Source organism: Lissotriton helveticus, chromosome 4_1, assembly GCF_964261635.1.
Source record: "Lissotriton helveticus chromosome 4_1, aLisHel1.1, whole genome shotgun sequence".
Taxonomy (NCBI): Eukaryota; Metazoa; Chordata; class Amphibia; order Caudata; family Salamandridae; genus Lissotriton; species Lissotriton helveticus.
In genome coordinates, this window is record NC_136063.1 from 48,473,039 (window position 1) to 48,617,217 (window position 144,179).

The following is a 144,179-nucleotide window of genomic DNA, read 5'->3' on the forward strand; positions in this document are numbered from 1 at the left end:
AACGCTTTCAAAATGCCTCGGCATGACTGATCTTCGACGTACCATGCCACGGCCACATCACCCCACCTGAGAAACCTGCACTGGCTCCCCGTCAACAAGAGGATATCCTTCAAGCTACTCACCCATGCACACAAGGTGCTCTACAAGACCAGCCCAGCCTACCTCAACAGACTAAACCTGTTAAACCAGCCCTATTGGTCTATAAAGCAAAGGCTATTGGTTCTCCGTAGACTCTGGACTACTCCCGAGCTCTCACATTATGCAGCGGGTTTTGTGGATGTCATTAGTCAGTAGTCCAGAGTCTACGCCAATACAAAATTGGGCGTAATCTGGCCAGATCCTTGATTTGTTTCCTTCCGAGATCATATCGGAGAGGTAACAACGGAGTGCTTTTAGGTGTACCAGTAAGAGTCCGTAGGAATTTGTTTTCTGAGGCTTGCAAAGACGTAAGATTTTCAAAGCCCCACATTTCTGCGCCATAGAGTGCAGACCCAATAGCCTTTGCTTTATAGACCAATAGGGCTGGTTTAACAGGTTTAGTTAAGGACTTCCTGTGTTCAGAGTTAATAGCGCCCGCTAATTGTTTATGCCGCAATATAGCAATATTTAAGTGCTGACTCCACCTGTTGTTATCAGCAATTTGGATACCCAGATATGTAAATGAGTTGACTAACTCTAAAGGCCGGCCGCTCATCATAATTTTGGACTTGAAGCTGTGATGCGGCTTGAAAATCATAAGTTTAGTTTTAGTGGTATTCACCTCAAGTCCGTGTTCCCCACAAAAATTCTCAAAAATCAACAGAGCACGCTGTAGGCCACTAGGGGTTTTTGATAAAATTAGCGCGTCATCCGCAAACATTAGTATGGGGATTTTTAGGCCTGAAAGGGAAGGAGCATCAACTGTCGCAGGTACCAATCGAGAAACGACACCATTTATAAACAATGTAAACAAGGTAGGAGCCATTGAGCACCCTTGTCTGACTCCTCGTTCAAAACGGAAATCAGCTGTGACCATCCCGTGGCCGCCCCACTGGATTTTTGCAAAGTTAGACTCATGGAGGCGCAATATCATAGTTAGTAATTCATCTGGGACCCCCAGACTATGCAAGACTTGCCACAGTTTGGCCCGCGGGACCAGGTCGAATGCAGCCCGCAGATCGACAAATGCCGCATACAGGTTGAACCCCCCCAGAACCACGGTCTTCCACTGTAGCAATTGGAAGCGAAACACTTGGTCAATCGTGCTAGTTGCCCTTCTAAAACCTGCTTGGAACGGAGATAGGATGTTAAAATCCTCAGCCCAATCCAGGAGCCTATTGACCACCACACGACCCACGATTTTTTGCACAGTGTCAATAAGGCTGATAGGCCTATAGTTACAGGGCTGAGCACGGTCCCCCTTTTCATACACAGGGATAATCACTGCACCCCTCTATGAATCAGGGACATCAGCTCCCTGAGCGATAGAATTGATAAGCAAATAAATATATTTGCACCAGCGTTCCTTATCATTTAGAAAAATGTCAGCGGGCACTCCATCTAATCCAGGAGCTCGCCCACATTTGACTGCGCTAATAGCAGGCATAATCTCTTTATGAGTAAAAAGGCAGTCTTCAGTAAACTTCATGGTGAGACTGTCATCGTCTGTGACCAGGGTGTTGAGAGTATATTGCGAGCTAAAGAATTTTACCCATGCCTCCTGTGAGACATTGTTGCTTGGAGACTCTTCAGCTCTCTCAGAACCCCATTTTACAATGTTCCAGAATACTCTGGAATCCTTCCTGTCGCTGGCCTTTTTCTATTTGCACCAGTGTTGCTCGTCCCACTCCCTCTTGGCTTTTGCAATACATACTTTGTATTCTTTTCTGGCGAGACAAACAGATACACAGTCTCTCCTCTTGATTGCATGGCCAAGGGCGAGTCTTGCCTTCCTACAATCAGAGTTATACCATCTTGCGTCTTTACATGCAGTAGCCCCCTTTCGCTTATCAGGTTTTAAAAAGTGCACCTTAATCTTGGCAAAGAGGGTATCGTGAATTTTAACCACGTCCCCCAGGCCGGAAGGAGAGGCACTAGTCAATTCCATGGCCAAAATGGCTTGGTCAGTTTCACTATTGATAGTATCTATAGCCTGCTGATTATTAACTACAGAGTCCCATCTTAGCCTGCGCATATTATTCTCAGGGATAATGAGCGGTGGAACTAGATCATTCGTACAAGTGGAGTTTGTCTCAGCAGACCACCATCTATGAGTCACACATAAGGGGTTGTGGTCACTCTCTGGTCTTACGGTGACCTCCATGTCACAGAGGGTTGGCCACAAAGGCAAACTGCAGATCACATAGTCAATTCTACTTTTATGCCTCCCGTTATCGAAAGTTACCGAGCCATTTTTATCCCTCTCTGTTCTCCCATTCATGGCTCTCAAGCCTTTTTCCAGACACATTGCATTAATGGCTATTATGTCCTCAGTCCATCGAGAAACTGGTTTCAGTTGTAACTCAGGGATACCCCAGAGAGAGTCCTCTTCAGCTCCAGTAGAAGCGTCTCCCACAACCAAAGGCTCAAACATCCTGTTAAGATCACCTGCTATAACAATGTTGTTTTCGTGGGAGTGATCATCAAGAAAATTGACAAAGGCTAGTAATGTTTCAGATCGACCACCTTTGACACTCCTAACGTATATGTTATAGATATCAAGTGACCCAAGAGTGTCAGCGGTTATCCTAATCAGCTGTATATCATTATGACTAATAGCTATGTTTTTAACTGAGAGGTTTAACGACTGTCGAATCCAGATGGTAAGCCCCCCCATAGGTCTGCCTTTCGGACCCTTTACAGCTGGCACAGAAAAATTCAAATAACCTAGTATAAAGACAGGTTCATATGCCCAGGTCTCCTGGAATATACAAATATCAAATTGAGTGACAAAACCAAGCCAGTCCCAACAATCAAGCTTGGAGGTCAATCCAGCTAAGTTCCAGGAGATTAGGTTAGCAACCCCAGACACACGTCCCTCTAATGCACCAGGTGGAAATTTCATTGCACAAGTCTCACCTTCTGCTAAGACAGCCGAGTTGTTCATCGATCCATTGTTAAGACAAATGACATTCTGGGCAGCCAAGCTAACTAGAATTTGATCCCCACTAACTAGGGGTGCTACGCTTTTCCCCTGGAGAGTCAGTCGCAGTCATTTAAGTTAGAAAAGGCTGAAAATCTATTTTCCAAATTTAAACCCCATTCTGTCGGCTTTACTTCCCTCCGCCCTTTCGTTGGAACAACATTCCACTTTGTCTTTAACATTATTTTATTAGAAACCCTCCCACTACGATGGTAAAAGAAATCTAAAGTGAGTGGAATGATTTCAGTAGATCTTCGTTGTGGGGGTAGAAGGTTGGGCAGAATATTGGCCAGAACCTCTGGATCAGAAAAATGTAAAACAACACAGTCACCCTGGAACTTCTTAACACTGTTTCCTATCCACTTCACCCTCCTGGCTTTTACTAGTTCTTCCGCCAATTGATGCTTACCCCTAGGAGTTATTATCATATTATTTGTTAACCAATATAGGGCTTTAGACAATAGGGATGAGGTAGATTCTTCCTGCCCAGGCGACAAGAGAGGAACGTTAGCTAAGACATGGAATACCCTCCCACTGAGCCTAGGAAAGACCCAAAACCTGCTGACCTTCAGGAGGTTACTCAAGACCTGGCTGTTCGATCAGTAGCGCCCCCGCGCCTTGAGACCCTCGCCGGTATGCAGTGCGCTTTACAAATGATTGATTGATTGATTGATTCAGTATGCAAAGAAGGAATGAGATGGGAAACACATCTGGTGAAGTATGAGTATGAGAAAAAGGGATGGGAAGCACATCTGTTTAAGTATGACTGTGAGTATGAGGAAGAAGAGGGATGAGAAGTAGATCTGGTAAAGTTTGGGCATGAGAAATATGGGATGGGAACCATATCTGATAAAGACAGTATGAGGAGAAGAGATGAGAAACACATCTGGTAATATTAATATGAGGAGAAAACATGAAAATTGTATCCGGTGAAATACAAGTATGAGGAGGAGGGTTGCGAAGCACAACTGATGAATTATGATGATAAGGGATTAGAAGCACATTTGCTGAAGATTGCGTATAAGGAGAAGGGATGAAAAGCTTCCCTGGTAAAGTATGAAGATGAGGTGAACAGAAGAGAAGCACATCTGGTAAAGTGGGAATATAAGGAGAAAGAATGAGAAGCACACCTGGTGAAGTTTGAAAAGGATGAGAAGAACATCTGATGAAGTATGAGTAGTAATAGAAGGCATGAGAAGCTCCACTGGTGACGTATGTGTATGAGGACAAGGGATAATATGTTTTGGGGAAATATGAGGAGAAGGGATGAGAATCACATCTGGTGAAGTATGAATATGAGGAAATGGGGAGCACATCTGGTTAAGTATGACTATGAATATGTAGAGGAGGCATTAGAAGTACATCTGGTAAAGTTTCAGCATGATGGAAAAGGATGGGATCACATCTGGTAAAGACTAAGTATGAGGGGAAGTGATGAGAAACACATCTGGTAAAATATTGGTATGAAGAAAAGGGATGAAAAGCACATCTTTGGAGTATGAGTATGAGGAGAAGGGATGCAAAGCACATTGGGTGAAGTACATGCATGAGGAGGAGGGTTGAGAAGCACATCTGATGAAGTAAGAGGAGAAGGGAATAAAAGGACATCTGCTGAAGGTTGGGTATAAGGAGAAGGGATAAAAAGCTCCTCTGGTGAATTATGAATATGAGGTGTACAGATGAGAAGCACATCTGGTGATGTACGAGTATGAGGAGAAAGAATGAGAAGCACATCTGGTGAAGTCTGAGGAGAAGGGATAAGAAGCACATCTTGTGAAGTATGGGTATGAAGAGAAGGATTAGATGCACTACTAGTAAAGTATGAATATGAGGAAAAGTGATAAGAAACACTTCTTGTTAGGTAAGATGAGAAGGGAAGAGAGGATCATCTGATGATGTATGAATAGGAAGAGAAGGCATGAGAAGCACCACCGGTGAAGTATGAGTATGAGGACAAGGGGTGAGAAGCATTTCTGGTAAAGTATGAAGAGAAGGGATGAAAATAACATCCGGTAAAGTATGGCTATGAGGAGCTGGGATGAGAAGCACAAGTAATGAAGTATGATAAGGGATAAGGGATGAAGAGCACATCGGATGTAGTATGAGTATGAGGAGAAGGGATAGTTTGGGAAGCATATCCGATGAAGTATGGGTATGAGGAAGAGGGATGAGAAGTATATCTGGTGATGTATCAGTATGAGGACAAAGGCTGAGAAGCAACTCTTGTGAAGTATGAGTATGAGGAAGAGGGCTGTGATGGGAAGCACATCTGGTAAAGTATGAATATGAGGAGAAGAGATGAGAAGCACATCTGGTAAAGAATGCTTATGTGCAGAATTAATAAACACCTCTGGTGAAGTATAAGTATGATAGAAAGGGATGAGAAGTACATCTGGTGAAGTATAAGTATAAAGAGAAGGGATGAGAAGCACATCTGGAAAAGTATGAGTCTGAGGACAAAGGATGAGAAGCATTTCTGGTGATGTAAGAAAAGGAATGAGTAGAACATCCGATGATTAATGAGTATGAGGAGAAATAATGAGAAGCACCTTTGATGAACTATGAGTAAGAGGAGAAGGGATGAGAAGCACATCTGGTAAAATATGAGTATGAAAAGAAGGGAAGAGAAGCACATCTGGTGATGTTTGAGTATGAAAAGAAAAGATAAAAAGCATATCTGGTGAAGTATCAGTATGCGGAAAAGGGATAAGTACCCCATCTTGTGAAGTATAAGTGTATTGAAAAGGGATGAGAAGCACATCTGGTGAAGTATGATTACAAAGAGAAGAAATGAGAAGCACCAATTGAGAAGTATGAGCATGAGAACAAGGGATGAGAAGCTTTTCTGGTGAAGTATGAGGAGAAGGGATGAGAAGAACATCTGGTCAAGTATGAGGAAAAGGGATGAGAAGAACACCTGGTGAAGTATGAGTAGGAGGAGAAGGCATGAGAATAACATCTGGTGGAATATGAGTATGAGGAGACAGGATGAGAAGTACATTTATTGATGTAGGATAAGAAGAAATTAGAAGAACATCTGGTATGAGCATGAGGAGAAGTGATGAGAAGTATGTCTGGAGAAATATGAGTATGAAGAAAAGGGATAAGAAACATCTAGTGAAGTATGAGTATATACGATAAGAATGAGAACATGGGACAGCAAGCATACCTGGTGAAGTGTGAGTATGAGGAGAAGAGATGGGTTGGGAAGCACATATGGTAGAGTATACGTATGAGGAGGAGGGACGAGAAGTATATCTGGTGATGTATGAGTACGAGGACAAGGGATAAGAACAATCGTTGGTGAAGTATGAGGAGAAGGGATAAGGGATAAGGAGAACATCTGAAAAAGTATGAGTGTGAAGCAAAGGGATGATATGTACATCCGGGAAGTATGAGTGTGAGGAAAGGGGATGGGGTAGAAAGCACATCAGGTGAAGAATGACTATGAGGAAAAGGGGTGAGAAGCACATCTGGTGAACAATGAGTATGAGAAGAATTAATGAGAAGAACATTTGGTGAAATATGAGTATCAAAAGAAGGGATAAGAAGAAGGGATACTGTTGCACTCTCTAGAGTGGTAATAGTAATTTTTACCCCTACCCTATCCAACAGTTTCCCTACTGTTGCACTCTCTGGAGTGGGAATAGTAATTTTTACCCCTAGCTATCCAACACTTTTCCTACTGTTGCACTCTCAGTAGTGGGAATAGTAATTATTACCCCTACGCTATCCAACACTTTCCCTACTGTTGAACTCTCTGGAGTGGGAATAGTATTTTTTACCCCTACGCTATCCAACACTTTCCCTACTGTTGCACTCTCTGGAGTGGGAATAGTCATTTTTATCCCTACGCTATCCAACACTTTCCCTACTGTTGCACTCTCTGGAGTGGAAATAGTAATTTTTACTCCTACACTGTCCAACACTTTCCCTACTGTTGCACTCTCTGGAGTGGGAACAGTAATTTTTACCCCTACGCTATCCAACACTTTCCCTACTGTTGCACTCTCTGGAGTCGGAATAGTAATATTTACCCCTACGCTATCCAACCCTTTCCCTACAGTTGCACTCTCTGGAGTGGGAATAGTCATTTTTATCCCTACGCTATCCAACACTTTCCCTACTGTTGCACTCTCTGGAGTGGAAATAGTAATTTTTACTCCTACACTGTCCAACACTTTCCTGACTGTTGCGATCTCTAGAGTTGGAATAGTAATTTTTACCCCTACGCTATCCAACACTTTCCCTACTGTTGCACTCTTTGGAAGAATTTCTCTCTTTTACTCATACTCGTAGACCATCATCTTTATCTACGGCTATTCTCAAATATACTTGAAAACTTGTAGGTGTTTCTCCATGCCCTTCGCCCATCGATCAGGATTCATTCCTTAACTCTCCTTTATGGCAAACCACATCTTTTTTAATTGGCAGGAAAACTTTTTATTGGAAATCTTGGACAAACGTTGGTTTGATTTGGACAGAAATGTCTTTTTCTGAAGCCAGTCAACTTTTTCATTTATCCTCTTTCTTTCAGTCCAAATATAATTTAAACTCACAAGCTCATTGAACTGCATATACTCAAATTTCAAATGCACCCAATAACTCCCAAGGCCAATCATTTACTGCCCTTTCTTCTTGTATCTCCTAAAGCATCCAATATTTATATTTATGATCCTTACAGCTCATTAGAACAAAGACCGAGACTGAATTGTCTTGGGAGGAGTTGATTGGCCTTCTTCTCTCTGGAATACATTTTTTATCTATAAAAGGCTTTTACTACACTCGGTTGTATTACATAAAAGGCACGTTACAGAACCAATTTCCAATTTCCAATTTAAAACATTTATAGAGCGCATCGTCCACCGTACGGTTTCTTGGCGCTAGCAAAAGGTCCGATTACTGAGGATTACATGGGTGAGCGAGTTTATACAGAAAAAGCCTGTTTAAACAGGAACGTTTTGAGGTCTCTTCGAAAAGAGACATAGTGGGTGGCAGAACGTAGGTGATCGGGTAGAGAGTTCCAAAAAGTGGGAGCCAACGTAGAAAAATTGGCTCCACCCCACTTTTTGCGCTTAAAACGTGGGATTTGGAGGAGAGACTTGGAGGAAGAACGAAGCTCTCTGGCGGGAACATATTCGATTATCAGCGAGGAGATGAAGGCCGGGGCAGTACCTTGCCGGGCCTGGAAGGTCATGCAGGCGGTCTTGAAAAGGGAGCGCTCCCTGACAGATACTTGTTGGTCCTGTTCGTCTCCATAAGCTGATTTAAAACACCTGCTTTTTATTTGCCCTCACTTACATACATTTTGGACATCTGTTTGGGATCAAATCAATACCATCTTCAACTCCAATTTCCCTTTCTCTATCAAACATCTATTTCTGGATAACGTATCTCCTATCTGGGAAAATCATACTACCAACACCAAGATTGTATACATATTGTTAGCAATTGCCTTTCAACAGACCACTAAAAATTGGAAGAACTTTACAAACTTATCTTTCCAAGCCTAGTGGTACGCAGTGTGGTACGCAGTGTGTTATCATCACAGACTAGGCACAGCATGTTTTCATCCCATTCATCTAGCCATGAAGTGCTCTATTGTATGGTCTCCTGTTACATTGTTCATTGATTGCAGTGCCAAAACGCTCTTTTTCTTTAACTCCTGCTCAACAAGAAGTCACCCGACCTCCATAAGACTCTACATATTAAATGTAAATATTTTATATTATGTTGTTATAGTTAGACTATTGCTACATTACTATTTCGTTGTTACATGTAATGTTTTGTTTTATAGATGCATTGATATTTCTAAGGGCTTTTCATTCCAACCTTGATATGTTTACATGATACTTGTAACTTTTTTTTGTCTCCTTCTTCTGTTATTATACCCCCTCATACTATATTCTATTATATCACCTGTTTTCGTAATAAATTCACTTTTGAATTAAAAAAAGAGTATGATGAGAAAGAACAAGAAGCACATCTGTTGAAGTATGAGTAGGAAGAGAGGAGATGAGAAGCAAATCTTGTAATGTCTGAATTGAAGGAATGAGAAGCATATCTGTAAAGTATGAGTATGAGGAGAAGGCATGTGATTGGAAGCAAATCAAGTAAGGTATGTGTATGAGGTAGAGGGAGAGAAGCATATCTGGTGAAGTATGAGTATTTCGAGAAGAGATGAAAAGCACCATTTCTGAAGTATGAGTATGAGAAGAAGGGATGGAATGGGAAGGACATCAGGTAAAGTATGAGTATGAGATGTAGGGTGAGAAAAGCATCCAGTGAAACATGATTATGAAGGACGAGAAGCACACCTGCCAATGTACTGAAGAAATAAAAACATTTTAAGGGGTTCACTGGTATACCTGGTCTTTAAACCATCAAAGAAGAGATTGGCACAAAAGCTGCAATATCAAAAACATATTTAATCACCTCACTTGAGGGAGACTGCGTCACACAGTACTTTCAGGACACTGTATGAGGTAGTCTAAGGAGTACAGAGAACAGGGACATTATATATGCATTTGTTACATAGTCAGCATAAACCCAAGTAGAGGTCCTGGCACATACAATCATGGTTATTGACTAATATGGGTATACAAAATTTGCTTGCTCAACAACATGTGAGGGGAGACTAAACTGAACACATCAGTAAGAATAGTCTACACTAGGAGCAGGTGCATTCTACTAGTTAGGCCTTGCTGAGCATGTGCAAGGCTCTGGAAGAGGGAGAAAGCACATGGCGAGCACATGGCTAACTAAAATGGCTGCCAAGAACAAAATGGCTTTTAGCTCATGCTAACAGCAATTACTGCAATCTTTAACAGATGGTCCTTTTAGAATGAGCTAAAGGCATTCCTATGATCCAGTAGGAACACAGAAAATATTTTGCACATTTATTCCCATATATTTATCAATATCCTAATCCATTGCTAGGTGGGCATTTACATTGTAAAGATTTCATTAAGCGGGTATATATAAGGTATAAGCAGGAGTACAAAGGGAACAGAGCATTCGGTCATACAGATAGCAGGAGAGAGTAATGACTATTATCACAAACAGAACTATCAATATTTTTCCAACCCTAAGCAGAAAGCAAATCCCAAAACCATCCAGTCCAATTATATGTAAAAACATTTTCAATTGACTTTTCCAGTGTTACTTTTTTGAGGGCTAGAGTATCAATCATCATAGTCAAGGAAAAGGCAAAGTAACATGTGTCAACTGCTCAGACGAACGTTTCTCTTGCAGAATAAACATTATTCCCAATACAACAATTGAAGCAGTCAGACATATTTTTACAAAAATAATCCTGGCTGTAGGGGACCAGGAGGACCACACAGGGCTAGGAGAATTGGGACGAAGAGCTGCAAAGGGCTGCTCCTCCCCAAAAATGGGACAACTGAAAGGGTACATTACTAACAAAAAGAAGTCCTTGGGAAATTGAAGCCGCTGTACAACCATCCAGAGGGGAGTCTCCTCCCTGTGTCCGTTTGAGCCTCACAGGCAAGCACTTGTTGTTCGTGCAGTAGAGCTGCAGAACTCGCAACTCTAGGAAATAATGACGGTTCAGTTTGAGAAGAACAACAATCCTGTCCAGTGTCTCAGGCAGTGCACCAGTTTTCTTTACGTTAATCTAACAGGCACCAAGGGCACAGCACCTGTACCCTGAACTTATGTCCTTCTCTAACTACTGTATAGCTCCATTGGTAAACTGCTCTTTTGTTGGGACCACAGCTTGTACCCAGTGTGCCCAGGTATCCCTTGATCAACAAACAAAGGCGCAGACTTGCGTTCACTTTGGGACCAGGACTCAGAGGCCTAAAGCAACCCTTCAAAGGGGTCACCTCAAGCAAAAGCCTCCCTGCTGTCCTTGTTGGTCTGTGACTCTCTCAACTGGGCATCAAAAAACTTGATCCACGTCTTCTCCTTTCCGATTAGTGACCCAGTCTTTCGCCCAAGACATTGCCAGGGGTACACACCTCACATCTCAGTGCTTTCGCCTTAACTAGGGTCCTAGTTGCCAGCAACGCCTGTGCTGATTACCTTCACCTTAGCTTCAAGTTGGACTGGTGCTGATTCCCCAGGCTGGATCTGATGTCCGGGAGCCTCTGGCAATGGTTTTAAGACAGCAAATATCTATTGGTGGACAGAACAAAAGGTCTTTAGGCAAGTCAGAGAGAGCATCTGACAGCAAAGAGTCACAGCGGTAGAAGCGAAGCAGGAGCGAGCAAGCAGAACGCCAGCCACCAGCCGCCGGTCGCCATATTCATACTGCCAAAAAGTTCACCCGCTCCTGCGGCCCCCTGGCCCTTGGGCCCTGGTGCGGGGCGGCAAGGCAAGGCGAAAGGTCGGACCTGCAGAGAAGCCGACACGTCAGGTCTGCAAAGAAGCCGCAAATCGAAAAGCGAAAACCGAAAGCCTACTGGTGCATTAAAAGGCTCCGCTCCGCTTTCTCCCGAGATACTCCCGAGATACTGCTGCACCGTACGTCGGTCTGCCCCGGATCCCTGCCCCCGCTCCCCCCTCCTGCCTTGCTCCTCCCAGCCCCCGGAAGGTCGTGTGGAGCTGCGAGGTCCGCGAGGTCCGACTCTCCATCAAGGCAGTGTGTGGTGGCGGCTGCGGACAGAGTGCAGAGTACAGAGGATCAGGTCGGAGAGAGCCCACATTGGATCGGCGTCCGAGCCGCAGCCCAGGTTTGGCATTATCGACTGACAGCTCCTTGGTAGGCGGGTGCCGCATTGGAGACCCCCGGACTGCAGGCAGGTCTAGGGCATTGGGGGGCTGCTGGTTGCAGGCGCTGGCAGCAGAGAGATGCAGTAGTGGCAGTGGGAGAACTGAGGCTATAAGGGCAGAGGCTGGAGGCAGGAGTCTAGGATCCAAGCAAAACCCCTACCACTCGCACTGCCAGGTCAGTCTACACTGCTGCCCATTGTATGCGGATACCACTTGCCAGGAGGGAGGCATAGCGCTTCACAGTGAGATCAAATGGGGTAATTAACTCGCACCAACTGTGATAAATTACTTAAAGCAACGTCGCAACCTCCCATTGATTACTTACTACTAACTATTAGCTGCTGTATCTTGTACGGTTCTTCTGCACCACCCCTGCCTCATCAAAATTTCTACGTCATCGTAGAGGCACTGTGTTCCACCAGGTTCTAGCATAGCCGCTCCTAGTGCGCCTCGTACTGCAGTGGCACCTCACCATCCTCCCTGATGGCAGCTGCTCCTGCTCAGTGGGGGCAGACGGGCCTGGGAGGGAGTGGAGTGGAGCGGAGAGGGAGGCAAAGGCCGGTGCGGTGCAGGCGGCACAGGGGGTATAGACAACAGGCTGCAAGGATACTAGGAAATCATCCACACAGCCCCTAAAGGATGAGATCAGGCTTGATAAGGAGGACACCAAAGCAAAATAAACGGACATCAAAGGCAAAGAAATCCCTACCAGTTGATCAGTGCAAAGCAAATCAGGAAAAAACACCACCAAACAAAACAAATATAAAAAAAGGTATAACAAAAGTGCTACCCACCCAACTTATCTCTCCAATTGCATCAATGTTCAGAAAAAAACAGGGTGAGAGGGAGAAACTAGAGGCAAACAAAGCTTTCTTCTTTCTGAAAAATCCAGGAGCCACTCTCCTCACGACCCAACAACCTCTTCCGGGCCTACCTATGCCTTTAACTCCCGAGAAGGTCTCCTGCAACAAAGGCCTAACATCAATATTCACGCAACAAACTCCCCAGTTACCTTGGGCGAATCCATCAAGCCCGCCTCGCCAAAATAGGTACCAGGATGAATTTATAGCAAAGGCCCACACGCAGGATGTACTGGGAGAGGGTCTTGTCCAGGAAACCTCCCCGCCGCAAAAACGCAGTACAGGAGATATTTTTGTCCTGGATCTGAGTAAAACACAGGCAACTGGAACTACAATAGAGGTCACCATGGATAGTAAAAGGACGAAGGAAGTATCGGCATGCACAGGAAAATCAGCATTCAATACAGAATTCAAAACACCAACAGCAGGACTAACCTTTTTTTTAAAATTCTCGGAAACCAATACACAAAACCCCCCTACAGTACCGCAAATGCAGAAATTACTCAATAAAGAGCCTCAGATACTCAAAGTCCAGATACACAGGGAACAAAAATTAACTCAAATGGAATTGACTAGTCAGAACACTTCAGAAACGTTCTGGCTGAAGCTATTAAATTTTACATCAAGCCCAACATCAAACAATGAATTAATGCAAGACACAAGAAAAAATAAAGGGGGGAAAAACATGGGGGAAATAAAATCATCAAGCCCCACAGTAAGCCTCACATCAAGCCCAACAATAAACAAGGAAATGCGGCAAAATACAAGCATAACCAATAATAAAAGGGAAGAAATCTCAGATAAAAAACCAGGTAAAACAAATGAGGACGGGCAATCGACTCAACTGCAAAGCAAAGAAAAATCAGTGGAATACCCCAGAGATGGAAGAACTGTTACTTCAAAACTGGGTAACTCCTCACTTCTCCAAGAACGTGCCGATTTGTCACTCAATCCGAACTACGAACAGAGTGCTAGTGTAAGCAACTCAGGGCTGTTACTCTCTACAATAGAAACACTTCAATCAACAGTAAAGGCTTTAAACTGGCAATCCGACAAAATGGATATCCAAGTCGACTTAATGAACACTATAGCCCACTATATTGCGGGGATCGACGATAAACTGGACAAACTAAATAATTTGATAATAACTGCTCAATCAAAGTACACACTGGAACAGAGTCCCTGCACCTGCGGTCCTATTATAGACAAACTAAACCTCCTTCCCAACCTAATAGAACAAATACTGGCTGTAAGAAAATCAGACCAACATCTCTTGAATGGAAACTCAACCAGGAAAATTACTGATCACAACCACGCTAACAGTCCAGAAACAGTAAATTTGACCAAAAAAATTACTGACCATAATACCGTAAAGATCCCAGAAACAGATACATCTAAAGGAAAGAACAGGGCAGAAATAAGTCAAGCAGCAAACATAACAACGCCAAATAAAAAAACCTGCTTATCAAGACGACAAAAAAAACAGGAAAGAAAAGCAAGGAATAAACAACCACCACGACACGCGGAAGAAGGTATCAAAATATTCCCCATATTCACCTCAGCTATAAACAAGGAAGAAACATCAAATACGACATTACAATCTGATGACTCATTTGATCAAATGTACAACTCACCAGGACAACAGCTCCGAACAAAAAAAGAAAGGGAGGCCCCTCGCGCAGAGATGATAAGTAACACTGGCATATGCACAAATATTAACGGCCATAGGCGAAACAAACAGCAGAGATGCACAGCCGAAGTTGGTCTTGGGCAACGGAACACAGAAAATTGATACACCGGAAAAAGGAAGCCGCACAGAAACCGGCAGCACATCAAAACCAACCGTTCCCCCAGGCCTACTAAAAACCTCGGAGATCACCGAAAAATACCAAGAGGCGGTCGAGAATAGTAAACTAACACCAGCCAGACAAAGATGGGATGTCACCCAAGAAAAACGTCAAGAAGGAACAAAAAACTGTCCACAAGGCAGAGAAGAAACAATACTAAGACAAAGCAGGTCTCAAGGTACGTCACGAGATTCTACAATAGAGGATATACCTACTAACAACCAGGGGGAACCATTAATAATAAATGAAAGAACCGTAAACTGGAAAAGCAGGGTCTGGGGTGGAAAAAGTCTACCCCCCACTGCGGGTATAAAAATACTACTAAGGCAAGGAGTCCGTCATATAAAATTGAACTGCAACGAAGACACCATACCAGGGAGGGGAACAGAGTCTGATTACATCAGAGCCCCCCAGATTAACATAGCCACGAACAGAGACTCAACAAAAGAGAGTAACCAGACCATGATGACTACGATATCCCAGCCCGTACAGGCAATCGAAACGCAAGGAACACAAACATCCGCCGGGACCAGGCATCATAGTAAAATCAGGCCAAATAACACACTAGAACTAGGGAAAGGCCCTGAGAACTGGTCTAGTAATGATAATTTACATCTCAAACAACTCTTTTTTACCCCGGAATACGAAACTCAGGGGCAACATGACATCCTCAACAGGGGAAATTTGTTTAAACTTTACGCCAACATTGAAGGGCTTCAACACCTAACTAACACGGATCTACTCTCAGTCAAATTCTGCAAGCAAGGTACAAATAATTCATTGGAACAAACATTAACAACATGGCGAACAGCAGAAACCGCCCAGTTAATACTATCCTTTAGAGAGAGGTTCGAATCATGGGGCATAAGACTTTCCAGGCTGGTAAAACCACGCTATCCAGGCCCTTTTGAAGCTCGTCCGGTGACAAAAGAAAAAAAAGAAAAGCGGACAGAAAAAACGGATCAGGCAATTTCAGTACTATGGAATGCTAGAGGGAACAGCCCATCACCGACAATTCATCCCCTAACCACAACAGGTAATCAAATAAACACCAAGGATGACGCAACCTATTGGCGCTGGCTAACAGACACATTAAATAAACAGAAAAATAATTGACCTCCGAAAAAACCTCAAAAGGATAGTACCCAAGAAATTTTCCACCTATTGTCCTGGAACATAGCCGGATCCAGGAAATGGATGGAAGACCCCCCTCCCCACAACTGGACAACATGCGACATCATTGCACTCCAAGAAACATGGGCATTAGAGGAGCTACCTCTTGTTGGGTACACTCACTATAACATACCAGCAAGGAAAAATTTCAACTATGGTCGACCAAAAGGGGGTTTATCAGTTTATATTGCGTCGGATATCAAGATTAACTCAGAACAAATAGCCCCATATGGACCAAACATGCAACTAATAAAACTATCAATTCCAGGCAGACCAACTCCGGTACTACTTGTTAACTTCTACACACCCCCAAAAGTAAAAGAGAAACAAGTTGCATTGGATCAGCTAGTATCCATAATCATGGATACTCGAAAGAATAACCCATCCTGGGAAATCATCGTAACAGGTGATTTTAATTTAAATCTAATCTATACGCCTGAGGATGATGAGATTATAGCAACTGACAATGAATTTTGTAATGTCAAACCACAAACTCAGCTGCAAACAGAGCGATTCGATCCAATTGGGCACAAACTGATAACAAGCCTGGAATTCCTCGGGCTGCGGTTCTCTAATGGGAGAATCAAAGGTGACAATCCACCGCAGTATACCCACCTAGGAACCTTGACGGCCTCAAGGCTTGATTACACAGCAGTCTCTCTTCCTCTATTGCCATTCGTCGAGCAATTTTCAATAGAATATACTTCAAAAAGCGACCATTCATACCAGCACATTTACTTCAATTTAAAACTGACTAAACACCGCAGTTGTAACATAGTGGGAGATTACATGTTGACCGCTAACATGAAACGACTTAACTGGACAACATCTAACATCGATGAGCTGCAGGCAAATGTGCAGAGACTAAAAATAGAAAGTGAGGCTACAACAGGTACCCAAATACAAAAATGGGAGAGCTTTACGGGAAAATTAGTAGCAACAACGTCCGTTCCAAATAAATTACATCCTCACACTAACAAAAATTCTCTGCCTAAGAACTTGGCAAAACTCAACATAGAGATAAGGAGAAATGCCAGAGTACTAAAAAAGACAACTACGTCGTCCAAAGACTGGATTCAAAGACAAAACCTCAAGAAAGAATACAAAAAGAAAATGTGGGAATACGAAAGATTTCTGAAAGACAACTTCTGGGCAAAATTACTCTGCTCCGCCAAAAACACCAACTCAAACGCATTTTGGAGGATTATTAACAGCTTAAATCACCCTTCAAATCCAACATCATCCAATGTCCAAGAAGCAGACTGGGTTGTGTTACTAACAGAGAGGTTCGCAGAGATAACATTAGATCAGCCCAACCCAGGAGCAATCCAACAAACTACCAACGGAGAGTCCCAAAAAATAAAGGGAAGCATTACTCCCAGGCCTCCCCGTGATGCGGTTAACCTATGGGAGAAGAAGGACGCAACAAATAATGTCAAACAAACATGGTATAGCGAGGAGGACATAAGAAGAATCATAAGGAAGTCACGCGGCAACGGAGCACCAGTGCCAAATGGGATCACTCCAATAGTCTACAAAACCGATCCGGATTTTTGGTTCAGAAAATTAAAAATATTATTTGAAGAAATAATAAGCGAAAACCAAATACCATCTAGCTGGCAGGGCTCCATAATTTCATCAATCTTTAAAGGAGGAGACAGAACATCCCCAGCTAATTACAGACTGATCGCCCTCCTAGATGTGGAGGCGAAGTACTTTGCATCCCTCTCCTGGAAGATCTAACAAATTGGTCTGACGACAAGAAGAGAATACCGCTGAACCAAACAGGCTTCAGGAAAGGAACTGGGACACTAACTAATATTATGTCGCTCTCAGTAGTAGCCGACAAATATCTCCGAAGAAAACAGCCCCTTCACCTTTGTTTTATTGACTTAAAGGAAGCATTCGATAGTGTGGATCGGAACATCTTATGGAGGAAATTGCACAGTTGGAAGATCCCGGATAAAATCTTGAGGGGGATCTTACTTCTTTATTCCAACACCTGGATGGAAGTTAAATTGGGGAACGGAACACGGCTCTCAAGAAAAATCAACACCAGCAAAGGTCTCAAGCAGGGCTGTGTTCTAGCCCCTCATCTTTTTAACCTTTTTATGGCGGACCTAACATCAAGTCTAAATAAGATCCCATCCCATCCACCTAAACTTGGCTCCATTCCGCTAACTCATTTATCCTACGCGGACGACGTGGTACTGTTGAACCTAACGAAGACTGGCATCCAAAGGTTACTAGTAGGGTTGGCAGAATTCATAACAAACAACAACCTGGAGATAAACACAACAAAAACAAAAACAATGCTTATCACCAGGCGGCGGACAGCCGGCACATGCATCTATCTGGAGGGAACAAAGCTAGAGGGTGTGTCCAACTTCAAGTATTTGGGCTTCTACTTTGATAATCGACACAGCCTTCAGCAGCAAATGTCGTACATCACCCAGAGATCAAATTCACTCTCATTTGCTTTTAGATCTTTGGCCAAAAAGCTTACGGGGCCATCATATAAACCTCTGCTGGCAACAATAAAAGCAAAAGTTCTTCCAACCCTGTCATACGGCAGTGTAGGACTGCATGGGAAAGACGCGGACCTGCTTAACAAAATGCAGACAGCCATCTTCAAATCCACCTTTCAAATACAACAGGGAGCCTCGCCAGCTCAGACGAGGTTAGAATTTGGAACAGTAAATGAAACAGTGGGAAGAAAGTACGCAAGTATTAAGTACTGGTACACACTGAAACAGAACACGTCAGCCTCGGAATTGCACCAAGCACTATGGGAAGAAATAAGATCTGACGCTAAGTCCCCATACAATCAGTATCTTGAAAAGTCCATAACTCAGACTGGAACAAGAAAACGTTGGGAACTTAACCTGCCTTACCCAGCGTTCAAACAGGCTATAAACAAGTCAACAAAATTTCATTCCCTCGTACTTGATAAAGCCACGTTTAGCATCAGAAAACACACATGGATGGTTATATCAAATTACAAAACACTTGTGGCAGCCCCATACCTAACAATCACATTTCCAGCTCACAGAAAACAGAAACTAATGGGCCTCCGTTTTGGGAAATTTCCATCGATTATGGACCACCCAACCTGGGTGCACGATGGACCAAAAATCTGCAGACTATGCGGGAGGAGCAACGAGGACTTCATTCACCTTGTCTGTATCTGCCTGAATCTAGCTCAAGCTCGAAGCTCTCTTTTAAAAAAGTCTATGAACGAGCGGGGTATAAGAACGTGCAGATCTGCAATTATGGCAACCTTGAACCCAGTAGACACGCGATTGAACTGCCTACTACTAAAGTTCCTTGCAGCCCACTCTCAAGCGCTAAAATACACTGCGGCACCCTGTCAACAAAGGGATAATACAACTGTGGTAGCTCGGGGAGAGAGCCTTCTGGAACATTAAAAGAGGAAAAAATCAAGAACTTTAGAACTAAGCTATACAGACTGCACCTTAATTATACTTCACTTGATCTTAAATAACAAACTCGGTATTAGACGGAGAATGTTATAGAATATACTAACAGAGATTGCACTTATATATTTAGAAATTTTAAACACAGTTGATTTTTTAAAATGTATTGTTGTGGTTTTAATTAACTAAAACAATAATAACTTTTTCATTCAAAGTCATACAAAATAATCTATCAACAGAGAGGATATTCTGAGAATACTTCCGGTCTTGGGGTGCCCCATATATTAGTAAGGCAGCCAAGAACCACTTTGATTCATCGGAGAGAAAAAAAACCTGGACCTATTACACTATTTGAAGCAGCTAAGGAAGTCTGTGTTCATTTACTAAATAAATTCTGAGGAAAAGAGAAAAACAATACAGACATACTCTAGATCCTTACCTTTGTGTATTCCTATATTCTAATTCTTAGAATAAGTATTCTGTTGTGCATCTTGTCTTCACAAGCTTGTGTTTCATAAGTCATAACATTTTACTACTTGTACAGGACTGCAGACACTTCTAAAATGTTTTTCTTTCATAAAGACACCTACATATTACGCTTAGGACCATGCTCTCATGTTGTAGGCTCAGCAGAAAAATCAAAAACTGCTACTTTAACCGGGATTCTTATTAGATAAATAACTAAAAAAACTTCAACATAGTGGGTACATACATTTCTCCAGCAGAATATTTTGCGACTTCTATAAAACAATATTTTCCTTCAAAAATGTTTGCTGAGGATCAAATGGGCGTCTTTCCTACAATGCCCTTGCAAAACTATACGTAGCATGAGAATAACATAAACAATAATGGTTTTATTGCCTGACAATTTTAGAATACAAACTACCCACATCTAGTTCCCCTTAAAGGTCAAATAAGGGAACAACAATCTAGACTACTCATCCTTTCATAATTTCATCAGTCAGGGTTGGCAGTAAGCATATTTATTTATTCATTTTATTAATGCTAACAATTTTAAAACAGTGTTACTGAATGGCCAATTAAATGTCTCATGGTCATTTCTTAGACAGCTTAGACAGGCTCGAAAGAGAGTAAGAAAAGAGATGGAAACCTTGAATTTGCTTACCCTTAATTTGCAGAGAAGCTAACCCACTTCCCCCATTTCAACAGTAAAGAACATGAAACAGGGTTACCTTCTGTCGACATTATCTACCCCTATTTTTGGGAATTGGGCACAAACAAACTTGTAGGTGGTAAATAGCATTTTGAGCTAGCTAGAAAACATTAATAACCAACCCCCAATGCCTTTAGCAATTGTACTAATGCAACATGAGGGCACATGAATGCAAATTGAATTCCATTGCCTCCTTATTGTATCCCTTACACAGTAATTTTTAAGCTAAAACAATTATTTGAATATACATGGCAGAGCTATGCTCTAATCAGGACCCACATACACCTCTATCTTTCCTTCTGTTCATATGACTGCACAAAAACTTGCTTTTGCCAAAAATAGTAGGCAAAGCTTCTCTTTCTCTCCCTGTGTTGTCATTTCGTCGGTCAGAATTTTTCAGACGTCAAAGTGTCAGAGCAAACCTTGCTCTTAGCCCTGCTAGACTGCTAAATGCAGAACTCGACCTCTAACCCTTAACAGCTGTCATATTTTGCACAAGGCTTTTCCATGCGGTTTTTCCAATTCAAAGTAATTTGAAGACTCACAACTGAAAGGCAGTCCTGATCCATACCTGTTTGCCAATAATTTAAAGGTAGGATAATAACTTCTGCGGGTTTCTTTATACTTATTTTCATTTATGAACAGTGTGTGGTGTGCTATCTAGCAGTATAGAGGTCAGCTGTTTGTTCTGTACTAGCATGTGTGCACTACTGAAACCTGAGATCAGTTTGAATGGCAGAACGGCTTTTAAAAAAATAATGTTGCCCAATTTCGACTTTGGTGGTAGGGGCACTTACAATTGGATAACCTGCTATTTTCTTTAGCATATTAGGGACCCCCAGAGTGCCCTCTGGGTATCCCATGAATGGAAGATCAGAAATGTATAAGGTACACCCTTATAAAATGAGTTTTTTGTTGCCTATGTAAAGTGACATTTCACATTTTATTCCCCATTTTGTGGTTAAAATACGGCTACAATTTCAACTTTGATGCTAGGAGTCATATATTATTCACAGTAGGATTATTAGATAATATAAGGTTCAAAAACGATTTTAATAAACACTTTCCTCATATAGTGCATTTTTTTATTTTGTATTAATGATCACTAACCCTTTTAATGGTTCCACATATGTAAAGCAAGCCTCATTCCTTTCCTATAACCTTTAAATGCATTTATTTATAACACTAAGCACAAAAGCCTTACTGAAACATGAAAAGTCTGCGTCACTTTTTAAGACAGTAATCATTTAATATCAGAACCACGGATGTGCTTATTAAAAAGGAGATAAGTAAGAAAATCCCTTCATTTAATCTTTTTCTCTGTTATCCAAAAAAATGAAACTGTCTCATCTAACTTTTGAAATCAGCAGTCTTTAATGCAAGCCTTTATACCATGTTTGCACTCACTTAACATCTAGTTGACCCAGCATTTTCCATCTATGGCCTGTGGTCAGGAATAGCCATGTCTTATTGACTCAACTGTTGCTCTGACCAGCAGGCTACAACATCTCAATCCTTTCAAGCCAGCACAAATCTATCGTTCTATAATGTGGTGTTTATTTCAGCAACGACCAATTCACTCAGATGATGTGAATGCCGTTTTAACAATAATATAAAAGGATAAATGCTGTAACATTTAGAATTTTAGTCCTAGTTATTGTAAAACACAATTTTTTTGTGAATTCTAACTGTATCTTTAGCATTGTGGCAATTTGTACACATGTATAGTTTCTTACTTTGTCAATTTTAATGGTAGCGTGCAGCTATTTAGCATATGTTACATAATTTAATTTCTGGATTCCTTATTTAATATGTAATTCATGCAATGACATTTGCATAACAGAATGATGACAAAAAATAACAAATTGAGATGATTCCAGACATTTTCAGACGAGGGTCATACACTCAGAACACACAATACAGAGCGGTTAAGGCTAGCCATTCTTACATAAAGAGTGCAATCGCTACTTACTAACACAAGTACCACCAATGTCAAACCACAAACCACATAGACATTCATACACACAATCAAACCATAAATCAACACTTAGGACAAAACCAAGAGACAGCCCACAGACTGTACTAAACCCAAACCTTTTGTAAATACTAATTGTAAGTCATATTTAAAAAAAAAAGCTCTCAAAAGCAGTCCAAAAGACTGCACAAAAGCAGCCCAAAGACTGTTCCATGTTCAAGAAGCCAGAAATACACCAAATGTGCCAGTTTTGGCTGGCAAAACACTCAAAAAGTGCTCTCTAGATCACCACTAATGAATGTTACTAAGTGCACAGACTAGGATCCTTTTTATGTACATATTTAGTTCCATGCGGAACTTAGTCACCAAGAAAGAAATATCTCCTTTAATATACCTAAAACTATTTAGGTATCCCCTCTAGGAGAACTGGTTGAGTTCATTTGAGATTCACATTGGTACCTCCAAGAAAGCGTCACATTCTTTGATGTGCGCTTGAAACAGGCATGCCAAGAATATTGCAGCATATACAATATTATTAGCCAAGTGGCACTTAACTCAATGTGTGTCTTTCAAGTTTAAAAAATCTAGAGAAAAATCTCATCAATACCTGCCTACATAAATTGCAATTTACATATATCCAAACAAGTCCAAGATTTTGGTCAAACAAACAAGCAAATATCAACAGCCTTACCATGCACAAATCTCCAGCCTCTCACTGCCAAGTTCTGAGTGACCTAACAGTCATTTTAGAATACTCACGCCAAAGAAGTTCTCAGTCGAGAGCGGCAAACACTTGAAGGATCAAATCAGGAAGACCAGAAAAATACTGGGCTGCAGAGACAAAGAATCTCTGTGTGCAGGGTACCTCCACAGTAGAGTTCTGTCCTGTCCTCCTCAGTAGATTCCTGTCTCCCGTCAAGACCACTCCTTTGGATAGCCGCTTCTCCGATTAGGTCCACATTTGGGCGCCATTTGAAGAAATAAAAACCTTTTAAGGGTTTTACTGATACACTTGGTCCTTTAAACCAACAAAGAAGAGTTTGGCACAAAAGCTGCAATATAAAAAAAAGTGTTTAATCACCTCACATGAGGGAGACTGCGTCACAGTGTACCCTCAGGCCACTGTATAAGACAGTCAAAGGAGTACAGAGAACAGGGACCTTATATGTGTATTTGTTACATAGTCAGCTTAACCCAAGGGGAGCCCCTGGCACATACAAGCATAGTTGTTGACTAATATGGGTATACAAAATTTGCTTGCTCAACAAAGTGGGAGGGGAGACAAAACTGAACACATCAGTAAGAATAGCCGACAGTTCTACACTAAGAGCAGGTGTATTCTACCAGCTAAGCTTTTCTGAGCATGTGCAAAGCTCTGGAAGAGGGAGAAAGTGCATGGCAAGCACATGGCTAACTAAAATGGCTGCCAAGAACAAAATGGCTTTTAGCTCATGCTAACAGCGATTTCTGCATTCTTTAACATTGCGCATGGAAAGAGAAGGGATATGAAGCAAATCTGGTAAAAATTTGAATTGAAGGGATGAAAAGCACATCTAGTGAAGGATGAGTATGAGTAGAAGGGATGAGAAGCATGTCCGGTAAAGCATAAGTATATGGAGAAGGGATTGGAATCAGGTCTGGTGAAGTATGAGTATGATGAGAAATAATGACAAGCACATCTGTTGAAGTATAAGTGTTAAGAGAAGAGATAAGAAGCAAATCTTACAAAGTCTGAATTGAATGGATGAGAAGCACATCTGGTGAAGTATAAGTATGAGGAGAAAGGATAGGAAGCACATCTGGTAAAGTATGAATATGAGAAGGGATAAGAAGCATATCTGGTGAAGTGTGAGAGTGAGGAAAATGGAAGAGAAGCATGTCTGGTGAAGTATGTGTATGAGAAGAAGGGATGGTATGGTTAGGACATCAGGTAAAGTATGAGTATAAGGTAAAGGTTGAAAAGTACATCTGGTAAAGCATGAGTATGAGAAGAAGGGACGAGACACACATCTGGTGAAGTATCGGGATGAGAAGAAGGGATGAGAAGAACATCTGATAAAGTATGACTATGAGGAGAAGGGATAGGAAAACATCTGGTAAAGTATGAGTATGAGAAGGGATATAAAGCACATCTGTTTAAGTATGAGAATGAGGAACATGGAAGAGGAACATGGAAGAGAAGCACGTCTGGTGAAGTATGAGTATGATGAAAAAGAACGAGATGCACATCTACCAAAGTAGGAGTAGAATGAGAAGAGATGACAAGCAAATCTAGTAAAGTCTGAATTGAAGGGTTGAGAAACATATCTAGTGAAGTATATGTATGAGGAGATGGAATTAGAAGCAGATCTGGTGAAAAATTAGTAAAAATAGAAGGGAAGAAAAGTATATCTGCTAAAGTAACAAGACGAGGAGAAGGAATGAGAAATACATCTGGTAAAGTAGGATTATGAGGAGAAGGTATAGGAGGCACATCCGGTAAAGTATGAAAAGGGATAAGAAGCACATCTGGTAAAGTTTGAGAATGAGGTAAAGGGATGGGAAGCACATCAGGTAAATTCTTAGTATGAGGCTAAGGGTGAGATGCACATCTGGTGAAGTATGAGTATGAGGATAAGGAATGAGAAGCACATTTGTAGAAATATGAGTATGAAGAGAAAGGTTGAGAAGCATATCAGGTGATGTATTAGTATGAGAAGAAGGGATGAAAACCACATCAGGTAAAGTATGAGTATGAGGAGAAAGGATGAGAAGCACTTCTGGTAAAGTAGAAGTATGAGGAGAAGGGATAGGAAGGGCATCTGGTAAAGTCTTAGATGTTGAAGGGATAAGAAGCACATCTGGTAAAGTATGAGAGTCAGGAAAATGTAAGAGAAGCACATCTAGTGAAATATGAATATGATGAGAAAGAACGAGAAGCACACCTGCCGATGTATGAGTAGGAAGAAAAGGGATGAGAAGCACATCTTATGAATTGTGAATTGAAGGTATGGGAAGCACATCTGGTAAAGTATGAGTATGAGTAGAAGGAATTTGATTGGAAGCCCATCGGGTAAGGCATGAGTATGTGATGAAGAGAGAGAAGCATATCTGGTGAAGCATAACTATTTTGAGAAGGAAAAAAGCACAACTGCTGAAGTATGAGAAGAATTGATGAAATGGAAAGCACATCAGGTGAAGTATTAGTATGTGATGTAGGATAAGAAAAACATCTGGTGAAACATGATTATGATGGGAAAGGACCAGAAGCACATTTGCGACGTATGCATGGGAAGAGAAGGGATGTGAAGCAAATCTGGTAAAGTTTGAATTGAAGGGATGAGAAGCACATCTGGTGTAGTATGAGTATGAGGAGAAGGGATGATAAGAGCATTCGGTAAAGCATATGTATGAAGAGAAGGGATTGGAATTGGCTGGTGAAGTATGAGTATGATGAGAAATAACAAGAAGCACATCTGCTGAAGTATGAGTGTGAAGAGAAGAGATGAGAAGCAAATCTTGCAAAGTCTGTATTGAAGGGATGAGAAGAACCTCTGGTGAAGTATAAGTATGAGGAGAAGGGATAGGAAGCACATCTGGTAAAGTATGAGTATTAGAAGTGATAAGAAGCATATCTGGTGAAGTGTGAGAATGAGGAAAATGGAATAGAAGCATGTCTGGTGAAATAAGAGTATGAGAAGAAGGGATGGTATTCTTAGGACATCAGGTAAAGTATGAGTATAAGGTAAAGGGTGAGAAGTACATCTGGTAAAGCATGAGTATGATTTGAAGGGACGAGAAGCACATCTGGTGAAGTATCAGTATAAGGAGAAGGGATGAGAAGCACATCTGAAAAAGTTGGAGTATGAGGAGAAGGGATAGAAAAATCATCTGGTAAAGTATGAGTATGAGTATGAGTATGAGAAGGGATAAGAAGCAGATCTGGTGAAAAATGAGAATGAGAAAAATGGAAGAGAAGCACGTCTGGTGAACTATGAGTAGGATGAAAAAGAACGAGATGCACATCTACCGAAGTATGAGTAGGAAGAGAAGGGATGACAAGCAAATCTAGTAAACACTGAATTGAAGGGTTGAGAAACACATCTGGTGAAGTATATGTATGAGGAGATAGAATGAGAAGCACATCTGGTGAAAAGTCTGACGAGAAGGGAGGAAAAGCATATCTGGTAAAGTAACAATATGAGGAGAAGGAGTGAGAAATATATCTCTTAAAGTATGAGTATGATGAGATGGTCTAGGAAGCACATCTGGTAAAGTATGAGAAGGGATACGAAGCACATCTGGTAAAGTATGAGTATGAGGGTAAGGAATGAGAAGCACATCTGTAGAAATATGAGTATGAAGAGAAAGGATGAGAAGCATATCAGGTGATATATTAGTATGAGACGTAGGGATGAAAACCATATCAGGTGAAGTATGAGTATGAGTAGAAGGGATTAGAAGCACGTCTGATAAAGTATAAGTATGAGGAGAAGGGATAGCAAGAGCATCTGGTAAAGTCAAAGAATGAGAAGGGATAAAGAAGCACATCTGGTAAAGTATGAGAGTGAGAAAAAAGGAAGAGAAGCACATCTAGTCAAGTATGAATATGATGAGAAAGAATGAGAAACACATTGCCTAAGTATGAGTAGGAAGAGAAGGGATGAGAAGCAAATCTTATAAATTGTGAATTGAAGGTATAAGAAGCACATCTGGTAAAGTAGGATTATGAGGAGAAGGAATGCGATGGGAAGCACATCAGGCAAGGTATGCGTATGAAGTGAAAGGATAGGAAAATCATCTGGTAAAATATGAGTATGAGAAGAGATAACAAGCATGTCTGGTTAAGTATGAGTATGATGAAAAAGAACAGGATGCACATCTACCGAAGTATGAGAAGGATGAGAAGGGATGACAAGCAAATCTAGTAAACACTGAATTGAAGGGTTGAAAAACACATCTGGTGAAGTATATGTATGCGAAGATGGAATGGGCAGCACATCTGGTGAAAAATGAGTAAGAAGAGAAGGGAGGAAAAGCATATCTGGTAAAGTAACAATATGAGGAGAAGGGATGAGAAATACATCTGGGAAAATGTGAGTATGAGGAGAAGGTATAGGAAGCACATCTTGTAAAGTGTGAGAATGAGGCAAAGGGATGGGAAAAAAATCAGGTCAATTCTTAGTATGAGGCTAAGGGTGAGAATTACATCTGGTGAAGTATGAGCATGAGGATAAGGAATGAGAAGCACATCTGCAGAAATATGAGTATGAAGAGAAAGGATGAGAAGCAAATCAGGTGATGCATTAGTATGAGAAGAAGGGATGAAAACCATATCAGGTGAAGTATGAGTATGAGGAGAAGGGATGAAAAGCACTTCTGGTAAATTATAATTATGAGGAGAAGGGATAGGAAGGGCGTCTGGGAATGAGAAGGGATAAGAAGCACATCTGGTAAAGTATCAGAGTGAGGAAAATGGAAGAGAAGCATATCTAGTGAAGTATGAATATGATGAGAAAGAACGAGAAGCACATCTGCTGAAGTAAGAGTAGGAAGAGAAGGGATGAGAAGCAAATCTTATAAATTGTGAATTGAAGGTATGAGAAGCACATCTGGTAAAGTATGAGTATGAGGTGAAGGAATGTGATTGGAAGCTCATACGGTAAGGTATGAATATGAGTTGAAGGGTGAGAAGTATATCTGGTGAAGCATGAGTATGATTGGAAGGGATGAGAAGCACATCTGGTAAAGTATCAGTATGAGGAAAAGGCATGAGAAGCACATATGATAAAGTATGACTATGTGGAGAAGGGATAGGACAAACATCTGGTCAAGTATGAGTATGAGAAGGGATAAAAAGCACATCTGGTGAAGTATGAGAATTAGGAAAATGGAAGAGAATCACATCTGGTGAAGAATGAGTATGAGAAGAATGGATGGGGAGCATATCAGGTGAAGTACGAGTATGAGGTAAAGGATGAGAAACACATCTGGTGAAGCATGAATATGATGTGAAGGGATAAGAAGCACATACAGTGAAGTATTTGTATGAGGAAAAGGAATGAGAAGCACATCTGGTGAGATATGAGTATGAAGAGAAGGGATGAGAAGCATATCTGGTGAAGTATCAGTATGAGGAGAAGGGATGAGAAACACATCTGATAAAGTATGAGTATGAGGAGAAGGAAAAGGAAGAACATTTGGGAAAGTATAAGAATGAGGAAAATGGAAGAGAAGAACATCTAGTGTAGTATGAGTATGGTGAGAAAGGACGAGATGCACATCTACCGAGTAGGGATAGGAAGAGAAGGGATGACAAGCAAATCTAGTAAAGTCTGAATTGAAGGGTTAAGAAACACATCTTATGAAGTATATGTATGAGGAGATGGAGTGAGAATCACATCTGGTAAAAATGAGTAGTAAAATAAGGGATGAAAAGCATATCTGGTAAAGGAACAGTATGAGGAGAAGGGGTGAGAAGTACATCTGGTAAAGTATGAATTTGAGGAAAGGGATAAGAAGAACATCTGGTAAAGTATGAGTATGAGACGGGATATGAGGCACATCTGGTGACACGAGAATGAGGAAAAGGGATGGGAAGCACATCAGGTAAAATCTTAGTATGAGGCTTAGGGTGAGAAGCACATCTGGTGAAGTATGAGGAGATGGAATGAGTAGCACATCTGGGGAAATATGAGTATGAAGAGGAGGGATGAGAAGCATATCAGGTGATGTATTAGTATGATAAGAATGGATGAAAAACATATTTAGTATGAGTATGAGGAGATGGGATGAGAAGCGCATTTAGTGAAGACTGAGGAGAAGTGAAGGAACATGGAAGAGAAGCACATCTGGTGAAGTATGAGTATGAGATAAAGGTATTGGATATGAAGCACATCTGGTGAAGCATTGGTATCAACAGAAGGGATAAGAAACACATCTGCTGAAGTATGAGTAGGAAGAGAAGGGAGCAAAGCTAGTAAAGTCTGAATTGAAGGGATTAGAAGCACCTCTGATGAAGAATGAGTATGAGAAGAAGGGATGAGAAGCATGTGTAGTGATTATGAGAATGAACAGTAGAACTTGAATCACCTTTGGTGAAGAATGAGTCTGAGGAGAATGGATGAGAAGTTCACCTGTTGTTGTAATAGTAGAATGGATAAGACGCATGTTAGAAATGGGGGTCTCTAGTTGGCAATGGCTGGCGCCCATGACCAAGTAGGGCCCTTGCTTCTAAGTCAGAGTAAGGGGGCTACACCCTTTGATGACCCCTGCTCAACCCTCTGGTAACCTAGCACGAGCAGACAGGCTTATCTCATAGGCAGTGTGTGAAACATTTATGACCATACACAGTTTCACAGTGAAAACACTACAAAGGGACACCACAAACTAATTATAAAAATAAGCGTTTTTATATAGGCTTAGAACAAGACCCAAAAGAAAAGAAATCCACAATACAAGTAAATGGGAATATTCTCAAAATGCTGCAAAGCCACTCAAAATGTGCAAAACAAGTTCTGTTGAGGGTAGGGGTCTACACGACCCGATATGCACAATGTACCTGAGTTTAAGGCGCAATGAAGCACAACCTGCCGAAGAAGCTGAAATGATGAAATGCTGGCCCTCAGCTGCCACAGCTCTCAGCTGCAGTGGCCCACACCGCTGTGGAATGGCGATGACTCTGAGGCGTGATGAAAAGGGTGGGCACTCAGCGGCACAGCACCGCGCTTTGTAATGTCGCTCCCAGCTGCCGCGGCTCACAGAGTGCGATTATGATGACTCGCGGACCGGGTAAAAGACGGGCACTCAGCGGCAACAGCTCTCAGATGTAGTGGCCCCCACGGGTGATGATGATGATTCCTCGATGCGCAGTGGATGCGGGCACTCAGCGGCACAACGCAGAGCTTCAGGATGTCGCTCTCAGTGGCGGCAGCCCACAAGCAAGTGATAGCGATGAGTTATTGATGCGAAGGGAATGCGGGCACTTAGTGGCACAACGTGAAGCTTTGGGATGACGCTCTCAGTGGCAGCGGCCCACAAATGAGGGATAGCGATGGTTTCTTGATGCTGGACAGGCGGGCGCTCGGCGGCAACAGCTCTCAGCTGCAGCGGCCCGCAAATGCGATCCCGACGATTCTCAGCTGCGTTCTCTGGCAGTAACACAGAAGCCCTGGGATACTTAACAGGAGCCTCACCTGCAGATAGAATTCCTCCCAGAGGAATTCGGAAGGCTGATGGGTGAAGTATTGTGGTCCTTAGAATTTGGCAGGAGACAAGCTCAATTCAAGCCCTTGGGTAATTGCTTCAGCAAGATTGTTTAAAGCTTAAAGTTCTTTCCTCTCTCTTCAAATCCAATTGTAACCACTGCAGGCAAACCCCAGATTCGGGCTGGACTGTTCCCATGAGGCACAGGGTCAGGCTGATTTGCATATGGCCATGTCTGAACTGGGGTGGCGGAGTGAGCTAAAGAATGATGATCGATTAAACTCAGATCAGTTGACTGGGGGTGAGTGCTTGCAATGTTCAACACTCCGTCCATCATCCCCTTTGGTTTTGCTTTCAACCACAGAAAACAGCACACTGGTCCAGGGGCAGTACCAAACTCCTTCAGCTTCCCTGGTAACACGGACAGAGGTTTGTCTTGACATCCACAAGTAATACCAATTGTAGGGGTTTCAGCATAGATATTTATACCCCAAAAGTCTTTGTTCTCAAACGTCACAAGTCACTGAACCCACCCAGAACCAGTTATGTGCAGTCCTGGAGCACTCTGTTAACAAGGCTGCAGCCATCCTTTCAGAAGGAGGGGGTCTGCCATCAGATACACAGTAGGAGGTGGAGTCAGCATTCACCTTGCCCCTACTCAGGTCGAGGAGCTACCCCTCCCCATACTTTAACTGCAGATCCCTCTATTCAACCGAGGTCTGACTCAGCCTGCCCTGTCCCTCCAAAACCAGACAGCCAATACACATAACAGCAGAACACACTGGAAGGCTTAGGCAAGAAAATAAAAGTGGTATTTTTAAACACAGAATATAAAAATAATCTTCACTAAAAGATGTACTTTAATATTTGGAGCTCAGGCATACTAAATTTGACTTTCCTATAATTTTCCTTAGGTCAGTTAGGATTATGAGATGTAATAATCAAACTGCCCATTCTGGCCGATTGGTACAGATAGCCTTGCAATAGTGAAAAACGAAATTGGGTGTAATTCACTATCGGGACATGCTACACGTACCACGGCATGTTCTATCTTTCAAATAGAATGCACCCTGCCATAGGGGCGACTTACACAATGCCAAGGGAAGGTTTAGGGACTGGGAAGTGGGTTCACTTTGCAGTCAAGATGGCAGTTCTGGACTGCGCACAGACTCTGCAATGGCAGGTCTGAGACACATTTTACAAGCTGCTTCTGTGGGTGGCGCAAACAGTGCTGTAGGCCCACCAGCAGCATTTGTTCTACCAGCCTTGGATACTCACAGTGCACTATACTGAGAACTTACAGGTAAATCCAATGAGACGATTATGGGAATACCAATTCATACAGTCAAGTAACAATAAGGAGCATTTTATTTATTTATTTTAATATTGCATTTATTACGTGCAACAGCTACCCACAAAGGGTTTCCCGGCGCGAGATTTGTAAGGATGTATGAATAAGGTGGATGGAGACAAGAGCCTAGATGTTAAATAGCCAGGTTTTTAGGATTTTTGCGGAATTTATAATAGTTATCTTCGTTGCGTACTGAGAAAGGCCAGGAGTTCCATAACACGGGCCCTTGGTAGCAAAAAGATTTGCCTCCCATACGGGATAACTTAATTTTGGGGATAACAAACTTTCTTTGTGTAGAGGAACGGAGGGATCGAGGTGGAAGATATGGGCAGGCAAGTGACAGAAGGTATTTCGGGGCTTTAGCAGAAATAATTTTGTGCATAAATCAGAGTGCTTTAAATTTGATTCGGTTTTCAACCTTCAACCAATGACGGTCCCGAAGATATTGGGTAGTAGGGGTGTATCTAGGAATATTGCATATTAGCCCAGCTGCTGAATTTTTAATTACCTGTAGTTTACGGGTGGTTGCTTTATTTGAGCATTTGCGCTGTGGCACCGAATGGCAGTGGCACAGCGCCCAGAGCATCTAACACCAGCAAAAACTGAGGAGACAAAAGCATAAAATGAAAGGGAGACCCATGCCAATGGTGCCAGGTCTAACACATGTCCCCTCCAGCTGAAATTTGGGGAGAGCTGCCTACCCTCCTGGAAGTTCTCATCACTAAGGTGGAAACATCTGTACAGAACATCAGCATTGGCATGTTCTGTACCAGGATCATGTTCCACCGTAAAGTCCATACCCTGTAAGAAAATGAACCACCTCAACAACTTTGGATTCTCAGGGCCCGATTCACAGAACTAACTTTAGACAAAATCCTAAATTTACTACCATTTTGGTATTCACAGAAGGCACTTACTCATTTTGATATTCACAGAAGGCATTTAGGAGTCCTAAAGTTAGGACTCCTAACTTCTGTGAATACCGAATTGAGTAAGTGCCTTCTGTGAATACCAAAATGGTAGTAACTTTAGGATTTTGTCTTAAGTTAGTTCTGTGAATCGGGCCTTTTCCCCTCATCTGCATCAACCATCTGAGGGGCCTGCGGTCTGTCTGAACACGGAAGTGAGTCCCACACAGGTATGGTCTCAGCTTCTTCAGTGCCCAGACCACAGCAAATGCGTCACGCTCAATTGCACTCCACCTTTGTTCCAGTGGAAGTAACCTCCTACCAATGAAAGCTGCAGGTTGGTCTGGACCTTCTTCATTGATCTGTGACAGAATAGCCCCGACACCTTGCTCTGAAGAGTCTGTCTGGAAAACAAATTATTTTGAGAAGTTGGGCGCCTGAAGTAAAGGGGATGTGCACATGGCAGTCTTCAGGGTGTCAAAAGCTTTCTGACAGGTGTCAGTCCAGTTCACAATCTTTTGCTGCTTCTTGGAAGTCAGCTCAGTCAAGGGTGGAACAATGTTGCCATATCCCTTGACAAACATCCTGTAATAACCAGTAAGTCCTAAAAAGGCTCTCACCTGTGTCTGGGTCTTTGGGGGTTCCCAAGCCAGGATGGTTTCAATCTTGGGCTGTAGGGCCGCCACCTGGCCGCTCCCAACCTGATGTCCCAAGAACACCACAGAACCCTGCCCAATCTGGCACTTAGTTGCCTTGATTGTGAGGCCTGCCTCTGCAGCACCATCAACACATCCCATAAGTAGTGCAAGTGGTCCTCCCAAGAGGAACTAAACACTGCAATGTCATCCCTGTAGGCGGCACTGAAATCTTAAATGTTTTTAACTCATAACTAGGCAAAAGGTCAAAGGCAAACCCGTTATATGGAGAAAGGTATGACGAACATAAGTGAAAGGTCACCCACTTCTCATCCAAAGGGCGATAAGGTCAACTGATGCTAAGAATAATTTTGTTAAAAGCATAAAAGTATGTATAAAATAAATTGCTAAAAACATTTAAAAAATAGCATCTTTAAAAGTGTTGTAATGCTGATAGAGTTAAAAAAAAGAATTCGTAAATTCAATATATGATCAGGCTCACTGAGCACATCAAAAACCATGGTGCTCAGTGCAGAGCAGAAACTAAACAAACTATGTTTTCATTCCAATTTGGATGTTTTGGAAAAAAGGATGAATTGTTCTCATCACACGGAGAACGCATTCCCAGAGAACGGTCCAGCCAACAGCTCATCTATCAAGTCAATTTAGCAGATATGTTTCTCTTCCGATTCCCACAATAGCTGCTGAGGAAGTACTTGACACCTGCATGCTTGTTGCAGAATCATTGTCTGATCCACCAGGAGCTGAAGCATCTATTGGAGGTTCTAGGAATGACGTCATCAACATGGGAATACAATGGGGACAATAATACATGTGGGCCTTTAAGGGGTCCTGGACCACGTCTATGTCTGGCGGCGCAATCGATGGAAGTGTCAGACATAGGTCCAATATGCATTTAAATCCACAGAAGAGACAGTGGAACACAGGTAAGATGCAATTAAATCAGGCTGGTCTGAATGATAGGAACTAATGCTCACTTAGCCCCTGAAGCCATGGTGTGCCCATATGAAGCACCACGCGTACAGAACAACGTTGCACCAACAGGGCATTTTCCATCTCTCAATGAACTGGGATTTCCGTTGCAAAACAGGTAGATCAAAATATGATGCCGACTACAGGTAGTATGAACAGCGGAAGCCCTCAAAAATGCTTCCCAATACTGAGTGTATCAATGATGGAATGATTCCGAAGATGGTCTGCAGGATGCTAACTAGTACGGAGCCCATATGTTTAAATAGGCTCATGGTCCCCCTTGTATCAGATATCTCAAAGATACAATGAATTATTTCCCCAAAATGGAGCGGGAAGTTCATATGTGTCTCAGATGAAGTCCTTGCAAACTGGAGATAAAAAGTCTCTCAGGCTCAAGTTCAGGCCACATCTGTCTGAAAAAACCTGGCTCTCAGTCTGCTCAGATAGTGAAATCATATAAAGGGAACATTTAGCGAAGGCCATTGTTGTGCCTCCCTTACAGTGTGAGCTGGTGGAAACAAAACTTGCATACAAGTAACCCTGGAAATAACTGTGACCAGATGTGCGATGCCTGGTGTGAAAGACTGGCTTTGTAAGTGGTGCCCACTTCTATAAGTTTCAAAAAGGGGGTGGTGATGGACAGAGTAGCTGAGTTAATCAGAACACTCCTACCCAGTCAACAGATCCATCACCGTTTTTTAGCTCACTGCACATCCCAGTTCAGAACCTGGCTATATGCAAATTAGTCTGCCCCTGGCCCAGTGCATCATGGGAACAGGGCAGACCAAACTACCAAGCCAATTCTTCACTGGAACGGAAGCAAGCTTCCGGGGACCGGTTTCTTGCATTTCAGCAGTCTTCGACCCGGCTTGCTTGAATCCTGATGGTGCAGTGAGCAAGGGACTCATGTCTGAGCATACCCTTCCACACTTGTGGTGGCCAAAATATTTCAAAAAGGGGGTGGTGATGGACAGAGTATCTGAGTTAATCAGAACACTCCTACCCAGTCAACAGATCAGGGCTTGATCCATCACCGTTTTTTAGCTCACTGCACCATCCCAGTTCAGAACCTGGCTATATGCAAATTAGTCTGTCCCTGGCCCTGTGCATCATGGGAACAGGGCAGACCAAACTACCAAGCCAATTCTTCACTGGAAAGGAAACAAGCTTCAGGGGACCGGTTTCTGGCATTACAGCCGTGTTCGACCCGGCTTGCTTGAATCCTGATGGTGCAGTGAAACCGGTCCCCGGAAGCTTGTTTCCTTTCCAGTAAAGAATTGGCTTGGTAGTTTGGTCTGCCCTGTTCCCATGATGCACTGGGCCACGGTCAGACTAATTTGCATGTAGTCAGGTTCTGAACTGGGATGGTGCAGTGAGCTAAAAAACGGTGATGGATCAAGCCCTGATATTTTGACTGGGTAGGAGTGTTCTGCTTAATTCAGATACTCTGTCCATCACCACCCCCCTTTTTGAATCGTTTTGGCCACTACAAGTGTGGAAGGGTATGCTCAGATGTGAGTCCCTTGCTCACTGCACCATCAAGATTCAAGCAAGCCGGGCCGAAGACGGCTGTAATGCCAGAAACCGGTCCCCGGAAGCTTGTTTCCTTTTCCAGTAAAGAATTGGCTTGGTAGTTTGGTCTGCCCTGTTCCCATGATGCACTGGGCCAGGGTCAGACTAATTTGCATGTAGCCAGGTTCTGAACTGGGATGGTGCAGTGAGCTAAAAAACGGTGATGGATCAAGCCCTGATCTTTTGACTGGGTAGGAGTGTTCTGCTTAATTCAGATACTCTGTCCATCACCACCCCCCTTTTTGAATCGTTTTGGTCACCACAAGTGTGGAAGGGTATGCTCAGATGTGAGTCCCTTGCTCACTGCACCATCAGGATTCAAGCAAGCCGGGCCGAAGACGGCTGTAATGCCAGAAACCGGTCCCCGGAAGCTTGTTTCCTTTCCAGTAAAGAATTGGCTTGGTAGTTTGGTCTGCCCTGTTCCCATGATGCACTGGGCCAGGGTCAGACTAATTTGCATGTAGCCAGGTTCTGAACTGGGATGGTGCAGTGAGCTAAAAAACGGTGATGGATCAAGCCCTGATCTTTTGACTGAGTAGTAGTGTTCTGCTTAATTCAGATACTCTGTCCATCACCACCCCCCTTTTTGCATCGTTTTGGCCACCACAAGTGTGGAAGGGTATGCTCAGATGTGAGTCCCTTGCTCACTGCACCATCAGGATTCAAGCAAGCCGGGCCAAAGACGGCTGTAATGCCAGAAACCGGTCCCCGGAAGCTTGTTTCCTTTCCAGTAAAGGATTGGCTTGGTAGTTTGGTCTGCCCTGTTCCCATGATGCACTGGGCCAGGGTCAGACTAATTTGCATGTAGCCAGGTTCTGAACTGGGATGGTGCAGTGAGCTAAAAAGCGGTGATGGATTAAGCGCTGATCTTTTGACTGGGTAGGAGTGTTCTGCTTAATTCAGATACTCTGTCTATCACCACCCCCCGTTTGAATCGTTTTGGCCACCACAAGTGTGGAAGGGTATGCTCAGATGTGAGTCCCTTGCTCACTGCACCATCAGGATTCAAGGAAGCCGGGCCGAAGACGGCTGTAATGCCAGAAACCGGTCCCCGGAAGCTTGTTTCCTTTCCAGTAAAGAATTGGCTTGGTAGTTTGGTCTGCCCTGTTCCCATGATGCACTGGGCCAGGGTCAGACTAATTTGCATGTAGTCAGGTTCTGAACTGGGATGGTGCAGTGAGCTAAAAAACGGTGATGGATCAAGCCCTGATCTTTTGACTGGGTAGGAGTGTTCTGCTTAATTCAGATACTCTGTCCATCACCACCACCCTTTTTGAATCGTTTTGGCCACCACAAGTGTGGAAGGGTATGCTCAGATGTGAGTCCCTTGCTCACTGCACCATCAGGATTCAAGCAAGCCGGGCCGAAGACGGCTGTAATGCCAGAAACCGGTCCCCGGAAGCTTGTTTTCTTTCCAGTAAAGAATTGGCTTGGTAGTTTGGTCTGCCCTGTTCCCATGATGCACTGGGCCAGGGTCAGACTAATTTGCATGTAGTCAGGTTCTGAACTGGGATGGTGCAGTGAGCTAAAAATTGGTGATGGATCAAGCCCTGATCTTTTGACTGGGTAGGAGTGTTCTGCTTAATTCAGATACTCTGTCCATCACCAACCCCCTTTTTGAATCGTTTTGGCCACCACAAGTGTGGAAGGGTATGCTCAGATGTGAGTCCCTTGCTCACTGCACCATCAGGATTCAAGCAAGCCGGGCCGAAGACGGCTGTAATGCCAGAAACAGGTCCCCAGAAGCTTGTTTCCTTTCCAGTAAAGAATTGGCTTGGTAGTTTGGTCTGCCCTGTTCCCATGATGTACTGGGCCAGGGTCAGACTAATTTGCATGTAGCCAGGTTCTGAACTGGGATGGTGCAGTGAGCTAAAAAACGGTGATGGATTAAACCCTGATCTTTTGACTGGGTAGGAGTGTTCTGCTTAATTCAGATACTCTGTCCATCACCACCCCCCTTTTTGAATCGTTTTGTCCACCAAAAGTGTGGAAGGGTATGCTCAGATGTGAGTCCCTTGCTCACTGCACCATCAGGATTCAAGCAAGCCAAGCCGAAGACGACTGTAATGCCAGAAACCGGTCCCCGGAAGCTTGTTTCCTTTCCAGTAAAGAATTGGCTTAGTAGTTTGGTCTGCCCTGTTCCCATGATGCACTGGGCCAGGGTGAGACTAATTTGCCTGTAGCCAGGTTCTGAACTGGGATGGTGCAGTGAGCTAAAAAACGGTGATGGATCAAGCCCTGATCTTTTGACTGGGTAGGAGTGTTCTGCTTAATTCAGATACTCTGTCCATCACCACCACCCTTTTTGAATCGTTTTGGTCACCACAAGTGTGGAAGGGTATGCTCAGATGTGAGTCCCTTGCTCACTGCACCATCAGGATTCAAGCAAGCCGGGCCGAAGACGGCTGTAATGCCAGAAACCGGTCCCCGGAAGCTTGTTTCCTTTCCAGTAAAGAATTGGCTTAGTAGTTTGGTCTGCCCTGTTCCCATGATGCACTGGGCCAGGGTCAGACTAATTTGCATGTAGCCAGGTTCTAAACTGGGATGGTGCAGTGAGCTAAAAACCGGTGATGGATCAACCCATGATCTTTTGACTGGGTAGGAGTGTTCTGCTTAATTCAGATACTCTGTCCATCACCACCCCCCTTTTTGAATCGTTTTGGCCACCACAAGTGTGGAAGGGTATGCTCAGATGTGAGTCCCTTGCTCACTGCACCATCAGGATTCAAGCAAGCCGGGCCGAAGAAGGCTGTAATGCCAGAAACCGGTCCCCGGAAGCTTGTTTCCTTTCCAGTAAAGAATTGGCTTGGTAGTTTGGTCTGCCCTGTTCCCATGATGCACTGGGCCAGGGTCAGACTAATTTGCATGTAGCCAGGTTCTGAACTGGGATGGTGCAGTGAGCTAAAAAACTGTGATGGATCAAGCCCTGATCTTTTGACTGGGTAGGAGTGTTCTGCTTAATTCAGATACTCTGTCCATCACCACCCCCCTTTTTGAATCACTTCTATAAGTTTGGCACCTTCAACCAATCCAGACAGATCTTATGGTGATTTTAGTGATTTAGACAAATACAGAAAGCTCTCAAAGTGGTAGCTGTGCAGAGCAGCCTTCGGGCTTAGTGTAGGTGGAGTGTGAAGCGGTGCAGTTTGCCAGTTTCTAATTCTTTAGAGTAGGCTAAGTGAAAATGAAAAACACAGTGTACTTTTAAAAATAGATATATATTACAAACACTAACACTTTTTCTATCTCTTACTCAAACATACATTCACAATGCACACTATAGTTCACCAGTGTTTTAGCAAAATAGCACCAATTCACAGTGGTCCCCTGGGGTAGACCAAACCATATATCTAAATGTTGGAATGTGAACCACGACCTAGGTCGAGACTGAACCCAGAGGATATAGGAGAGTTGGGGACCCACAGAACCACCCCAGTTCAGTAACTCAGAATCCCACAGTAGCCATGTGTAAAAGGATACATGCCCGCGTATACAGTTCAATGGGTACGTCCCGTTTGAATTCTTAAGAGGACAACCCTTCCCAGTGGACTCTGAGGACAGCCCGAGTGGAACATCAAGTTAAAGAGTCACCCCACCCATGGTTACCCCAGAACCAGAATACCTACATGAGGAACACACTGGAGGACTTCAGGAAGATGTCACAGCTGGAGGAAAGTGAGGTTCCGTGAATTCTGAACCTGGGCCATAAAGGTTGTGGTTCTGTTACGATTTTGGTAACAGCGAACCATAAACAGTGAGCTCAGCAAGTATGAGTGTTTTTGTCATGTTACACCGATGGATTCACTGTGTATTTGAAGATTTCGTTCTGAACCCTTGGGTTCCATTTTGTGCATGGCAGCCCTTTTGTGGTTGCCCTCACATAGGCCGATGACTTTAGTTGACTCCTGTTTGACCTGAAGTGAAATGACCCTGCCGCCTGAAGCTGACCTTGCCAAACCAGTTTTTGCCCTTTAGCTGATCAAGATAGAGATCAAAGAGCCGGACATTGCTGAGTTTATGGTACATGTACACACCCTTCTATCTTGTTTCTCATCTGTTTCTGTTTCTTCTCTTTATGACCTGTTCACGATATGGGTTGTGGTCTTTTATTATGGGTTTGTTCAGCTTGTGTAAGAAGGAATGTTAAATTTTGTGCATGCTTGCAAAAGCTAGGACTGCCCCTTACTTTTGTGCTGAGTCATGTAACCCTTAAAACATATAAAAGGCCTCTGTCCTCTGTATTCCTCAGACTACCTCATTCAGTTGCTACGGCTTCTGTGTGACGTGGCCTCCCTTCTTACATTTAATAAAGATGTCTTTTCATATTTTCAGCTTCTGTGCCAAGTTCTTTGTTATATTAGTAAGTATTCCCTGAGTTTAAAGATTACAGTTCTTCAAATGGCGCAGCCAACGCGGGGCTCATCAGAGAAGTGTCTTTCTGTGGGAGTGATCTTGTCAGGAAACTGAAATCTACTGAGGAGGACAGAACAGGATCCTACTAAGAAGGTACTCTGTGCACAGGGATTCTGGAGATTCTTTGATTCTGCAGCCCAGTATATTTCTGATCTTCCTGATTTTGATCCTCCACATGATGTCACTCCTGACTTAGAACCTTTTTGGCGTGAGTATTCTAAAAAGACCGTTAGGTCATGTAGAACTTGACAGTTAGAATTTGGATAACATTAGTGATTAGTAAAAGTAAGAGTTAAGTATAAGTGGGTCGCTCCCAGTCCTTTGTTCTTTGGTTCTTTGGTTTTGATTGGTTCTTAGTTTTGCTTGGTCCTTAGTTTTATTTGAAGATTGCAATTTTCAAAAATTATTATTATTATTATTATTATTATTAAAAATTTTATATAGTGCGCAGCTACCCTTGGGCATCCCAGCGCTTTTCCAGACACCATCAGATAGTAAAAACGGCCAATTTAGAATCCTCAAGCGGGAAACAAAAAGGTTTTAAGGCCTTTGCGAAAACGCAATAAGCAGGTCTCAGCGCGTAATTTTAAGGGGAGCTTTGCTGTGTTAAATGGGAATCTTCTCCCACAAGTGCGGGACATTTTGACTCTAGGGACTAAAAGGAGATGCTTTTGATCCGATCGCAAAGTCCTGCTTGCTTTGTATGGGATCACTAAGTTCTTCAAAATGGGAGGACCTTTCCCTAAAAGAATTTTGTGGGCTATGCAAAGCGCCTTAAATGTCACTCTTTCCCGCACAGGGAGCCAGTGTAGCGCCTTTAAGGCGGGTTTCGCTGATTGCGTCCTCGCTGCATTTTGAACCTGCTGGAGTGTCTTGAAGGTGGAATCAGGTGCACCCAGAAAGATGACATTGCTGTAATCCAGTCTGGATGTTATCAAGCCTTGAATCAACAACTTCCTCGATGTGGGCGGTAGAAGTGGAAAAATTTTCCGGGCAGAACGTAACAGGGCGGAACACACTCCAGCAGTTTTCTTAGCTTGGATCCGAAATGACAAGTCCTGATCTAACCAGACTCCCAAGCTCCTAATCACCTCTTTGGGGTTCGGGAGGTCTCCCATACAGCTCGGCCAGCTGGTCAAAGGGAGACAGGGAGATTTGCTCCCTAGCAGCATTATTTCCGTCTTCGAACCGTTCAACTTGAGGGCTGAATCTTCCATCCAGGAGTGAACGTCCGACAGACAGGAACACAGAGTGTCTGGGTTTTCACCCAGTTGGGATAGCGAGACCACCAACTGCGTGTCGTCTGCATAACTAACGATCTTAATGTCATACGGGAACACTATGTCCTCCAGGGGGGCCATATAAACATTAAATAGGGTAGGGCTAAGGGAGGAGCCCTGTGGCACTCCACACTGGAGGGGGATCGATTTAGATCGTTCGCCACCGTCCCAGACCTGATATGTTCATCCGGTAAGAAATGATCTCAACCACTGCAGGGCCACCCCAGACACTCCTACCTCCGCCAGCCGCCAAATCAACACCTGATGGTTCACGGTGTCAAACGCCGCACTGAGGTCCAGGAGGATCACTGCCACCGACCCTCCTGAGTCCAGAATACGTCTGGCTTCATCAACGACCGTCAAGAGAGCAGTGTCGGTACCCTGACCTGGACGAAAGCCGGTTTGCGAGGCACGGAGCAGTCCGTTAGCCTCAAAAAAGGCTGACAATTGCTGATTGACCAGCCGTTCCGCAATTTTAGCGAGACCCGGCAGCAGAGAGATGGGCCTAAAGTTAGATAGGTCCGAGGGGTCCAGGTTGGGCTTTTTTACAAGAGCCTTAACAACAGCAGTTTTCCAAGTAGGTAGGACTAGGCCCTGGGCAAAGGAGGCGTTCATTAGATCTGTCACCGGGACCACAATGGAAGCTGCTGCTTATTTAAGGAACTTCATAGGTGCCGGATCTATAGGAGAGCCACTTTTCAGAGATGCTAAGGCTTTAGATACCTCGCTCACTGATTCTAAACCAAAGGAGTCGAGATGGATAGCTGTCTCTGTGGCCTGTGTTCCTAAGATCAGCTTACCATTATCCTGAGACAGCATGGATTGGGGCAGAGTGTTTAAAATCTTCGCAATTTTTGTATGGAAGAACTCAGCGAGCTCCGTACATTTCTGTTTGTCATAAGTGACAACCGGCTCAGGGACTTTGAGCAGTTCTTTAACCACTTTAAAACTCTCTCTCGAAGAGCTAGAGGCACATTTTATACGCTCTTCAAAAAATAGGGCTTTTGCCTGTCGAAGAGCGGACTTATAGCCCCTCATTGCGACATGATATTCTTCTCTCCTAGTTGATTCCCAATTCTTCCGCCATAGCCTCTCTAGCTTTTTACAAGCCTTCCTAAGGGTACGAAGCTCGGCCGAATTCCACGGAGCTGAGCCCACTCTTTTTTCCCTCTTCTGCACTCTCTTTCTCGGAATGAGAGCGTCAAGAGAAGCGGACAGCCAGTGGTTGATATTGGCATCCATCTTGACTGGGTCCGACTCATAAGGAAGGGGCATGTTTTCCAACTTAGAGGTCCAGTCGTTGACCGATAGTCTGGACCAGGCTCTGTCAACCAAAAAAGCCTGCTTAGCACTTATAGGCCGTGAATCGACTTGCCAAAGTGCCAATACCAAGAAATGGTCAGACCACGGGAGGGGGAGAGTGGACCCCGCCTTCAAGCGGGGAATGTTGGAAAACATCGGGTCCAGTAAGTGTCCCTTTTCGGGCTTAGCCCCCGCATTAATTAAGACCAGCTCACACACTTTCAGGTCGTCCTGAAGATCTTGGGCTTCTGGGTCAGTGGGGTCATTAAAATGGAAGTTAAGATCTCCCAGAACCAAGAAATTAGCCGTAGATGAGGCCAAGATCGTCACTGATTCCACCAGGGAGCTAGCAAAGCTGCCCAGAGCGCCCGGGGGCCGATAGATCAGTAGACCTGATATCGAGACTGAGGGGGATATCCGCAGCGAGAAGGAGCAGCTCTCACAGTCCAAAATTAAACCATTCTCAGCCCTGCATACAAACAAGTCTCTGTATACAATAGCGAGGCCACCCCCTCGCCCCACGGGTCTGTGAAGATGAAAGATCAGATAGCCCGGTGGAAGAGCTTGGACAATATCAGCATCGGAACTGGGAGTTATCCACGTTTCCGTCAAAAACAAGATATCTAATTCAGAGTCTTGTAGAAGAAGGTTGATTTCTGCTGAGTGACGTGGAAGAGATCTACAATTCAATAGACCTACCGCCAAGGTGTTATTACCTCTGTCAGAGCGAATATTCTCACTTGACCCCACCACTGTAGAGGGAGGAGGGAGTGGAATGGTAGGGTCGATACCGGTGATAGTCATATGGCGCAGAGCCATAAGTTCATCAGCTCGTAAGTCCGCCGTATAGCAGGACATTTTAGCAAAGTGTTAGGCCCTAAGCCCGTCTGGGCCCGGACGGGCACAGACGGGCTGGACTCTGGCGTGACTCCGGCGCTGATACGGCGCGTCCGCTGCGCGTCACCGCTGCGCGTCTCCATGGTGACTTTAAATAGGGGCCGCGCCTCCTGTGCGTAAGACTAGAGCGCTCGCGGAAGTGGCGCCTGCACAACGTCCCTAGACTACCCCCAAGATGGCGGCGCTCGAAATAACCAGCCTAAAGACCCGCGAAAAGCGCGGTGAGGGAGACAATTTAAGATGCAGGTAAGTGCTACTCTAGGAGAACAATTTAAAAGCGAGGGATAACACTAATTAAAAAATTAAATTTTGTCAAAAACGGAATGCTCAATTTAAAACGCGCGACTGAATCCACGCACTGTGCTTACTAAACAGGGTAGCTCCTTACACTAGAACATGCATAAAGATAGCGCTGTCCGCTTTAGGTCACGCAAAACAATGTCAAGGAACGGGCTGCCTGCTGCACTCGTCTTAAATAGGGGCCGCGCCTCCTGAGTGTAAGACTAGAGCGCTCGCGGAAGTGGCGCCTGCACAACGTCCCTAGGCTACCCCCAAGATAGTGGCGCTCGAAATAACCAGCCTAAAGACCCGCGAAAAGCGCAGTGAGGGAGACAATTTAAGATGCAGGTAAGTGCTACTCCAGGAGAACAATTTAAAAGCGAGGGATAACACTAATTAAAAAATTAAATTTTGTCAAAAACGGAATGCTCAATTTAAAACGCGCGACTGAATCCACGCACTCTGCTTACTAAATAGGGTAGCTCCTTACACTAGAACATGCATAAAGATAGCGATGTCCGCTTTAGGTCGCACAAAACAATGTCAAGGAGGGTCTTGTATATTTCCCAGTGTATCGATAGAGATAGCCCCTTGAAGTTTGAAGTTAGATTAGTGAGCTATAAGATGCCTGATCTTAGCAAATTTGGAGCTTTGTGTTGACCAACTTTGTATACGTTTGGATTAGCCGGCTTCCCCTAAAGGGAATATCTAAATAGGTTTAGATTTAAAAACATATTTCTTCCTTGGTGATTTTGTATCCCCAGGGAATTAAATTTGACATAATACAAAACAGGGATCCTTTGTTCTGCGCAGTTTTATGAATGAAGATATGCAGAACGATTTTGTTTGGTGTTCTGCTAGCCAAAGCTAGTGAATTGAGTGTATTTTCGCTTCTTGGACATACATCAGTCTGTTGGGCTGTTTTTGCAGTCTTTTGAAACACAATTGAGAAGCGTGTCTTGTAAATATGACTTACAACTAGTATTTACAAATGGTTTGGTTTAAGTACAGTCTGTGGGCTGTCCTTGGTTTCTGTCCTGAGTATTGATTTGTGGGTTACATGTGTGTTCAAATGTCTATGTGGATTTCCCATTAGTGCAATTTCTGTAAGTACATAGCGATAGCGCTATTCACAAGATGCATGGCTAAAGCGCGTAGTATTGTGTGTCCTCAATGTTTCACCCCTTTCTGTTTATGTCTGAAATGAGCTCAATGTCTGTTCGTGGCTTTTCTTGATGTTTTCAGTCTATTAAACAACATTTTGTAAGCATATTCTTGGGTGCGTTGCTAAATAAAATTGTCCTTTTTAGAAAGAAAAAAAATGGCGCAAACATTTTGTCATGTTTCAAATTATTTACAACAAGGGGTGGTGAGGGACAGAGTCTCTGAATTAAGCAGAATACTCTCACCCAGTCAAGAGATCAGGGCTAGATCCAACACCGTTTTTTAGCTCATTGCACCATCCCAGTTTCAGAACCTGGCTGTATGCAAATTAGTCTGTCCCTGGCCCAGTACATCATGGGAACAGGGCAGACCAGACTACAAAAGCCAATTCTTACACTGGGAAGGAAACAAGCTTCCGGGGACCGGTTTCTGGCATTACAGCCGTCTTCGGCCCGGCTTGCTTGAATCCTGATGGTGCAGTGAGCAAGGGACTCATGTCTGAGTATACCCTTCCACGCTTAGGGTGGACAAAAATATTTACAACAAGGGGTGGTGAGGGACAGAGTCTCTGAATTAAGCAGAATACTCTCACCCAGTCAAGAGATCAGGGCTAGATCCAACACCGTTTTTTAGCTCATTGCACCATCCCAGTTTCAGAACCTGGCTGTATGCAAATTAGTCTGTCCCTGGCCCAGTGCATCATGGGAACAGGGCAGACCAGACTACAAAAGCCAATTCTTACACTGGGAAGGAAACAAGCTTCCGGGGACCGGTTTCTGGCATTACAGCCGTCTTCGGCCCGGCTTGCTTGAATCCTGATGGTGCAATGAGCAAGGGACTCATGTCTGAGTATACCCTTCCTCGCTTAGGGTGGACAAAAATATTTACAACAAGGGGTGGTGAGGGACAGAGTCTCTGAATTAAGCAGAATACTCTCACCCAGTCAAGAGATCAGGGCTAGATCCAACACCGTTTTTTAGCTCATTGCACCATCCCAGTTTCAGAACCTGGCTGTATGCAAATTAGTCTGTCCCTTGCCCAGTGCATCATGGGAACAGGGCAGACCAGACTACAAAAGCCAATTCTTACACTGGGAAGGAAACAAGCTTCCGGGGACCGGTTTCTGGCATTACAGCCGTCTTCGGCCCGGCTTGCTTGAATCCTGATGGTGCAATGAGCAAGGGACTCATGTCTGAGTATACCCTTCCACGCTTAGGGTGGACAAAAATATTTACAACAAGGGGTGGTGAGGGGCAGAGTCTATGAATTAAGCAGAATACTCTCACCCAGTCAAGAGATCAGGGCTAGATCCAACACCGTTTTTTAGCTCATTGCACCATCCCAGTTTCAAAACCTGGCTGTATGCAAATTAGTCTGTCCCTGGCCCAGTGCATCATGGGAACAGGGCAGACCAGACTACAAAAGCCAATTCTTACACTGGGAAGGAAACAAGCTTCCGGGGACCGGTTTCTGGCATTTCAGCCGTCTTCGGCCCGGCTTGCTTGAATCCTGATGGTGCAATGAGCAAGGGACTCACATCTGAGTATACCCTTCCACGCTTAGGGTGGACAAAAATAATTACAACAAGGGGTGGTGATGGACAGAGTCTCTGAATTAAGCAGAATACTCTCACCCAGTCAAGAGATCAGGGCTAGATCCAACACCGTTTTTTAGCTCATTGCACCATCCCAGTTTCAGAACCTGGCTGTAAGCAAATTAGTCTGTCCCTGGCCCAGTGCATCATGGGAACAGGGCAGACCAGACTACAAAAGCCAATTCTTACACTGGGAAGGAAACAAGCTTCCGGGGACCGGTTTCTGGCATTTCAGCCGTCTTCGGCCCGGCTTGCTTGAATCCTGATGGTGCAATGAGCAAGGGACTCACATCTGAGTATACCCTTCCACGCTTAGGGTGGACAAAAATAATTACAACAAGGGGTGGTGATGGACAGAGTCTCTGAATTAAGCAGAATACTCTCACCCAGTCAGGAGATCAGGGCTAGATCCAACACCGTTTTTTAGCTCATTGCACCATCCCAGTTTCAGAACCTGGCTGTATGCAAATTAGTCTGTCCCTGGCCCAGTGCATCATGGGAACAGGGCAGACCAGACTACAAAAGCCAATTCTTACACTGGGAAGGAAACAAGCTTCCGGGGACCGGTTTCTGGCATTTCAGCCGTCTTCGGCCCGGCTTGCTTGAATCCTGATGGTGCAATGAGCAAGGGACTCATGTCTGAGTATACCCTTCCACGCTTAGGGTGGACAAAAATAATTACAACAAGGGGTGGTGATGGACAGAGTCTCTGAATTAAGCAGAATACTCTCACCCAGTCAAGAGATCAGGGCTAGATCCAACACCGTTTTTTAGCTCATTGCACCATCCCAGTTTCAGAACCTGGCTGTATGCAAATTAGTCTGTCCCTGGCCCAGTGCATCATGGGAACAGGGCAGACCAGACTACAAAAGCCAATTCTTACACTGGGAAGGAAACAAGCTTCCGGGGACCGGTTTCTGGCATTTCAGCCGTCTTCGGCCCAGCTTGCTTGAATCCTGATGGTGCAATGAGCAAGGGACTCACATCTGAGTATACCCTTCCACGCTTAGGGTGGACAAAAATAATTACAACAAGGGGTGGTGATGGACAGAGTCTCTGAATTAAGCAGAATACTCTCACCCAGTCAGGAGATCAGGGCTAGATCCAACACCGTTTTTTAGCTCATTGCACCATCCCAGTTTCAGAACCTGGCTGTATGCAAATTAGTCTGTCCCTGGCCCAGTGCATCATGGGAACAGGGCAGACCAGACTACAAAAGCCAATTCTTACACTGGGAAGGAAACAAGCTTCCGGGGACCGGTTTCTGGCATTTCAGCCGTCTTCGGCCCGGCTTGCTTGAATCCTGATGGTGCAATGAGCAAGGGACTCACATCTGAGTATACCCTTCCACGCTTAGGGTGGACAAAAATAATTACAACAAGGGGTGGTGATGGACAGAGTCCCTCACCACCCCTTGTTGTAAATATTTTTGTCCACCCTAAGCGTGGAAGGGTATACTCAGACATGAGTCCCTTGCTCATTGCACCATCAGGATTCAAGCAAGCCGGGCCGAAGACGGCTGTAATGCCAGAAACCGGTCCCCGGAAGCTTGTTTCCTTCCCAGTGTAAGAATTGGCTTTTGTAGTCTGGTCTGCCCTGTTCCCATGATGCACTGGGCCAGGGACAGACTAATTTGCATACAGCCAGGTTCTGAAACTGGGATGGTGCAATGAGCTAAAAAACGGTGTTGGATCTAGCCCTGATCTCTTGACTGGGTGAGAGTATTCTGCTTAATTCAGAGACTCTGTCCCTCACCACCCCTTGTTGTAAATATTTTTGTCCACCCTAAGCGTGGAAGGGTATACTCAGACATGAGTCCCTTGCTCATTGCACCATCAGGATTCAAGCAAACCGGGCCGAAGACGGCTGTAATGCCAGAAACCGGTCCCCGGAAGCTTGTTTCCTTCCCAGTGTAAGAATTGGCTTTTGTAGTCTGGTCTGCCCTGTTCCCATGATGCACTGGGCCAGGGACAGACTAATTTGCATACAGCCAGGTTCTGAAACTGGGATGGTGCAATGAGCTAAAAAACGGTGTTGGATCTAGCCCTGATCTCTTGACTGGGTGAGAGTATTCTGCTTAATTCAGAGACTCTGTCCCTCACCACCCCTTGTTGTAAATATTTTTGTCCACCCTAAGCGTGGAAGGGTATACTCAGACGTGAGTCCCTTGCTCATTGCACCATCAGGATTCAAGCAAGCCGGGCCGAAGACGGCTGTAATGCCAGAAACCGGTCCCCGGAAGCTTGTTTCCTTCCCAGTGTAAGAATTGGCTTTTGTAGTCTGGTCTGCCCTGTTCCCATGATGCACTGGGCCAGGGACAGACTAATTTGCATACAGCCAGGTTCTGAAACTGGGATGGTGCAATGAGCTAAAAAACGTGTTGGATCTAGCCCTGATCTCTTGACTGGGTGAGAGTATTCTGCTTAATTCAGAGACTCTGTCCCTCACCACCCCTTGTTGTAAATATTTTTGTTCACCCTAAGCGTGGAAGGGTATACTCAGACATGAGTCCCTTGCTCATTGCACCATCAGGATTCAAGCAAGCCGGGCCGAAGACGGCTGTAATGCCAGAAACCGGTCCCCGGAAGCTTGTTTCCTTCCCAGTGTAAGAATTGGCTTTTGTAGTCTGGTCTGCCCTGTTCCCATGATGCACTGGGCCAGGGACAGACTAATTTGCATACAGCCCGGTTCTGAAACTGGGATGGTGCAATGAGCTAAAAAACGGTGTTGGATCTAGCCCTGATCTCTTGACTGGGTGAGAGTATTCTGCTTAATTCAGAGACTCTGTCCCTCACCACCCCTTGTTGTAAATATTTTTGTCCACCCTAAGCGTGGAAGGGTATACTCAGACGTGAGTCCCTTGCTCATTGCACCATCAGGATTCAAGCAAGCCGGGCCGAAGACGGCTGTAATGCCAGAAACCGGTCCCCGGAAGCTTGTTTCCTTCCCAGTGTAAGAATTGGCTTTTGTAGTCTGGTCTGCCCTGTTCCCATGATGCACTGGGCCAGGGACAGACTAATTTGAATACAGCCAGGTTTTGAAACTGGGATGGTGCAATGAGCTAAAAAACGGTGTTGGATCTAGCCCTGATCTCTTGACTGGGTGAGAGTATTCTGCTTAATTCAGAGACTCTGTCCATCACCACCCCTTGTTGTAATTATTTATGTCCACCCTAAGCGTGGAAGGGTATACTCAGATGTGAGTCCCTTGCTCATTGCACCATCAGGATTCAAGCAAGCCGGGCCGAAGACGGCTGAAATGCCAGAAACCGGTCCCCGGAAGCTTGTTTCATTCCCAGTGTAAGAATTGGCTTTTGTAGTCTGGTCTGCCCTGTTCCCATGATGCACTGGGCCAGGGACAGACTAATTTGCATACAGCCAGGTTCTGAAACTGGGATGGTGCAATGAGCTAAAAAACGGTGTTGGATCTAGCCCTGATCTCATGACTGGGTGAGAGTATTCTGCTTAATTCAGAGACTCTGTCCATCACCACCCCTTGTTGTAATTATGTTTCAAATTAGGCGTCTGTGCTTGGGCTTATAAATGAATGCGTCTTAAATGATAGGCAAGGAATACAGCTTGCTCTTATATGTGGAATTATCAAAAAATAATTGGGTTTATAATTTTTTTTTATTAATTATGAAAAATAATTATTAAAAATAAGTGCTACAAAATTCGTTTTTTACTATTCATGAAGCTTAATGTTCATACTATGACATCCTAGCATTAAAATGTAATTTAAGTTGTGCCATACTGCATGATGAGAACATTAGCATATAGAATTTCACTTAGCGCAGGCGTAAAAAACTAATTTTTCTAAACATTTAAATGGGATATGTCTGATTAAAAATCTCTGTAATTTGTAAAAAACATTCTTAGGATGATTAATATGTAACATAATTATAGGATATTTATTTTTAAGTGCCCCAAACATCAAAGTCGAATTTGGGTATTTTTGCCATTTAAAATAGCTTTAAAGTGCTTTAGGCTTCAGTAAATGCATACATTTAGGTATAATACAAATTTGCAGGTTCTCCCCATTTGGGTTTACTTTTAAATGGCCCAGTGAGATCCAATTAAGGTTGCTGAAATGAGTACCATTGCAACAAGCATTTGTTCTAAAAACTGGTATGTGTGTTATTAGGTTCTGTGAATCATTCACAGTAAATGTAGTAGGCCTTCTTTCTTTGTCAGCCTCACTATGAGCAGAGGCTGTGGGCTAGGAGAACAGGCTGCTCAAGTTGCGCTAAGATGCTATCTTTGGTTTCCCTGTAAACAATGGAAGGAGGCTGTCATGTTGACATTTGTGACCTTTTAAATTAGGGCTTGTCTCTGTGAAATGCAGAATGACCTTGCTAAACAGGCCTCTAAAAGGAAGGGTCTCTGGTTTCTCCACAAAATTAAAGAACTTAATTCCAAAGGGAAAAATATGAAAAAGGTTTCTTTAAAAGTCCCAACACATGCTAAATGCTCTGCAGAAATGATACATTTGTATTTCTGCTCTAAAAGATGATGTCCGCTAGTCGCTTTTCTTTTTGACAGAAAATGAGGCATTGCATTAAGTTTTAGACAGAAAATAAGAGGAAGCTGTGGGGCAAGGCTAACAAGGAGTGTCAGTGAAAGAATTGTACTTTTGGAAAGTTAAAAGGGCTTCATGTTGCAAGGTGACCGACAAGATGGTAACAGTTAAGTAATGGAAATGTATTTTTGTGTCTGTTAATGTGTATTATGTTTCGTCTTCTGATTAAAAGTTATAATTGATATTTGTTTGCTATGAAAAATGTCTCTCTTTTGTGTGTCATATTTTCAGCTTCTGTGCCAAGTTCTTTGTTATATTAGTAAGTATTCCCTGAGCTTAAAGATTACAGCTCTTCAAAAGTTGACAGAGTCTGTTGGAACCAGGGAGTTGGTCAGTATTGGAGAGTACCTAAAAGCAGAGAGGACAGAGTCTGTTGAGATACTTTGGGCACAATCACTCTCATTCGATGGCTCTGGTCCAGTTACTGTGATGTTGAAGATGACCAAGTCAGTCAGTACTGACCAACCACATTGGGGCACATCAGTATCAATGAGGACAGACTCATTGACAGAACCTTTCAATGTGTTTGACTCGATTGGCACGATTCGGTCGGGACAACTTATGTGGTTGCCGTGCACTGAAGCGATGCAGGGATGCGGTGCACAGATGTTCGGTTGTTGAAGCTCTGGCAAGGTTTGCTGGCCTCAAACTTGATGTTAGGACAGATCAGGCCACGAGGGAGCGAAGAACCACCACCTGTGTTGCTGAACTTGTGGAGTCCAGAGGAGCCCAGGTTCAGCAGATCAGTTGGCTACGTTGCCGTGTCTGCAAATGCAGGAGAGTGACACCATTCCTCCAATGGATATTGCTTTAGCTGTCTTTGATGTCCACAGGCCTTGGCAGAACCAGTAAAGAGCACGGGCATGGACATTGCAGCGGACTTGCAGGCGAAGAGGCCAGGAGCAGCATGGATCTTCCCAGGTGCAGTCTTGAAGTCGAGAGTGAAGTCTGGAGTACCCAGAAGGTCGAAGTAGAACTGTTTTATTTCTGGGGCGGGGGGCCTCTAATTACCAGCCGTTCATTTTCAAAGTCAATGGCTTGCTCAGCTATCAAAGTTTTGTACTTGGCAACAACCACTTCTGAAAAAGGAATTACTGCCTTACTGTTCAGAAATTCTTTGTACTGTGGATCCAAAATTGTGGCCATAATTTAATGTGGATGTGTTACAATGTTATTTAGAATCCATGTATTGTCAGTTAAGCGAACGGCTAAGGAGTTCGCCAAATAATATGAGGCTTCTTTTTTATCTACACCAGCATACGTTTCAGACACCTCCTTCAGCTGTTGCTCTAGCATGTGCAACAATGGGATAGCTTGGCCCATAGTACAACCCTCTATGCTGACTTCACGCGTGAAGACTTCAAAGGAAGTAGCATTTATGTTAGGCACTTAACGAGGTCCCATTTGCCCATCTCAACAGTCATGCCTTTTACAGTAGGATCCCCTAATCTGTTCATGACATAAGCATTGAATAGTATGTACTGCTAAAACAGATAATCAAGCATGTAATAAGTTGAGTTCCAATGTGTTGGCACCTCCTGGATGAGTGCTTCGACTGGCATTTCATGCTCACGTTGAATGACCCTCAGCTGCTTCCGGGCTTTAAAATAATGGCTGAAATGTGTGCATATTCTTCTGCAGGTGGCCAGTAAGTTGCAGACTTTGTATTCATTTTTCAGAAAGTCCTGAACAACAATGTTAATGCAGTGTGCCAAACATGGGATCCCGAAATAGACACCATCGTTCATGGCCCTAACTACATTCCTGCCATTATACGAACAAAACCAATGTTAAGCCCTCTTGGGTGTAGCCACTCAAAGACCTTGCTGTTAAACTCCTCTAAAATGTTTGCAGCAGTATGAGATTTCTCCATGGCAAACATGGCTGCAGATGCATGTTTGCGAGTGGCATGAAAAACCTCAGCAGCGTCAACAGCAGCAGATATCTGTTCTCTAACCCACACAAAAAGATCCAGTGTGCAGTGATTCATATGTATTCAGTGGCTTGGCAACTGGTCCACATGTCTGCTGTCAGGTGGCTACTCTGAACAGCACTCTGCTTCAAGGCTTTTTCAAACAATTCCAGCACGTCATGATGTAGTGCTGGAACAGCAACTCTGGCAAAATAGTAGCGGCTGGGAACTTGCCATTTTGGCCAGATGGCTGTCACAAATTCCAGAAAACCCACCCCTTCAACAAAAGAAAAGGGGAGAAGGTCCAGTGCTAACATATTAGCCAGCTTCGTATTGTACAAATGTGCTATTTGGTGGTGGCTTTCGTACTGCCACTCCCCCTAAACATGCTGATAATGATAGGCTGCATGGTATTCCTTAGGCTCAAAAACACACTGTTTTGCTTTGAGGTACTCCTTGCTTTCCCAGGCTGACTCTTTTGCCACTGAGATGTTGCTGAAGATGTGGGTGACGGTAACACTGCACTGCTGGGGACAGGGCTACTTTATGTACCACTACTAGAGAGAATGTCTCCCCGTCCGTCCTCTTCCACCGCGATCACATCTTCTACTTGTTTATCCCCACCAACACCAATGGTTGCAGTTTCATGCTGTGAAGGTGGTCCTCTCAGTCGATCAAGTGGTGTTTTTTTCAGATGGGTTATTTGGCTCCGGTACCATAGTTTGTACCAAGCTTACCCCAGCTAATATAGGTTTTACAAATAGAGCATATAGCAATGTTCTCCTCCTTTTTGCTTAACCGTACAGAGGTCCCAAACTGGGGAGCTTATTTTTTGCCTCCTGCTGGAGGTGCCACTTCCAATGCCATATGAACTCGAGGGTGTTTGTTGAATTTGACTCTTTGCTGTACCATTACCTACTTCTACTGAGATGGTGGTTGTACTGAATGTAGGTCGCTGCCGGGCCTTTGCTAATGCAAATGTGGAAGCTGTAGGTCATGTTGGTGTTACCTTTGTTGGAGGTATGCGTGCTACATCCCTCGCAGCGATTTGGGATAGGGTAATAATGTTGGTCTCTATCTCCTTGGGGCCAGGAGTGATGTTTGTGATGACTGGCTTCTCATCATCATCCTGATGTTGTACATCACCTCCATAAGTGTAAGGCTTTCTGGAACCTTCCTTTTCCCTAGACTAGTCTTGGAATGTGTCTCCCTCTCATACTCAGTTTGTGGCTTCCAAGTGGCATCTAGATCATCAGAAGGGGGGCTGTTAGACCTGGCACCTTGGCGTGTGTCTCCCTTCCACTTTTTGCTGCTGTGCCTAATTTTTTTTCCTGGTGTTAGCTGCTCAGAGTACTGTGCGACTGCCAATTAGTGCCACGGTGCAAGTGTTCCCTGTGTAAAATGTATACATTAATTGAATTCCATGATTGGCTTATTTGGTTTACTGTCAGACCCCAGTAAAGTGCACCAGGAGTGCAAGGGCTTGTAAATCCAAATGCTGCTAGTGGGCCTGCAGCACTGGTTGTGCCACCCACAGGAGCAGCCTTGTAAAATGTGTCTAAGGTCTGCCATTGCAGAACCTGCGTGCAATCTGGTACTGTCATGCTGACTGGGCAAGTGCACCCACTTGCCAGTTCCTAAACCTTCCCTCAAACTTCATATTAGTCACCCTTATGGTAGGCCAAAGGGCAGGGTGCATTGTAAGTATAAGGTAGGACAAGCTGATGTGTGTGGCATGTCCTAATAGTGAATCACAGCCATTTTTGTTTTTCACTATTGTAAGGCTACCTGTTCTCATAGGCCAGAATGGGCTGCTGGAATTATTACACTCTACAATCCTAGCAGGCTCTGGGAACTTTGTAGAAATTCGAGTTTGATATGCCTGAACTCGGAATAATAAAATACATCTTCTAGCAAAGTTTATTTTAGTGTTCTGAGTTTGTAAATACCAATTTTAGAAAGTTGGTATTTGCTTGCCTAACCATTTCAGCCCGCCTCTGCTCTGATGTGTATCTGCTGTCTGGTTTCTGTGTGTGACAGGGCTGGGGGATTCCAGGAGACAGGCTGGAGCTGCCAGGTGGAGAATAGAGAGATTACACCAGGATGGGTGTGAGGAGTAGCCTTTGACTCTGAATAGGGTTGTGCTCTGCCACCACAAAGCTGGCTCCACCCCCGGGGAGCGTCTGAGGTCTCTGCCCTGCACCTTGTAAAGAGAGAAGGGAAGACTGTCAACAGAGTACTCCTGGACAATACTTGTCACCACAATGCTGGCTCTACCTCCTGCGGAGCATCTGATGTCCCTGCCCTGCACACTGAAAGACATGCCAGAGTCTCCAAAACAAAGTGCTCAGGAACTGGACTGGATTAGGCAAAGGCCCCCCTTGCCTGCAAGAACAAAGGATTTGCAGTATAAGTATAGGAACCCTGCTCCTAAGAAATCAGATCCTGTTTACGCCAAGAAGAACCTCTGCTCGAAGAGAAGGACCTGGAAAAGCTGCATGGATAAGTACTGTCTCTGACCTGGGAGACTGGCCTGTGGTGGGTGCCTTGCTGCAAGAAGGAGAGGAAAAGACTGAAGTGACTTTTTATTCAACTTGTGCTTTTGAAACAATCTCCAAGGGTTTGAGTGTGAGCTTGCCCCCTGAACTGAGCCCCAGGACCATTGGGCTCTTCTACTGCCTTCAACACGAGCTGCTGGACTGCCTGTGTACGTGCCCTGCTGAAGCCATCGCTGAGTGTGCCTCGCCAACCCTACCGTTGTGAAGCCCGTGCTGTGTCCTGGACCATGTGTCTCCGCTTATCCCTAAGCCGAGTTCGCATTATATCGCCTCTGGGCCGCCCCACACCCGGCTTCACTTCCCCCCTATCTGAGCCGCACCGCCACCGCCTTCGGCCGCCACGGACTAAAACAGCACTTCATCCAGCGAGGTACGGTTCGTACGTTCTAAGCGTACTCAAACGCACCGTGCTATCATCCTCTGAGGCCACGGCGCACTGACAGAGCCACCCGGTACGTCGCGTAGCTGAGTGCTGCACAGCTCGCCTCAGGGAAACAGCCTCGCAACAAAGGTACGGCTCGAACGCCGCCCTACGCAACGGACTCTGCAATGACCCCGGACAGTCTGCAGTACCCCCTGAGGTCCCGCTCCTATGCTTCACATCGCGATGCCTGCCACGAGCCGGACCTGCACTAGAGAGCCGCCAACCAAACGTCCCGAGTACGTCTTTGCCTCCCCCCGCATTGCAGTGTCGAACACTACGATCTTAAGGTGCACGTCTCGGACCAGAGTGTCCGCCCTGTTGTTAGACTCTTTTTGCTCACTTTTCACCACCGGAGAGTCGCACCAAGAGGTACAAACCTGCACAGAACTAAAACTAAGCATATTTACAACAACTCTTTATTACTGAACAGTATTGTGGTCATTGAAACGTTATTGTGGTCTTGTATTAGGTCTGCTTAATTATATATATAAAGTATCTATTTTTTTTATACAAAAACTAGACTGGTGTCCATTTGTGGTGTATTCTTGAGTTACTGTATATGGTCATAAATGCTTAACCAATAACGCCCTGAGAATTAGCCATGTCAGTTTGCGCCACGCAACCTAGAGGCTGAGCAGGGGTTATTTTAAAGAGTAAGTCCCTTGCCCTGACTAGAGGAGAGGGTCCCTGCTTGTCACAAGTACTTACCTGTGCCAACCAGAGACCCCCAAATCTAACGGGCTTGGCGAAGAATTTCATGAACTAACCCTCCATTTCCGTGCTGGAGATTTGGAAGACCGTGGATCTTCTGAATGAGTGGCTTCCTCTTCTTCATCCGCTGCATGAGGCCCAATTTCCTGAACTGCCCCTACTTTGGGAAGAACAACAACTACTATTGCAGGCGGTGGTTGTAGCTGTTGTTGACCACTTATCTGCTGGGTTTCCTCCTGCGTTGATTGGGTACTACTTTGAGATAGCGATCATTTTATCTCAGCATCACTGGTTTCCACCATTAGGCTGGCTACCTCTTCCACACTCATGTGCTTGGGCATGGGTAGTGGTTTGGGCCCTTTGATGTGAAGGTGCTGCCCCCAGATTACCCTCCGGACAACGCTGCTGCAGGTGTAATTTTAGTTTTTCCCAAAGGGGCGGAACACCAGACTTTAGTCTCACTTCTTTCTTCTGTTCCTTCTTCTCAGCAACTTTCTTGGTCATGGAAGATTTGGTACCTGCTTTCTTTGGGATCATCTTCTTCAGATGTCAGCAACACTCATTTGCACAAGTTACAGAGATGTCTGGTCAGGTCAAACGTCACGTCATGGACAGCAGCAGGACATCTGTCTGGCAGCACAATGGGCAATGATGACACACCTCCTCCTCAGTCTTTTGTGCATCTAAAAGCAAAAAAGCAAGAAGAACAGCAGTCAAACGATACTAGAATAAAACGAATATAATACATAACTTAGTGTGTGGTGGTCACAATTATAACATTTTGTAACTCAGTGAACAACAACAGTATAGCCACTAATGAGACATTGACAACAAGGCTGGGGATTCCTGGTGTACTGTGTATACTCAGGAAGAATAAGAATAGCAAAGAACAAAAACAAAAATGTAGTGGAGCCTGTTTGGCCTAAATTTGTGCATCACGTGGGATGGATGCAGCATCAGGGAGCTGCAGTTGGCATTGGGGATGGATTTGGAAGCAGTAAGAAAAGAGGAACAATGGAAATACACGCAGACCTATGTGGCAACAACAGCATACTACTAACTACCACCACCACAAAATTGCCCCCAACCACATGGTCACTCACAGGTAAAAGGCACGGCAAACAAGGAACTAAAGCATGCCTACATGGCCAGACAAAGGATGCCTGTTAACAACACAGCTTTAATGCAAAAACAAGAATTCACATGGCTAAAAACTAGTAGGAAAGTTGCACACAACAACCACAACAACAACACATACACATGCAAAAAAGTAATTCATTTAACAAACTCAAAAACTGAAATACACCCCAAAAACCCCCACATTTTGCAATTCAATTCAATGCCATCCATGCCCTAAATGAAATTCAACAGACACCAAAGAAACAGTTGTTTCATGCACCCAGGAGTACCTCTGGGCCTACTGGCTGAAAAGTCCTAACAAACACCCAAAAAATGAACGCCCCAACAAAACCACATTTTACAATTCAATCCAATGCCATCCATGCACTAAATGATGTTTAAATTCAACAGACAACACAAAGGTCAGTTGTTTCATGCACCCATGAGGATTGATGAGTACCTCTGGGCCTACTGGCAGACTAGGCCACAAGCTTGGAGGCCTATGGCAAAAGCACAGTGGATGGTCTAACACAATGGCCACCACCACATGGCCAGGCAACCCACAAAAACAAGAAAAGTAAGACAAGACTGACAATGCAGGCCTATGGCAAAAGCACAATGCCTGTCTTCACAAAATGGCCGCCACCCACATGGTCAGGACACCCACAATAACAAAAAAAGTAAAGACAAAGGACAGGACCAGGAAGTTGGAACTTCCCTCCTCTTTAAATAATTGTAAAATAAGAAAAAGGATTCCTCGCTCAAAAAACTACAGCCAAATGACAACCTGAGGAGTTTTTTGAGCAAAATAAACAAAATCATTATTTTCGAGAATGTTTCATGCTGCTCGAGAGATATTCTTTGCCAGATTGCAAATTCTGCATGTTCAGCATCGCGATCCTAACAAAAAGTCATTAACATGTGCGCGAATATGCATATTGAGCCCGCGAAGAAGAAAAAAAGAGTTGCCAAAACTACACGAGCTGAACACCCAGGGTTACCTACTGGCTAAAAAGGCTTATTTATTTAACACACACCAAAGAACTGAAATTCCACCATAAAAAACACATTTTGCAATTGAATCCAATGCCATCCATGCCATAAATGATGTTAAAATTCAACAGACAACACAGAAACAGTTCTTATGCACCCATGATGACTACCTCTGGGCCTACTGGCAGACTAGGCGACAAGCTTGGAAGCCTATGGTAAAAGCAAGCACACAGCCTTACTCCACAAAGCGGCCACCAACCACATGGCCAGGCCACCCACAATAACAAGAAAGTGAAGACAGACAATAAATACAGGCCTATGGCAAATGCAGTGCACACAGCCTGGATGGCTCCACAAAATGTCCGCTAGCCACCCACAACAAAATGAAATGGAAGACAGACAATGTAAGTTTATGGCAAAAGCACACTGCCTTGCTCCACAAAATGTCATCCACCCACATGGCCAGGTCAACCACAATATCAAGAAAGTGAAGAAAGACAATGAATGCAGGCCTATGGCAAAAGCACACTGTCTGTTGGATGGTTCCACAAAATGGCTGCTAGCCACCCACAACAAAAAGAAATGGAAGACAGACAATGCAAGCCTAGGGCAAAATCACACTGCCTGCCTTCCCAAAATGGCTGCCACCCACATGGCCAGGCCACAACAACAACAAGCATTACCCAAGGGGAACAAAGAAAAGACATGCATGCCTACATGGAAAAATCAACACACTTCTAAACTACCACCACAAAATGGCCCAAAGCCACATGGTCACTCACAGTCACAACAGGCCATAGAAAACAATGAACTCAAGCAGGCCTATATATGACCATACAAAGGAGGCCTGCTAAAACACCCAGCTTTAATATAAAATTGCAAAAATTAAAATCAACAGGGCTACGAACGGTTGGAATGTTAGTTACACAGCAAGCACACACACACACATTCAACAAAGGTATTTATTTATTAACAGACACACACAAACATTTAAATACACCCCAATAACCACATTTAGCAATTCAATCCAATGCCATCCATGCCCTACATGATGTTTGCATTTAACAGACACCACAGAAACATGCACCCATGGGTACATATGGGCCTACTCGCTGAAATTTCAAAGAAAAACAACTTGGCCCCTACTGAAACTACAGGCCACCCACAAAAAAAAAAATGTAAATGAAGAAAATCCCCCAAAAATGTAGGCACACTACAAACTAGCCCATATCAAACAAACATGTACACCAATTCTCCAACTTACTTAAATCTCAAATCCAAAAGTCCTCAAATCCAATCCAATGATAGGATGCAGCAGACAGACACAAAAAGTGATCCTTCTAGCTCCAAATCCAAATGAAAGGGAACAGCACAAGGACAAGGCACTGGGAGGAGCCTGATGGACAGCACCAGGAAGTTGGAAACTCAGGGTACTTCCTTCCTCTTGACAAAAAAAAGTAAAAAAAGAAAAAGGACTCCTCGCACAAAACACTACAGCCAAATCACAATCTGAGGAGTTTTTTTTAGTAAAATTATCATTTTCGAGAAAGTTATCTGATGCTCGAGAGATATTCTTTGCCAGATTGCAGTTTCTACGTGTTCGGGATCGCGATCTTACTAACACTGCCACTGGAAGTCAGATCGCGTATCTGAATGACGTGTCTGCGTTCGCACACTTTTACGGGATCGTGCGGCCGGATTCCAAATGGCGAACGCGAACAGATAGGAAATCTCATCGGTGAATGCAGAATCATGGTAAGTCATTACCGCGCACACGAGAACGCATATTGAGCGCGCGAAGAAGAAAACAGCTATGCTACATTATAGATTGCGTAGTATAGAGTAACTACGCATTCTACACAAATCGCAAAGTTACCGATAGTCCGTAAACTCCGCGAGCGTAGTGTAATTCACCGCCCATGTTTATTTTAGATCCGGCCACTCAACAGAATCAGCAAATAATACACCAGTGCACATCCAAAAAAGGCACTTTTATCCCTTGTGCAATTTTAGCACTTTCTTGTCAATCCATGTCCTTTGTCAGAAGCAACTTCCAATAGCCATATGGTGTCGGTAATTCAAGCTTTATTTTTCAATTGACAACGATCCACAGCCGACGCGCGTTTCACCCCGTTCGGGCTTTCTCAAGGCTCTGAACTTGCGTATTGCACACAGTTTCTTTTTTTGCTTGTAAATATCGCTTGTATGTCCTTATCCGATCTTTCCCACATAGACGTGTCACTATCGTGTAGTTTTGAATCTTATCACAAGAACGCAGTGTAGTATGTCAGTCTTCCACAATGTAATGCTGTTAAGGAGCCATGATAAGTTCCATTTATCCTCAAAGTCAACAGAGGTCTGTACTAGGCGCCATCCCTGCAATCCGGCGTCAATCAGTGCTGCCTCACACAACTCAAACCCTACATTTTGTACTGGATCTTTGCAAAGATGCGGTACTGATTCTGTTAGAGTTAGTGTGCACTTTTGATACGGTCTCTCATGGTATTCTGAGAGAGAGGCTTGCAAATAGTGTATACATTGCATATGCGAATGATACACTGCTAATTCTTACCCTCGATAAAATCTCCAATATGGCTGAAGAGAATTTTCATCACAGTCTAACTGCAGTCATGAACTGGATGAAACTCAACCATCTCAAATGTAACAGCCAAAAAACAGAAATCATGTTGTTTGGGAAATCTAATTTTTTCGCGCCCAAACAGTGGTGGCCACCAAATACAACTCCACCGCCAAACACAGTAGACACTGAGAGGAGTTTAGAGATCAAGTTTGATCCCACATTATCTGTCCACAATCAATCTCTTGCCGTGGCAGGTTTGTGTTTCCACACAATCAAGATCCTGAGAAAATACCTAGATCTACTCCCTATGAGCGCTAGGAAGACAGTCACTGTTGCATTGGTCCTGTCTCACCTGCATTACTGCAAAAGCCTGTATGCAGGAGCTAAAAAGACTGTTTTGAAAAGATTACAGGTGGTCCAGAATGCTGTAGCTAGGGTAGCTATCTAAACGTTCTTCTTCAGCAGCAGCACTCAAAACCCTGCACTGGCTAACAATTCACAAAATGATTCTTTTCAAAATTCTAATAATCACCTACAAGGGGAACAGGGCAACAGGATCAAAATACCTACGGTCCAGAATCAGGCCCTTTACCACCCAACGCCTTTTGCAGCCATCTTTGGGAGTTTTCTTGGCACCTCCTACCTTTCGGGAAAGGCAATGGCTGTCCTCGGAAGAAAAGCCTGCCCTCCCAGTTGAGAGTTAAAAAAACTGTTAAAAAACCTGATCTTTGCAGCCCGAGACCACACTATGCTATCTCTCATCTACCACAGATCCCATAGGTCTGTCACACTAGCGCCAAGATGCTCGCTATGTCTTTGCTGAGTGGAACAAGTCTCACGTTTGCTGGGGTGTATGGGAAGACACCTTTAAGCCAGTTTATACATTCCTGGTACTATGACAAGACATCTATGTCCATGTTTAGGGAATAGTCTTCAGTTATTTCTTCCTCAATATAGTTATAAAAAAATTGTATGTGCATTTGCAAGCAGGAATCTAACCCAAGAATAGAATACTACTGTTCCGAATGCCTCATGTGCCTCAATCATGAAAGGAATCCCTCCACAAGCTGCAGTGAGGCCATGATGTATTAGTTTTAAAATGACTGCATGTCTGCTATTCTCTAGACTGTTAATAGCCCCTTATGGCTCATCATCCCCTGTACTCGTGCCTCCAGTATTGGTGTCCCCGTTGTGAGACATCATAGGAGGAAATAATATGGAAAAAGGAGAAAAAGGTTTGCAGGATATGAGGAATAATAATCCTTCAAGCTTAATTTAACCTACAGCCAATACATTGGATGTAAATACTCAGCTGAGGTAAGATTTTCACTCCCCACACCATACGTGTCTGGCTAAATGTGAATAGGGGTCACTGAGAAAAGCATGACCGTACTACTCAAGGTATCACAGCACATCTGGTGTAGTATGAGGAGAAGGTATGAGATACACATCTGCTGCAGTATGAGTAGGAATAGAAGGGATAAAAAGCACATCTGGTGAAGAATGTGGAGAAGGGATGATAAGCAAATCTGGTAAAGTATGAGTCTCAGGAAAACTGAATATTAGAACAACTGGGTATGAGTATGAGAAGAAAGGATGGGAAACACATCTGGTGAAGTATGAATATGAGAAGAAGGGTGAGAAGTACATCTGGTGAAGCATAAGGATGATGAGAATTGACAAGAAGCACATATGCCAAAGTATGAGTAGGAAGAGAAGGAATGAGAAGCAAATCTGGTAAAGTCTGAATTGAAGGGATGAGTAACTCATCTGGTGAAGTGTAATGAGAAGGGATGATAAGCAAACTTATTAAATTATGAGTATGAACAGAAGGAATGAAAAGCACATCTGGTAGGGAATGAGTCTGGGAAGAAGGGAAGAAAAGTTAATCTGGTGTGGTATGATGAAAATGGATAGGAAGCACATCTGGTGAAGTATGCATATGGAAAGGGATGAGAAGCATCCACGTTACCCTTGAGGAGGTAGAATTGACTGATTGAGAAGGAAAGTGTCATAGATTGAATGGTTGGACAAGCGGCATCTGTGATGCTGGAATAGTAGTAAGTCACTTGTGGTTGATCCACTTAGTTGTTAGAAGTTTGAAGATGCCCTCCAGGTGCTTGTGATCTGGTTGTTTAATCACACCCTCAGCGTCACTACCAGGGTCAGTACCAGGGTCAGCTGGACCTACATTCAGCTACATCAGTGCCCCAATTTACTAAAAACCATTAGGCGGAAAATGCCTCAACCCCATCTGTCCCATTCTAAATCCCACCCGTCTGTATTGTCCATGTTCTCTTAGGAGTAAAGGGCTATGGAATAAGGAACTGGGGGTGCTTACAGGGCCACCTAATGTAAATAAGATGGGCATAGTTGTGGTTCTTTCTCAGCCAACAATTTGGCATCAGCTTAAGTCAATCACACTGTAAGTAGTGGACCCAGTCTACTGATCAGCGGTGGAAGAAGTGAAAATGGACATGGAGGATGTTAAGGTGAATCCCAAAATATTCAGTGTTGGGGCTTTCCCAGCTGGGCTGCCCGGAGATATCACTGTGTTAGATAACATGTCTTCAATTGTTGGTGGATCTCACCCGTGTTGTTCTAGGGGAAAACGCAAATGCATTAGTACGTAAGATTTCTTTGTTGATTTATCTTCCTTTTTTTTTTAAAGGGATCACTTGTATAACTCAGGATATATCTCCATAAAATGACCCTTCCTTTGTCAAAAAGTCTATGGTTGAATCAGATGCTTCCACCATGGTAGAAGCTGCGTCTCATTCAGAATGTACTGAGTTAAAAGTACAGAAGGAGAACAACAAAAGGTTTCAGCGTATTAAAAAACGTAAGCCAAAAACACAGAGATATTCTACGGCCTCTGGGGAACCCGACACTATCACTTTGCCACAAAAAGGAAATGAGTCCAAGTCTGTTGGGCCACATGTCGGTCAGGAATTTGGGCACACAAAGGAAGTAAATACTCTCACTTTCTCTATTATCATAGAAGTAACTGCATTGCGGGGAGTAGGGAAATAGGAACGGGAATAAGGGTAGGGAGATGACTAGCAACTAAGAAAGGGGGGTTTGGCCACTGAATGGGAGAACCATACAACAAGGATAGACCAAGTCAACTCAGAGAGTATAGCAGCAAAAGCAAATGATGTTCCGCCAAAGGTAGGAAAGATTGCAAATAGATTTCCCCAAAACTTTTCTCATATGGCCACTATCCCTGTATGGATAGATTCTAATCAAGGGAGGTTTTACCAAGGGAGGTCCAGTTATACTTCTCCTTTAGCACAATTGTCTAAATCCAGGGTTGAGCAAAGGCACAGCGATAGGGTATGTGCACGACGTGGGTCAGGACATGTATTTAACACTAAGCGTGGGCTGAAAATCCGTTCCGCTCATGGAATTTGCAAATTTTTGGCAATTTCGCGGTCCGCAAATCACGCAAATTTGTCAAAAAATTAGCAATTCGCAAGCTGGTGGATTTTTTGCTTGGTCGCACTTCAAAAACACAATATGGCGCGCGCTGCGTAGTCTTACGGTGATTCTGAGTTCGCCGAGTTGTTTTTCCTCCCGGTTTGCGTGCGCTGCGACATTTTGGATCTAGCAGCGTGATCGCGCGAGACTTTTTGACCGCGAGTATGTCATAGCGGCCCGCCATCTTGCACTGCGAGAGTTTGAGAACGCGACTACGTCATAAGGGCCCGCAATCAAGCATCGCGGGAGTAAACAATTGCGAACACGTCGATGCGACGCGCAGCTGACTTCCGGTCGGGATATTTGAACAGCTCGCTTTCCCGAACTTGCAAAAATTGCAATTCTGCACAAAAAATCTACCACAGGCAGCATAAACCTTCTGAAAATGATGATTTGGATCAGAATAACTCATCAGATTGACATTTGGCTGCACTTTTTTGTGGAAGGAGTCCATTTTTGGGGGGGTGGGAGGAAGGAAGTGCCCCGGAGTCTCCAACGTCCTGTTCCTGTCCAGCAGACTCCTCCCAGTGCTTTGTCCATGTCCTGGTCACTTTTCATTTGGATCTGGAGCTGGAAGGATTACTCTTTGTGACTGCTGCTGGATATTTGTATTTGAGGACATTTTGTTTGGATCACTTTTGGATTACTTTTGGATTTGAGATTTTACAAGTAAGTTGGTGTTGTTGGTTTGGGGCATTGCAGTTGCTGCAACTACAATTTTTAAACTTTTTCACAACTTTAAAAAAAATATATTGTGGATAGGCGCAGTATCGATAGGCACAGTATCCAGTAGGCCCAGGGTTAGTCATGGGTGCATTATACAACTGTTTCTGTGAGTTTTGTTGAACTTAAATATCATTTATGTCATGGAATTGATGAATAGCTCACTGTTATATGTGGTTGTTTTTAATTTTGGGGAGTGTGTAAAGCCACACTAGCCAGTAGGCCCAGGGGTAGTCACTCAGTGGTGCATGGACCAAGGATTTATGTGGTGGTGTCTTGAATTTAAACATCATTTATGGCATGGATTGCATTGGATTGTGGTGATTTTTGTGTGTTTTTTGATTTTCTGTGGTGTTGTTGGGGCCTGGCCATGTGGGTGGGGGCCATTTTGAGGCCTGGGCCAGGCAGGGCCTGGCCATGTGGGTGGGGGTCAACGGGCCATTTTGAAGCCAGGCAGTGTGCTTTGTGCCATAGGCCTGCACCCAGTCTGCCTTGCTTTCACCCATTATATGCCATGGGGTAGTCAGTGGTGCATGACCAAGTCTTTCTGTGGTGGTGTCTTGAATTTAACATTATTTAGGGTATGGATTGCATTGGATTGTGGTGATTTTTGAGTGTTTTTGATTTTTTGGGGTGTTGTTGGGGGGCCTGGCCATGTGGGGGGGGGCATTTTGAGGCCTGGTCCAGGCAAGGCCTGGCCATGTGCGTGGGGGTCAAGGGGACATTTTGAAGCCAGGCAGTGTGCTTTGTGCCATAGGCCTGCACTCTGTCTGCCTTCCTTTCACCCATTATATGCCATGGGGTAGTCAGTGGTGCATGGACCAAGTCTTTCTGTGGCGGTGTCTTGAATTTAACAGACTTTATTGTATGGATTGCATTGGATTGTGGTGATTTTTGAGTCTTTTTTGATTTCTTGTGGTGTTGTTGGGGGGGCCTGGCCATGTGGGTGGGGTCATTTTAAAGCCTGGTTCAGGCAGGGCCTGGCCATGTGGGTAGGGGTCAAGGGGCCATTTTGAAGCCAGGCAGTGTGCTTTGTGCAATAGGCCTACATCCATTATGCCCAGGGGTACTCAGTGGTGTATGAAACAAGCAACTCTCTCTGTGTGGTCTCTGTTCTATTAATGTAAAAATCCATTTTTGATTAGAAATAATTGCAATTTTTATTTTTGGTCTTTCTGGTTTAGGGAGTGTTGTAATTATAATAAATGCCTAGTTGCAAATCATAATTGAAGCACGACATATACAACATGTATTTACCTGATGTTCCTCTGGCTTCCTTTGCTTTTAGGAGCACAAAAAAGAGAACCACGAATCAACCTCATCGTTCATCATCAGTGGCAGGAAAAAGTCCTGCTGCGGTGTGTGCAGCACCACGTTATGTGACGTCATGTGTGGCCACAGACAACTCTGCAACTCATGCAACTGTGGCCTGCTGTTCTGACATCTGAAGAAGATGGGCCCAAAGAAAGGTGGCCGTAGCTCCTCTACCAAGAAAGTTGCCAGTGCCACTGCCAGTAAGAAGGAGCAGATGAAGCAAGTGGCGCCACTTACCAAGGAGACTGGTGTGCCCACAGACACTTTTTGGGGGAAATAAAACTACGCCTGCAGCAGCGGTGTCCGCCGGGGACCAAGCTGGGAGCAGCACCTCAGCTTCATTGGTCTCAGTGCCACCACTCTGCTGCTGATGAACAGTCTGACGATGACTACCCAGTCATCATAGTCATCACTCCAGTCCCAGCGGGCATGCAGCAGACAGACATTTTTACCCTATCCCGAATTGCTGCTGTGCGGGATATTGGCAGTGTGGTACTGGTAGCACCACCAACACTGGTAACCACTACACCAACACGACCTACAGCTGCCATATTTTCTCTTCAGAAGGGCCGGCAGGGACCTCCATCCAGCTCGACCTCCATTACCTCAAGTAGTGGTGCTGTAACTGTAAGTGCACAACATGGTCAAAGTCGGCCACGCCCTTCCTCCACTTCATCTGGCATTAAAAGTAGCACCTCCACCACCACCACCAGAAATCTCATCTCCCAGTTTGGGACTTCTTTAGTATTAGCAAAAAGGCAGAAAACCTAGTTCTTTGATCGATTTGTAAAACTGTAGTTAGTCGGGGTAAGCATGGTACCAACTATGGTACCGGAGGCCAGAGAGGTCATCTCCAAAATCACCACACTATCCAGTGGGAGGCTTCCTAAGTAAGATCCGGGAAGCCAAACGTACAACAAATAAAAATGTATCCATTGATATTGCATCTGATGATGACGAGGGGCTGATCGTGCAGGGGGAGGTGAGGAAGCGACAGAGATTTTTTCTGGTATACACAGTACCTCTGGTAGCAGCACTGCAGTGGTAGCCTCCACACCCTCTACCCCAGCAACATCTATGAGGCACACTAAGATTCTGGGAGAGACACCAATGCGAAAAAGTACATCAATGAGCCTAACTGGGTTGAAGAAGTCTGGATCATCATCATCACGTATGAAAATGGACAAGACTACCATTACAAGCATGTTTTGGTCGGAGGTGGCATTTAAACGCAACCACCCAACGGCACGCCTTTATAATGCAGTGCTGGCTAAAATGTTAGCGCTGGACCTTCTCCCTTTTTCTTTTGTGGAAGGGGTGGGTTTTCTAGAATTTGTTGCCACAGTCTGCCCTAAATGGAAGGTTCCTTGCCAGTCCTATTTTGCCAGAGTTGTGGTTCTAACACTACATCAAGATGTGCTGGTGTTTGGGGCAGCTTTGCAAAAGAGTGCTGTTCACACTATCCACCTGACAACAGACATGTGGACCAGTTGCCAAGCCCTTAATTACATGTGCATCACTGCACACGGGGACTCTTTTGCAGGGGTTAGAGACAAGTTATATGCAGGTGTTGACAGTGACACCGTTTTTCAAGCTTGTCGGAAACATGCAACAGTAGCCATGTTTGCCATGGAGAAATCTCATACTGCAGTAAACATTTTGGAGGAGTTTAACAGTAAGGTCTTTGAAAGGCTGCATCCAAGAAACCGCATGATTGGTTATGTTTCCACGGATAATGGCAGTAATATAGTTAGGGCCATGAATTATGGTGGCTATTTCAGAGTGCCGTGTTTGGAGCACAGTATTAACCTAGTTGTTCAAGATTTCTTGAAAAAAGAAAACAAAGTCAGCAAGTTACTGACCACCTGCCGAAGAATCTGCACACATTACAGCCATTCTTTTAAGGCCCGGAAGCATCTGAGGAACATTCAACGTGACCGTAGAGTGCCAGTCAGAGGCCTCATCCAGGAGGTGTTAACACGTTAGAACTCAACCTTCTACATGCTTGAACGTCTGTCTGAGCAGTGATTGGTAATCAATGAGTATGTCTTTGCACTGGGTTCTACTATGAAAGACATGAGGCTAGAGTTGGGGGAATGGGACCTAGTTAAAAGCCTGACAGACATGCTTCGTCCTTTTGAGGTCTTCACGCGTGAAGTCAGCAGGGAGGACTGTACTTTGGGCAAAGCTATTCCTTTGTTGCGCATGCTAGAGCACAAACTGAAGGCAGTGTCTTCAACGTTCAGCGGTGATACTGACAAGCAATATGCATACCAGTTGGCTGTGAGCTTAGTTGACAATGAAAGGATTAAAAAAATACATACAGAACAACATTACATTTGTGCCACTATTCTGGAGCCACGGTACAACAAGGCAGTGGCCAGCAAAGCATTAATTCCTTTTAATGAAGCAGATGTTTCAAAGTACAAACATAGGCTAGCTCTGTCAGCCACTCGGTTCCAAAAAGAGCCGCAGGAAATTGAAGGACCCGGCAGAAGTACTACTGAATCATCAGGCCATCGGTCGTCAAGGTCCACTTCTGTGGCCGAAGGCAGTCACTCTACCTCACAGCCGTTACCGACACCAGCAACTGTATCATCATCCTCACCTACACCAGGCCCAGCCATAATATTGTCGGAAGCGGATTGGCTAACTCATCAAGGGTTTGCTCATTCCAGTGTTGATGCAAAGGCCACAGGTGGTACGCAAAGTGGAGAACCCCTCGAGGACCTTGAGTGGATGGTGCAGGCCTATCAGGATGACCCAACAGAGGTCTTCCTTAATCACAACCCATTTCTGTATTGGTATGGGAATGGGCTCCATGGCCACTGATCACCAAGCTGGCTCTTAATTATTTGTCTTGCCCAGTCGCAAGTGTGTCTTCTGAACGTGTTTTCAGTGCTGCTGGTGCCATTGTAACTTCAAAAAGGACCCACCTCTCTCCCAAAAATGTGGAGATGTTAACAATGATCAAGATGAATCAGCACTTCATACCACCAGATTACAAAATATGTGAATCCACGCAGGAAGAAGAGGACACTGACTTAGGTGACAGAAGTTCTTCTCTGTTAGCTGACCTAATCCTGTCTCAATTCACAGAGTTTGAGGATGAGCTCTACTTCACTGACACCCCTGCCTGAAACTGACTTCATTTTTTTTTCATCCTGACTCCTTATTCACATTTATTCCTGTGTGTCATTCTTTGTTTTGCAACTTTTACCACAACAAAACTCTAATCACAACAAATCAATTAGCAGCACTGTCTTCGTCTTATTTCCTTATTGAAGGTGCCGCTGTCTGCAATCCTGAAGTTCACAAGTTCACAACTCAATCATGCTCCTCTATCCTCCTTCTCCAGATTCCCCCTATCCATTTCCCTCAAGGCAGATGACTGGATTACGCAGAATGAAGAAACTGACGCTTTGTAGAAGAGTCCCCTCAAAGAAGTGAGACTGGAATTACTGACCATATTTGCTAATTGCTGACAGTTACTCCTGAAATTGACAAAAGAGGCTGCCCTGTGGGCCTTCACTCTAGGAACAGGATGCGGACAAAAAGTGGAACAGGTAATGAATAATGAGATGGCATGCAGTGGACAGCACTGGCTGTCTGGCTCTGCTGATAGCAATTACTTTTTGTTTGTTGTGCATGAAATGAATCATATGTCTTCTCTTATTATTTAATCTTTTACACACTAAATGTAACTCAAGTCTACTCTGTTTTTTTTACCTTGTTCATTTCAAATTGTACTTCTACTGCAGGGGCCACTACGTTGCATTTTTTAATATGCAAAAAGTCCTTGGACTCACTGTGTGTGTAGACTGCAACTGCATGAACAACATTGAGTTTGCCAATATACCATCATGATGATGAGTCTTGATGATCAAAGTTACGTACTATCTTTTTTCTTTACAGTCACTCACTGGGATGGATGGATCATCATCATCGGTTTACAGAAGAACTATGGCCATTTCGTGAGTGGCAAACAGGTAAACCAGTCAACAACAACTACAGCAGAACTACATGTCTGTCTAGTCGAGGTATGGAGTGGTCGAGCCAGTGTAGTGTTGTTATGCCAGAGTCCAGATAGCAGTTCATGTAAAATTGTGGCTATGTGCCTTGCAGCATACAATTAGATATGCTTTGTCTGTCAGTGTCAAAGAGGTATGCTACATCAGGTTGCTTTACTCAGTGGTGCGTTCCTTGACCGTCTGCATGGCCCTGGCCTGCTCTGTGTTAAAATTACTATCCTTGAAACGGAGACTTAGAGTACACACTTTAGAAATGATGCTTGTATGCAATATTGTCGCCTCTAAAACTGAAAGTGTTATTTATGCACTACACACTGTACCTTATATTTTTTTCTCCGTGGTGTTTTAATATTACTTCCTGTTTTTCCATCAACAATTACAGGCCGGCTTTTACCCTGTGCAATGGGAAAAACAATTAACTCAGGCTTACCATTAGCGATCCGCAATTCCGCATCCGCCTGGCAGGCAGTGGACAGTGTGTCTGTCTGGTCACCAAGATTGATCAACGGAGTGTCAGATGGAATGGAGGAGTACCACGAATAAGAGGAATGGCTGGATGCATGCAACTTCCCAAATTGAACAGGACAACTATAACATACAGTTACAGTATCCTCTTCACTTCTCCTTATCTTTTAAATAATGTTATTGTTGTGAACTTCCATGAGTGTGACTCTGTGCGTTTGTTTGCTCTCTGCTTCAAATTCATCCCTCCAGCTATTTGATAAGTTTCTTTGCTATTTTTAAAACTAATTTAATGTAGTAATCAGTGTTTATTCTCTCTGAGGGTAGATAGGCAAGTGAAATTGCATAATTACTGCAGCCCGGTACTGTCAAATTATTTCTTTATAGTTAGTAAGTTGTAGTAAGTACTAATTTTCAGTAACCTAACAATCCACTTAGCAAACAACTTCATGCCTGCAGAAGTGCACTTCCTTTATGTGCCTTAAAAGATTTATGGATATCTTCGTATCCGAAGATTTGTTTTTCTTCATTTGTTGTTTGTCCATGCTGTGTTTTTTTTCCTCTTTCCACAAAACTTTCCCAAAAAACCCCATTCCCATTCAATTTTCCAACCCTAACCCTCTTGCTCCGGGCTGTGTGGTTTTCATTGAGGTGTGACTAAATGACAACAATAATTCCACACACTTGCTGGGGAGGATAAGGTCAAAGCAATAGAAAAACAATTTCAAGGCTGGTGAAAGGGAATCCGAGGATATATTCTTATTCTGCTTGACACACACCCATGAGTAACTATTTGCAAATCAAATCAGAATGTCATGTGTGCCATGAAGTGGATTGATCATCAACAACATCCTCCTCCTACTTGTGACAAATCGAATGCTTACGCTGCTGTGTCCTTCACCTTCAGTACTATTTCTTGTAGTAGCCATACTCCACGCAACTAGTACTTACATTTTGAATAGTTTAGCAATGCTTAGGCTGCAATGGCACTGTTCTTGTGTACTGTTCTATCTATCGTACTGTTCTAATGCTACGCTCAGGCCACTCAATGTTTCATTTCCTTTTTTTTCATATGCTGCTACTGCCAGTGTGTACCACTACTACTACCAGCACAATGATGCCATTACATCCGTCCATGATTCCATTGCCAACCTTAATCGCCATTTGCCATACAGCCAGCCCTGTGCCTAGCCCTATTCTCAAACACTAATGAGAGGTAAGATAAGCATTTTGTGGGAGGAAGAATAATGGAGTAGGAGGAGAGGAGAGACTGATGGTAGTATTTGTAAAGTAGTAGGACAATTGAATTCACTAACTCTGTCATTGGCACTTTTGTAGAAATGTGGGCGATTACTTAGACAATTAGAATCAAGCAGCCAGTTAAGTTTCAGGAAAACACACGTACAGTTGAGTTAACCCCACCTTGCCTCCTGCACAAAACATAAAACGCGTACGCTATGTTTCAGTAGAAAATAAATAATTATGTTGTCCCTAACAAAAATAAAACTATCCCGCAAGACCCAACCCACCCCCCTCCCTAACCCCAACCAATGTCCATGAAATCAAATGTCCCAAAATTCAAATAACCCCAAAGCCCAATTTCCACCCCCCTAAAGTCTTTAAAAAAGGGGCAAGGGACAGTCTCTCCATCTACTTCGGCCGGCGGTATCCTGTGGCCAAGTGGTCGTGGAGCTCCCGACGGAGGGCCTTGAGCTGGGCTTTCTGCTTTGACTGTTGGGACACATGCTGCTCAAGGTATGCCACGCTCAGGGACAAACGGTACATCCTTTCCTTGCAGGCACTATGGGGGGCAGCTGTTGTTGTCTGCAACAGTAGTAGTATGTCCTCATATCAAATCAAAATGTAAACTAGTATCTTATTCTTGTTGGCCACTGACATTTTATTGTCGGGAATTGTCAAAGCATAAACATTTAGAAGACTTCAATAGACGTTATGGACAACCCAGACAACTGCACTCAGTGCCTGGAGCTATTGCTGAGTTTTGTTTAACACCTTTTGACAACTGTGCAAGCTTAGCTAGCTACACAGACAGACTAATAATAATAATAATCTAGTAGTAGCACAGAGAGTCATGATAAGAATTTAGAAACAATCTACAAGAAGATCAAAGACGATTTAGGAAAAAATAGAATTATGAGAAACGTTTGGAATAAATAGGTGCTGTAAAAGATAGGGAAGTATAATTAATAATATTAACAGGAAAACTTACTGGGGCCAGCAGAGGAGCCCTCGGCGGACCAATCCTGGCCTTCCTGTTGTTGTTCCCGCTCCGCCTCCGCCGCTACCTCATCCTCTGTCCTCTTGCCCCTAGGGGAAGCAGTCAACTCTTTTAATGGTAAACATACTTATTACCCTAGGAGGGCCTTCAACTCTCTTGTTGAGACCCCTTTCTCTTTTTTGCATAAAATGAGTACATCAGAACAGTGCACATTGACTATGGTGGTGGGCGATTTTAATGCCAAAATGTCAAAATCGAGAGTTGGAAGATGTATGAACCATCCCTGAAACAACGCTGCCCAGTCAAATCAGATCGAATAGGCATTAGTTGATTTTTGGGATTGTTTGGGAACTAATGATCTTGTTATTTTAAATAGAAGTTTCCCAGAGGAATCTCCAGACTCCATCACTTTTCATGCTTTTCCGGGGCAGTCTCTATTTGACCATTTGGTGGTATCTTATGAATTCTTTGGAGCATGTACTTTAAGGTACTGGGGACAAATTTTAGTGACTACAGTATTTTATCAGTGGATGTCAACTTGGAACTCAATACTCTAGAGCAGTGTTTCCCAAACTGTGGTCCGCGGACCCCCAGGGGTCCGTGACCCATTCCCACGGGGTCCGTAGGCAACAGTTTTAAAAGCACAGAAACATTTCTTGTGTAAATAGCAGCTTTCCAGCAACAATAAAAGTCTCAAGAGAATGCCAGTGATTAATGTACCTCCTGGAGAGTGAGGAGAGTTTTGTTCAGTGGCAGCTTTGATTTAACTAATGTAGCACAAAGGGTTAATGCGCCTACTGCAAAGAACGTGTAATATGCACCCTAAAAAGCAGCATTTTATGTGCCTAGGTTCGTGGTTACTGCTTTTATCACAGAGATTCCTTTATTACTGTGCACTTCATAAGTGACAATCGTAATCTAGCAGAGGGACCTATAAACAGTCATTAAAGAGCTGCTTGCAAACTGCACGGTACCAGTTAGTAACTTATATTTTGTCCCAGTTATTCATTATCCTGATGCTGCTAAAAAGATATATTTGGATGGAAATACATTTTTAATGTTAAAGTCAATGCTAGCCACTGTGTTATGCTCTGAATCCTGAGTTTGTGCTTTTCCAGACCAAGCACTCTTTAAACATTTTATATACACACTGATTTACATGTATGATTCAATGTCTCTATATTTGTGTGATGTAAAGTGCTCTGACATCCTACACTGGTATGAGAGATGCTACAAAACAAATGAAATACATGTGACAGAGGGGCTATTACTTCAATATAAAATACTAAGGGCCAGATGTACGATCTGTTTCTATATACGCGAACGGGTTCGCGAACCCGTTTGCGCATGCAAAAACACATTGGGCCATGTACATAGCCTATTTTGCGAGTCGCAATTTGTTTGCGACTCTCTAAATAGGTTTTGCAACTTGCTATTTGGAAGGGGCATTCCCTTCCAAATAGCGAGTCTCAAAACCATGTACAAATGTTTTGCGGTCGCAAAACAGTCACAATTCCCACCTACTTCAAGTAGATGGTAATGCATTCGCAAATGGTAAGAGGTCCCCGGGGGACCCCTTCCCCTTTGCAAATGCATGCAAAAGTATTTTTAAGGTCAGGCAGCGGTCCCAGGGACCTCTGCCTGCCCTTAGAAAATGAAACTAAAATGTTTCATTTATTTTTTATTTTTTTTAAATGCATGGTAAACAGGCTGTGTTTTTTTTTTTAAACTGCTTTATTTAAAAGCAGTCCGAGACATGGTGGCCTGCAGAGGTCAGCAGGCCACCATCGTTGGCTGAGGGCTGGCATTCCCAATGGGCTCGCAAATTGCGAGAGGCTCATTAATATTAATGAACCTCGCAATTTTCGACCTCATTGGGAATCCCAAACAGTGTTAAACAAATTGTTGCACATTTCATTTAGTGACTCGCAATTTGCCACTCGCAATGTGTCGCCAATTGCGAGACGCTAAATGAAATGGTCGTACATCTGGCCCCAAAATCCTTAGTACTTTTGAGTATTTGTTTTGTGTGCACACGTGTGTATTTTTTTCGAATTACTGTTTTAATGTTTGAAATTTAACTCATACAAATTGCTTGGGGGTCCCCGGCTTCCAGTGGTGACTCAATAGGGGTCCTCAGGAGTCAAAAGTTTGGGAACCACTGCTCTAGAGCACTGGAATCTCAGAAAGAATAATAGTGGGTATAATAAAACAGATGGGCATACCTTTTGGTCTAATAAAATGTTGACATGCTTAGGGAGGCTTGTTAACCCCTTCGCTGCGGCGGCTATTCCACCGCAGTGCTAAGAGGGAGGCGGGGCCGCGCGGCGGTCCCTTGCTCATGACGGAACGGTTCCGTCACGGCCTGCCCGATCTTCAGAACGTCAGCGCAGGCGTGGAATTCGCGCCGCACAGGCGCGGCGAGCAGGGGAGGGGTTAAATTTGCGGACTCTGCTCCCAAACAGTAAAATCCCATTACAAGGTTTGAGAAGTATTTGGCTCTATTCAGATCACGTGGAAGGAAGAAACAAGCTAATGGCATTAACAACCCAGTGACCACCTCATGGGAAGTAAAATAGATAAACCGAGAACTGAGTAAGGGATCAATTTAAGCAGTCAACAATGACCAGGCAAAAGAAAATCAATAGATTGAAGTGGGTAGGAATGAGAAGAAAGGCATCTGAAAATATAGGTGTGGAGGATTTAAAATCGATTAAACAGAGAGAGGTTACACATTCTGGTACCTCATATAAATATTGGTCTCTAATAGCCTAGAGAAGCGATAAAAAGCATATCTGTTGAAGTACGAAGAGAAGAAATGTGATGTACATCTGCTGAAGTATGAGTATGAGGAGAAGTGATGAGAAACATATCTGGTAAAGTAAGAGGAGAGAGGATGAGATGCACATCTAGTGAATTATGAGTATAAGGAGAAGAGATGAGAAACACCTTTGGTGAAGTTAAAGTATGAGGAGAATGGAAGAGAAGGAAATCTGGTGAAGTGTGCCTATGAGGAGACGGGATGAGAAGCACATCTGGTAAAGGATGAGTATGAGGAAAATAGATGAGAAGTAAATCTTGTGAAGTCTGAAGAGAAGGGATGAGAAGCACATCTGGTGTAGTATGGGTATGAGCAAAAGGTGTGAAAAACATCTGTTGAAATATGAGTATGTGGAGAAGTAACAGGAAGCATATGTGGTGAATTAATAGGAGAAGGGATGAGAAGCAAATCTGGTGAAGTATGAGTATGAGCAGAAGAGATGAGAAGCACATCTAGTGAAGTATAAGGAGAAACGATGAACAGCATATCCAATGAAGTATGAGTAGGAGAACAGATGATAAGCACCTCTGGTGATATTTGAGTATGAAAAGATGGGATGAGAAGCATATCTGGTGAAGTATAAGGAGGAGGAGGAGGAGGGGTGAAAAGTGTATCCAGTGAAGTTTATATATGAGGACAAGTGATGGGAAGCACAGCTGGTGTAGTAAGAGTATGAAAAGGGATGCACAGCAAATCTGTTGAAATATGAGTATGAGCAGAAGGGATGTATGGCACATCTGCAGAAGTATGAGTAGGAAAATATGAGATGAAAAGCACATCTGGTGAAGTATGAAGATGAGAAGCGCTAAGAAGCACATCTTGTGAAGTATACCTATGAGGAGAATGGATGAGAATCACATCTGGTGAATTATGATAATGAAGAGAAAGGAAGAAAAGTACATCTGGTGAAGAGGATTATGAAGGGATGGGAAGCACATCTGGTTAAGTATGAGTAGGAGAAGGGATGAGAAGCACATCTATTGAAGCATGAGTATGAGGAGAAGGGAGGAGAAGAACATCTGTCAAAGTATGAGTAGTAAGTGAAGGGATGAAAAGCATATCTTGTGAAGTATGAGTATAAGCAGAAGGATGAGAAGCACATCTGGTACAGTATGAGTATGTGGAAAAGGCATACAAATCACCTCTTGTGGAGCATAAGAATTAGGAGAAGGGACAAGAAGCACATCTGGTGAAGTATGAGGAAAATAGATGAGTTGTAAATCTGGTTAAGTATGAGTATAAGGAGAAGGTATGAGAATCACCTGTGGTGAAGTATGAGCATGAGGAGAAGGGATAAGAAGCACATCTGCCAAAGTATGAGTAGTAAGAGGAGAAGGGACAAGGAGCATACCTGGTGAATGTTGAGTATGAGGATAATAGATGAGCAGCACACCTCAAAGTATGAGCTTGGGTAGAAGGATGGGTATCTCGTCTGGAGAAGTATGAGTATGAGGAGAATGGATAAGAAGCACACATGGTAAAGTATGAGTAAGAGGAGAAGGGATTAGATGAGAAGTACATATGGTGAATTATGAGTATGAGGAAAAGGGATGGGAAGCACATTTTGTGAAGTATGAGTATAAGCAGGGATGAGAAGTACATCTGGTGAAGCATGAGTATGAGGAGAAGGGACGAAAAGCAGACCTGCAAAGTCTGAGTAGGGAGGGAATGGATAAGAAGCACATCTGGTGAAGTATGCGGAGAATAGATGAGATGCACTTCTGGTGAAGTGTAAGTATGAGGATCTGCCAAAGTATAAATAGGAAAATAAGTTATGAGAAGCAAAGCTGGTAAAGTCTGAGGAGAAGGGATGAGAAGCTCATCTTGTAAAGTATGAATATGAGAACCACGTCTGGTAAAGTATGATTATGTGGAGAAGGGATGAAATACACATCTAGTGAAGTAAGAAGAGAAAGAATGAGACTCACATCTGCTGGAGTGTGACTATAAGGAGAAGGGATCTGAAGCACCTTTAGTGAAGTTTAAGTATGAGGAGAATGGATGTGAAGCACATTTGATGAAGTATGACTATGAGGATGAGGGATGACAATCACATCTTGTAAAAAATCCATATGAAAACAAGTGATGAACAGTACATCTGGTGAATCATAATTATGAGGAGAAGGGACGAGAAGCGCATCTGCCAAATTATGAGTAGGAAAAGAAGAGATGAGAATCACATCTGGTGAAGTATGAGGAGAAGGGATTAGATGCACATCTGGTAAAGTATGAGTATAAGGAGAAGGGATGAGAAGCATCTTTGTTGAAGCTTGAGTATAAAGAAAATGGATACAAATTACTTCTTGTGAAGTATGACTATGAGGAGAATGGAAGGGAAGCACCTCAGGTAAAGTATGAGTATGAGGAGAAGGTATTGAAAGCACATCTGGTGAAGCGTGAGCATGAGAAGGGATGAGCAGCATTATCTGCTGTGAATGAGTGAAGTAGTGTGGCTCACTGGTTAGAGGCGGCAGACCCGAGAGCAGAGGACGGCCCGGGACCAGGGTTCGATTCCCGGCGCGGCAGGTTTCTGGACCAGGGTCAGCGGACTCGATAATTCTCTCGCCTCGGTGCCCACTCTGATCAGCGATCACACTCGGCAACTCTGGGCATTAGCTTGCCTCATCTTCACTAACGGCCCCACCAGACCGCCGGGGATGCCTGGTCTCACCCTGGAGATAACCATTAAGGGACCATCTCTCAGGGAAGCCAGGAAGGGTTTCGCAGCGGTCGAAGCGCCTTGGGACCCTACGGGTAAGTAGTGCGCTATATAAATGCCTATACATTTACATTTACAATGAGCATGAGGAAAAGGGACAAGAAGCACATCTGCTAAAGCATGAGTAGGAAGAGATGGGAAATCATGAGGTAAATGGTGTCCGAGTAGCCGCCACTTCTGCACAGCTACACCTGTCCGACCCTCAAAAGATGCCTGAAGCCTGTGATATGCTACCTTAAGCCACCTTAAAATACCCATTGACGCCTGATATATGGATCAGCTTCACTACCTGCAGATCATGGTGACACTCGCTGGTCAAAAAGAACATGTTGAACTCCATGCAGTGCTCAAGCAATCTCCCTGGTTATCAGCGGTAGCAGTATCGGCTCACTCCGATCCTGCATCTTCGCCACTTGCTGTCCTGTGGCAGGATTCCCCAGTGATTTGCTCTCTGGTAAGGATACTCTTGGCAATCCACAAAGCCCTGCCGGCATCGAGGGAATCAACAGTGACACAGAGGAGCTGTGGCTGCCCCCAGTTTGCAGTCTGTACATGGAGGATGCATTGTTTCCAGGACCCTGAAGTCAGACAAGTAAGGATGGCAGTGCGGGGGGGCTAATCCGCTTAAAGGAAGAAATGTGCAGTTGACAGCCATTACAGTTAATGTATCATTGCAGCCCAACCCTGCAATACCCGTAAATCAACAGAAACGTCCTGATACGTGTGGGGCAAAACACAGGGGTAAAGGGCAGATTGAAAAAGCTAATTCTATAGACAATAATGACAGGGCTATCATACAGAAATAAATGCAAATTACATTTCCTAAAGCCACCGATATCTGCCAAGCCACCCACAATGGCCAGCCATTGATTTCCAACATATTTAGCCCGATTGACGGAAAGGTTCATAGTCTGTTGACGGTCGGAACAGCTGGTGAAGAGGACCTGAATGAACAAACTGAGGCTATTAATGATGCTGTTTCCCCAGTAGCCGTATTGGAGATACCTGTTGTCCCTAATTTGCAGTCAACCCCAGCTTCTAGTTTTGAAAGGACTGACATAGAGACTAGTTTTAAACTTCTCAGCTCTTGTTCCCTAGATGATCTTCAAAACCCAGATGCTAGTGCTGCGGGGAAACCTAGAACAATCAACAAAGTTTTTACTGTCTCCAGTAAAATCAAAGAAATTTAAAAAAGTCTCATGGAACCCATCAAAAACAACAGATAATATGGCAACATTTAATTCATTAACGGATGAATCTGAAATATCAGCGGAACTGCTTCCAGCGAAGGAGGGGTCATAACTGGAACAGCAGCATAGACTCAGAAATATCCATGAAAGCCCACGCACAAAACAAAATCTCTGAGGAAAAATGCTAGTTGGAACAAGAGATTTGAAAACCCTGATCGAGGAAGCACAGCAGATCTCAGATGGGACTGCTCTGCCTCACAATTATCAACTCTGTCCAACCCAACGGTTTGCTCAGGGGGCAATTACAGGCAGTGCAGGGGATGGAGCCTCTGATACCAAGAGTGAACCTACACCTGCAGTAATGCTACATTCAATCAAGAGCTTCAAAGGAGGTAAACCTAAAAAACCGAAGATCAAGTCTTGCCACACAAAAAATACAAGGCAACTCAAGGAAAGTGGGCAGAACTTATGTCGAAATTGCGGACAGAATGTCCTCAGTCAAAGTACGAACTGAAAGTCTTGAGAAGGATATTGCCACTTTTAAGACGCAAGGAGATGAACATGATGGCATCGTTAAAGATCTAATTGAGGAGCAGGAGAACAGACTACGATGCAATAACCCATGCATTCTTGGCATTCCGGAGGGAGTGGAAGGGAATGATCCCAAGACTTTTAGGATCACGCTCCTTAAGGGAGCCTTCACAGGACTACATTCCTGGGATTGGGACAAGGAGATACAACGTACTCATCGTTTCCAAAATCCCTACTCCTTTTCTGCAATACCCATGAGCAATGCTTATATACTTTGGGAATTTCCTCTTGTGTCAGCTACTCTATGAGTTAGCAAGGTCAACAACCAAGAAATAATGTAATGGTATCACCTTCTTCACTAGGCCTGACTTTGCCCATGCTACTGTGGAGCACAGATGGAAGCTGAGACAGCTTTTTGCTCCCTTTCAAAAACTTGGTGCGGCTGTTTATTTACAGAATCCAATCTGCCTAAAGGTCGTATTCAAGGAACTACATGATGTTTTATATCTGAAATCCAGGCCCATGCTTACCTACAAGAGATTAGTGATCGAAAAGTATAGAATAGAAGAATAGAAGTGGCATTTGTAGAGCACCAGCGCTAACAATGAAAGAAGCTTCTGAGACCTATATGGGGAAGAGCCAGGTTTTCAACTGCTTGTCAAAGGTCATATGGTTAGTTTCTTTCCGCAGATGAAGAGGAAGAGAGTTCAAAACCATGTCGGCATTATAGGAGAAAAGCCGACCTCCGCTTCTGGCTCTTTTGATCCTTGGGACAAAGTCCAGGTGCAGTTCATCTGATCGTAAAGGCATATTGGCTCGGTATAGTTTGACTAAGGGAGAGATGATCTTAGGTCACTTCCCTCCAAGCAATTTGTGAGTAATACAGAGAGCTTTAAAATGGACTCTCTCCCGAATAGGCAGCCAGTGTAGAGATTTCATGGCAGGTTTGGCTGACTGTCGATAGGGTGTTCCGGTAAGGATTCTTGCTGCGCAATTCTGAATCATTTGGAGCTTAGAAAGTACTGCCTCTTGAGCACCCAGATAGAGTGCATTGTTGAAGTCCAAGCGTGATAGAATAAGCGCCTGCACTGCAATTTTCCTGACCTGGAAGGGAAGTAAAGGAAGTACTTTGCGTAGCATTCTGAGCATGCCAAGCCGGCGGTGACTACCTTCCTGGCTTGGACTTTAAGTTTGAGGTCTGAGTCCAGCCAAAACCCCAAACTCTTTATATTAGATTTGGGAACGGGTGTTGGTTCCATAACAGTCGGCCACATCTCTATTGGTCTAAATAGTGATAGGATACCAAGGAGCATAAGCTCTGTCTTGTCCCCATTCAGTTTAAGATAGGAATAGTTCATCCATTTAGCCACTTCTTCGAGACAGGTACAGAGGCGGGGTGTGGATGAGCCAGGAAGGTAAGTGAAACCACTAATTGAGTATCATCAGCGTATGTTACGATGTTCACTCAATACGGCTGTATGATCTCTGCCAGTGGAGTCATATAAGCTTTAAAAAGCATTGGGCTCAAAGAAGAGCGCTGTGGAACTCCACACAAAAGGGACCAGGGCTTAGAAGTGGTTTCACCTTCAAATACTTGGAAGGATCGCCCCTCCAGGAATGACCTCAGCCAAGTTAACGCTGTTCCAGACACACCCAGATTTCTGAGATGGTCAATCAAGATACAGTGATATACCGTATCAAAGGCCCCGCTCAGGTCCAGAAGGATCACGGCAGATGATCCTCCAGAATCGAGATTTTTTCTCAATTCTTCTAAGACAGCTAAAAGCGCTGTTTCTGTGCCGTGACCAGGAAAAGGAGACAACAACTAAGGACTAAAGACCCAAGAACAATTTCTTAATGCCTCAATGTAGATTTCTTACACTTTTTATAGTCCCTGGCTCTATTATTCTATCCCGTCCCTCTTTGTAGCCATCTGTCTTGTTCACTCAGAAAATCTGTTGAATAGCTTGGGGGATAAGGGGATAGGGGGGAATTTTGGGGGGAATACTAGCAATGGCAATTGTATAGAAAATAGTTAGTTAGGGCTGTCTCATAGAGAGGGGATTGGTGGAGGGTTGGGGCAAGACTGGTGGGGAGCGTAGGGTCACAACCGCTCAGATGCCTTCATCCTGGCCCATGCAGTACCGGGTAACCTCAGTGGTAGGTGGTGGGAGATGGGTGGGTGTTGAGGGGGTGCAGGCTCATGGGGGAAGGGGTTGGCATTTCAGTGTCTAGTCTTTTTTTTGGTGGGCAAAATAGCTATTATTAATGAGTAAACTGCATATAGCTACAGTTAACATTTGCGGCCTCAACAATCTTAAAAAATGGCGGAATACCACAGCGGGGCTCCGCTTACTGAAGGCTGATGTTATCTGTATGCAGGAAATGCATATTGAAAGAGCTCAGATATGTTTGTTGGTAACACTTGGGTACACATTGGTAGGGGCCACAACACAAAATTCACAGACACGTGGGGTAGCAATCTTGACAACTAATCATTCTGTTCAATATATCAGAACGTCAGTTGATCAGAATGGGCAGTGGGTAATCACAGAATGTCATAGGGATAACGGGGATCCACTCACTCTATGTACTAGTTATGGAAGCACATTAGATGACCCAGCAGTATTCGATCATGTAAATAATGAATTAGCTGCTCGGCCACTACCCTTCATTATCTGCAGAGATTTTAATATAAATTTGCCTGCCAATCAAAATATAGCACTTGATAATGACTGGATCTACAGTGGCCGGAAACCAAAAGTATTTAGAGCATTGAAGACGTTTTGTCGCGAGCAGGCACTTTCAGATATCTGGAATTGTCAGAACCTCACAGATCCTGGTTTCACATGTTTTTTCTTATCCACACAATAAGCATGAAAGATTTGATTTTATACTAGCATCTCACACTATTCTTCATCCTTGCTCATATGAGAAAGCCCCACGTATTTTGGCAGACCATAATCCCCTAGTAATAGAACTTAAAGGGATAGTGTTTAAGAATATGGGCACGACCAATTGGAGCTTCGAAAGAACTCTACTTTTTAACACAGACTACTGAGAACACATGAGGATATGGATTCCCCAATTTCTTAAAGAGAACATAGGGAGTGTAAGGGTCGAAGCGGTGTGGGATACGTTGAAAGCAGGAATATGGGGAAAGACACTTAGCTTTTAACTATCTCTGAATTAAAAAAAAACGTTGTTTGCTAAATGAGATGTAGGGTAGTTTGGCCACTGCAGAAGAAGACTTGATTACAGTGCTCCAGAATTGGGGCGACTCTGCAGAAGCACTGGCAAAAGTGATGGTAGCCAAACCATCAATTATGAAGACAATAGCAAAAAGAGCTGCAGATATACTAGCAGCCTGAAGGGAGGAAGCATGGCAACTAGAGCAAGACAAAGCCAAAGCAAACATAAGAGCATAAATCAAGGATCTTGTGCAAGGGAGAACCACAGAGCCAGATGGAATTCGCAATGTGCTTTATTCATATTACCAAGACCTATATCACAAGGTCACACCTGGACACTAAGGAGATGTTATGACATATCTTAATCAGATTCCAAAGGAACAACTTTCCCAGGAGGATCAGCAACAACTGGAGGAACTCCCCCATAGTGTGGATAATTTGCTATGTATTAAAAGCCTCCCAAGTGGCAAGGCCACCAGCCTAGATAATATACCCCTAGAATTTTACAAGACATTCTCTACTCAGCTGAAAGATTGTATGCTACAACTATTTATGCATGTAATTAAGGGGGAAAGACCACCAGAATCATGGATGCAGGCCAAAATTATAGTTTTTCTTCAAAAGCATAAAACACCATTAGAACCTGCTCCTATCGCCATATAACATTGATAAATGCTGATAGCAAGATTCACTCTAAAATCTTTTCCACCTTACCCTTTGAAATTCACAAGATAGTCTTGATCCAACAACTTGGATTCATACTAGGGAGTAGCACGACGGACCATATTAGACGGATCATTTCACTATTTGATGCGGCAAACACCTCTAGGGATCCAATTGCACTAATTTTGCTTTCTTATGGGAGACCCGAGCAAGGCTCAGAATAGGCAAGGGACTTACACAGACATTTAAAATGCTCTATTTCCAGCCGAGTGCAAGACTCTTTTTAAATGGTGTACTCACCGACATGTTTAAAATAACCAGAGGTACCCTGCTCGCAGGCAGGTCGCTCCCCACGCCATCACACAGCTGCCTCGTGCCTGCTCCCTTGCTGCCCGCCTTGTTTGCCGCTGTTTCCAGCTCCTTCCCACCGCTGCGTCCCTGTGGCCCTGCCCCCCTGCTCCCCATTGGCCACCCTGCTCCCGCCACCCTGCTGCTCCTCCCTCCCTTTCCCCATCATATTGAGGCCACGCAGCTGGCGTGCCGATGGTGTGTCGAAGGCAAGCCAAAGGCAAGCTCGTCTGCGCCCGTCCGCGCTTGGACTGCTCCTGGCGCCAGAACCCCTGGACCCCGCGAATGCCACAACACCAGACTCCGCTACGATGCCAGCACCCTCTATGCACTTAACGCCGCAAAAACAACACCTGCTTTCAAGCTGCCCTGAAACAGACTCACAGACCTTTCTCCTGCGACACCTGCAGCTTCACCTGCGACAGAACCACCAAACCTCTTAGGACTGGACCCAACCACCTCCGCTGCATACTCCTCAACACTCGCTCCGCACGCAAACAACCTGTCAAGCTCTGGGATCTGCCCGACACCTCCGCCCCAGATGTGGCCTCCCTGACCGAGACTGGTGGAATGACTCCTCGGCGCCCGACATCGCCATAGCCATCCTGGATGGCTACAAGATCACCCGCAGGAATAGCGCCAACGGAACCAGAGAAGGAATAGCCACCATCCACAAGTCTACCCTCAAGGTCTCCATCCACGCAGACGACACCCTCAACACCACCGAACACCTGCACTTTCGGATCCACACTAACCTCAACAACACCATCAGAGGAACACTCATTTACCGACCCCCCGGACCCCAAGCTCAATTCAGCAACTCAATCGCCGACCTCGCCAGCACCCACGCACTCGCCTCCATGGACTACATCCCCCTCGGGGACCTACATTTCCACCTCGAGAACAACAACGACACCAAATCTGCCACCCTGATCGACAACAATGCCAACCTCGGCCTCAGGCAACTAGTCACCACACCCAGCCACGCCGCTGGCCACAGGCTGGACCCCGTCTTCGCCACAGGCACATACGTCGCCTTCAATCACACCACTGAACTCCACTGGACAGGCCACTGCTGCATCCATTTCACCTTCAATAAACCAACCACTCACCACTGCACCCAACAGCTTCCTCTTCACTGCTGGAGCAAAGTCATCGAAGACCAGCTGATCTCCACCCTCGCTCAAAACCCACCCACCGACCCCGCCAACTCAAACCTCAGACAGTGGATCGATGACTGCGCCAACACCCTCACCCCACTCAAGAAATCCTCCAACAACTATGCCAAAAAGAGAGCCACTTGGTTCACCGACAAGCTGCAGACCTCCAAACGTGTATGCCGGAAACTGGAGAAGATATGGCTCCACGAACGTCCTCCGGACAACCACGCAGCCCGGAAGGACGCCAACCACAAACATCACCACCTCATCAGATTAGCCAAGAGATCCTCCTTCAAAGACCGCCTGGATAACAACGCACACGACACCAAAGAGCTCTTCAGCTTCGTGAGGCAACTCTTCAACCCCAGTGCCAACGCCAACGACATACCACCTACATAAGAACTGTGCAACTTACTAGCCATCTTCTTCCACCGCAAGATCGCTGACATCCCTGACAGCTTCAACACCACGACCGACCCGACTACACCAGAGCCCACCTCCACTGTGAACACCACCAGCGCCAACCGCCTGACCTCCAGGTTCAACGTCAACGACGACGAGACACGCAAGGTCATGAACTCAATCCACTCAGGTTCTCTGTCAGACTCGAGCCCACACCACCTATTCAACAAACCTGACGCTGCCATCGCACCCCAACTACGGAAGGTCATCAACATCTCCTTTGAAACAGCGACATTCCCGGACAGTTGCAAACACGCCGAAATCAACGCACTCCTCAAGAAGCCCAAGGCGGACCCCAAGAACCTCAAGAACTTCTGGCCCATCTCCCTGCTCCCATTCCTGGCGAAGGTCATCAAGAAAATCGTCAACATGCAACTGGCCCAACACCTAAAAGACAACATCTTGGACCCATCCCAGTCCGGATTCAGACGAAACCACAGCACCAAGACAGCCCTCATCGCCACCATAGACGACATCATGCACCAACTAGACAACGGCAAAACATCAGCCCTCATCCTTCTGGACCTGTCTGCCGCCTTTGACATGGTCTGCCATTGCACTCTAAAGACACGCCGCCTAGAAGCCGGAATCTAAGAGAAGGCCTTTGATTGGACCACGTCCTTCCTCTCTGGCAGAACCCAGAGCGTCCGCCTCCTGCCCTTCCGATCGAGGCCACCAACATCATCTGCGGTGTCCCCCAGGGCTCATCCCTCAGCCCATCACTGTTCAACATCTACATGGCCCCCCTTGCATAAGTTGCCCGCCAACACGACCTCAACATCATCTCCTACGCCGATGACACCCAGCTCATCCTCTCCCTCACCAAGGACCCGCACACCACCAAGACCAACCTCCATGAGGGAATGAAGGCCGTTGCTGACTGGATGAGGAACAGCCGTCTGAATCTGAACTCGGGCAAGATGGAGGTACTCATCCTCGGACACACCCCCTCAGCCTGGGACGACTCCTGGTGGCCGACCACACTGGGAACAGCAACGACACCCACTAACCATGCTCGCAACCTAGGATTCCTCCTCGACTTCTCCCTCTCCATGCCTAAACAGGTCAGCACCGTCTCCTCCTCCTACTATAACACTCTCTGCATGCTCCACAGGATCTACAAGTGTATCCCGACCAAAACTAGAAGAACAGTGACACAGGCCCTCGTCAGCAGCAGACTGGAATACGGCAACACACTCTACACAGGAATCCCAGCCAAACACCTACCATGACTACACTGTATCCAAAACGCCTCCACACGACTGATCGTCAACGTCCCCCGCCAAAGCCACATCACCCCCACTTGAGAGACCTACACTGGCTCCCCGTCGACAAGAGGATAACGTTCAAGCTCCTCAATCACGCACACAAAGCTCTCCACAACGCCGGACCTGCCTACCTGAACAGCAGACTCAGTTTCTACACCCCCATCCGCCAGCACTGCTCCGCCAGCCTCGCCCTCGCCGCTGTCCCCCGCATCCAACGAACAACCTCCATTGGCAGATCCTTCTCCTACCTCGCCGCCAAGACCTGGAACACCCTCCCTACCCACCTACGGCAGACCCAAGACCTGACCTGGGAGTCCGAATGAGGGACCACTTTTGAGAACATGCAATGCGGTTAATATAATGAACATTGGCTGTGATCTTGGCTTTTGGATTCCATTATCATATTTATTCATTAGAAGCAGTATAGACTTTGAAGCTATTTCAAAGGACACCTTTGGGTCCTGCACGGACAAGCACTTCGTATCTGGCCAGCAGGGATCACAAAGCTGATTATCATCCTTGTTTTGTACCTGGGTGTCTTTGGAATATTTTCCAATCGTGGAACTGATTGATTGTTGGACTGACTTAAAGACATATATTGCCCTGACACAGTTCCGTCTGGAATGAAACGGGTTGGCTGAAGTCCATGTTTTTATTTGAAAACTAAATAAAGAATTTATATTGGAACATACACGGAATTCCTTGACTTCATCCTGGTGCACCGTCCTTTTCTTTTGAATGTATTTATCTGGTCTCCAGTGGAGTAAAAGTGTGGCATACTCTGGATAGGTTTGCACGGACATTTTAAAAATTGGTTTACAAAATAAACTGAGGTGCTGAGCCTATGGTCGGCCGCATTTACTTTGTTTAATTGCAGACCCAAGACCTACTCGACTTCAGAAGACTCCTCAAGACCTGGCTCATCGAGCAGTAGCAGCACCCCCTCCCCTCAGTGCCTTGAGACCCTCACGGGTAAGTAGCGTACCTTACAAGTACTCTGATTGATTAATTGACAAGGTTGCCCGAGCTCGCTGCTTTTGTTTGTAATATATATCAATTCTTATCTACATCAATGGGAAAGCAACATGATTATTAGGCCTATCGTATCCCATGGCTGGGAAACCAACGTTTTGGCATATGCCGACGATATTGCTCTAGTGACCCCTAATCCTTAAACAGCTATAGTCGAGATTGAGGCAGAGGCGGCGAGATTTGGGCAGCTCTCAGGGTTATTCCCTGAACCGCACTAAAACCCAAATTGTATGCAATAATATCAGCATGATTAATAACACTAGACAGGTAGAAAAGGAAACATATCTCAGAGTTGGTATCATGGCCAACGTAGATAGCATTGTTGATCTTAACATTGATCCTTTGATCATCAAAACAAAAATCAAAATAGTGAGATTACATAATTTCACACATGTTGATTATTGGCAGACGTAATATAATTAAAATGCGATTTTTCCCTAAGTTTTTGTATTTATTTAAGGCAATCCTGTTAGAATTTACCACTAACTGCAGAAAAAGAAACAAGAAACCCAGAGGGAATATAAATATTTATCTCTGCCAAGAGAAAGGGGAGGGTTGGCCATACCAAATGTAAGATTATACTATTGGGCCACTACCCTATTATTTATACTAGCCCTTATGCAAGAAAAGCCAAGACATAGCATTACAGAAGAAGTACCAAAAGAACTTATAATGGGCGTAGACGCACGGGGTTGGGTTGGGAGAATTTTTAATGACAGTCATTACAAGAAGGGCAGTTTCAAAACCTTGATAGGAGGGCATAGAATCTTGAGATCAGTTTGGAAATTGTTATGTCTGCGTCACCTGAATTACTATACACTGCTCTGTAATAATCCCAATCTACTGATTTTTTTTTAAAGATCCTATTATCAAAAGATGGCATGATGCAGGATTTTCCAAGCTCAGTGATTTTTATCCTCTAACTGGTATAGTCTCTTCCGAAAATCCTAAAGGGCTGTATTAATTAGTACACAGGGATTTCTAAAAAAATACCTTCAAATCTAGGATTTTCTAAATAAGAAAGGTAGTGGTCCAATAGGCTTTGCCAATTACAATATAATATTTAATTTAATAAAGAATAGACCATTATCAATTGGAGCTGTGTATAACTTTGTCAACTCATCAATGCCGGATGACATGGAGGCACGAGCATTAAAACAGAAAGCAGGGATAGGAATTCAGGTAAATCTAGTTTTTCACTCAGCTGTGTTAGTACAGAAAATTACAATTCCGGCCCGGCTCCAGGCTCAATATTATAAATCTTGTTTTTGGCTTTAGCATACCCCAAAAAAGATCGCTAAATGGGAGACTTGGAGAGGAACTCAATGTCCCTGGTGTGCATTATTTGAAATTACATCTTTGCTTCTTGTAATGTTCTAAGTAAATTAAAACAAGGAAGTGCTAGAGGCTGACTCTTTCCTTTCTCTGTCCTTGATTCGACTTGGGATGGACCAAGAACTGCAAGGTAAGCCAGGAGAAGAATTTATGTTTATCTGCATGGGGATACTTCGCGTATGCCTTGCTTCTGCCTGGCAGGATCCAATCCCCCTGTATTTCACCAGTGGCTTTCTCGTCTACTGGCAAATTATACATTTGAAAAAGCCATCTATGAAAAAAGGGCATTGAGGTCTCGAACAAAAGGTTTAAAAATGTGGGCACCGCTGGCTCGAGAAGAATAGGTAAATTCCAAATGTCCATTTCATTTCTTCTTTTACCCAAAAACTAAAGATAATAATTGAGTGAGTCCATCTCCTTGTGGGTGGGTTGGGAGAACGAGGTGGGATTTAATTTAATTGTGGGGGAGGAAAACTATTGCTTAATTTCCTTTTCTCTCCTCTTTTCACATTCGTGTTTGTGTTCCTGTTTGTCTGATAATGAATTGTAAATATTGCATATATGATTGTCAAATCATGCACTAATAAAAATTTAAAAAATTAAAAAAGGAAGAGAAGGAATGAAAAGCATATCTGGTGAAGTATGAGGAGAAGGGATGAGATGCACTTCTGGTGAAGTGTGAGTATGAGGAGAATGAACGAGAAGCTAATCTGCCAAAGTATGAGTAGGAAGAGAAGGGATGAGAAGCACATCTTGTGAAGTATGAGAAGAATGATGAGAAGCACATCTGGTGAAGTATGAGTATGTGGAGAAGGCTTAGGAAGCACATTTAGTGAAGCATGAGTATGAGGAGAAGGGATGAGAAGCACCTCTGGTGAATTATGAGTATGAATAGAAGGGATGACAAGTACATCTGGTGAAGTATGAGGAGATGGGATGAGATGCACATCAGGTGAAGTCTGAGAATGAAGGTAAAGGATAGGAAGCACATCTGGTAAAATATGAGGAGAAGTTATGAGACGCTAATCTGGTGAATTTTGAGTAAAAGGAAAAGGGATGAGAAGCACCTCTGGTAAATGTTGAGTATGAGGAGAAAGGATGAGAAGCGCACCCTAAAGTAGGAGTATGGGTAGAAGGATGAGGATCACTTCTGGAGAAATATGAATATGAGAAGAAGGGATACGAAGCACGTCTGGTAAAGTTTGCGAATAAGGAGAAGGGATGGGAAGCATATCTGGTCAAGTATGAGTTTAAGAAGGGATAAGAAGCACACCAGTTGAAGCTTGCATATAAGGAGAAGGGGCGTAAAGCACATCTGTAAATTATGAGTAGGAAGAGAAGGGATAAGAATCACATCTGGTGAAGCATGCGTATGAGGATAAGGGAAAAGAAGCACATCTGCCAAAGTATGATTTTAAAGTGAAGGCATGAAAGGTACGTCTGCTAAATTACGAGGAAAAGGGATGAGATGTATTTCTGGTATAATATGAGTATGAGAAAAAAGGGATTAAAAGCATATCTGATAAAGGGTGAGTATGAGGAGAAGGGATAATAAGTACATATGTTGAAGTATGAGTACAAAAAGTGATGAGAAGCACATCTGTTGAGTTATGAGTATGAAGCAAAGGGATGTCAAGCACATCTGGTGAAGTAGTAGTATGAAAAAGGGATGAGAAGCACATGTGGTGAAGGATGAGTATGATAAGAAACACATATGGTGAAGTCTGAGGAGAAGTGATGAGAAGCACATCTGGTGAAGTATGATTGTGAGCAAAAGTGTCAGATGCGCATCTAGTGAAGTGTGAGTATGAGGAGAAAGGATGGGAATCACATCTCATTAACTATGCTTAGGAAAAGAAGGGATGAAAAGCAAATCTGGTGAAGTCCAAGGAGAAGGTATGAGAAGGACATCTTGTGAAGTATGAATATGAGAAGAATGATGATAAGCCCATCTGGTAAAGTGCAAGTATGAGGAGACGGGAAGCACATCTGGTGAAGCATGAGTATGAGGAAAAGTAATGAGAAGCACGTCTGCTTAAATATGAATAGGGAGAGAAGGGATGAGAAGCAGATCTGGTAAAGTATGAGGAGAAGTGATGAGTCGTACATTTGGTAAAGTATGAGCATAAGGAGAAGGGATGACAAGCACATCTGGTGAAGAATGAAGAGAAGGGATGAAAAGCAGATCTGGTGGCTTATGTGTATAAGCTGAAGGGATGAGAAGACCTTCTGATGAAGTTTAAGAATGAGGAGAAGGAACAAGAAGCTCATCTGGTGAAGTATAAGTATGAGGCAAAGGGATGAAAAGCACATCTGCTGAAGTATGAGTTTGACTAGAAGGGATGAAAAACACATTTGGTTAATTAGGAGTATGAGGAGAAGTGATGAGAAGCACATCTGTTAAAGTATGATTATGAGGATAAAGGATAGGAAGCACATTTGTATGAGAAGGGATTGAAATCACATCTGGTACAGTATGAGCATGAGTAGAAGGAATGAGAAGCATATCTGATGAAATATTAGTATGAGAAGAAAGGATTAGAAGTACATCTGATGAAGGAGGAGTATGAGGAGAAGGGATGAGAAAGCACATCTAGTGAAGCATGAGCATGAGGGGAGGGATATGAGTAGGAATAGAAAGGGATGAGAAGCACATCTACTGAATTATGAGGAGAAGTGATGAGGTACACAGGTGAAGCATTACTATGAGGAGATGTGATGAGAAGCACATCTGGTCTAGTATGAAGTGTAGGGGTGAGAAGCATCAACAGTATGAGATACATTTTTTTTATCATAAACAAAGAATATCATATATGGGTACTGCACATTCTCCTGAGGCATTGCCTGACCCAACAGTGTTAGTATCTACTCAGCTGTTTCATTCCCACTTGTTTTTTTGTCATGCCATGTTTTATCCCTTAATTGTCTTAACAAACTGTGAATTTACTGAAGGGTTCCCTGAGATCTTTGTTCATTGGCAGCCCTTGCACTTCTTAGTTGAAACCCAGGAAGGAAGCTTCTGAATGTGTTCTGCATGTCATGAGCTCCTGTACTCTTGCTTCATTGGAAGTCAGCAAGGGTTGACCCTAATCATGACAGAGGCAAGATGGTGACCATGCTGATGGTCATGTAAGCCTGAGCTACCGGACCCATGCCCCTTAGTGTTTGGTGTCGCACAATGTCAATGGGATGAATCCAAATAAATAAATGATAGCAAATCGCGGTAACCGGATATAATCAAAAAGCGACAAGATAACAGCCCAAACTCTGCCAGGGGAGCGGTATGCTCTGGTGTGCCTACCCTGCTGGAGTGGTGTCCCATGCTGGTGCTGGTGCGGCAGTTATCCGTGTTTGCGCATGTCTGGAGACCTCGGACTGTAGGTTGGCCAGCCGATTGACGTCTGAGTAAGGAAACAGTACAGTCTTTATTTCTGACAGAGAAAACGAAGAAGCAACTCCCCTCCACACATACAAGCCCTGGTAAAGGAACTGTACAGAGCGGTAAATAGAAGGAAAACTTGAATACTGGTGGGGGGCTTAAAGATACTTACTTTCGGAAGGATGATTTAACATGGGGCATACCTGGCAATTTGAATGACACGAGTATTAAGGCAGGGACCGATATTAGTTTTGAAATTGGTGAGATGAAACAAAATACAGCAGAGGCTTCTCTTGGCGATCTCTTGGATGTACCTGATATAATGATGCAGAGGTGCATCAACCTCTAAATCAAGATATCTTAAGGGTTAAAGAGAATATGAACATTCAAAACGTGATCAAATAAATTGACTCTGGGGCTAATTTATTTTCCCTCTCTGACCCCTCAGACGAGCTTGAATCAATCGCTCACCCAAGACGATAAGGGTGCTCTCCTGATAGCAGCCACAGAGGCAGTAGTAACATTAATTTGCATGATCTGGGGACAGATTCGCCAGGCACGCCGGAAAGCAGCCCAAGATCAGTGCGGAAGAGAGGCGGATCGGGGGCAAGCCCTAAAGTTGCCGAAAGTACTGAGGCTATGCAATGAGGCTATTCCTTCTTAGCTGAATCTGAGCTACTGAGGGTGACAACTGTAATGAAGCATAATGAAAAAGCCTTGGAGAAGACTGAAGACATTTAACTAGTGGTCATATGTCAAAGCATAATAGCCCATAGGGAGGAGACATGCATTGAAAGTCAGTGCACTCAAGAAAACTCCAGAATTCGGTTTGCAGGATAGCAACATCATGCGCAGATTTGCAGAAAGATTTAACGAGGCCAAAACGCGGATCTCTAATTTGGAGAATGAGCTTGCGGCGCAGAAGGCAACTACAGAAGCAATGTGAACATCAAAGGATGATACCCTCTGGAAGCAGACAGACCTTGAAAATCGTCTGCGGGTCCTTGATATTCCAGAGGGTGCAGAAGGGTTAGGTGCAAGAAAATTCATCATTTTGCTCTTTACTGAAGCCTTCCGGGGCTTACGCAATGGAACTGGAATCAGGAGATTCCCCTTCACGCAGTGTGTTAACCTGGACAAAACACCTCCAGACCTTGGGCTATTTTAATATCAATTAACAACTTTTTAGCCGAGAGGCAGTTTATGATTTGGCACTCCCCGATCGAAAGAAAATAGGGAAGGGGATGGAGTTTTTTGTACACCCAGATTACCGCCCCCTGACTGTTGAGAAGTGATGGCAATTACGGCAACTCATCACCGCGTTTCTGGGCAAAGGGGCACAGCCCTATTTGCTGAATCCGGCCAAGTTTAAGGTTATTTTTAAGAAACAAGTTTGAGTATTTACTGCATAAATGCTGGCTAAAGAATATCTGCAAATCCTGTAAGATGGGATCGGACTTGTAGGATTCGGTTAAAACATGGGGGTGACAAACTATAAGGCCTCTCTTCTAGCTTGTCTTGTTTTTTTAATAGGATGGGCTATGGGTATTTCTATATTTTTTCCCCTATTTTTCTATATATGCATACTTCTCATATGTCTGCTCCCCTCTTTACATCACCTGACTTATGACTTATGATCGGGCTATCATACTAAAAATAAAAAAAAGCAAACAATAAATGGGGGGTTATGGCATCCGGGGGTGGGGCAGGAGCTTGATCCATCTCAGGGACCATTGGTCTCAATGCCTCTTTTAAGGGTAACAGTGGGGGAGGGTCAGGGCTTCAGAAGAAGCCCTTTGTTGGGAAGTGGGGTAATGAGGGTTGGGGCAGGGGTGTGGAGATGGGGGGGCACTTGGGGGTGAGGGGGCTAGAGTAAAAACAATCCATGATAATGTAAGAATAAAAAACTGAAAGCATAAACAAACAATGCATATGGTCTTAGTCTGGATAGAAAATTGACATTTGATGGGGGATAGGAACATGCTCCCAGGATTATGAATCTGCTGTTTTAACGTATGTGGTCGCAAACTTTTTATGGGAAGAGGCAACGGGTGGCTGCAGAGCTGCGGGTGCTTCAACCAGATCTAGTTTGTAAACAAGAATTCAAATCAAATCAAATCAAAGATAGCTTTATTCGATTTTACATTAAAATCATAAAAGCAGATAGAGTAATTACATCCAGTAAAACGGTAACAATTGATATTTAAAAAGCTATATACAGTGCATAGTTCATGAATACCAGACACCCCTTACTCCAAGGGTGCAAAGATAAAACAACAGTCATAAAAGCTCATGAGGATTTCAATCAAACCATAGTGGATCTGCATCTAATCACATATTTCAGGTACCTAGACACAGCAATAATAGTCATTTCATCAGATAAGGTCAGTAATTTAAATAATGCTGGTCTGCATTGTCTCAGGTTCCAAGATTTAAGGAGCGGTAGTAAATATCCTTTCCGCCCCCACTCGTAAAATCTGCAGAACAAAACGGAGTGTATGATTGATTGAGTGGAAGAATCATCACACGGACAAATCGTTAATTGCGATGACCAATCATTTTGGGTAGGAAAAGTTAACATCCTGAAAAAACTTCCATTTCTCAAACGGGCTAAGAGCATTCTGCTATAACTTGTCTGATCAGGTGACAAATAAAGCGGTAGCCCAGGATTTTGCAACAGGAATTGATGATAAACAACAGAGGCCTTTTTTCTCTCAAGGCACCAATGTCGATCTTCCAGATGGGCAAGGCAAACTTCTTTCAATGCCCGTCTGGAGATCGAAGACAGTGTCTCAGGGGAATCATAAAATTCAAGGCGCCCGATATTCTTAAAACATTCCTGAACATAAGAGAGCCACTGGATCTTTTTGGAGCCTTCAAGTTTGATACAATCAGCAATGATCGCCCTGTTAAAAGCAGTTTCTGCTATCGTCCAGATCTTATGCCACAACAACATAGGACTGATTTTAATTAGATCTGAGATAAAGGACAAGGCTAATTCTTTGTGACAGACATAGGTAGAGGTGGAGTGTGGAACAGCGAGCAGGTAGCAGAGAAAACCATTTTCCTTTGTTTGAATTTCATGGCAATCTGCAACCCCCCATATACCAGCTCCGTACACAGCCGTCGATACACATTTTGCCTTATATATGTCAATCAGGATGCATACTGGCCTGTCCCCTCGCTTATTTGCGAATTGCTTCGGAGCACCAATAGCCCGTGAAAAAGCTAGATTCCTAGTCATGATCGCTGATCTCCAGGTACCCCTCTTGTTAAAAACAATCCCTAAATAGGAAAAGGTATCGGTTAAGCCTATCTTTGATTTTTCTAAATGAATATTACAGGTAATATTTACCTTGTTCGAGGAGCACATAGTGAAGGTCTTTCCTATATTAATCCTAAGGCCCCTATCTCCCATGTATGCCGAGAAGCTGGTTGAGGCCTTCTGGAGGCCAATTTGTGTTCGGACCATAATGACCGCGTCGTCGGCATACAGAAAGATAGGGACACATTCGCTTTCTATTTGCGGGTAGTCCACCTCTGTTTTTAATAAATGGTCTGCCACCCCATTTATATATAAATTAAAGAGAAAAGGAGCCAGGATACATCCCTGGCGGACACCTTTCTCAATTGGGAATTTGGGCGTGCATTCTCCCAGTTTTCCATAGCGGACTTTAGCCCCTGGTCCTCTATATAGCTCTTTCAGAAAGTTAAGAATGTTAAAATCAATACCAAGATCTGCTAAGGTAGCCCACAAAATATCATGATTCAAGCAGTCAAAGGCCGAACTGAGATCTACAAAGGTCAAAAAAATAAATTTCCCCTCTTTGCTGCCGAGTATTTACCTATTACTAAGGCCAAATTTAGGCCTTGTTCAAGAATTCACATTCCACGGGGTTAAAGAAAACTACTGGCTGAATTGGAAGTGTCAATTTTAATATGCACACAGCAATCTACAAGAACTCAGGGGGTCACGGTATTGGCAAATAATTCTATACAGGGGATGGGAAAAGCAATGGGGACAAACAGGGGAGATGGGTTATCGCTGAATGTATTATAGGGAATATTAGATGCACAGTCTGTTTAGTATATGGTTCCAACCTGGATGAGGCAGAAGTGTTAGATGGAGTGAATGTTGAACTAGCATCATGGCCAACTCCTCTGATTTTATTTGGGGATTTTAATATACACCTCGAGCTTCAGGGCTTGTTAGTGAATATTAAAATCTATAAAGGTGAAAAACAAACGTTTTCAAGGCCCCTCAGAATCTGGTTTTGGATCATGGGTTGGTCAATGTCTGGGGTGCCTTAGGCGGCTCTGACCCAGGGTTCACATTCTGCTCGCACCAGCATCAGGAATTAGTAAGGCTAGATTATTTTTTTTAATGAACAGCATTTCTGGCCAAAGCGGATATACACAAAACTCCCAGGATCACGGCTGATCATAAACCTTTGGGATTGAATATTCATGTACTCAATGCAGGTATTAAAACCAGATTATTCTAATTCGATAGGAAGCTTTTGTTGGATTAAACATATGTTGTGTATATGAATGAGTGGATTAGGCAATTCCAATTATCAATCGTAGCTCTACTCCGGCTGGTTTTGTCTGGGATGCCCTAAAGGCAGGGATCAGGGGAGAGACCCTCAGTTTTAGGTTACACTGGCAGAATTGTATGCAATGCTTAAAACAGCTGAAGAAAATCTTATGTTGCAGATATATACAAAGGGCGATCTTGTGTCACTTCCAACAGAGGGTGCACATTGCAAGTCCAAAATTAACCTTCATCGGAGTAAAGAAATAGCCATTATGCATACTCTCAACAAGGAACAGGGTTATGAATATGGGGAAGCTGCAGGACGCTGTTTGATGCAAAGGCTTCGGTCAAGAGAAGCAGCACAAGGAATTGAGACCATAACTGACTCTCAGGGCAACTCGGTGGACACCACGGCTGGGATTCTTAATGTTTTTCATGATTTTTTTTAAGGGGCTGTACAGTGGAGATAGCGATGATGACCTGGTAAGTGAGGCTTCACTGCAAAATCTTAATAGTGAAGCTTTGAATTCACAAGACAGAGACGGGCTAGAGTCACCTATAACTATGGAATAGTTGGATAAGGTCATTAATAGCCTAGCTAGGGAAAAAGCGGCATGACTGGACAAACTGCCTCTAGAAGTATATAAAACCGTTTTTGAAGTGTTGAAAGGGGATATGTTGTTCACTTTTCAACAGGCACAGATAGGCGGAGCCCCCCGTCTTGGGATGAGGCAAATATAACTGTCTTTAAAAAAAGAGGTAAGCCACCTATTCTTCCTAGCTCTTACTGACACATATCATTACTAAATTGCGATGGCAAAATGTATACAAAAATCCTGGCGACCCGATTGGCGGAAGTGGTAACCCCTCTAGTATCAAGTCAGCAACATGGGTTCATACCCCAGAGGGGCACAGTTAATCATATCAATACGGTAATAACTCCATTAGACGCAGCCAACACCAAGGTTAGTACATTTGGCCTGATTTTATTAGACGCTGAAAAAGCATTTGATCGATGTTACCTGGGATTTTTTGTGGGAAGTCTTATGATGATTAGGTTTTCACCAAAGCTTTGTTAAAACAATCTAGGATTTATATCGCCAGCCGATGGCTAGAATTGGTATGATGGGCTTAGAATCAGACCCTATACTTATCACCATAGGTACAAGACAGGGATGCCGGTGCTCCCAACTATTAATTGCATTGGACATTAATCCCTTTTTAGTTATGCTAGAGCAGTGCCCTAGGATCAAATCAGTAATATTCATGCAAGAGCAATATTATGTGCTCGTTTATGTGGACAACATTGCGGTTGTCACACCTAATCCTCTTGATGCTATGTTTGAGATAGAACAGTTGGCACTTGAATTTGGGACAGCCTCGGGTTACAAACTCAATCTGTCCAAAACACAAATCTTGTGAATGAATCAAGAGTACAGCAACAACCTAAGGATCATGAGGGAGGTAACATAATTAGGTGTTAAATTAAGGACATGCCTAAAAACACTAGTGGATGTGAATTGGGGGTCCATCGTAAGGGCAGTGAGGCAACAACTAGATCTCTGTGAATGTCTGCATCTTTCATTGGTGGGGCACTGTAATGTTCATAAAATATTGATTTTACCTAGGGTTTTCTAATTTTTTTAGATCATTCCCATTAGAAATCACCTGTGCCCAACTGCAATTACTCCAATCAATTTCTGCCAGGTTTTTATGGGCTCTGGGGAAGTCCCGCAGAACAATGCGCTTTATGACATTACCCCATGAGAAGGGTGGCTGGGCAATTCCTGATTTCATGCTATATTATTACTCCTGTATTCTGTAAAACATGCAAGTTCTATTAACTGTTGAAGAGAAGTGTGGCTCAGGGGTTAGAGGCAGCAGACCCGGAAGATGAGATCGGTCCTGGACCAGGGTTCAATTCCCCGCCTCGGCGGGTCTTGGGCTAAAAATTCCACGGACTCGATAATTCTCGCCCCGTGCCTCCTCGACTCACGGGTTCACACTCTGCGACTCTGGGCAATAGCTTGCTTAATCTCCACAACGGCCCCTCGCGGCGGGATGCCTGACTTTCACCTTGTGGATACCCTGCTATCTCACAGGGGAATACCAGGACGGGTTCCCTAAGCAAGCGCCGGGAAACCCACTGCGGGTAGCTGTGCGCTATATAAGCTCAACTACATTTACATATATAAGCTCAACTACAGAGGTGTCTAATATAGCAGAATCTCCATCTATGTACCAGATGCTTTTAGGTACGAATGCTAAGAGCCATTTATTTCTGATGCTGGAGCTCAGCTATTACAAAAAAATAGGTTCAAGGTGTTAAATACTTGTAAGGCCTGGAAGGCTGTACACAAATGGTATCAACATGAAATGGTCTCCTATAATACTCCTATGTCTTGAAGGGGTCTCCGATTACACTCCTATGTCTGCAACAGATTATTACCATCTATATTCTGGGATAGAACTATAGACAGATGGAGAATTAAAGGTATCGTATATATTGGAGATCTATATGTCAATGGGAACATGGCATCTTATGCTATGTTAACAGACAAATATCAGTTACCTAGATGTGAATTTTTTAAGTTTTTACAAATCTGTGACTATTTGTGTAAAACCCGACGAAGCATAGATCCAAACCCCATTGTTGAAACTATCAGGAAGAATGTCCATATTGGCACTCTATATAAATTACTACTGGATACTCAGATGGATGATTTGAATGTTCATAATCTTAAATGGGATAACAGGCTAGGGTGCCAGGGCACTCAAGTGGAATATTCTATTGACTTGACAGGGAGGTTATTTATGTCTGCTAATTTACTATCTCAGCACTATAAAACAGTGTTTAATCTTTATTATACCCTTGCCAAAATGATAAAATGGTGAGGGGTAAATGATGGGAAGTGTTTTTTTGTGGTATGAAGGATGCTGACATAGTTCATATACTTTACTCATGTGGACAATTGAGTATTTTTGTGGAGCATCTCGAGAAATGTATCTCCAAAATAAAGGGGGGATCTGAAAAAATATGTGCCTTCTATATGCTCATGGGGATAGACAAATATCTAAGGGGCGAACAGTTAACACATATGTGTGTGTATTTAATTTGTCTAGCCACTGTCATAGCTAGATTATGTATTGCCTCTATATGGTTGCAGAAAGATGTTCTGACTTTTGAGCAATGGAGAGCTAGATTTTCTACTAATTTTTATCTAGAATAAAGTTTATATGCGGTTAAAGGCTCACAAAGACAAAAACTGGTTATGGAAATATGGGGTCCAATGATTGAATATGTGCAGGAGTGAATATTTACCTCTATGAACTTTTAATCACTGTTAAGAACTATTTTATGATGTTCCAATGTGGATGTCCATTATATTATCTTTGTCTCCCTGTGTTGTTTTGTATGGGATAAAGTAACGGTCTGTTTGTTTATCCTATCCTATTTTATCCTTTTTTAAGACTGGTCGAAAAAGAAGAATTGTGATTTATATATTTGCTTGGTATTATCATGGATTGAAATAAAAAAAGGAAGTTAGCGAAAGTCATTGCTGTGCTGGTGGATGAGTACTGATTTCTTAATCTGAACCATTACTTCATTGGAAACTGTGAAGATGCTATTCATGAGGTGATTGAGAAAAGGGGGAGTCAGGTCCTGGGACGTGCAATCGGCTGGACCATAAGTTATATTTAGAAAAAACAAAATGCCAACTGCACACTTGCTTTGGGTCCTCTATTTTGAGGAAAAAACCAAGTGAAACTCCTAGGTTTATTTGGGTATATTGCTATTAGCCTCTTCTGTTTATTATTTTCAGTTTTTTACTATTTCATATATGAAAAGGACACTTTACATATTGCTTTGTTCACACATAAAAACAATTATTTACAACACAAAACATTTTCATAACAAAAAATACACCAAATTGTATATACACAGTTATTTGTTTTGCTATATACACAAAAAACAAGCATTCAATTTCTTGTCAAGACAAGAGTCACGTTATGGACTCAGAGTTTAGGTAGACAGTTAATGATTGAAATCACAAATTAATAGACAACAAATTAATGAAATCAAATATTCTTTTCAACGAGATTGACCATAAATTAATTTTAGTCTATTAGAAAAATCTGAGTCCATAACGTGACTCTTGTCTTTATGAAAATGTTTTGTGTTGTAAATAATTGTTTTTTTGTGTGAACAAAGCAATATGTAAAGTGTCCTTTTCATATATGAAATAGTAAAAAACTGAAAATAATAAACAGAAGAGGGTAATAACAATATACCCAAATAAACCTAGGAGTTTCACTTGGTTTTTTCCTCAAAATAGAGGACCCAAAGCAAGTGTGCAGTTGGCATTTTGTTTTTTCTAAATATTCATGAGGTGATGGCATTTTTTATTCTGATTCATTTGGAGGAGGTCCCATTACTGCTCTCCTCTAAATTAGTCCCTAGGACTTATAAATGTAGCTTACCTCTAACACCAATTGTTGAAATGAATTATCTTTGATGTTCTGCTCTGAATCCAGTCCAATTTTCCTCTTAAATGCATACGTATTCAGACATGTGTGTAATACAAGTTCTAACACCTTTTGGAAATGGGTAAATACAATGAATACTATGATATATGCAGGCCCGACAACAGCAATGCCTATAAATGCAATGTCAATGTATACCATAACCTGTGTCTGCATAACCGGGTCAATACCCATAAGCGTAATGTCAATGTATGGCATAATCTATGCCCACAGAACAATGTCGATACCTGCAGCAATGATGTCAATGTATGCCATAATCCATGCACGCAAAACAATGTTGTCGCTAGTAGAAACAATGTCGCTGTACACCATGATCTAGGCATGCATAACTATGTCAATATCAGTGAAAACAATGTTGATGTACACCGTGACTGAGTGGGAGGGTGTTCCATGTCTTGGCGGCGAGGTGGGAGAAGGATCCCCCGCCGGTGGTTGTTCTTCGGATGCGCAGGACGTGGCGAGTGAGAGGTCAGTGGAGCATAGCTGGCAGTTTGGGGTGTAGAAGAAGAACCGCCTGTTGAGGTAGGCTTGGCCGGTCTTGTGGAGTGCCATGTATGCGTGGATGAGGAGCTTGAAGGATATCCTCTTGTTGACGGGGAGCCAGTGCAGGTTTCTCAGGTGGGGGTGATGTGGCCGTGTCGTGGTACACCGAGGCGTTTTGAATGCGTTGTAGTCGATTGATGAGCTTGGTCGGGGCTCCCGCGTAGAGGACATTTCCGTAGTCGAGTCTGCTGTTGACGAGGGCCTGGGTGACTGTCTTTCTTGTATATGTCGGGATCCATCTATAGATCTTGCAGAGCATGCAGAGGGAGTTGAAGCGGGAGGAGGAGACGGCGTTGACTTGCTTGGTCATTGAGAGCGCTGAGTCGAGGATGATTCCTAGGTTGTGTGCATGGTCGGTGGGGGTAGCGGCTGCCCCCACTGCCATTGGCCACCAGGAGTCGTCCCAGGCTGACGGGTTGGAGCCGAGTATGAGGACATCCGTCTTGTCCGAGTTCAGCTTCAGGCGGCTGATCTTCATCCAGTCAGCGACGACCTTCATTACTTCATGGAGGGTGGCTTTGGCTGTGATGGGGTCCTTGGTGAGGGAGAGGATCAGTTGAGTGTCGTCGGCATAGGAGATTATGTTGAGGTTGTGCTGTTGGGCGACGTGTGTGAGCGGGCCATGTAAATTTTGAACAGCGTTGGGCTGAGGGAGGATCCCTGGGGTACGCCGCAGATGATCTCGGAGGCTTTGGAACAGAATGGGGGGAAGCGGACGCTCTGGGTTCTGCCGAAGAGGAAGGAGGTGGTCCAATTCAGAGCCTTGCCTCGGATCCCTGCGGCATGGAGGTGTGTGTGTAGTGTGCGGAGGCAGACAGTGTCGCAGGTGGCAGAGAGGTCTAGGAGGATGAGTGCTGCGGTCTCGCCGTTGTCCAGCAGAGTCCTGATGTCGTCGGTGGTGGCGATGAGGGCGGTCTCGGTGCTGTGGTTGCTGCGGGACCTGACTGGGAAGGGTCCAGGATTCTGTTCTCTTCGAGGTATCTTGTTAGCTGTCTGTTAACGATTTTCTCGATTACCTTGGCCGGGAAGGGGAGCAGAGAGATGGGTCAGAAGTTCTTGAGGTCTCTTGGGCGTGTTTCCAGCTCTCTGGAAAGGTTGCGGTCTCAAAGAGAGATTGATGACGTTGCGTTGGTTGGGTGCGATAGAGCTGCTTGCTTTGTTGAAGACACAACAGGAATGGATCTGACGGAGAGCCGGAGTGGATTGTGCTCATGGTCTTGATGGTGTCATCTATGCTCACGCTGGTCCAGGCTAGCAAGGGGTCGTGGTCAAGGGTGTGTGATGGGTCTGTTGTGTTGCTGTCTGTTGGGACTGTCTGGGTGTTGAAGCTGTTGTGGATGTCTGCTATCTTGCGGTGGAAGAAGGTGGCGAGGGAGTCGCACAGGGCTTGCTACGGTGGGATGTTGTTGGTGTTGGAGCTGGGGTTGTAGAGTTCCTTCACAATGTTGAAGAGCTCCTTGCAGTCGTGTGCATTGTTGTCGAGGCGGTCTTTGAAGGAGGTCTTCTTGGCAGCCCTGATGAGGTGGTGATGGTTGCGGATGGCGTCCTTGTGTGCTGCGTGGCTGTCCGGAGTTGTGCAATTTCTTCTCTAGTTTCCGGCAGGCTTGCTTGGAATCTTGGAGTTCTGGGGTGAACCAGTTGGCCCTCTGGCTGTTGTCTCTGTGGGGGGTTTCTTCAGTGGGGCGAGGGTGTTGGTGCAGTCCTCGATCCAGCATCTGAGGTTGTGGGCAGCGACGTCGGTGTTGGAGGGTTCGGTGCGTGGAATGAGAGCGTAGTTTCCATGTAGTTGGTCTTTGGTGATTTTGCTCCTGCGGCGGCGGGAGTTCTGTTGGGTGCAGCCGTGTGTGGTGGGTTTCTGGAAGGTGAAGTGGATGCAGCGGTGGTCGGTCCAAAGGAATTTGGTGGTGTGGCTGACGGAGACGTGCAGGCTTGAGGAGAAGATGGGGTCAATCATGTCGCCGGCGGAGTGGGTGGGGGTTGTGACGAGTTGCCGCAGTTCAAGGTTGGCGAGGTTGTCAATCAGGGTGGTGGAGTTGCTGTTGTTGTTGTTGTTCTCAAGGTGAAAGTTCATGTCTCCGAGGAGGATGAAGTCGGTGGAGGTCAGGGCGTGAGTGCTGATGAAATCGGCGAAGGAGTAGCTGAACTGGGAGCGTGGTCCAAGGGGTCGGTAGACAAGGGTGCCTCTGAGGGTGGAGTTGGGGTCTGTGCGGATCTGGAAATGCATTTTTTCGGTGGTGCTGGGCGCGTTGTCTGTGCTAGTCGAGACCCTGATGCTGTTCTTGTGGACTATGGCGATTCCTCCTCCGACTCCGTTGGTGCGTTCTCTGCGGGTGATCTTGTAGCCATCTGGGATGGCTATGGCGATGTCGGGTGCGGAGGAGTTGTTCAACCAGGTCTCTGTCAGGAAGGCGATGTCCGGGGAGGTTGTGTTGATCAGGTCCCAGAGCTCGACGGCGTGTTTGCATGCAGAGCAGGTGTTGAGTAGTATGCATCGGAGGTGGTTGAGGTTTTTCTTGGCGGATGGTTCATCGGCTCAGTGGCTGGTGTAGCTGCCGTTCTAGCAGGTGAAAGGACCGTGTGTGAGTTTCGGGGAGGCCTTGAAGCAGTTGTGGGTCCATCCGGGGTTGAGAGCGTGCAGAGGGCTGGCGTCATAGTGGCGGTGGTCGTCGTGGTGGGTGCGGGGGCCAGGGGTTCTGGCACTTGGCGCGGACCAGGCACGTACGGGCGCAGACGGGCTTGCCGCGCACCAGTGGCATGACTGCGCAGCAGCCGGCATGTATGGGGAGGTGGGAGTGATGAGTAGCTGGGGGCGGGAATCGTGGGCAGCGAATGGGCAGTGAGGGGTGCGGAGCCGCAGGGGACGCAGCGGCGGGGGCAGTGAGGGGCGAAAAAGGAAACAGAAGGCAAAAGGGCACAACAATTGAGGGGGAAACATGTGGGACAGATGGCAGAAAGGTCACAAAAAGGGCAAAAAGGTCACAAGAATACAGGGGGAAACGAGTGGCACAGAAGGCAAAAAGGTCACTAGAAGGGCAAAAAGGTCACAAAATGGGGGGAAACGAGCAGAAGCTGAGAGGTCCCAGGAAAGACAGAAGGTCACAAACAAATGAGGCAGCTAAGCAACAGAAGTCAAAAACTGGCAGAGAGACACTGGGGCCGCGAGTGGAGCAGAAGGAAAAACCGTGCAGAAAGACACAGGGCAGCGAGGGCAGCAGAGGGGGAGAACGGGCACAGACCACGTACAGGCAGCGGGGGAGACAGACCACAGCAGTCACAGACACAACAATGAAAATGCAGTCACTATAACGGGAGCAATGAAAGAAAATGGAGGCAATACAATGGAGGATGAGCCAACCTACGGCCTACCACTAGCCACCAGGGATGAGGCGCAGGTGGTAGCCTGCCGGTGGTGGAGGGCTTCAAACTTCCCCAGCAGCTGCAGCTGGGGCAGGGAGGCACAGGCGGTGCTGTGCGGAGGTGGAGCGACCTATCTGGCGGGGTCAAGGGTCTCTCTCCTCACCTGGCAGTGGCCCGCCTATAAAGGGAGGTGGGAGGGAGGAGCATCTGGGAGGCGGGAGGTGGGGGCAGCGAATGGGCAGTCAGGGGGGTGGGGCCGCAGGGGATTCAGCGGCGAGGGGCGACGAAGGAAACAGAAGGCAAAAGGGCACAACAATTGTGGGGGGACGAGTGGCACTGAGGCAGAAAGGTCCCAGGATAGGGCAGATAAGGTCACAAAAAACATGGGGAAACGCATTGCACAGAGGCATAAAGGTCACAAGAAAGGGCAGAGCAGTCACAAAAGATGGGGGAAACAAACGAAACAAAGGCAGAAAGGTCCCAAGAAAGGGCAGAAAAGGTCACAAAAAATCGGGGGAAACGAGTGGCACAGATGCACAAAGGTCACAAGAAAGGGCAGAAAAGGTCGCAAAAAAACAGAGGAAACGATTGGCACAGATGCACTAAGGTCACAAGAAAGGGCAGAAAAGATCACAAAAATGGGGGTAACGAGTGGTACCAAGGTCCCTAGAAAGGGCAGAAAGGTCACAAAAAACATGGGGAATCAAGTGACACAGAGACACAAAAGTCACAAAAAAGCGCAGAAAGGTCACAAAAAACGGGGGGAAACGAGTTCCACAGAGGCACAAAAGTCACAAGAAAGGGCAGAAAGGTCACAAGAAACGGGGGGAAACGAGTGGCACAGAGGCACAAAGGAACCAGGAAAGGACAGATAAGGTCACAAAAAACAGGGAGAAACGGGTGGGACAGAGGCACAAAGGTCTCAGGAAAGGGCAAATAAGGTCACAAGAAACGGAGGGAAACGAGTGGTACAGAGGCACAAAGTTCTCAGGAAAGGGCAGATAAGGTCAAAAAATGAGGGGAAACAAGTGGCACAGCGGGCACAAAGGTCAAAAGAAAGGACAGAAAGCTCATAGAAATGCAGGGGCAGCTAAGCAACAGAAGGCAAAAATGGGCTGAGAGACACGGGGGCCAGGAGGGGAGCAGAAGGAAAAACCGGGCAGAGAGACACTGGGGCAGCAAGGGGAGCAGAACGGAAACCGGGCAGAGAGACACAGGGATAGTGAGGGGAACAGAGGGAGAGAACGGGCACAGACCACGTACAGGTAGCGGGGGAGACAGACAACAGCAGTCACTACAATGGAAGCAATGAAAGAAAATAGAGGCAATACAATGGAGGATGAGCAAACCTACTGCCTACCACTGGACACCAGGAATGCGGCACAGGTGGGTGCCTGTGGGTGGTGGAGGGCCTCGAAATTCGAACTTCGATCTTCATCAGCAGCGGCAGCTGGGGCAGGGGAGGCACAGGCGCAGGGAGGCATAGGTGGTGCTGTGCAGAGGGGAAGCAACCTACCTGGTAGGATCAAGGGTCACCTACGAATGTATCATAAACAGAACAGAATTTTACCAAGTCAGTTTCCACAGAATATCTACCAACCGAAAACAAAACTAGAAAAAGCAAAGCACACAATGAATCCAAGACCTTAGGACAGCACCCATTCCATTCTGGTGACATAAGCCAGGGGGTTAAGACAACCATACAATTCTGTTGCCCATACATAAACTTGACCCCATGTCAATAGAGATGCTCCCAGCTGTTTTAGTTTGCTGCACACCTGACCCCTTCATTGCCTGAACATTCTGCCTTCTTCTCCCCTCCCCAGATAATTTCAAAATCATCCAAAGGACTGCTCATAGAACATGCCCCCCCAAAGAAGCGAGAATAGTGTAACGTTGAACAAGAAGCCCCTTTTTCCAGCCGAACTCAGCAAGGCTGAAACAGCCATTATTTGAGGAAGAACGTATGCACGGACTACCTTGGCAGCCTACGCATCAGGTGCAGGAATAGGCTCACCAACTGCACCTCCGGTGGTCAAATGATAATCACATGACCTCATGAAACATCATCAAAGGAAGCAAGAGGCCCAGGCCAGAAGAGCCACGAGACAGCTTGCAAGCGATCACATAAGCTCAGTCCATAGGAAAAACCATTGAGTTTATTAGCATCACCTCCATCAGGCTGAGCACATGAAATCTCAATGAGACCCCAGAATCTTGCTGAAAACTCTTCAAGCAAACACATTTTCAGCCTTTTCCCTGCAAGATCCTATGAGGTACTCACATGACCTTCCGGCCACCTCTGATATCCCTTAGAATTAGCACCACCCAAAAACAATCTAATGTATATCGGTCATGGTCCAAAGTAATAATTAAAGCGTCAATAATGCTGTTGTGCTAAGTTTCATGCCTGATCGTGGCCTTGGGTTAGTTCCCTCTACTCACTTCAGAAGTACTGCCTGAAGTTTCTAGGATAATTACTTGTTCCGTGGTTTTTAATATCAGACTTGCTGTATACCTAAAGGACCCTCATCTTGATGCCTTTCACTGAGAAGGTGCTTTTATTATTACTTGACACAGAATACCATTGGATTTCTTTTTATGAAGTTTGGACTGTGACCGCTATACATCAGATTAATTGGATTTAGATATATCATAAACCTTGCTGTTGGAAGGAACTTGTCTGGATTTACTTGTGAAATTCGGGAACGTGATTTCACTTAATCGTCTTTTCCGCTGTTTAAGAGATCACCACTGTCCATTCATTTTTTCTTGGTGTACATGATATGGCTGTACTCACAGCATAGGAGAACATATTAGTACTCCCCTTCAAGAGGGGTATTACCCTGAGAAGCCCTGATGAAGTTCTCTCTGAGAATGAAACGCGTTGGCTGATTTGAGTTCTTCTGCGAATCACTTATGAAAATTTGAACAATAAAGAACTCTTTTTAATACCTTCAGAGCAAATTCCTGGATAATTTTTTGCATTTCTACACAAACCATTCAAGCATAATCTTATAAACTCTACTTCTACATTCTTGTAATGCATGTGAAGAGACCGCTCTCACCTCATGTGCACCTGCCCTAAACCAAACACTAGTATTCCTCATGCACTACACAGCAAACCCCTAAAAAGCACCTGGTGCAACATATGACCGCCATAGGCACGCAAGCTATGAAGTCATGCTACATATTATCATTAATACCCCATGCTGTAGGTGCAGACAGGCTGTACTTATCCTAAGAGATAGCCTCTGAAAGAGCAAAATGCCTCATCCATCTGTACCTATGCAGTATCTGGGCATAGCTTCAACCCAATAGATCTGAACCATGAGGGGCAAAGGTTAACATCACCCATTATAAAAACAATCCCAAAGCAGTGTACCTTTTCGACAAACCTAGGGGCATCCAAACCGAAGTAGATAAGATGCACAGAAGGGCACCATAGAGGAGGGCACTGTGTGGCCCCTGAACATCATAGAAAAGATGTTCCTGGAGGTAGCAAGACCACCACATCAGTGCACAAATACATCCACTCCCATCTCCATCTGTGGTCCCAGAGTGGTCCTCAACATTTTTGAATCCACCTTCTTTAATGAGAAATGGACCCCACACATGGATTTCTAGTGCAGTGCCGCTCACCTTCATCATAACGGGGGAAAAGAGTAGCATGGGAGAGAGTCCAAAGCTAACATAGACACTCTGTGATAGGAAATGTAGGATATTGACATTTTGGTATACATGGTTGGAAGGGAAGGAGCCACCCCTAATTGTACAGAAACTTACACTGTATTCTCTGTGTTTCGAGGGCAAAGGAATCATACCGTTGGGAAATAATGAAAAATGTGGTGTGATAATGCTCATAAAGGACCAGCAATGTGGTACCTCTACATTTATGGATATATACTGGCAATGCAGTGACCTGGCCTATACCCAGCTCATCCCAGGATGGTGGGACCTCTGTGCCCTCGTGACCTTACACACACAAACACTGGTCATCCCTGGAGGAGATCTGTCTGTGTGTCTCATCATCCATTACAGAAGAAAACACCTTTTTTCCATCATGCTCCAAGGAGACGTTGTGCTGATTATTGTGGCTGGGCTCAGTATAGGGGCATTCCAGAATAATGTAGACTGTTCACAGAGACGCAAGTAAATGCTTGAGGGTCAATACCATTCTTCACTGTGGAAACAATGACAAATGTCCGCTGGTTACAAGTCAGTCAGTCAGTCAGTCAAACATCTTTAATTCGGCTGTTACTGCCATAAAATCATAGAAAATGTAACATTGTAACATTGTAAGAACAGCATCATAAAATAACACAATCCTACTGAAAGGAAATATAATACAGTTTAACATTTAAATCCCCATTACATTTTCAAGCATCAATAAGTAGGGAGTCCCGCCCCCCTCAACTAAATATCAGATGGGGACAAAAAACATGAGTGAGAATCTCTGACAAGGGCGTCTTGCAAGAGTATTAGATAATACCAACAGTTAATTCAAGATTTAAAAATAAAAATTAAACAATTAAACAAAAAAGTTAAGAGGAGCTAATCCCATAATTAAAACAATTTAAAATCAAGAATTGATCTAAAATGGTACAAGACTACCAAAGTTCTATTTTTTAAGTAGGTGTCTACGTTTGCACTCCCTATTCTTGGCTCATAAGGTGGCTGACGTGTTTGGCAGGGCTCTGTCAGCACGGTCGCGCTCCTCTGAAGCTGCTGCTGATTTTAAATTGTTGCGATTTTAATGTATTCGGTCCTTGTTTTAAAACTGCTAGTTGATGCTAAAATTGTTATTGCTGCTTTAAATTGCCATTTTGCACCGCCCTTACCTCGTGGTGGACCGGACTGGTCCCCGGAGGCTCCTGGTTGCCTTCCCCTGGTCGGGTCTGTCCGTGCGAGCGGACCCACCATCTTGGGGATAGTTTGGGCCACGCTCTAGTGGTCGGGGCTGCATGCTCTGGGCTCTATAAGAACAACACTGGAGCGAACGCGCAGCGGGCGAGCGCAGCGGGAGCGCCCGCGGCGCGCCAAAGGCAAGCCCGTCTGCGCCCGTCCGCGCCAAGGAAGCGTCCAGTGCCAGTTATGCTGGCCAATTTGGCCTTACTGCGGAATGTCGTCACGTTTCTGGCCCTGTATACCCCAGGTAAACTCTCTTACATATGGGTAAGCTCCACGCTGACATGGGGACACTTAGGCTGACGCACTCAGCTCACCCTTGGGCTGATTTTCTTGTCAACAAGCTCGTGATGTGTGGGCTTTTGAATGTGAGGTCTCTGCCTAGGTACAGCGCGGAAATCCAGTTGATGATTGAGACACACGAGCTTGATGTCTTGTTCATGACGGAAACATGGACTCGCCCTGACTGTTTGGTTGACCCCGGCTGGGCGTGCTCATCGGGCTTTACATTTGTACATCTCCCCAGGCCTAAAGGACGGGGTGGGGGGGTGGGGGTCAATTATAAAGCCTTGTGGAAGGTTGAAATCATTGATATGGACCCGGCTGATGGAACGGAACTGCTGGGCCTATCTATTCAGAGTTGCTCCGGGTCTATTTTTACTGGAGTTCTGTGTTACAGACCTCCAGGGGCTTTAAGCGCTCAGCAACAACAATTGCTACTAGCCACCTTTACTAACATGGCAGCTTCCCACCATAATCTGATAATTTTAGGGGACTTTAACCTTTGGCTAAATGGCTCCCTGGATGTAGGCTTGCTAAATTTGCTTCATTCATGCAAAAGCTTTGGACTGTATCAGCAAGTTACAGAAGCTACGCATCAGGCGGGGCACCTCCTTGACTTGGTGTTCTCGGTTCCTGACCTGTTGGTTATGGGGGAAGTCCTGCCTATGGACTGAACTGACGATGCCCTTGTTAAATTTTATGTTAAAATCAAGGGCTCTCAGTCAAGGACTTTACAGCCCATCAAGGAGGTTGTGTGTAGAGATTGGAAAGCTCTTGCTAGATCGAAGCTCTCCGGCTTGGTGTTTAATGTGGGAGAGTGTTTTACCTTGGATAAGCAAGTTGAGGAGAACTATGCCTCACACTGCACTAAGATCACGGTGGTGTTGGATTCTCTTGCCCCCTTAAAGCACGCAGCTGTTAGGGGAAAATTTCGGCCCCGTGGTTTAATGACACGCTGAAAAACTTGAAGCAGGGTTGTAAACAAGCGGAGAGATGTTGGAGGCGGGATTAGTGGAGGTGCATATGGTGCAGTGGAATCATAAAATCCGGGAATATAAGGGTCAGATTAGGAAATCCAAGGCTGACTATTACTCTTCCCTGATCTGTAATGCTACCAACAGCTCTAGGAGCATTTTTAATATATTAAATAGTCTCACCAGCCCTGAGTGTTCTAAGAACTCCATTGTCCCGTCTCAGGAACTCTGTGAGAATCTTGCCAACTTTTTCAGGGAGAAAATTGAGTTAATCATTGAGGATTTGGTAGGCTCCCCTGAGATCGGTATTCCTTTGGTTGTCGGTCACGGGTCTCCGGTAGGCAGAACTAATGTGTCAGCTGGGTCACTGGGTGAACCTCTACTAGAGTTTCCGCCACTGACGGAAGAAGCATTTAATGGGCTGGTAAGGGGGATCTCCTCTGCATCTCCCCTGGACTCCATGCTATACAAGATCTGGAAGGAATATGAGGAGGAATTATTCCCCACTCTCCGCCTGATCTGCAACCAATCTTTTGTCATGGAGACTGTCCCCTCCCAATGGAAGCAGGCGGTGATTTCTCCCCTGTTGAAGAAGCCTTCTTTAGACCCAGATTGCTCCAAGAACTATAGACCTATTTCAATGCTGCCTTTCCCTACCAATATTGCTGAGCGGTGGGTCAGTCTAACTCTCTCCAATTACTTGGAACAGCATCACTTATTGGAGGAAGATCAATTTGGTTTCCGGCCGGCTCATGGGACCGAAACAGCACTGGTCATCACTGTGTACGAGCTTCAAATGCGTGCAGACAGGGGACAGGCAGCGGTTCTGATCCTGTTAGACATGTCTGCAGTCTTTTACACTGTTAACCATGAGATCTTGCTGGACCGTCTAAGTGATGCTGGGGTGGGAGGTAGCGCTTTGGTGTGGTTTTGGTCATTCCTGCAGGACCGTCAGCAGGCGGTGTCCCTGCCCCCTTTTCAATCGGCCTTCTCTCATGTTCCTCACGGGGTGCCTCAGGGATCAGCAATCAGCCCCATCCTTTTTAATCTATATTTAAGACCTCTGATCTCGCTTATTAAAGCCTATAAAATTAAGATAATAAACTATGCTGACGATACGCAGATGATCCTCTCCTTTGAGGGAGAGGAATCTATATCTGTGGAGGTATTCCACAATTGCCTGAGGGATACGTCATGCTGGCTATAGAACAATTTTCTCCAGTTTAATGCTGGGAAGACGGAGGTGCTTTTTAGCACTGGGAATAAGATCTCCCGCCCATTTCCAGAGAACTTCTGGCCTCCTGAGACCGCGACTAAAGTGCGGCCTGTGAAATCAGTTAGGAACCTGGGGGTCATGCTCGATCAGAAGCTCAGCATGGAGACGCATGTAAAAGAGACGACCTCCTGCTGTTTTGCCATTTTGCGGTCTTTGCGGAAGATCCTGCCACTATTACCATCCCAGGCACGTGCCCAAGTGCTTAGGTGTACAATCCTTAGTAGGCTGGACTATTGTAATGCCCTACTAGTGGAGTCTCCTGGCTTTCTATTGGATAGGCTTCAAAGACTGCAATCAGCGGCTGCTAGGTTGCCTTTGGGGCTTCCCAGGAGAGCACATGCACCGGAAGCATTGGCGAAGCTGCACTGGCTCCCTGTGAGACAAAGGGTTCAATTTAAGGCCCTTTGCCTAGTTTTTAAGGCCCTACATGGTACTGGTGCTCTACCCTTGCAATCTAAATTTGTGTGGTACACCCCACCCAGGCTGCTCCATGTCACCTGTCTGCCCTTATGAGCCAGTAGCGCCAGGATGCGTGCAAGGTTATAGTGCGCTTTATAAGATTAACAAATAAATTGCAAATAAGAACTTGGAGATTACAACAGCGAATACCGGGTAAGTATCATATTTTAGTATCCTATAAGCCTCTCTAAAATTTCTTATACCCAGTTTTCCACAAAGTTGTAGGACCCATTTAGATCTAGGCGATCTATATGCTGGACAGAAAAAGATTACATGGATCTCAGTTTCTTCCGCTTCAGTGCATCCAGGACAAAGTAATTTAGTGGCTTCCGCCCATTTATTGTCCCGTGTCTGAATTGTATGAGCAATTTCTTAGCTGCTAGAGGTTGAATAGAGTTCAAGACCAACTCCAAGCTGTAATGCTGCTTTACATCCAAGAACTTGGAGGTCAGATTTGATGAGTCTACTGACTGGAGAATGCTTGCCAATCTATATTCTTTCAGGGCAAACGTTAATGATTTTTTGGTTGTGGCAGGACATGTCACCTCCGGTGCAGACCGCAAATCATTCCTCTCTATAGCACGGAACGCATTCCTGATGTTGGACAAACAGGATATATTACCCGCCCCCAGGATGGACATAACAGATTTTAATTCCTCCCCAAAATTACCTAGCTCTGGCATACACCATAGCCGTCGCCAGTAAAGAAGTGGTTGGAAAGAAATCAGGTCGGCAATGGGAACAATACCCAAGTCTATCCTTAATGGAATTAAGGGGGTACTTTTTGGGCGACCTAGAAGTTGCCTCAATTTTTTTTTCAGTTGCTGTAACAGTTTTAATAGGACAGTGACCCCAAATTCCTGCACCATACAACGAGGTCCCCCTGGCTTGGACCTTATATATTTCTGCGGGGGACCAATAACCTTTGTGGAACAACTCCTATATACTTTTAATATCCCCGTTGCCTGGATTAGTTTTAGATGTGCCTTAGTAATTTGTGGTTCCCACTCCATTTTGTCATTGATGGTAAGTCCTAAATAGTCAAATATAGTCACCCTCTCTAAGGCCCGATGGTCCATCTTTGGGTGAGGGCAATTGGAGGAATCGGCATGGAGAACCATTTACTTTGTTTTCGGTATATTTATCTCCAAGTTCCTTTTTTACAGAAAAGACAAAATGCCTCTAGGACATGCTGCATCCCCATAGATGATTTAGAGAGGAGCAGCGTGTCATCCGCCAACATTAAGGCTGGTATTTTGCGATTAGAGAGTCTTGGAGAGTCAATGTCCTTAACAGCTAAAATCTCCTTGATTAACCCATTTAAGAAGAGCGAGAAGAGTGTGGGTGCAAGCACACAACCCTACCTCATTCCTTTCTCAATGGAAATAGGAGCTGTTAATCCCCTGCTGTTTCCAAATCTAATTCTAGCAAAGGTGCCTTTATGGAGGTGTTTTAGGTGTTGACAAAGGTAAGTTGGAGCTCCCATATCAAGCAGTAAGCCCCATAACTGATCTCGATCTACCATATAAAACACGGATTTGAGGTCCACGAATGTTAGATAGAGGGAGCTTTCCTCCAAAGTTATGGTTTTCCAATAGATCAGTTGTAATCTAAACCGATGATCAATGGTTGATGTTTTGGACATGACGCCTGCTTGTAGGGGAGTTAGTATATTATGATAATTCATCCAATCCTCCAATGTTCCCAAAAGAACACGGGCAAAAATCTTTTGTGTTACCTCTATTAGGCTGATCGGCTTATAATTTGCCGGTTCTAGTGGGAATGATCTCAGCTACCGCCCAAGTTAAAGGGGGTGTCATACCATGAAATATTGCATTAAATAGGGTCTGCAAGTATGGGGCCCACACTACCTGTTCAGTTCTGAACAAGTCTCATGGGGTCCTGTGCAGCCCGGGCACCTTATTTGGTAAAACTTTTGCCAAAGCCACTGTGACCTCAGCCAGAGAACAGGCAGGTATGTCTACATTGGAGACAGAGTTTGATTACTGTCAGGTGACCTTGTCTTTTTGGTTCCATCCTGGGGCTGAGAATATAGAAGTTTAAAATGGGCTTGCCAAACTTCTTCCCCGAGGTTTGGCTCGATGGCAGACCTACCCTCAGTTTTTCCTGTCTTTACCAGGTTCCAAAATCCTCTTATATGCTTTTCATCTAGGGCTTTCTTAATGGCCTGCCATCTTTCAGTTTCCCATTCTGATTTTGCTGCTAAAATACTTTTCTTAAAAAATGCCCTTGACTCCCTGGTACGTGTAGGATATCCCTCTCTCAGTACGGTCAACAGGGTGCTCTTTGCGTCCCTACATGCCCTGTTGTACCAGGGGTTCTTTTCTCTTTGTTGAATTCCTGTTTGTGATTTACTACTGTAAAAAAACTCTGCCAGAATCCCAATCGAGTCCAGATGGTTTTTGACCAACTCCTCTTTGGGGTCAGCGAGACTACCATTATCTGAGATAGAACTTGCCTTTTCTAGGAAGGGAATGATTGATTTATACAAAGAGGCCATTGCTTCTGGAGATTGTACACACGACCCCCAGCAGATTCTTTTGACTCCATCAATTGCTATTAGGTTCGAGGGTGTCAGATCAGTCCGATCCAGCCCTTCTACCGGTTAGAACATATCCCAGATTACAAACAGCAGATTGTGATCACTTTCTGCGCGGATTTGTATGTGGAAATTCAAAAACCTTTGCCAAATTTCCACATTTACCAGAATATAATCAATAGTGGATGCCTGGCCTTTCCTTTTAAAGGTGAACTTCCCCGGATTATTGACCGGTAACCGGCCATTGCATGCCCTCAGAGAGTACATTAGTGTGAGTGAAGTCAGCTGTAAAACTAGAGGAGTCCACCCCTTAATCGGGTAATGGTTACACATAGGAATTGCCCAACTCGAATCCTCTTCATACGTAATAGAATATGGTAGACAATTAAGAGGTTCGAAGTGGTAATTAAAGTCCCCTCCAATGATAGGATATGTTTGCTCGGGCAGCATAGGGAGAAAGGCTGCCAAGCAGGCAACGTCTGCGAGGTCTGCCCATGCCTCACAGGACGGGAGTAAACATTAATGATAGCCACCTTTGGGAAATTACTAACTGAGAGAAGAATGCATAGAATGTCAGGGGAATGGACTTCAAACCTTTTCACTGAACAGCTAAGATGTATACCAACCCAGATAATAAGACCCCCCCCCCCCGATGGTCTCCCCGTTTGCCCCTGCATGGCCGCTTTGTAGTATGTAGCAAACCCAGCTCTGTGTAAGGGTTTCAGTGACCAGGTCTCTTGGAGTAGGCAGATCTCGTGGGTATCAATGAATTCATTCCAATCACCGAGATCCATTTTAGCATTGAGACCAGCTACATTCAATGACAAATCTCCCAGCAACCTATGTACTTTCAAGGCCTGAGGCACACAAGTAAAATCCCCCCCTTTAAGTATTATAGGCAGGTTCCCAACCCTCACTGGCTATGTGGGACTTTTTGAGTGTCACCAATAATACCCATAGAACTCTCTTCTATCAATAATTAATTCCTTAGGACCAATGGTGAATCAGTAACCTCAGCTCCCTCACTGGGATGAGACGAACCTAACGGATTAACATTAGATAGTGAGTATTGTTTAATGGGGATCTGTCAATCTACCTGATCTAAAACACTATATCTATTATTTAAGGGAAGAGCAACTGGCAATAGGGTATCAAAGTTACGACATCTATTGTTTAGGTTTCCTGCCTGAACTCTAGTTTCCCATCTTTCCCCTGACTAGTTCCTTCTCTCAACATGTGAACATTAGGGGTAGAAGTGGCTTAAGAGAAGAGGCCGTATTCCAGTTACTGACCAAGGTTGGGACCAATTGCAAATATAGCTAACCACCCGCCTACCTCTAAAATGAATCAAAATACAATCACCCTCAATAAGTTTCTCTCTTTGACCCACCTAACTTACTCTGCGAGCAAATACGATTTCACTAAACACCTGGGGTGGGAGTGGTCGATTCTTATTGAGCCTGTGAGTACACTTATTTTTTAACTCACTGTATGTCTCCTTCCTGCCTCTTTCTAGCATTAGAACCCCAACCAATACAACAACGTTACACCAGTGCTGTTAGGGCTTAAGCAACGATCGCAGGCTTTATTTCTACTCTGGTTTTTTGAACCACACCTGCCCCCTGGGTGAGTATTTCTGATGTCACCCTTTGTGAGTTCCCTACACCAGCATGTGTCACATCACCTAAATTAGAAGAAATGCCGGCCCCATCATTTCCACTTGGTGGGGCTAATGTTGGATTTCCCCCCGTGGACTTTGAGGTGGAACTAGAATTGGGTATAACAAGTGATTCAAAATGCAGTATTTTTTCCTCTATTAGTGAAAGTCTGTCAAGGATTGGCACAAACAATGATATAAGTAGAGCCCCCAATTTGGCCCAATAACCATCTTCAGTGTATGAAGGATGAGCAGCAACCAAATCCAGGATTGAGGCACCCTATAGTAAAGAAGGGTGCTGAGGCTCTGGGATAGATGGAAACGCTGCAGTCTCTGGCCCTCCAGTCCTGTTGTTTTTTGGGATTTTTGCATTTTTTTGTCTCTCGGGCCCCCTCCTTGCTTTCTCTTTGTCACTGGCTCCGGCACACATTCCGTAACCTGGGATGTTGATGTAGAGGCAGACCTCGTTGAAACCCGAGAAGATGTGCTACATACTGTTCCATTTATCCTTGGAGCATTAAGTGGGGAGCTTTGCGGAGGCTCCAAGTTTGTAGAAATGTTCACTAGTTCCTGTGGGGACTGGTTGCTACCTCCAACCAGAGCATGGGCATTAATACCCTACTCTATGCGTTGCTCAGGTGACCGTGCAGATGCAAGATCTCCCAAAGAGGAGCATTTTAAGTGTAGGGGGTCGAGCTATAAATGTCGCTCGGTCAGAGCTATTTCATGGGCCAACACAGAGGTTGCTCTAGTTAGGAATTGGTCCAACGTCCATGTCACACTTCCTCCCATTACAGGATTCCTTCCCTTTCCTCCTCACGTGGTCATTGCAGGATAGTGACTAAACAAGCAGTTAGCCCGCAAGCTCACTCCCCCTCGTCGGAAAACAGGCACAAAGAGGTAATAGTTGACTGACCGTGGGTTGTAGCAGGATTTAGAGGGGGGGCCCAGCCCGGCCTCTTCCGTCTTAGAACAGGCTCAGATGGGCCACCCTTGGCCTAGGCTTTGCCCAGCATGCGCCCCTGCACATCCCACGCAGCGGGTATGATGGTGGGTTGAATAGGTAGACACCCTCAGCAAGGAAAATCAGCACAGGTGCGGGCGGTAGCTGAGCCCCCTGGGACTTTCAGTCCCTCTGCTTCCAGCATCCTCTTGCTCCTCCAGGCCTGCTAAAAATGTGCAGCGGTAACCAGGTGGGATTTGATGAAGATGATCAATAATACTGAGCTCGGACTAAATGCTATCAAGGAAGAACTCAGAACCATCCGTCTGATGGTGATGCAACATTGGTACGTTTCAACTTGATGACTGCAATGGAGAGTGGAGTGTGTGCCAAGACTCGTGCCTCTGGTTGTACTTTTATTCCCGGAACTGATATGGACAATGGGTCATTAGCTTTTAGCATCCAAAACTGCAAGTCAACATGAAGAAGGAGGGAGGTGCTCTGAGCAGTACCGGTAGCATATTATATTTTAGTAGATCCCTCTAATGTGTCCAAACTATTCACGTAACTAATGCGATTTTTAGTTGGTGTAGTGCTGTGATGTGGTTTTCTGCCAGTGTGGGTTTTCTGCTGTAAAAACCCAGTCCTTAAATTAGGTAATATGCACATATGTTAGGAAAAAGTAACATAATCTGCCAGAACACAGACCGTTTCGAATAATTCAAATGGCATGACATATAAGGAGAATATTTTAGTTGAAAATTCAACTTAACTGGGGAATTTTGGAATGGGTAAATACAATGCCAATGAATAATATGATGTTTGCAAGCCCAGCAATGGCAATGCCAATAAATGCAATGTTAAAGTATGCCATAACCTGTGCCTTCATTACAATGACAATAGGCATAAATGCAATGTCAATGTATACCCTCATCGATGCCCGCAGAACAGTGTTGATACCGGCAACACTGATGTCAATGTTTGCTATAATCCACGCACGTATAACGATGTTGTAACTAATAGAAACAATGCTGGCTATAAATAGGTAAGTCTGCTTGTGATGCTACTTGAGATCCTATATTTCACCTTGCCTAAGAGATATTGGTCTAAAAATTGCCCTTCAATAATTGAACATTTTGATTTATAAATTAATCTTTAAAAAAACAAAGTAAAACTTGGTGGCAGTTTAACAAGGAACTGACGCATCTGCTTAGATGCGTCAGTTTCCTTGTGCAAGCATCAAATGTCCTTGCGCCACCATGGATGCGCTGTATTTACAATACAGCGCTCCATGGCACAAGGATTCACAGATGCATCAGAAATTATGACGCATCAGTTGGCCCAAAAGTCAAGCATTGCTGGAGTTGTCTCGCAAGCACGACACTACTCCAGCAATGTATTTTGAGGCCTATACTTACTGTACTGCTTCACTCCTTCAAGCAGGCGTAAGGTTTTGACGCAGTGGCACCCTAAAAGTGGCGCAGTGAAATGATGTAGATTTTGTAGCATCACTTTTACAAGGCCTTCCTCCACTCACCCTTAATACATTATACCTAACACAGGTATAATTTGACACAGGGCTTCACAGCCTGACACATCTCCCTAGATGCGTAACGTTGTAAATAGGCAGCATTGTTTGTGCTGCCGTTGTGTCAAAAAAAGGTGATGCAATGACAGCACAAGGAGGCACAAGGCGTTGTAAATCTGCCCCTGAATCTCCTAAGATGGATAAAAACGCTTTAGCAGTGAAAAATCATGCATGGTATGTGATTAACTGATAAAAGTCCTCACACATTCAGCCATACCTGATTGCTCATTTCTCTGCAAAAATAAAAAATATGTTTTCATATCTATGAATGGGAATAAATCTAACAAAAGAGGGCACGCCGCCTTGGATTCAGCAGTGGCCAGATACTAATTGTAGACTTTGCGAATGGCCGCAAAAAATTTTGGCATATCTTCTTGAAATCGCTATTTTTGAAGATCGGGGTTAGATCAGCTCACCATGCCCTTATTAGGTCCTCACGAGCAAGTCAATTCAATTGCTATGCCATTTGATAAAATGTTTAGATTCAGCCTAAAAATGGTTGGTATAGACTGTTTGAGATGTGGTTTTTTTTTATAACCCTTGGCCTCAAAAGTATTTTTGCACTTTTTTGATATTCTGTAGAAGTTAGTGTTCATGCTACTATGGTAATAATTAGTACTGCAATAACTGAAGTTATCATGTTATAGTCATTATTAATGCACTTTATAATCGGTTTGCTCAAAGAAATTACTATTTATTGCATGTCAACACTTTAATAGGCAATGACCTAGCCGATGTCTGATAGTTACTGTGCCAATTGATAACATTTTTAGATGCAAACAAGAAATGTTTGATTTTGACTGTTTGAGTTGTATTATATTTATATCCTTTGGCCTCAAGTGAATATTTGGAAGTAATTGTTTTCATGCCCATTTCCACTGTTTGGTATTCTGTAGACATTACTGTTCATGCTGCTAGGGTAACAATGAGTACTGGAATCACCAAAGCTATCCTGTTATAGTAATTACAAATGCACTTTATAATCAGTTCCACAATTGAATTACTATTTATTGCACAATGCAGATTAATATGCAATGATCCAGCCCATGTCTGATAGATTTTATAATTTATTTTTTCTGTTTGAATGATGTTCGCTAAACTAGATTGGTTTTATGATGTACAAATATGAATGTTTTTGTTAATTGTTAATAATATCTTTGGTTCAGTTTTTAAATATTGTGCGATTGTGAAGAGAAGCGATTTATTTTTAATCAAGCAAAGAAGATCCTATAATTATTATCAGTAAAAAAATGTATATGTATGCCATGATCTAGGAACACATAGCAATGTCAATATCAGTAAAGAAAATGTTGATGTATGCTATGACAACTGTACAGGCAATGTTGAGAATTTTGGTAAAAATGATGCCAGTTACTGCCATATTCGTTTGAGATGTTGTAATGAACTTATATCGCTATTGTCCGATTCACCCAAAGTGACCTCCCCATCAACCCCAAGTCAGAGATATGTGGTCAGGCTGGTCCTGTGACTGCAGATCCCACCTATAGAGTGACTTAACGTTCAGATAAACACGCACCCTGGGAAATCCCTGATCAATCCCACAAATAGATATCTGCACCACAAACTGGTCTGAGTAAATCAACCCGATAAAACAAGTGTGGCCATAGGTTTGAATACCCCAAAAATACCCCAAAGCTAGATACCACATGTAGATAGGTACGCTTAGTCAATCAGGACATGACTACACATAGTGATCACACGCTCCCCACCCCAGACACCTGGACACATGCAGACTGTCTCACCCTATCTCTCCCCAAGGTCAAGAAGAACCTCCTGTGTTCCTAACAGATGCCCAAACTTGTTAATTTATGGCTGATATACCTTTTGAAGAATGCAGATTTTTTTTATTGTACCTCACGAGATATGTATATTATCAGCAGAAACTTTGTACACAAGAGACTTTCCTGAGACGCATTCTGTCAAGACTCTCCTGGCATTGCATTTAAGTAAACCAACTTGATACTGTTTTTCCAAATGCCTCTTGTCTTTTCATTTCTTTAAGGTAATTTCATATCTGAGCACCAATCTCAGAATCTCCTGCCCAGGACCTATGCCCTGAACCACTTCTGTCCGGTTAACACATCAACCAATCATCTTCAGAGTGGGGAGTCCCTATTGTGGGGTAAGACAGGCACTGTATTAATATACAATTATAGAGGTGTTATGCCCTTTCCAATAGTCCCATCATTGTAATTTCTTCTATCTTTTGTGGAAGAATAGAAACTGAAAATGTAAAAGTGTATTTCACTCACTTTAAGGGACGTGTACAAAGAAACATTCTTTACTTGAAATCTAACCCTTCTTCTCTGGGGGCTTTTCACACCGACATGTCAAAATGTTGTCCAACCAGATTGCTCAACCTATTTTAGTCACATTATGCTGAAGGTAACATTTTGAAAAATAGCTGAGCCCAGAGCAAACGTTTCAACAGTTTCTGGTAAAACCGCATTCCTTTCTCCTTCAATGTTGGTTCTCACTGTCTTCCTGCTCCCCGCCTCTCCCCCAGTGGTGATTGTTCTACTTTTTGGGTGATGCTGGATTTTCTTCAGAGCTGCCACTTCTCTTTCGTAGTGGGTGATGGTGGGGCATGTGTCTTCTATGCTGTGCTATGTTGGTTTATAGTGGGTGAATATGACACTCTTCAGTGTATGTGTGCATCTTTTCTTCCTCTGAAAAAAAATAGTAAATACTCTCTGTGCATTGCAAGAGAAGTTGATGTTGTTATTTTATATTAGGAAGAGATAGTCACCCTTCAACAGTTAGCGAGCCAGATAATCATTACACTCAGTAAAGATCTGAACAATGTAAAAGCGCACTTCTCTGCCTATATGACAGCCATTGCGACCTGGATGACAGAAAACTGTCTCCAGTTAAAAACCAATAAAACCGAGATTATGCAACTGGTGGGCCACAGAAGTGGGCTCTGCACCTCCTCCAACATTGGTTGCAAAAAATGTGGGTGTTCACCTAGATTGAGCACTCACTATGAAAGAGCAGGTTGCCACCACCATAGGAACATGTATTCATATGATGCATTTGCTATAGAAACTGTTTTCTCTCCTTGCACATTCTACGAGGAAAAGCTTAGTTCAAACACTAGTCATTAGCCGTTTTGATTATTGCAATCACTATTTGGCTTCCATCAAGAAGATCGTGATAAATTCACTGCAAGTTGTCCAAAACACTGCTGCACGTCTCATTAACCAACCTTCCATTCAGTACTACGTCTACTCCCCTGATGTGCTCTCTCCATTGGTTTCCAGTTCATAACAGAATAGTTTTGAATGTTGCTGTCTGACACATAAATCCTCAAACAGCAAAGGCCTGACCTCTTTGTTTTCAAAGCTTTCTTCTCACCAAGAGGTAGATCATTAAGATGTAGTGACATAGTGACAAAGCCCTGCTTACAGTCCATGAGATAAGAAAGTCTCCATTACCCCCCAGGTCCCTCCTGACCTCGTCCCATTCCTTAAAATATGGAGATAACCATCTCCATGACAGAAAAAAAGAAAAGGAGCATGCTGGGATACCCTACCTGCTCCCTCCCACTGGGAGTACATAAGCAGTACCATCCTAGCATGCAGCCTGTTCTTTTTTTCTGTCTCCGACAGAATGGATGTTCGAGTGTGCTGTGATGTTCTACTTACTGCCTGCGCCCGCTCCTGCTGGGCTGGGGTGGCGTGCTGGTCCTTCTCTGCTTCCCCTGCCCGGCTTCCTGGCTTCGTGGGCAGGGGTGCTGTTTCCTGGTTTCTTCGTTTGTCTGCCTCCCGGCCTGCCTGGCTTGCTGGGTCGCGGGGCTTCTTCCTGGCTGCTTTCCGGTTTGCCGGCCCTTTGCGGCTGGTGCGCCGTTGTCCCGCTGTTCTTCTGGGTCGCCAGGGCGCGTCTCCCCGTGCTTGGCCGGGTGGGAGACGCGCTGCTCCTGTGGCTTGCTGGCGTGGCGCTGGTTGGATTCTGGTGCCGGCGGTGTGTGTGGGGCCATCGTTTCCTGGTGCTGCGGCCCCCGCTACTGGTGAGTCCCGCTTTGCGGTGTTTTGCTCTTTTCTGGTGCCAATCGTGCTCGCAATGGGAGATGTTGTAGCATTGTGGCATGTGCAGTCTACATGGCAGCTGGGGAGCCGGGTTCGTTTCTCGGCAATGACGCTCACCGTCCTGTGGTTCTGGGCATGTCTTTCTTGTCCCCGTGCCTTCACGAACCTGTATGTGTCCTCATGCATCGTAACTGGGTACACCTGTTTGGGCTGTGGACCCGGGTGACTGACGGTACGTTTCCTGGCCGGGGTGCCGCTTTCCCTTGCAGGCTGGACGCAGACTGGTTGCTTCTGCTGGTGTCTGTGTTGGGTGGCTGCTGGGGCACCTTCTGGTGGTCTGGCCTGCGCCCTCCCACTGCTGTTTTTGTTCCCCAGATGTGCGTGTGGTGTGGCCTACTCTGCTTGGTCTCTGTTGTCCTGGGGGGTGCCTGGGCAGGTTTCTTGGGGGGCGATGAGCTGTTGGAGCGCTCCTCCTGCCCTCCTGGTAAGTTCCGCATAGCGGTCCCTGTTTCTTTCTTTGTTGTTGTCCGCCTTTCCTGCTGTATTTCTTTTGCAGGTTCCTCCTTGGCCGGGTCCTTGGCTCCCTGCCTGTGGCCAGTGTGGATCTTGCTGTGGCCTCGGCGGGGCGGACTTCTCTGCCCGGCGCTGGTGTTCTGGTGGGCGCCTGGAGGGTCTGTTGGGGGTGAGGGGGTACTGTTGTGACCCTCCTCCTGCCCCCCTGGTGAGTACCTTGTATCGGTAGTCCCTGTTTCTTTCATGTTCACTGTCCTTGTGCACGGTGTGGCGGTTAAGGCTGTGTATGGGTGGGTTGGCCTTGCTGGACATGGTTCCGTCTTTTGCCTGCTGTTGTCCGTGCCTGTTGCTGGTGGGTGTCGTCCTCTGGGTGTTTCCCTGCCGGTTGTGTGGGGTGTGTGCTGTTTCCTGCACTGTTTCCTCCGCTCATGTCCGAGTGTCGCTTGGTCTCCTGTGCTGCCTTGGCTCTTCTGTTGCTGCCTTGGTTTACCTTCCCCATGCCTCCTCGGCTGCTTGTGTTCTGTTGCTCGGGGCGGTGGGCTGGTGGTGCGTTTTTTCTGCCACCTTGGAGTCCTTTTCTCCTCCTCTTGGGTTTCGTCTTTGGGGGGGGGGTTCTGGGGTGGTTCTCCTGTGGTGGGGGCCTCCTTTTGGCTCTCTCGGGCGTTCTCCTACCCGACTTTTTTACTGCGGGGTGTCCCCTGTTGCTCGGGCCCCCCTGCTCTGCCCTTGTTGCGCCCCTGGTGGGTGCGCTTGTGCCCTTGGAGGGGTGTACGTTCCCTCTCGCTTCCTGCCTACGCCCTGGTTCCCTGTGTTTCCTTTTTGTGTTCTGGGGACGCTTCTATTTTCCCCTGTGTGCCTTGGGCGGGCCTCTTTGGTTGGCTTGCCCTTGAGCTTTGGTTTGGGCTTTTTCTTCCTGTTCCCCTGGCCTGTGTCCTGTTTAGGGGTTCCGGTTGGGCCTTGCCGGGTTCCTGTTCTGTCATTCTCCGGCTGCTGCGGCTCCCTGTGCTTTCTGTTCCGGGGTTCTTGCTGGCTTTCTTTTCTGTTTCCGTCCGGCCTCTCCCTCTGGTGCTTGCCGCTTGGATTGGGTTGTTTGCCGCTTGTGCTGTGCTCTGCGGCTGTGTTGCCCTGTGGCTGTGGCTTCTTGTCCTCCTGCTGCCTGGCCGTCCCTGGTGGGGTGTCTTCCTGCTGGGCCGTGGCTCGCTTTCTGCGGCCTTCTGTCCTTCTGTTCCTGGCGTTCCTGTGGGTTCGGTCCGGGTTCGTGCCTATGGGTTTCCTGAGGTGTCCGCTGCTGGTCGCCTCTTGCTTCCTCTTAGGGTGCTTTGCTTGGGCCCTGCTCGTGCCTTCTGGCTTTCGGCGGGTTTCCTGTGTCCTCCCATTGTTTCCTTGTTGGGGGGGGCTGTTGGGCCCTTCCTCTGTCCTGGGGGCGCCTTGCCCTGGTTCGGGTTGGCTCCGGGGTGGGCTGGTTGTGCCCCTGGTGGGTCCTGTTGTTGTGGGTTTGTTTCTCCCCTTCTGCCTGCTGGGGTTTGGTTTCCTGTTGAGGTTTCCTTCTCCCCTCTTGTTTCTCTGGTTGGTGTGTTGTTCTGTGGGGCTTTGCTTCACTGGCCGCTGTTGCCTCCGGTGGGGGCTGGGTGTCTGGCTCTGCCTTCGGTGGACGCATGTTCTTCGTGGGCCTGGCTCCTGGGCCTCGCCCTGTCTGCCGTTCCTGGCTGTGCTGTGCCCTTTCCCTGCTGGTGGGCAATGGGTGTCGGTCTCCCCGGGTGTGTGGCCTCTCTGCGCTTTCCTTTTGCCCCTTGGATCCTGCCCTTCTGTTGGTTTGTGCGGGGTGGGTGCCTGTCTGGGTGCCGGCCTGCCTGCCTGCCTGCCTTTTTCGCTGTTGGGCGCTTTTTGCTCCTTTCGGGTGCTTTTGCTTGCCCCGTGCTCAGGGTGTCTGCCTTCTGGTGGTGTCTCCCCCTGGTTTCCGGGGGGGTTGGGGGGGGGTTGGGTTTGTTGTGCCCTTCCTCTGTGCTGGTGTGTCCTGGCCTTTTTGGTGGTGTTGGCTCGGGTTTCTTCTTGCCTGCTGCCCTGTTTCCCCTCTTGTGCCCTGTCCTGTTGGCCGTGCCTTTTCGCTCCTTGGGGGGTTTAGGTGTCTGCCTCCCCTGGTGTGTGGCCGGGTTTCTGCTTCCCGCCTCTCTCGCTCTGCCTTGGGTTACGGTTGGCTTTGCTTCCGTTTTGGGGCTTTGGGGGGCCTGGCGTTGGCCCTGTGCCCCCGTGCGGGCTATTTTCGGCCTGTGCCCTTTGCTCTCTCGTTGGTGCTGGGGGTCCATTCCCGCTCCCTTGTTGAGTGGTGCGCCTTGGGCTTCTTTGGGCTCCTGTCCTTTGCTTTTGGTGCCGGAGTTTTTCCCGTGTGCTCTGGAGGCCGTGGCTCTAACTTTGTTGGTTTTGCCTTTCCGGTCCCTGTTTTGGCATCCTGTTCGCTTTGCGTTTGGGTGCTGGGTGAGCCTCTTGGCTTGCTTCTGTTGGGCTTTGTGCTGTGGGGCCCTTCTTTGCTTCGGGTCCTTGTTTTTTTGGTCCCTGCTGGGTTCCTTTCCTGGCTGCTCCTTCTCTTGGGCTTTGTCGTAGTCCTGGGTTGGTCTTCGGTCCTTTCTGGGTCCGCTCCCTTCGGTTGGCTGTGGCGCTGGGTCCCTTGTGTGGGCTCTGGGCTTCCTTCCTCTGGTTCTCCTTTCTCTGGGAGGTCTGGCTGTGGTTGGCTGTTGTGCCTTTCCTGTGCCCCTTCCTGGTTGGGGGTTCCTTTTTGCCTCTCCCTCTGGGTCCAGGTGGTGCGGTGTTGTGTGCCTCCTGGCTGGCTGGCCTGCCTGTTCTCCGGCGGGTTTCTTGGGGTTGGGCTGTGGGCCTTGTTGTTGGCCTTCTGCCTTTGGGGTTTCGCCTTCGATGGTTCCGTGGTGTGTCCCTTTTTCCTCCTGGGGGTCGGTTCCTTCTGTCCAGTTCTGGGGTTTTGGTTTCCCTAGTTCCGTGTGGGCCTTTGTTGTCTTTCTTGACTGCGCCCTCGTTTTTGCCCCGGTCTTGGTCGTTTTTGGGGCGCCAGGTTTTTCTCCCGGTTGGTTGTCCGTTTGGGTGCTGCTGCTCTGCGGCGTCTCTGCGGGGGTTGGCCTTTGGTTGGTCCTGCCCTGTGGCCGGGTTCCTCTGTGGTCCCCTGTTGCTGCCCTCTTTTCGGTTCTGCTGGGAGCTTCCCCTGCTGTGTTGGGGTTGTCCCTCTGCTTTGTTGCATCCTGTTCTTTCTGCTCGTCCGCCCTGTGCGGGATGTTCTTTTCTGCCCTTGTCCTTTGGGCTGGTTTGGCCTGTTGGTCCCTGGTTGTTTGGCGGCCTGGGTCCGGGGGCTTCGCCCTTGGGGGTTTCTCGCTGGTTGTTTGCCCTTTCCTGGCTCCGTTCCCTGTTGTGGCGCGTGCGCTTCTCCTGGGCTTCCTTTGGTCGTGGAGGGGGGGCCTGGGTTTTGGCTCCTCTGCCTGCTCCCTTGGGTGCTTGGCTCTGCTTCTGTGTCTCCCTTCTGCGTGGCGGTCCCCTTCTGGCCTTTGGGGTCTTGGTTCGGGCCTGTGGAGTACTGTTTTTTGGTCTGGTGCCCTTGTTGTTGGTAGGGTTCCGGAAGGCCGGGTTCTCTGCTTCGGTATTCTCCATATTTTAAGGAATGGGACGAGGTCAGGAGGGACCTGGGGGTAATGTCCTATTACTTACCGGTAATCTTCATTACTCCTGGTCCCGTTGACCTCGTCCCATTCCTTACTTCCCTCCCTCCCTCCCTTGCGGCCGGCCTTCCTGTTGTTGGCTTGGTGTTTTCAGGCTGTATGCTGGGCTGGTACTGCTTATGTACTCCCAGTGGGAGGGAGCAGGTAGGGTATCCCAGCATGCTCCTTTTCTTTTTTTCTGTCATGGAGATGGTTATCTCCATATTTTAAGGAATGGGACGAGGTCAACGGGACCAGGAGTAATGAAGATTACCGGTAAGTAATAGGACATCAGGCGGCATGTCTTTTTCTTATTTAACCACTTTCATTCTAATTTACCTCAACGTACTGATAACTTCAAATTCATAAACATTCTGAAGACAGAGCTGCTTGTGATTTGTGGTTTAAAACTTTTTGATTATCTGGTTATGATTTGGTCTGCGCCGAGATACCCCTACCTGATTTTTTGTGCGTTATAAATTAAAGCCACATAATTACATAGGAGATCCATTTGTTGCCACCACCTGACAGCTGGCACCGGAAGACTGCCTACTCCCCCACTGCAGAGACCAGTGGGCACTTTTTGATGAGGCTAGCAGGCACTGTGTTCAGCTAAAGTTCTGTCTGTGTGAAGGGGGTGGGGAGGATCCAGGGACTGGGGTCTTTTTTTTAAAGGACAGAGGTGGTCACAATCTTTGTTTATGTTTTAAGATGCTTTTCTTGCCATTGCTAAACACAGATGTAAAATTGTTGCAAATCTAAGATATAAGGGTATAAGAGACAAATTGTACAGCATCCGAGATTTTGGATTGTGCAGATGTGCTGCACAATAGGTAAAGGTACCTACATGACTAGTTAACATTTGATTCTCGACGATGAGCTGGAAGTGGTCAATTTGGGAAACTTAAAATTGGAAGGAGCCAATGTGTGCTCCATTTGACTCTGAGGGGCAGCTGAAAAGCTGGTGTCACTAAACTCTCACTCCAGTTAAAGTCTGTACACTCAAATTACCAGTCTGGACCTAATGTCAAGAAAGTCACTCCATGGTCACTAAGACACATGGTTTCAAAGGAGTCCCCTCTGAGGGGTAAGGGAATGTTGCCAGGGGCTGCTAGTTCCATTTACTAAAAAATAGAATAGAGATGTGATTATTGCCGTAGAATAGGCGTTTTTATATATTTTGTGTGGTTGGGGGTGAGCATGTGTGCATGTGAATGAAATGGGACCACAGTGTGTTGTTGTTGTGTAATATTGTATATTGTGCAATTAGTAGTTTGAATATACATTGCATATATGAAACATTTGTATTGTTATGTGCCTCATTTAATTGGTGAAACTAAATGTAATATTTGAATGTATATCACAAAAACAATAATTTAATAAAGTAGATAAATCCTCCTACCTTCAAAATTCATGCAAGTCCTTTAATGCAAGATAGTGTTTGAACAGGTAGGAAAAAAAGGTTAAAGTCATGAAATGCTAAGTATGCATTATCATGCAGACTCCTTTAGAGCATATGCAGAAGGTTTTTCTCAGTCTAAAACGAAAATGCAAGCTTGTAGTATCCTGCATATTATACTGTAAGGTGTTTTACCAGCCCTGCTCTGCCAGTGCCTGTGCTCTGACTCATTAGAATGTTGGAGTCTGATGATGCCTCGGAATGTTGGGACTGAGAGAGGAAAAGAGCGTTGTTCATGGGCTGAGCAGCTGACAGGCAGCTCCTGGTGGGGCTCTGATCTACCACATATCTACATGATGTCCTGTACCTTGCAACCTGTTATCTTCATGAATAAAATCATCTTGAAATACTACCTTCATGAGTGGACCTTCCTCACTACATATTTTGGCGACTAGGTGACGAAGAACCTAAAGCTACAAGGTAATATCAGGTACCTGCCTTACATGTGGACCAGGATATGGAGAAATGTACAAAAACTACAGTGGCTACAACCACAATTTACAGAAGAAGAGGTATCCACAAGAAGGTTATGATTGTAATGAAGAAAAAGGTGTTTTATAAACTGCTCAAGGAAGACAACTGTGAAGAAGAAACTACCGCTACAAAGAAAAGAAAAGAAGACATCAAGAAACAAGTACGCCATAAGCACTACGCTATTAAGCCCCACCAGTGGCCTCACCATCGGCCAGCCCTTCCACAGGCGTGTTGTGCTCATGTAATCTATCCATTTTTGGACTCTGTTCTACATCTATAGTGTATTCATAAAAAAAAGAAAAAACTAACATTGTAAGACATCCTTGTCATGATGACATTCCCATCGGAAGGAGAAACTGACTCGTATATTTTCCTTTGAATATTATGAATTAGCGCTTGACCTTTGCTTCGTGAACTATTAAACAGCTATCAACTCTTCCAACATTTATTTAAAAATAAAATGTCACTGCGGTAGTGAACGCAAACAAATTGAGCCTTTTGAATGGAATGCTGAATCTTGCTTTGACGAGTATTGTCTCTGTAGAATTCTTCCTTTACCGGAAAAGATTGTGGAACATTTTATTACAGAGAAAGATGACATTTTGGCACAGAGACGCTACGCTATTTGTTTTTGAGCATACTGTTACACTTACAACTTTGCCGGACTCGTGTTAAATCAATTTCTTGTTGAACAACTCTGCCCTGCTATATTAAATCTAGTGCGTAGCAGTAATTAACATCAAGGTCAAACTATATATGTATTTCAAAAAGTTCGGCTGTGCGTGTGTAAAAGTGATTAAGTGGATGGCAGTAATTGGTGCTAGTGAGGAGCAGCTGCTTCAAAAATGGAAAATCTCCTCAGTCACGGAGTCTTTTACTGTTTAACCGTCGAACTGTGGCAGTTTACAGGTGCGCTCATCTCACCTCAGAATGGATGTTTGGAAGCGCGCGACTGCCTTTCATCGCGCACGATAGCCCTTTGTGACGTCATGGAAGGGGTGTCTGGCAGAGAGACATGGTTTAGCGCCCTAGCCTGCCCTGAGCCACCCGGCACTGGACGTGCTGCCAGGTCATCTCGTGATCCCTGTGTCCGGAAGCTTGCAGGCTCTGTAAATTTACTGTGCTTCCTTTAGTCCCTTCCATTAACTGTCAAACAGATTAAGGGGCTCATTAGGATCGCGGATTTCCCGCATCCTCCGGGCTGGCGGAAGCCACCGCCGGCCCGGAGGATGCGGGAAAACCGCTGCGGAAGCTTTAAAGACCCACCGCCAAATTAGGATGGCTGATGGGTCTTAGAATCTGTCCGCCGCTTTTCCGCCGCGGTCGCATTCCGACCGCAGCCGAAAATAATTAACATGGCTGGCGGTGTCTATCAGACACCGCCAGCCATATTATAATGGAGTAAAAAGTATGCTTTTCCACGGCGGCTTTTCCGCCGTGGAAAAGCATACGGACCTTCACTTCGGGGGCCCATTGCGGGCCCCCTGGGTGAAGGGGTGGTGGGGGGTGCACATGGGGGGTACCTATGGTACCCCCTGCATTTGCGTGAACAAAGCGGTAGGCACCGCGCTGTGCCTGCCGCTTTGTGCATGCAAATGCCGTGCATGCATTTTTAACATTGCAGCGGGTGCAGCTTGAAGCTGCACCCGCCGCAATGTTAAAAATAGAGGATGTGACCTCCACCCTGGCGGTCACATCCTAATCTGTATGGAGGGACCGCCGCTGTCCCTGCGGACGGTCCCTCCTACTCTATGGTGGCGGACGGACTCAGGTCGGTCCGCCATCATAATCGGCCCCTAAATGTGGAAGTGAAAACTGGCACATTACCGGGGGCGGTGCTTTACTCCTCATACACTGCAGAGGATGGACTGGACAAATGTTTTAGAAAGGAGTTCGAGGTAAGAGAAGCATAAACAGAATTTATTGGACCCTCTACCAGCAGTTATATGACTGTTTGGAATGCGTCACAATTGTAAAGTACTTGCAACCTGTGCTGAAAAAACGAGGCGTACAAGATTGTGTTTTCATGTTTATGTGAAAGTGTTCACAACTTCTCTCTACTGGCATGCATCTGTGCGTTAGTTTTGTGTTTAAAGAGGTAGAACAGTAATTTATTTGAGCCTTCGTGAGATTTTTGTACACTAATGGCAACAGTTACTTAGCAAAATCCTTAACAACACTGCCACCTTGTGGATTTTTGAAATAATTTGTGTGGCTCATTTTTTAAGTGAAAATTCGACACCAAGGTTAATTTAGAATTTGCAATTCCCGATTAAAATAAAGGTTTGGGAACAAAAGTGAGAAGGGTCATGTTACAGCAAATAGTTTAAAGGTGATGTTCATCAGCACTTATAAATAAAATCTCAGAACAAGGAGCACAAAATCCGGTGTCGGCACAGACAAAATAAAAGACAAGTAGCGCTACTGGAAATATAGAAAGTGGCAAGAACAGGTAAAAGACAAGCAATACAACTGGGAATTTAAACGTGTTTTTGACAATGACTTGGAAGAGTATGGTAAGCGAGATGCAAATATAATGGGACTCAAACTCAAAATCAGTGAAGTTAAAGGACTGGTCAGTACTGAGAGTGGCTAAAGCTAATCCAAGGAACTGCAGATCCAGGAGGGGACAAGGGTCCCGGAAGTGGTCTCAAGTGGAAGTGGGCGTATGCTCTAGTGCCACAACAGTATGTCTCGAGACCTAGACGGAGTCTCCTGTGGTCTAAGGAGAGAAAAGTTCTTAAAAGCAGAAAAAGTTCTGTGAGAGGAAAGAGAACAAAGGAGAAACTACAAAGCAAATTCCAGGACCGGCAGAACTAAGAAGAATAGGAGTGGACAGAACAATGTCCCAGGACTGGAAAGGGACAAAGGTCCCAGAATCTAACCGGGAGAGGACAAAGGACGTCCCAGGACCGGTGGAGGAAAATCTTCAAATTTCCAGTAAGTGTCACAGGACGATGGTGACAAACACACCTATTTTCTGAAATGTTTAAAAAAATGTTTAGTGAAAAACGATGGAACATTGTTTTATATTGAAAGATGACAGCTATGGGTTCTAGCCCCATTAGCATCCTCAAAACAAAATAAGAGGAAAAAACTATGCATTATTTGCAGCTTTATTTATGTCAAAAGATATTTCCCTACACAGGGGTGGGAATGGGTGTTTCCCCGTTTGCCCACATATATATGTGCCTGTTCACATTATTTTTACCCTACATAGGGATGGGAATAGGTACTAGCCCCATTTGCCCACATATATGTGCCTGTTCACATTATTTTACCCTACACAGGGATGGGAATGGGTTTTAGCCCCATTTGGCCATATAAATTTGCCTACATAGGTAACACACGACTTTTAGCCTTACAAGGGCACCGTAGATAGGGACACTGCCCCATCTACTTTTTCACGCGTGTCCTCACATAGGGAACCGTGTTATGGGTTACAGTCCCATTTACATTTACATTTTTACCCTCACACAGGGTGTATTATGGGTCACAATCGCATTTACATTTTTCACCCTCGCACAGGGTATCTTATGGGTTACATTCCAATTTACATTTACATGGTCACCCTATGCAGGGCGTCACATGGGTTTCAGTCCCATTTACAGTGCTCCTCATACTCTTACATAGGAGTAGAGGACGGTCATGGGTTTTAGTCCTTATGACTGACACTGTCTATTTACATTTTGTAATTTTGCTGTTTTTAATAACGCAATGCTACATTTACATTGTATTTATTCTGTTATTGGAAACAGAGAGAAGTTGTAGTCATCCTGTATGTATCTACTTTGCCTCTGCTCTGTTTTCCTATTCATCCAGCTTTCCTCGTGGTGTCATTCTCTTTGTTATCCCTGGTTTCTGGATCTACATTTCTTGTTGTCTCTCCAGCCTTCTTTTGTTCCTTCTTTGATTCTTTTCTTCCCTGTTCTGGAGGAAATCTGTTACCTCGCTTTCCTGTGTCTGTGGGGAGGCTGGTGTCCATACTCCGTTGTGCCTTGTTCTTTTTTCCCTTCTTGCCTGCCTGGCCAGTGGGTGCGTTCGGGGGTCTGTCCTTGGTGCGTGTGAGTTCTTCTGCCCCATTATGTTTCAATTTTCTGATTACTCGTTTTTTCCTCATCTTTTCTATGTCTGTGAGTCTGTGTTATCTGTATTGGTTTCCGCATTACTCTTCTCTTCCTCCTCCTCATATTCTTCCACCTGTCTCTTCACGTTGCCTTGTTTGCACCTTTCCTTGTCGTTGTTTCTGTTCCTCTGCTATTCTATCTTATCATCTCTTCCTTGGTTCTCTCTTGCTAGCTGTTATTCACGTAGTGGTTTAATGCTTCTGTTAGAACGAAAGGGGATACGTAGTATCCTGCATATTATACTGTAAGGTGTTTTACCAGCCCTGCTCTGCCAGTGCCTGTGCTCTGACTCATTAGAATGTTGGAGTCTGATGATGCCTCGGAATGTTGGGACTGAGAGAGGAAAAGAGCGTTGTTCATGGGCTGAGCAGCTGACAGGCAGCTCCTGGTGGGGCTCTGATCTACCACATATCTACATGATGTCCTGTACCTTGCAACCTGTTATCTTCATGAATAAAATCATCTTGAAATACTACCTTCATGAGTGGACCTTCCTCACTACAAAGCTTTATGGAGAACTTTTAGCAAAAAATCAAAAGACTCCTCAAGAGGAGATACCCCATTAACCCACCTCCATTTAATCCTGTGCACCCCGCTCCCACAGTAACTAGCATCGACCCACTGGTGGAGTTACAAGAAGACACAGTGGGATTTGAGAACCCTGAAATTGAAACTTTCCCACACTCCCCGATAGCCAACCCCAAGATTACACCACAAACACACAGGCTGAAACATGCAAGCACAACTAGACAGCATACAAGGGTAGGCGATACCCAGTTCTCAGTGAAACTAGAGTCAAAGTTCGCACTGCATCTGGACCTAGCCTCACCATAGCAGGACAAAAGCGAAGAGCAAAGTCCAGGAGATGGTGATGACCAGTTGCACATATCATTAGCAACTTTGCATTTGTAACAGAAAAGGGATACCCCAGGAAGTGTAATTAGAGAACAAATGTTCATCCCACAGCAAGGGGATTTAGAGGATGCAGGATGGAGTGACTATGTGCATAAGATAGTAGGTATGGCACAAAAACCAGTATCTCAAAGAAGAGAACAGGAGCATGGAAGGATTAAAGATAGTTCATCTCCTTGGTGGAAGGAGAAGGGGAGTGCCGTAGTCTCACCAGAGAGTATGCAAGACTGGCTTTCATGCAGTTAGAGTGGGAGAGACACAAGAAAAGTGAGGCGAGAGAGGTATAGCGGTGACCTTCCAGGGCAAGATAAGAGTAGTTTTGAAAAATTAACAGATAGAATAGAATCCATACACCAGCGTGTGGGGAGCATAGGCGAACTCCTGCAAACCCCATGGGTGAAACACCCTACCTAAGATATCCAAGAGGGACCCCTTCTTGACCTAGACTACAAAATGAAACCATGGAGACTGTCTAAACCGACTGACACAAGGAAAAGAGAGCCCGGTGTGCTCCCTATAACTAGGAAACCTTCAGCGACAGAGCTAGAACTGCTGCAATTTCAAAGTGCCCATGACCAGCCAGACCCCAGAATGTGATCAAGTGAGGTTACGGGTTGATTTGACACTCCACAACAGACCAGCGCAGTAAATGAGTGTTCAATCCATTTTGTGCAGCACTGATATCTCTCCAAGTGTGGTATTTGCTGAGGGAGAGAATAGCTGGTAGAATGTTATACCATGTGTAAAATAATCTAATAGATTTGACTGAGAGATTAGCTCCACAAATGAGTCCATGGCCACAAAAAGGGTCCTCTGATCAACCCTGTGCCTCATGGGAATAGTCCAGCCCAAACTACCAAGCTAGATCTTCCCTGGACCAGAAACAAGCATCCTGGGACCCGTTTTGGGGTAACACCTCTCATTAGCCAGGCTAGCTTGAATCCAGTGGCAAAGTGAGCAAGTGACTCATGCCTGGGTAAACCCTACCAACTAAGGGCAAACAAAGCAAACAGGAAAAGACGATGGATGCAGTGCTGAAACTTTTCAAACACTCAACCCAGTCACAGACCTGGGTTGAATCCATCATCGTTTTTTAGCTTACATCACCACCCCAGTACAGACAGTACAGGAACATTCCAGCCAGAACTGACAAGCCAGGTCTCCCTTGGACCTGAATAAAGCAACCTGGGATCGGTTTTGGGGTTACACCACTCAACAGCCAGGCCAGACTGAATCCACTCCCAAAGTGAGCAAGGGACCCACGTCTGGGCATACCTTGCCAGCATAGGTCGAACCAATCAAACCCAAAGAGATGATGGACAGAGTGCTGAACCTTTTCAGACACTCAACCTCAAACACAGATCTGGGTTGAATCCTTCATCGATCTTTAGCTCACTTCGCCTCCCCAGTTCAAACCCATCCATATACAAATCAGTATTGACTCTGTGCTTACTGGGAACAGTCAATCCCAAACTGCCCAGCCAGGTCTTTCCTGATCTGGAAACAAGCATCCAGGGACCAGTTTTGTGGTATCACCTTCATCAGCAAGGCTAGTTTGAATCCAGTGGCAGAGTGAGCAAGGGACCTACATCTGGGCTCACCCTGCTAACTTAGAGCTAAAAAAAGCAAACACAAAGAGATGATGGACTGAGAAATTAAGCATTTCAGACACTCAACCCCTGTCACAGATCTGGGTTTAATCTATCATTCATCTTTAGCTCACTTTGCCACCCCAGTTCAGACCCAGCCATATGCAAATCAGTCTTTAACTTGTGCCACATGGTAACAGTCCAGCCCACAATGCCAAGGCAGGTCTTAACTGGACTGAAAACAAGCATCCTGGGAATGGTTTTGGTGTAACACCCTCATCAGCCAGGCTATCTTGAATGCAGTGGCAAATTGTGCAAGGGGAAAACATCTGGCCACAACCTGCCAACTTATGGCCAACAAAGCAAACACAAAGATATGATGGACGGACCACAGAAACATTTCTGACACCCACCCCCACTCACAGATCCGGGTTGAATCCATCATCGTTCTTTAGCTCACTTCGCCGCACCAGCCATGTGCAAGTCAGCCTTGACCCTGTGCCTCATGGGAACAGTCCAGCCTGAACTGCCAAGGCAGGTCTTCCATGGACCAAATATAAGCATCATGTGACCGGTTTTTGGGGTAATACCCCTCATCTGACAGGCTAGCTTGAATCCAGTGGCAAAAAGAGAAAGAGACCCACATCTGGACATACCCTGCCAAATTAGGGCGAACAAATACTACACAGAGGGAATATGGATGGAGTGCTGAAACCTTCCTGACACTTACCCCCAGTCACAGATATAGGTTGAGGCCATCATCATTCTTTAGCTCACTTTGCCACCCCAATTCAGACACAGCCATGTGCCTCATGGGAACAGTCCAGCCTGAACTGCCAAGCCAGGTCTTCCATGGACTAAAAATAGGCATCATGGGGCCAGTTTCAGGGTAACAGCCTCATCTGCCAGGCTTGCTTGATTCCAGTGGCAAAGAGAGCAAGTGACCAACGTCTGGGCATACACTGCTGTAGGGAAGTATGATCTGCTTCTTATGGTTAACCCCACTTTTTGCTTGATGTTCTACAGTTTTTGACTAGTCTGACTGGGATCCTGCTAATCAGGACCCCTGTCTATCTGCTTTCTCCCCTCAAACTATGATGTTATGTACTTAGATACACCCCAGATTGGATACTAGGGTACCCTTGTCGGTCACTAGTACATGGCTCCCATATACCCAGGGCAGAGGTACCACAGAGGTCTCTCAGGGGCTGAAGCATGTATTATGTCACCCCTGAGAGACCATTCAAAATGGAACTACAGGTCTGCCATTGCAGCCTGTGTGAGCTGGTGCTTTCACCACTTACGAAAGATATAGGTTTACCATATCTATAGGTCACTGCACATAAAACCTATCAGTCACCCCTCTGGCAGCCCTTAATAATCCTGAAGGCAGGGTGCTTGGTTCTAAGTGAGAGGGTGCCCCTGACGGAGTAGGGCTCACTTGCAGCCAATGAATTCCATTCTCCCAGGTTGTCGGTGAAACAGCCATACATCTAGGTAGTGGTGCATTATGTACCGTGTAATGTCTATCTCAAAAACGGCTGCATCTAACCCCATCATGTTTGGCATCAAACACCTTGGAATGATACATCCACACCGGTAACCAGTGTGGGAGGTATGATTCCACCCAGCAGAATCAACTTTCATGTAGTCCCTGGTATTCCCAGTACCAGCCTTCCAGTCCTGGACAGCACACAATGGTTGCTGCCGACCAGAGACACATTTCTGCCCTCCTGTTGCTGAGCCAAGCTCGAGCAGGGGAAGACAGGACAATAGGCACCCTGTCACAAGGAGGTGTAATCACCTCTGAGACAGGATGTAGTGATTTGGGCTGGGTGGGCATACTTGCTAGTGCCTGAAAGTCTGCATGAGGGGCACATTTGACGTCCCTGTGCATAGTCCAGTTCAAACCAGTCCTGGTAATCAGTGGCTCCCGGTCTGGTGTAAAACATGACAAAAGACATGGTAGTAACCTCCCCACTGTCCAGGCCCTCCCCTGGGAGCGTCCCCTGTATCTTGCCAACCCTCGTTATGTTATAAATAAGGACTTATCTGACTGTAGGACCCTAGATTCAATGTGGACAAGATTCTGAACCAGAAACCACTCCACTTCGACAGTCTGGACAATCTGGACTTAGATGTACTTTGTTTGGGCCAGAATATGTCTCCCTCCCAGCCTGAAGCAATATCTGCGCCCATGCAGCATACAGGATCCATGCAGGACCTGTGGAACATTATGGACAACTGAAGATATCTCCCTTGGAGTGAAGGAGTCACACTCCTGCATCTGCAGGCACCTCAACACTGCTGTCAGGTCTGCTGATCCTGAGTTTCTATCTCCCTCGAGGTCCGTGCTGCCCTTTCACAAAGTTTGAGGTCATAATCCCTCATGGGGCCTAGATTACCTGAACCCCTGGGACCGCGTATATTTTCAAGTGCATATGCTTGTTGGCATTTCCCAAACAAGTGCATTGGGCTCCCAGTATCCCCATCCTCTGGCAACATTTCCTACCAAGAACTCCAGCCTCCTCGCACTGAGTGCTCCTTGGGTTTTTGTTTGGTGAAATCGCTTGAGGTCCTCTTGCGACTCCTCTGCCGCCAGCCTGTGGGTACAATTGAGGGTCAACTTTGCTTTTCTTGGGCTCCCCGTGTTGTTCATGGCTTGCCCTGAGTCCTCTGTGTTTGGTGAGCCTCCTGGACCTTGCTGATCCGAACTGTGCACATCCTTAACCTTCTATGTTGGTTGCCATTGCCAAGGCTTGTTGGTGCTTCCGCCGGACAGCGGCCAATCAGTAATCGAAATCCTTCATGGGACAGGTGGTATCCATTTCCTGGTTGTCCTCGTCATCTCCTGGTCCCGGCAGCTGCAGAGTTAAGAACTCCATCAACACATCTGAAGCACCGAACATCGGTGAGTAATTTGTCTATTGAGTCCCTGGTTAATCCTGAATGATCCCAACTCTGTCCCCTCTGATTTCACGTTCTTCTTGACAAGAATCCACCTTTGGATTCCAACTGACACTTTTCTTCGAACCAGCACTGACACTTCCAGCCACGTCCTCCATTGGGTTCGACTTAGGTTTTCGATGCCACTTCAGACCATTGCACCTGGCTTCCGTGGGATAGGTTAATCCGGTACTTCGGTACCCATGGGTGGTCTCACATGGCCATTGGGGACATTGTCAACATCACCAAGTTAGCATGAGCCCTGCAGCCATTATGCAGCTTTAGCGCATGTTACTGCATGGCTTTGTTTTTGCAAATATCTCAGTTTATGCTTTTCACATGAGAATTGTCTGTAGTGTTCGGTCTCTGCATGTCCTGAAATTTAGTCTGAACATTTTGTACAAGGTCGATCAGCACTAACCCTTGTTATTCTGTTCTGGTCGGGCCCTAGCACCTAGAGAAAACATACAAATGCAGCTACTGTTGCACACCAGTACTTTTGATATTATGGGCATGCGTGAAAGTTAATACACACTTGGAGAGGGACTTTTCCACAGAGAAGAGCAAGACAGCAGGTGTGATATAGCTTTACCATCTATAGGCTGAGGTATGGGGTCTGCTGACAAAGCCCAGATATCTTCTATTATATATTAATACCTTTTCCTAGCAAGGAGAGAGAGGTTAAACTTCATAACCTGTTCATGATTGTCCTGTTAGTATGACTTCTCCCTTTATGATATATAGACTAGGTTCCATGCTGACTGTTTTGGTATTATCCATTTTCCTTCTCGTTGTGGCACATATACTGCATGTTAAGGCACGTTTGTTAAAATAAACATTTAAACTGTTTTAGTGTCTCTGTCAGATCTTATCGTGGACAAGTATGAGAGTGAGGGTGAAAGGGTGTGTCTTGTTACCCCAATTACTAAGAAATCTCTGAGTGTTTTATTCTGGGGTGTCACATCACTTGTTTTTCCGTGAGTGAGTAGGAGAGCACTTGAGGCACTATAGCTAGTCGGTCCTGGGCTAATGGGTACTCAGGTGGAAGTATTATTCAGTCCCTGCTCACCAAAGTCCAATAATCCTACGCATAGTTCTGTTCATTGGCAGAATCCCAGCAACAGTGGGTTGGCTCTAAAACCTTCTAATATCCATGGGAATTCTTGAAAGTCCACTGGGAAGGGTCCTTAAACTCAAAAACATTAACCGTGACTTTCCCATAGAACTGTACAGGGCACAAGGTCATGTTTCCACACTGCACCCATCCTCCTGGGGTCCCTACTTACTCACCTTGGGTGGTTCCTTGGGGTCCTAGCAATCCTACGTCCTCTCAACACTGTCTGGACTCGAGTCGTTGTTCTTATACCACTTATTTAGTGTATGGTTTGGTCCTCCCCCGGGGCCCACTGTTTATTAGTGCTATTACTGTCATTTATATACTTAAGTATTGTGTGCTTTATGATTATCTCCATGTAGGAGATATTGTGTCATAATACAGAGTGTCATAATAAGAAATATGTATTTGTAAAACTACTGTGTGGTTATCCTTTCATTTAACCAATACAATAAGATTGCATTCTGATAAAACAAGCTGCTTAACATTCCTTCAAGACTAAACATGAATGCTGCTCTCCACAGATACAATTTGGATAGCTTTCTAAGGTTATCTTTGACCTTTAAAAGCACCATACGGTTTGTTTGGACTGGTGCAATGTGCCTACTTTAATTAATAGTACAAAAGGGGGTGGTGAGGGACGGAGCTTCTGAACCAATCAAAAACTCACACCCAATCAATAGATCTGGGTTTAATCCATCACCGTTCTTTAGCCCACTCCATCACCCAAGTTCAGACATGGTCATATGCAAATCAGTCTGACACTGTGCCTCATGGGAACAGTCCAGCCCGAACTGCCAAGCCATGCCTTCCCTGGACCGGAATCAAGCTTCCTTGGACCGGTTTCTGGCATTTAAGTCGTCTTCAGCCAGGCTTGCTTGAATCTAGTGGCAAAGTGAGCAAGGGACTCACGTCTGAGCATACTCTGCCAACTATGGCAAACAAAGTGGTACAAAATGGGGTGGTGATGGACGAGCATCTGAACCAATCTATCACTCACACCCAGTCAACAGATCTGGATTTAATCCATCACCGTTCTTTAGCCCACTCTGCCACCCCAGTTCAGACGTGGCATAATGCTAATCAGTCTGACCCTGTGCCTCATGGGAACAGTCCAGCCTGAACTGCCAAGCCATGCCTTCCCTGGACCAAAATCAAACTTCCTAGGACCGGTTTCTGGCATTTCAGCCGTCTTCAGCCAGGCTTGCTTGAATCCAGTGGTAAAGTGAGTAAGGGACTCACGTCTGAGCATACCCTGCCTACATATGGCGAACAAAGTGGTACAAAAGTGGGTGGTGATGGACGGAACATCTGAACCAATCAAACCATCACACCCAGTCAACAGATCTGTGTTTAATCAATCACCGTTCTTTAGCCCACTCTGTGTCAGGAGTCACTGGAGGTTTCCTCCTCATACCTCCTCGGTGGCTACTACCCTCTCATTCCAAACTCAAAGAGTAATTAATCCTTTAAGCTAAAGCGCTGGTTGGCATCGTAGAAACTCCAACATGGCTGCAAACATTCTGACACTGCAACAGATTACTGCTGTT